This window comes from Varanus komodoensis, unplaced genomic scaffold (genome assembly GCF_004798865.1).
Source record: "Varanus komodoensis strain SLA01 unplaced genomic scaffold, ASM479886v1 scaffold43, whole genome shotgun sequence".
Taxonomy (NCBI): domain Eukaryota; kingdom Metazoa; phylum Chordata; class Lepidosauria; order Squamata; family Varanidae; genus Varanus; species Varanus komodoensis.
The window spans coordinates 1,101,762-1,212,698 of NW_025335985.1; the positions used below are offsets into that span (position 1 = coordinate 1,101,762).

At 44.0% G+C, this 110,937-nt stretch overlaps 4 protein-coding genes across 6 annotated transcripts; 1 reads left to right on the plus strand and 3 right to left on the minus strand.

Annotated features, from left to right (window-relative positions):
• Nucleotides 1–1,309: 1,309 nt before the first annotated feature.
• On the minus strand, nt 1,310–28,433 carry LOC123030230 (protein regulator of cytokinesis 1-like). Its single transcript, XM_044443993.1, has 14 exons — nt 28,371–28,433; nt 26,067–26,199; nt 24,399–24,521; nt 22,647–22,880; nt 21,286–21,453; nt 20,133–20,285; nt 18,047–18,194; nt 16,881–17,017; nt 14,540–14,635; nt 13,760–13,900; nt 12,374–12,463; nt 10,888–10,980; nt 7,492–7,593; nt 1,310–1,912 (listed from the first exon to the last, which is right to left on the minus strand). The coding sequence occupies exons 1-14, from the start codon at nt 28,391–28,393 to the stop codon at nt 1,838–1,840; spliced, it is 1,716 nt and encodes a 571-aa protein (XP_044299928.1). The 5' UTR covers nt 28,394–28,433; the 3' UTR covers nt 1,310–1,837.
• A 1,003-nt stretch (nt 28,434–29,436) lies between these two features.
• IDUA (alpha-L-iduronidase) lies at nt 29,437–82,289 on the plus strand. Of its 3 annotated transcripts, XM_044444013.1 has the most exons (14): nt 29,437–30,228; nt 32,542–32,682; nt 55,241–55,323; nt 57,196–57,303; nt 58,416–58,511; nt 62,813–63,015; nt 63,730–63,909; nt 68,671–68,887; nt 70,975–71,184; nt 71,491–71,612; nt 74,971–75,096; nt 77,517–77,593; nt 79,091–79,191; nt 82,071–82,289. In XM_044444013.1, exons 1-14 carry the CDS (start codon nt 30,071–30,073, stop codon nt 82,166–82,168), a joined length of 1,920 nt encoding a protein of 639 aa, XP_044299948.1. In that variant the 5' UTR covers nt 29,437–30,070; the 3' UTR covers nt 82,169–82,289. The 3 variants fall into 3 exon arrangements, 2 of the variants coding, with proteins under 2 accessions (XP_044299948.1, XP_044299949.1); XM_044444014.1 differs by lacking the exons at nt 29,437–30,228; nt 32,542–32,682 and adding an exon at nt 44,517–44,614; XR_006416065.1 differs by lacking the exons at nt 79,091–79,191; nt 82,071–82,289 and having other exon boundaries at nt 71,909–75,096; nt 77,517–77,538.
• Nucleotides 35,398–38,784, minus strand: SLC26A1 (solute carrier family 26 member 1). The gene is made up of 2 exons (XM_044444012.1): nt 38,179–38,784; nt 35,398–36,982 (listed from the first exon to the last, which is right to left on the minus strand). The coding sequence occupies exons 1-2, from the start codon at nt 38,782–38,784 to the stop codon at nt 35,480–35,482; spliced, it is 2,109 nt and encodes a 702-aa protein (XP_044299947.1). The 3' UTR covers nt 35,398–35,479.
• A 3,666-nt stretch (nt 82,290–85,955) lies between the features above and the next one.
• LOC123030172 (purpurin) lies at nt 85,956–92,543 on the minus strand. The gene is made up of 5 exons (XM_044443856.1): nt 92,424–92,543; nt 91,268–91,404; nt 88,164–88,276; nt 86,663–86,875; nt 85,956–85,966 (listed from the first exon to the last, which is right to left on the minus strand). The coding sequence occupies exons 1-5, from the start codon at nt 92,541–92,543 to the stop codon at nt 85,956–85,958; spliced, it is 594 nt and encodes a 197-aa protein (XP_044299791.1).
• Between the last annotated feature and the right edge of the window lie 18,394 nt (nt 92,544–110,937).

The window sequence follows — 110,937 nt, forward strand, 5'->3', positions numbered from 1 at the left end:
AGTGCATCACAGGACCAGGAGGTGGGATATTTTTGCTGGCCCACAGCAGCCTATCCTACCCATGTGGATTTGGTCTTTAACAACCTAGGAAAAAATAGGTGCTTAGTAACTTGTATGCATAAGCAAGCACAATTTATGACATTGCACACCATCATTGATCTACATTGCACAACTGTAGAGGCATCAAGCTTTAGCTTTCAGTTTTCCGGGTTTGTGGAGCTACCCTGGTATTGAGGTAACCATTAATTGGGTCTTAAACCCACTGGTTTTTTTAAACATCATTGCATATTTAAAACAGAGTTGCATCCAAAATGTGTTTTCCTTTTGCTGATGTTTCTGATTGTGGATGGGCTGTTATACATACTGCACCAGAGCACATGTATAGGGTAAAAGAAATATGAAATACAGAGTTCTTCCACTTGCACAAGAGCCTGTGAAGCCTCTTGTGCAAGCAGAAGGATCACTGCAACAGAACCTATAGAGCGCTGTGCAAACTACTGCGAAGGTATTTCTAGAATAGCACTAACAAGTGTTTTCTTCAAAAAATGTGATACATCACCACGTGTGCTTAAAACTTGCATTTGTATGTCTGTCTTCCTGAAATATAGCTATTTATCCTGGTTATTTTTTCCTGTGATGAACTTATGAAACATAGATTTATAAGGCCTACCTTATAATCCATTCCTTCAAAGATCTTGGTGATATATATATATATATATATATATATATTGCACCTCTCACACCTGACACATTGAACAATATTGGACCATAATTTATGAAGTTGTTACCTAAAGCCTTCATTTTTTCCTGTAACTTAACCATATTCTTTCTTTCTTTTTGGATCTTCGGTGATCCCGCAACTAAACAGAAGTACCTGCACAACTTGGACTCAGACTAGTGGCAAACAGCATATTCTTCAAGGTGGCCAACACCAGTTCCCTGTAGCTTTTTAGAGAACTTCATAATAGTCTTAATCCTGAAAAACATTAACACTCCTGCCTTTTCTTCTTTCTTACTAACTCTTGAAGTAATTTTCAACCCCCTCTATAGTGTTGCATGGTTTTAATCATATGAGTACTTCAATATCAATGCTAAAGCAACCTAATTAGAGGCAGCTCGGGGCTTCATGGGCATTTATTTATGAATAGATAAAATATACCAAATAGAATGTATCAGTATAGCTGATCAAGAGCCATGCCAGCTATGGGTTTGAATATTTTAGGTTCAACACACATGGCAGATCATACTCCCAATTTGGTCAGAGAAAATCCTGCTTTTTGGTAAATAAAGTAACTCTCTTCCAAACAGATGAAGTTTCAATTCTTTATTTTTTAAATTGAAATAACAATATACATCTTGTAATCTTAAAATTAACACATATTTGAAGCACAGTACTAAAACTACAATGCATTACCGAATATAATGTACGTAAGTTGCATAAAGCATCTTCTGACTTGCTAAATCATAAAGGGAGGAAATCAGCCATCTTGATACCATACAGCAAGAAATGTCTCCTCTTGTTATCACCACCACAGCTTGCAGAAAGTGTTCGGTTTGAGCAAATACTGCTCTGTAATGTAACTCCTTCTGAACTGAGGGAACACAAAACCTTTACTCCTCTTTGTTCTGAGTCTCCCTCCAGATCCAGCTGCCAAAAGTTAGCACACTACACATCTGAAAGTATTTTCTTCACTATACATGCAGGTAATAGGGAAACAGTAATTTTTACAAATGGATTCCTGATAAGGCTCCAAGTGTATTTGTTCTTGCTGTTGCGCTATGTACATGCAGTCCCATTTGTTTGATGAGCTGTGTCTCACCTGAAGCCAGAATGGATTTATTCATCTAAATTCTCCTTGAGTGTAGAATTGAGAATCCTGTTGTTGAGATTTGATTTCATGGCCAGTTCTTTCTGTAATGTTTTAAAGAAACAGTTATATCCCTCTTTAGCAGGAAGGCACTGCGAGAGCAAACGCAGAAGTGACAGAGCAACCTTGTATCGCAGTACCTTCCCCTTCATGCTTCAGCTATGCCTAGAAACTGGAGGGCCACACATCTTCATTGCTGCCCCCAACAGACCAACGTGCTGCACAAAGTTTTACTGTGCCTGACCACTCAACCTAAACAGAATCTGAAGCCTACAAAGATCTCACTATGAAAACCAGTCATGCCAATCCATGCACTTCCACTGATAACAGTCTGAGTGAATTCAGTGCGTGCAGGATTGCAGCCTAAGCGGCTTAGTAGAATTTAACCTATGATTAGCCATTTTTGTCTTCACTTTCTAAACTCTGGTTGAGACATTTCATGATGATTGCTGACAGAATGCACCCACAACTATGTTGAAGGTTCTGTCAGCACCACTCTATACTAGTTCAAATAATAATTTGGTCTTTGAATGTTAGACCACTGTTACTTTCAGTTTAATTTCCTGCATGGTGCTTAAAGTATATTTCACCATAGTTAAGCTATTTAGCTCATTCCTTCAATCCCAAGACTGCACTCTTTTATATGGATTCTTTTCATCTTGCCAAAAGCAGTACCTCATTTTAACCAAATTATGTGCATTCTCTACAATAATCTTCTAGGTGCAAGCCTGTGCATTGCTAGACAGAAAAATTGTCTGACAACCACCTGTGTACCCCAGCCTACCATGCTGAGGAATGCAGGTATTCGTGGTGTCACGAATATAAGTGAGGAAGCTCCACCAAAGTCCTCAGGTTATATGTATGTGATTAGTGAACAGGGCAGCTTGAGAAAGGTCAATAAGCAAAAACAGGGATCTTGCACTCTAAGACTATAGGAAGACAGAGAAAAGGGAAGGAGAGTTCAAGCAATAACAAGGGATTGAGCCAAACATCTAAAATAGGAAACAGGCAGGTTTGAGAAGGGATTTCAAGGAAAAGAAGTAACACAAGGTACATGTTCAGGGAGGGAGCCCATGAGGCAGGAATGGTGGAGACATGAGAGAGCAAAGAGAGCTTTGGTGAACTGAGTAAGGCAGACTGAACAGCAGAAATCATAGGTGGAAAGAACTAAATGTTAATAGGAGTAAGTAGGCTGAGAAGACCTCTTTAAAAAGGACAGGTCAGCATGCCTTGGATATTAGAGGGACAGGGTTGGCAATGGGTATCACATGGCTGTAAAAAGGGATTGCATAGTCTGTCACGTGAAGGCAGTAAATGATCTTAGACAGAGGTGAGAGGGCTGCAGAGTAGCCCCACAGAGAAGCTTATAATAGTCAAGGTGGCATGTAACCAGAACATGTGGAGGAGCTTTAGCTGGAGTGGGCGGTAGTTAATGAAAGAGACAGTGGCATGAATGAATACGGTACCGAACAAGGCAGAAGTGAGATGTTGATGTGGTTGGGGACAATGCTTACAATCTTTCCAATTTTGTCCATGTAAGAATAATAGGCATAACCTTCTTGGGCCCATGGGCATATTTGGCAGTTTGAGAAGTTGTGGGGATCATCAGAAAATGGCTTTCAAGGAAGGCACAGCTAGTCACAAAAGGCAAGGAACCTGCCAAAGAGACTAAGTGCAATGCAGAAATGAGTTTGAACCATAGCACACTAAACAACTTCCATTTTCCATCTCTGTCCCTTGGTGGCTGGAGAGGAAAGCACTGGTTTACAGAATCACTTGAACTGGAAAACGCAGCTTGTTGTGGTACGGAGGCCAGAATTATAGAGACCCTTACCACTCCTGCCAAGCAGCCAACCAGAGTGCCACTGGCAGCTGCCGTGGGGTGCAACTGTCAGTGGTGTCCCCACTTCTCCTGCCCTACGGCTTCTCTTCGGGACAGGAGCAGGCAACCAGCTGGTCAGCACTGAGACGAGCAGCACTGCTTCGTTGACTCCACTTGAGTGGAGCGGCAAGAATCCACTGGGCAGCAGCGCCTGGCTGGCGGCTGTGTGTGCAGCGCATGCCCACTGTGCTGCCCCTCTCATCGGAGTGGCTAGGTGGGGGCGGCCCCCAGCTGGGGAGCATGTGCCGCAACGCTTCCTCCCAGGTCAGTCCTCCTTCCTTGGGCAGCAGGGTGAGAGGCGGCTGGGCCAGGGCCCTGGCCAGGAGTGGCATGCCGCAGTGCATCCCCCTTGCCTCCACCTCCTCAGTCTGGCTTGCCAGAGAGGTGCCCCCAACCCAGCTTGGGAACATCTTTCGGCAAGCCAGAGCAAGTAAAGGGAAGCCAGTGGCTCACTCGCACGGCCGGGCAGCAGTGATGAGGGGGAGGTGGCATTCTTTCCAGTCTTTGGGGGCACTTCCCTGGCAAGCCAGGCCGAGAAGAGGGGGCATGGGGGAGATGCACTGTGGCACCCCCCCAGTGGCTTCTCGCCCCGCTGCCCAAGAAAGAAAGTGGACCCCCCGGGGGATGCACCACCTCACTAGAGGCTTCCTGCCCTGCTGTTCACATGTGCGAGAAATTTTGCTCAGGCCCTCCTGCACTGCCCAGCTGATTCTTGCAACGGTTGCCTACGTAAGGAGTGGGCACCCCTGTCCTGCTCAAGGAGCCCCTCTGCAGCAGGAGGGGAATGCTCCTGACCAGCTCCTAGTCCTCTCTGCTATGCTTCAGGGCATGAGCCCGTCTGTGCAGCAAAGACTGCCTGATAGCCACAGCGAGCCCAGCTTGGCTCAGGATCACAGCTATCAAAATGGCAGATGGGAGGAGGGTCAGCACCATGAGCCCGATGGTCCTTCAGGCACATCCACACAGACAGAAATGCACATGCGGGCAACCACACGGTATTACTGCTTGTGACATGAGACCTCAGCCGTGGAAGAGCTGAAGGTGGAAACCGTAATGATGGCAAATTACGGAATTGTCAGAACGTCACAGCATGGTGAACAACTTTGTTTTATCAACTGAACATGTTTTGTAAGTTAGAGACTTATTTATGTTTAATTATATCTTTATCCTGCCCATTTTCCTGCAAGGAACCGAAGGCAGCTTATATAACCCTTTCCTTTTTACCTGCCAACCTGCAGTTTCTTTCCAGGTGTGTTTAAAATTACTGGCTCTTGGCCTACCAAAGTGCAATCCAATGCATGCTTAGACAGGAAAAAAGTCCTACTGGGAGTTAATAGGACTTTTTTTCTGGGTAGAAATGCATAGGATAGTGCCCTAAAGCCCTTGAATGGGTTGGGATCAGGGAATGTGAAAAATCACCATATTTATGAACTGGCCCTTAAAATCATAAATAATGTAACCCACTGCCCAGTTCCTACTGCCCCAAACTTATGGCAGTTGGTTAAGGGTATTTTCTGTGGATAGTCTGGGGAATACTCTCAGAAAAAAAATGCAGCCTTTTTTCTGACACCCGGTCAAAACCATCCTGTTTTCTAAACATCCAGATGACGTTTTCTTATTATGTATTGCTGCTACGATTCCTCAGGCTGGATTGGTTGAGTGCCTGGATGAACTTGCTTTTATTCAGATTTTATTATTAGTGTTTTATTTCTGATTTTGTGAGCTGCCCTGAAGCCTTGCTAGCCGAAATGATGAGTATACATTTTTAAAATAATGGGTGGTGATATTCAATATGGTTGCCCACAAGCCTTTGAACTTGAAGGATTACAGATATCCAATCAAAGATGGAAGGGATGTGGAAGTGAAAATCACCTCTGTCCTTCCCTTGCTCTGCAAAACACTTGAGATGGCTTCACTGCTGCCTGTGAAGAGGAGGGGCTGAGGTGCACCAGGACACCTCACATCCCTCAGTCCTGCCCTCCCTACCCCTCTGAAGCATCCCTCAGTAGCCACTCAGGCATGCGTCTTCTGACTGGAGAGCCGTGAGTGCAGAAAGAGCTGCGCTGGCTGCGAGGGCAGAAGGAAGGTGCTTCAAGGTCGGAGTTCCAGCTCTGACCTCAGAGTATATTTTTCAGGGTGCAGCTGGGGAACGCCAACCTTTCCTTTGGCTGTCTAGAAAGCATCTACAGCTGCTGGATTGCACTTCTACTAGAATGAGGCAGACAGTGTGGTACCAAAGGAGAAAGTATGCAGAGTTGCAAACAACCAACAGTAACTCCAGAGTGACTATGGCAGATTGGAGGTAACAGCCTGAAGTCATAAGTTGGAGGGAAAACGAAGTGGGGGGGGGGCAGCTTCGATCATGAAGTTGTACAATCAAATGCTTAAAACACCAAAGAGCAAGGTAAGGACAATGCCAGAAAAAACCAACACAATCCAAGTCAGATAAGGAACATGGTAAGGGTGCTAGACTGACAGCACACCAACAGGAAATTGAAGGAAGACTAGAACTGAACCAAAGGAGTGCTGAAGCTTCAAAAATAGAGCAATTAGGGGCTGAAGGAACGGACAAACTTCACTACCATGGACATCAAGGTGTGTGCAGGTAAGGGGGCAGGAAGGAGAGGCCTCTGAACAAGGGGATAGCAGTAGCAATACTGGAAAGAGGTTGTGGAAAATGAGATGGCATTCTGGAAAGATATCATGCAAGTGCCATGATACTTGAAACAAACACCACAAAGATACAAGCACCAGGGTTGGGAGCCTGGAAACCTCAAAGAAGGGACATGGAATGAGAAACAGGAATGGGGCAAGCAGCTGGATATCATCAGCTGCAACTTTATAGGAGGAAGAGAGAGGTCCAAAAAGGCACTCAGCTGGGGACTGGGCAGCTGGCAATGTCAGTGAGGGGCATATCATGCAAAATCAACATTTTGCCTTGGAAAACAAGTGGGTGCAAGAGCTGATGCTCTTTATATGCATCCTGAAATATGTGGTATAGGGGAAAATATAATGGTAGAAAATATGTTTCCTATAGTAACCCAGTTCAGTGCAGTGGCTTGTGTTGGACTAGGTTTGGTGAGAGGCCCAGGTTCAAACCCTGGTTTAGTCATTAAGCTTTCCAGGTGTCCCTGGATCTGTTACTATCTTTTAACCAAATCTATATCACTAAGGTAAGGATAAATTTGAGGCTCAGGGAGAATTGGTGGCCCTGAGATAATAGGAAGTATACAAAAAGGTGTTGGGGGGGTGGGGAAGCAAAGAGCACTAAAAGCTGAAGGCACGCAGTGCTGTTTTGCAACTGTGGATGAGTAAACTAATCTAGAATTAGCTACCATTTATGGAGAACCTTTCTAATAACTATTTTCAGGTAGGATGATCATCATCCCATGATGCAAGAAAACAATGAGGTCATTTCTTATTTGCTTTCTCAAACACATTTAAGAAAACTTTGAATTCCCATTAAGTCCGTGACTAAACTCTAATGGAACTTGGCTGATCATGGTCAATTTCTTCCAGGACCTCAAGAAATAAAGTAAAAATGCAGTTGTATGCATGTTTAGCCAGGAAAAAAGGCAGCAACTGAGCATCCTGGCTTGGGTATGATGGGGAACTTGTACGCCTTTTATATCTGGTCAAACTTGCATAGGATTGCACCTCTAAACACTTTGCTTTTGAACTCTGGAACAGCCACCATTCCCAATAATGCTATGCAATAAGGAAATACAGGTTGAGACATACCATGAAATCTGAATAGCTAGGTTGCTTGGTGGATTTGCTTTCCTTGCACTCTTCTAATGGCTGTCGATACAGGGAATCTAGAGGTATGGTTTTGGAAGGAGTCTGCAAAATGTAATTATAAATACACACCTGCTTGTCTCAAACTTCATTAAATACAAAAGACATCTGATCTAATGTGGCTCTATCATATGAGTAGAAGGGAAAGCTGCTACAGCTAACACAGAGAAATTTCCTCCCTATGCAAGTGCTTCCAAATGGTGGCTCTTTCCTCTAGTTGGAGCTCTGAAGTTCACACATTTCCACATTTTTGCTCATCATCCACACTATCCAGCGTAGTTGAGTGCTTCTAACTCTTGAGATAGCTTTTAAGCTTTGCCGTATTGTTGTGCAACTAACTGCAGCGTGGCTCAATAACTGAGACATTGGCTTAGCTTTGCTTACAGTCTGCCACCAAGTCTTTTATCAGCAAATCCTGCTGAGATTTTCCCTTTGGCAGTTATACTGGATTAGGCTTTATTCTTGCCTCCATTGCCTTTACTGTATTTATTGAACTAGCAAGAGTCTTCTTTGATTTCCCACAGATGTCCCTGCCCTCAATATTTGTTTTCTAAGTTTTCCACTAAAGTCTTCCCTGTACTCTTTTGTACCTTACACCATTTTGTTGTACAAGGTCTTGCTTTTGAATGGCATAGTGGCTTTTTGGGGAAGATCTTTCTCACTAATAGAGCATGACAAAGACAGTTCCTCTCAAGGGCCAAGAGTGCCAAAGCCAAATTTGCAACTTGCAGGATTACTGCAGCATGCTGATTTCAATCCTTCATCACTTTGCAGGGTCAGTGTAACATTAAAATCTTACTTTTGAAAATGGGGCAAACACTCATTGCTGTCACAATGCAAAAGTGCTGGGAACGGCATCCATGGCTCCAGTCCAATTAGCTTTCTTTGCCTCATGGGCTGCTCTTTGAATGCCAGCTGGCATCTGTGTTAAACTTCCCATTAACATTAGCCCACCACACAAAAGCAACTGCAGTCGTAGTTATCCAGACACATTTGGCAATCTGGGAAACTGTCCCAGGGACCACAATATGACCTCGGAGTCCACAGCACCACTTTTTCCTGGTGCCCTTGAGTGCCACATCACTTGCCCCTCAAAAAAGCAGATGAACCTGAGATGACATGCAGTGTTCACCTTATTGTAGCCATGCTTACAAACAAGAGGTTTAAACATGTTATACACCAAAGTCTTTGGAGGCTGCAAGAAAAAACTGGATGCCAAGGGGTGCCTACAAATCACAGGCAGCCCCAAGCCCATTCTAGCCCCTGCAACCAATGGAGCCGGCATCATACCAGCAGATACCCCAGTCAACCCTTAGGTGTGAAAAGGCTGCATGCACATGATTCAAAATAATGAATCTCAAAGAAAACGGTGAAGAACTGGTGTTTTACCCTGAACCATTATTTTCTATACTTACTTAAGGTGTGTTCACTTTTGCTCTTGTGGTTCATATTGAATTTGCACTACAGAAGCAAATCAGTAGGGGGTCATTTGTTATCTGCACTTTTCATTCCCACAAACCAAGATGACTTTGTTTGCACAGAATGCTAATCCCTGGATTGAATGCTGGGTTGTTCTTATATGTGAACCCAGCTGCACAAACCATGGTTTGTTAACCATGAACCACCCTGCAACCTGGTTCAGATGTCATAGTTCATCACAGGTGCTACTTCATGTATCCTTCCCCTGCTCACCAGTTGTCTTGTCATGTCATGTGAACTCGGTAAGTGTGGGTTACATGAAAGTGAAACAGACCTTGCAGAATCCATGGTCTGTTCTAAGCCATGCAAACTTGCTGGGTAGCTGGGTTTGCACACATAAGCCTTGAACAGGGGATGGATAGGCAAAATGGTGGCCATATCTGCTCTGGAGCCTCACTAAGGGTTAAATAACCCCAAATGGGTGGTTGTGTTGTACAAACCAGCCCAGAGAGAAATGCCATGGAATTTATAGTTGGGTTGTGATTGCTGGGTAGTTTAAATCATGGCTTGTCACCAAAAAGGAATGTAGAATCTTGGGCTGTTCCACAAGACTGGTACCAACCTCCCCCCTCAACAAAAACCCTACCCATTCTTCATGTCAGTGCTAGAATACTGCAAAAGCATTTGGGATACAGGGAGAAAAAGGACAAGGGAGGGAAACCAAACAACCCATGGTCTGGGAAAACTAACCACAATTTATCTGATCATCTGCCCACCAAACCCTGGATATGATTTATTAACAATCTTTATATATAATTTGAAACACATCTGGAAAGATACAAACAAACAAATAACAAAGTCCACCCACATAAAATAGTATTATGAGGCCAGTACATAAAGACAGACTGCAGTTAGGGTAAAGCCAAAACAAACAGATATATTTTAAATTAACACCTCAAATATGCCAGTGTTGAGGCCTGATGTGCTTTGGAGGGGTAGAGCAACAAACTATAGATTAATATGCACAAATTAGGTCAATAACACGGCTTTCATTGAACAGTAGCAAAATCCTCTTTAACATTTTTGCTAGGTTCAGAAAGGTGCAAGTTTGTAGTTTTCTTCCTTTGAAGGAAGTCTAATTCCCTGTTTATGGATTAAGGTTCAAATCTACCCAAGTTCTCATTCACAACAGCCAGCACCAATCCTTGTTTACTTTGAAAAGGTAAATATGGCAAATAGTTTTTTTTAAGTCTTTAAAAAAAAGTTTTCCCCTAACACTCTTCTTTGCACTGAAGATTATCTTGTCAAAGGGAACTGTGAATGGTAATGATAAACTTAAGCACAAAACACAGGGCTCACGATTAAAAATGTTCTGTTATGACATTTCTTTAAGTATTTGTTCAGTGCTTTACTGGATTTAGTGACTTGGGTCAGAGCTGGCAAACCTCTCTTACAACTCAGGTTCAAGTATTAGATGGAGCCTTTCAATCTCAATCTCTCTCTCTCTCTCTCTCTCTCTCACACACACACACACACACACACACACACACCCCTTTTCCCAACATTTTATAGGGAGGGATCCCTTGCCTCTGGTCTGCTGAGCCAAAGAATCAAAGCAGCAGTACTACAGAGCAAAGGCCAAATTGTCACACTGCATCTCATATGATCTGCTGATTTTTCAGAAATGCCTCTGCTTTATTTTAAGAACTCCAGCAAGTTTGCCAAACTTTATAAATATACACATTATCATCCTTTGAGAGCCAGAATTGGTCTTGGGATCTCTATTATTAGTTGTTTTTAATTGTTTTTACATGTAAATGTTTTATATTTTAGACTGTACTTTTTAAGATTTTAATCCTTTGAAAATCACCCAGGATTGAATTATATACGATAAAAAGCAACTTGATTAATTTTACTTACCTTGGTTTGAACTGACAGCTTGCCAGCAACAGAGGTGCTGTTTGCTATATTACTGCAGCTGCTTGCTTTAAGTATGGTTAAGTTAGAGGCTACCTGCAAAATACAATTCCCAGCAGAAATATGAAGGTCACAAAGACCTCAGTAAATAGCACATTGAATTTTCTTGGAATAAAAAGCTATCATCTTCATGAATACATTGTTAAGAGATGTTAAGGATTAATTGACTCTGACAGTGGCTTGTGACTTGGACTACCTGGCAAAGCTTATTGAAAATGCTTCACCTCTGCATTCCTGGATGGTGCTAGCTTAGCTGCCATTGAGCTACAGTTGTCTAATAGTTTCAGTCACATATTTCTGTTTTGAAAATAACAAGAGGTTTTCAAGGATCAGCTCCCATCTTAGGTATCAAGCCTGTAAGTTTGTGTACCCTATGATATAGGCAGACTTCAGGCTTGCAGAATCTACTTAATGTTTTATTGCAATCCTAAGATCCACCAGAGACAGATGTAGAATTGTGGCACATTAAAAAAAAGAATAGGTTGCCTCTGAGCACATCCTCAAACCAGGCATTTATCATCCATTTCAGAATCAAGCTCACAACTCTCTTCACACATAAAATCCACTCCTAGTTTCTCCTGAAGTGAAGCAATCTAATTGTTTTGGGAAGAGCTTTCTAACATATGTTACATATTATATCCTATTGATTGCAGATAACACAGAGATTTACTGGTAGGTCCTGATCTACTTTCTCTTGACCCATGCTATGCAGAACAGCTCATTGCTTGCTTAAGGATAGCACTACAGCTTAGAACCAGGTTAGCACTACAAATAGCAGGAGTTAGCTGGAATCTGGTCTATCATTCAAGTAGTAGTAACTTGCCCCTGCATTACCCACATTAATACCAAATCATATTTAGACTTACCTGGATCTTAAAGAAGTTGTGGAATATTGCCTATTAGGACATATCATGCTACTAAGTTACCTTGAGCACTCTGCAATCATTATCTCTGTTTCTAAATGGCGCATGTACAGATTCCAATCTACTGTGCTCACTTAAAGCTTCTGGGTTAGGAACATCTACCTACTTGGACTTGGTTTCTGTTGAGTTTCTTCCTACAACCCAACTTAGGTAAGGAGTGGCAGGCAGAGATGGAGGAACCCATCTCTTGAATACAGCTGTTGCAAGAACCCCCCACGAACAGGCTGACTCAGTGGAGGGTCTATGAAAACTAGGTGGACATCTTTCCCGAGGGAAATTTGGCACAGAAGTGCTTCAGACTGAAAAGGGGGGGAATCAACCCATAGAAGCATATCTTTCCCCACAGAGTGAGAAAGCCATGTTGACAGTTTGGAATTACGGCACTGTGTTTCTGGCAGAGAAAAACAACTTGTACCTGAGCTCAGCTATATGCAGAAGGTTTCAATCTGAAGAAATGCACCCTATCTCTATCAGGTATTTTTTCAAACAGAAAAGCAGTTATTCACCTTGCGTATCTTTTTAGGAGTTGGCGTGTTCACACCTGCAGGCCTTTTAACAGCTGTTTTTGAAGTAACAGATTCCTCCTTCTTCACTGACTAGAAGATAAAACATTTTTAATCCAGTCAACAATAACCTACTGAACTATTATTAGGAGATTCTCCATTGCTTCTCTCTGAAGCCAGTCAGTTTAGGAAAGTTGAACCAACAAACAGTAAAACCGGACCAAGCAATAGTTCCATCCCAACACATCCAAGAGAAGGTCACTGTTTAAAAACACAAGGCCCTCTGTCAATGGAGCAATCTTGAGGAATGCCCCTCTGCGCACGTCTCTAACGTAAGCTGGCTTTCTCATACATGCATGTGCTGAGCAGAGCTGTCAAGCGCAGGACGTTTAGAGGTCATTCATTCATCAGCTTGCCTGAAGTTGGAGATTACATAGCAGCACCCAGCAACAATATAGCCAAGCCAATATAGCCACAACCAATGCTGGAGATTGTTTAAAAGTATGAGCACTGATTTATATTTTAGATCCTACCCTACCACCGAAAAGCCTGCAAACGAAGACCATAAGCTTTCCCGCCAAAGCCACAGGAAGCCAATGCTTACGTGCCGAGGCAGCCCTGGGAGAGAAGGCTCCTGCATTCTGCACCCACTGAACAGGTAATCGCAGCTTGCTCGTACTGCCTCCCCTTCCCCTCACAAGCGTATTGCTTTGTACAGCCTGCGACCTTTTTGTGACAGGGCTCATCCGGGGCCTCAACGTCCTCACTGCTTCCCTCACAGCAGCTACCCCACCCCCAGTCAGCCTGCTACTCAATCAGCACAAAGGAAAAGGAAACATTACATCGGGAATGAGAAATGTATGGGGAAAATGTAAAGCTTCTGTGCTTTCACAAGGATGAACGCTTGTATATGGTGACCCAGCTCATTTGTCAGATTGAATCGTAGGGATATGCCCACAGTCATCACAGGGCTAGCATGGACAGACTCTTGCTCTGTCCTGTAGACATGAAGGGATGGGCTACTGGAACATGCGTCTGCTCCCCTCCAGTCCCTTCCACTTAGTGATAAACATTGGTGACCAACTGTGAGCTATTCCTGTAACCAGCTTCAAAATAGTTAGAATTTGACTACGGGACTAATTCAATAGCAACCAGAGGGAAGAAATGACAAAGAAGATGCAGCAAGAAAATCCAATAAGGTGCAACAGTTGAATTGCTAATACAGCTTGCTGATCTTCTTGATCAAAGGGATTTGCTCAACTGTGAGTCACATATTACACCCCCCTATGGTAAGATATATATTGGGAAGTTATGCCTCCAAACATAATAACACTTGCATTAAATAACCTCCTGCATTCTTTTAAGTGACTTAACCAAGTAAAAACTTACAATTTTGGGTTGATCTTTTTTAACTTTGTGATGTTGCAGCTGATCAGCCATAGAACTGAGAAACCGCTTACTCTTGATAAGGAAGTGTGAGCTATTTTCCTTCTCCCAGTCTTCAATACTTTTCTTCAATTCTTCCCCCAACTAATTTTTGCAAAAGGAAGTTTTAAGCGTCAATTATTTAGGATGCAATCCCAGGCAAGTTTAGACAGGAAAGTCCTACAACAAGCTGGCTTGGACATGCTAGGAGTTGTTTCGACAGAAAAGAGTCCTACATGCATAGGATGGTGCCTTTAGTTTCAGGAAGACTCTAAACTGTCTTATGCTAAGACTGTCTGAATATTCTACTTTGTAACAGGACTTACTATCCCCCATCTATTCAACTAACACCCAAATAATTGTAAAAATGTAAAGTAATTTAAGATGTCTATTTCAACTTTGTCTGCAGTTAGACAACTGTGTTCTACAAATGGGGAACATATTTACTTAGCCAAGGAACCACCAAGCATCCCAACAAGCCCTTTGGATATTATGCTTACATGTTGTACAGTTTGTGCTCTTTACATTTCAGCTTGTGTACAAAAGACACTTCCAGTGCTTACGAGATGATGTTATATGTGACAGTGTAGAATCCAATTTGACTATTATCTCCTCTATTACAGAACTGTTTTAACTTATGATCGTTACTCAGATTTTTTAAAATATACAGATGTTTACCTAGCCTCTCCCCAGCCATGCAATACACAAATGGAAACATTACACAAAATGTAACCTGGCATTTACCTTTAACAACTGCTTTTGAATCTTTGTTCTTTCCCTTTCATCCTTGAGTAAGTTACCGCCTCTGTTTAGAAGTCTGCTTGGATCTGTTGATTTTTTCTGAACACAGACATGGCACAGATAGGTTACACAACTAATATCTAAGTATTCACTTACTATAGAAGGCAATTCCAAAACCATCACATTATCTTCTACATTAGTACCAACATAAATATGCAACTTCTGAATGTTTCCTGAAGAAAACTTCTGGCACTCCTTTAGTGCTGCTGCCAGATTGTGGTTGAGTCAACTGAGACCCTGGATACATTTCCTGAATGCATCAAGTAATCTTAGAATTTTTATACTATAGTACTATTCAGTTAACAGAGGTAGCAAGCAACTCAAATAAATCAGAGCTGTTAAAGGAATCTGACAGTGACGCATCAAAATATATCTAGGACAAAGTGTTACTTATTCACTGTTATCAGGAATGGTTCCCATAATCATTGCAATACATTTTCCTGATTACCGCACACGTTTTCTCAGATAAGATATTGTACCTGAATCCATTTAGGCATGCCAGATACAAAGAACTGTACATCACCAGGTGCTATGAAGGATTTTGCTTTCACAAGCTGGTAAGGATCTTCACGGAAATGTGGGGAGAGGGATCTGCACTCAAATGATTTGTCAACATTTGCAGCTCAGATCAGCAAGATCAATGATCGGCCGTGTGCTGAAGCTAGTCTCACACATTAATCACAGGTCAAACAAGCAATGTTTCTGAACTCTTGGAAGACCCCCCTGCTGTGTACCACAGGCATGCCCCTCCTCCCTGAACCTGCTTAGCCTCAACCTCGCACTGTACTGATTTTATGTGCTTATCAGTTAGCAATGGACTGCTGGTAACATCTTTGGTTTCAGATTGTATATTTCAGTCAGTTGTCTCCAACTGGTCCTTTCTGATGAAGCACACCATGGATCAGGTTTTGTTCATATGCTCCATTTAGAACCAAAAAGGAATCAAATGGCTGAAACCTGGGTTCATGCCCCGCTGCTCCCAAACAGGCCAGGAATTGCAAGCTGAGTTCTCATCCTGGGTGTCACAAGCAAGAATCCCTGGTTCAGAAGATACAAGGAAGAGTCAAAGGAAAACAAATGGGCCGCATGTGCAAGCACACAAGTCAGATAGGACAATCCAGGATTCTCTAGAAAGCTGGCTTATCATTCTGCACAAATGCAGCTGCTGGGTCCTTTGGATTCAGACCGGAGTGAAATTCAATCTTTCAGTAATACTGGAAAACACAGTAGTACAGTGGGTATGTATAATGGGCTATGGAATGTGCTCCCTAGAGAGGTCTACCTGACACCATCATTATATGCTTTTTGGCATCAGGTCAAGACCTTTTTATTCACCCAATATTTTAATGTTTAATAGATTTTAATTATCTTTATTTCAGTCGTGGCTTATTTAGTTTGGGGTATTTATGATATTTATATTTATATTGCTGTATTTATTGATTCTGTTGTGAGTTGTCCAGAGACCTAGAGTGGTTGGGCGGGCTAGAAAAATCCCAAATAAATAAATAAATAAATAAATAAATAAAATAATGCATGTTTCTAATCTGATGAACACATTACAGACAGTCTTTGCTTTTTGTAATAAGTCCCCATCCTTCAAGGGAAATGTATTGGTTTATGTTTCCCCCAATATGCTGTTTTATTCACTTCAACACATGCTGATGTTCATGAAGCTTCACTGTAAAACAAAGCTTTGTAGCAACTGTAGCCCATGAGATGGATATGGGCCCAGTTCACCATCTGGCCTGCAAACTTTCTTCCCAGGCCATGTCCCCTCTCCCCAAGCAAAAGGTCTTCGTTTGGGTGAAGAGTTGATCAGAGAAAAGACTTTGCCCAGCAGCGAGCCAGGAAAAAGGCTATCTTCCTCAGCCGAGGAGGTAGGGCTGGGAAGTGAATGGCAGAGAGTTGTGTGCATATGTATAATACAGGGAGAAACAGACATGCACAGTTTGGGCTCTGGCCATGTCCCACAGCCAGCATGCAGCCCTTGGGCAGCAATCTGGGCCCTGGGCTGAAACAGGTTCTCCAGTGTTACTGTGACATTTTGTTTCACATTTCTGTATAACCAGATTAAAGGCAGTTTGGAGGGCTGCTAGCAAAAGCTGCAAGATAAATGAACTTCACAGTGCTATCAACTCACCTTCACCCCTCTAGGGATGGGTCCTAATTCAAGATTACCAATCATCCAGCAACTATGCATTTTTGCTGGTTCATATATTTTATCTAAATTATATTAAATTTTGCCTTCTTCAGTTAGATAATTTAAGCATGCAATAGTGCCTACCTCCAGTTCAAAGAATTGACTCCAGATGCCTTCCCATTTGTGAACACTATCATACAGGTGCTTGTTTTTCTCATAAAGATCCTTCATTCTCAGAAGTTCTTCATCATGCTGATTCAATAACTCTTCTGAGAAATCATCTAGTTCAGGAAAGCGAGAGCAGCTTTCATTAGGCACATGGAAAAAGATCAAATAGCGACCAACACCTTGATTGCGACTCAACCATGCGTGATTTTCTAGCATTTTGTTCCACTATTTAGATGGTGATCAGGCTTGCACGATTATTTTGAGTCACAGTGCCTTAAATAAACTACTGGTGGCTTGGGGCACACGTTGGGCACCCATTCCATTACCCAAGCACTGCTTCTGGGTTGCTAGGACATCCAAGCATGACAAGGGTGGGTTGGTGGTATGGTTAACAAAATACGCAGAACCTAATGGGCCACTTGGCACCATCATTGCAGCCTGTTGTGGCTTAAACCGTAGTGGGTTGTGGCACACACAGGCAGCTATTTTGAACCTTCGACTTTCAGTGGAAGGTTGCCATGTTTCTTTCTAGGGTTATCCAGGGGTTAAGTTGGGTCAGGGATTACTGAAGAGTTCCTCCTCCAGCAAGTCATGTCACTTGGGTTCAGATGACACCACAAGCTGTGGCCAGAACTTAAACAGGCAACCAGGTACCCATGGACACCATGGTGTATCAGTTAAATAAGCCACAATGGGCTAAGAATAAGCATGCAAACCAGGTCACCAGGCTAGTTCTCATGATCACTGAATAATTAGTAAGCCATGATAACTTATTTCTCCCTGTACACATCTTGTGTGCATTGGGGATTTAGCATAATCACTGTCAACAGTGCAATTATCACATTGTAAAACTGGGCACATGGTAACATGTCACCTTCACTAGGTTTACATGATATAAAAAGCCACCCTGCCAAGACTAATTATTTTAATTCTACCACCCCTCAGCACAAGCAGAAGGGGAAATACCATAGCTTATTTCCTTTTCTGTGATCATGCAAACTCCATCCTATGGGGTTTATTGTTTCATAGGAACGATAGAATAGCTTTATAGCTTTCAGCCCCAGACCACTGCCCATTAAAGCTGGCAATACCTCATTAACATTTGTATTTTCTATCTAAGGACACAGGCTATAAGGAATTACCATTATAAAAGGACTGAAATGCAGCTCTCTGTTCATCAGTATAAAAGCATTTTTGCCAATAACTGTTAAGTTCTTGCCGGACTTTCAAAGTAATTTCTTTAAGATGCTCTTTCTTCAGCTCTTCCAGGTTCTGCAACTCCTCTTCCCACTATTGAAAACAAAATAGTGAAAGCTATTACATTTAGCAGTATGGCCCTTGCTTTCATTAATGCCAGATAAATACAATTTTGCAAAGCGTTTTCACACTAACTAAAAATAATTCCCAACGGCTGACTATAGCATAAGCTATAACATTGAATGAGGTCAATTGAGGATATCTTTGTAACTTGAGTAATTGAATGCGGCTTGACAGTGGGAGACATTCATGGGAAACAGATTGAACTCTTTATAATATTTTAGTTGGCTTCCACTTCTTCCACACTTAATTTAGTGCTTCTGGTCCCTTTCATATCCTTTAAAAGAAGACTACTCACTCAAAATATATTAAAGCAAGAAGTGAGCTCCAAGCAGAACCATGTGAAGACTGTTCCTCCATTCCCAATAAGCAGGATGAAAATAACTTATTTTAAGTGAGAGCCACAAAACTGCTCTGATTCCAGCATTAAAGCAGACTCAACAGAACAGTGAGCTGGTAAAATTAGTAAATATGAACATATGAAGCACCTGGAACTGATGCCATCAACTTATAAAGTCAGTTCACCACCTTGTAAAGGGGTGGGGTGGGGTGGAATAGGACAACACATGGCCTGCATTCAGCCCTTGCTGTGACCCCATCATTCTCTGCTCTTGAAATTAATGGCAGCCAAAACTTTACCACTTTGCCACCAAAACTGGCAACAAGCTACTAAGCCAACCTTAAATTAGGCAAATCATGCTTCTGATTCCAATACAGAAGCTGCTGTGTTGGAGGTTTACTTAAGAGGTTTACATACCACCAATGATTGGCAGGAAAAACTGGTCAGTGGGTAGGGAGAGATTGTAGCACCTCACAGAATGTGGCCTACAGAAGGATCTGGAGAGCATGTAATAGCCCACACCCATTCCCCACAGTTGTCCAGTTCTAAAGTGTCCAACCAAGATCAATATGTTAGCATGCTTGTATAAATAACAGAAACCACCTTGTTCTCTGGTTAAATACAGGAAGACATATTGTCATTTAATGAGCCAAGCACCCAAGTGGACATCAACTTCAAGCCTCCCTTTTCAGGCAGATGCATTAGGCAGACTGCATTCCAAGTCTAGAAAGAACAAACTCCTTTGTGATTTTTTTAGCATTTTATTTGACCACTCATTTTGCATAGGGCTCCTTCTCTGATTAGTTAAGTGTTGCACATGTTCTTCTACCACAATATTTTCAAAGCAGTTTATTTTTAGATTTCTATCCCACTTGGATCTTATAACGAACTCAAAATGGCTTACATCATTCTCCTCCTGCTCTCAATCTTATCCCCACAACAGCCCTGTGAGTTAGGTTGGGTGGAGAGTCTGTAAGTGGCCCAAAGTCACCCAGGTGGCTCCATGGCCAAGCAAGGACTAGAATCTAGATCACCCAAGTCCCAGTCCCACACTCTTAACCACTACACCACACTGGCTCTCAGCTCTGGCAAATGACAGAGTTCCTCTGCATCTCAAGGGCTCCTACGAATATGGTCAGAGTGGCAAAAAGGCTTCCCTGAAAGTTCACCTTTCATTATTCAATATACAGCCACAGAGTGTTGGGTGCATTTAAGGCTATACTTTGAGAGTTCATGTAGAATAGGAAAGCTGGCATGTAGGCCTGCCTACTTCCTTGCACAGGAGACTGTACATCATATAAAAATGACTCTGACTCTTCTGCCATGTAATAGGATCCCTTGGTAGACGAGTCAATGTAGGAAGAGTTCCCTCAAAGCCACCGGCACAATCTAACAAAATAAGCCTCATAGTGGTTGTTAGCAAACAATGTTCAATCTACTGGCATGTTTCCATGTACATATCAGTACAGTTTAGAAACTACAATCTCTTCTGTGGTGGCAATCAAGAGTATTTAAGGGGAGCTGACAAATTCATGTTATGAACACTGATATCAGAATTCTGTTTCTATTACCATTTTTGTGGCTTCAGAAATAGAACACTTGCTTGTCATTGTTTTGAACTGATCTTGCTTCTCCTGAGGCCACTGAAGTCTGTCCCACAGAATCTGTACCTCTTTCACCAGAACATCCTTAGCAGCAATCAAAGACTCCTTCTTGACCTGCAACTAAAAAGAAAAATCATCATCAATTTCTATTGGACAGTTATGAAAATGGTAGCAACAAGGCAGATGAATTCTAAATTACTTGAACTCTATAACCTCAAGGGAAAGGTAAGTGTGAACCAATATCCATCAGAAATTGGTTTTTTTGGGGGGAAGGTAAATCCCAACATCAGTCCTGATCACTGTGCCAAGTTTAATTGATGGGAGTGTTGCAAGGCTCGTGAACGATCTATAACTTGTTTGCACAGCCAATAAACCCAGGTGATAGCTATGTGTATGCCACGGTTCTGAAAAAGCACAGGATGTGGTACTGGAAATTAAAAGTAACTTTAAAAGCAGCTTTCATGCTGCTCCAAGGTATGAAAGTATATGGATGATGCCTGTGGAAATCTCAGAAGCCAGGATGGGCAGTTGAATAAAATTTCTAGCCATTTATGTTGGAGTTTTAGTATCTTGTTCTTTTCAAGTAGTGGAAATAGGCAAAGTTAATTTCTCCACCTTTTTGACACAGCATTTGGATAGCTTGAGTACAGAATTTGTTTAGCTGCTTTATTTTTTAATAATCCTGATGACAGGTCATCTGATGGGCAACAGTTCATGAATGGAGATACACGTTTTAAAAAAGTGGACATCAACATGCATATTACAACATAATAACTTGTAAAGTGCTTTGATACATTGACAGTTTTCATCTTGGCTAACATGTTAATGCTGGTTGGTTTTCCTCAAAAGGCAATAAATGTGTTTCATTATCAGGTTCTCCAAATATGGTAAGATGAACCGAGTAGCAGGTAAGAGGGGAAAAACAATCATTTAAAGGTATCATTAATAAAACATGCAGTTCAAAGTGCACAGCTCATAGATTAAGTGAAAATTTCCCTGATAATGGGGTGCAGCCACCTGGGACAGTACATTGCCATGGGTAGGTCTCGACTGGCTTAAAACAATGTGAACAGCAGCCTGAGTCATCTGGGTGTAATCTTTTGGTATTCAGAAGTCCAACCTGATGGATAAGCAACTGGAGATCTTCAAGGTACTTCTTTGTAAGGCAAATGTATTCATCTTCCAATAATATATCACTTTCCAATGTCCCATCCGGTGTGTGTCCAATTTCTTTATTATACTGTCTGATTTTTCTTCTTAATTTAAAAAACTCTTCCAATCTTTCCTCCTATTCAAATAAGTGAGTTAAATAGTTGTTTTAAAAGTACTGCCAAATTAAGGAAGTGACTTTTATTTCTTTCATAAAACCCAAGATACCAAGAACATCTAAACTTCAGTTAATCCAACATTTTCCCACAAACAGAATGATGATATTCATAGCACAGGATTCAACAGTCTCCTTCCACTAGAGAAATGGTTCTGGCTTGTTGACTGAATTCCCTGTGCCCACTGCACTCTCTCAGCCAGAGTCCAGTAATGCAACATTGAATTTAAATGCAACAAAAGAACTTAAAACTAGGTTCCTCTATTCAGTAAGATATAAGACTGCACACACTGTCATTTATTATAACAATTTGCTTCATAATTCTCAAAATGTATAGCACCAAACTCTGAATTAAATAAATTCCAGACTGGGTGTTGAAAAGTAAGTGAACAGGAATTAAAACAAAGGAAAAAAACCAAACAAACAAACCCCTTTTTTTTTGTTTAAAAAAGGTGCAGTCCTCATAGCCCATATTGGATTAACTCAGCAATAAGCCAAGCTTTGCTTACATTCCGCTCAAAGTGGAAATAACCTACCTCATTTCATGACCAATCAACATCCAGCCACCTCACCCTTCACCTAACCAGCTGAAGTTTACAGTGCAGATAACCATTGTTGAAGTTTTCAGAGCTCCACAATCACCAGCACAAATTACCTATCAGGTAAGGGAGATCTTTCTGTAGCTGTGAGGTGCCACTTGCAAACTGAAATAATAGAGGCTGCATCACAAAAAGGCCTAGGAAATAGAATACTCAACGCTTACTAGGAAGCCTTGGGGCAAAGGGTCATTGACAATTTTGCAATCCTTTGCCCCTTTTCAAACAGCACAGAGGTTCCCTGCTGTAGGGACTCTTATCTGTGGTGAAGAGCTGGGTTTCCTTTACAACTTCTTGCCTACCTGAAATTCCAGTGGTGCCTTCAGATTCTTCATATGGCCTCAAAATTTCTTCTGGTTATATAATACAATTCTAGGGCTGGCTGGGATGGAAGGAGATGGGGTCTTTTTCTGCAACTTCAATTTTAATCTGAGTCAGTGAAGAATTCAGGGGTTTCATAATGCTCACTTCTTTCGGATTCTATCCGGGAAGTTTCACTGCCATATTTAGTCTTACAAGAAAATTTATGTTTTTCTAATACAAAGACACTCAGTATAATACCTTTACTTTCGAAAGTGCTTGAACATGTTCTTTCAGCTCTTCCAGCTCCAGGGGACTTGGAATACTGCCAGTAGGTACATAGTAGGGGGTAGCACAAAGCTCTGTACATAGTGCCTGGTCATCTTGCTGCAGCTGTTTCAGCTTTGCCAGCCTCTCCTGTTTTTCTTTGAGAGCTTCTTCTAAAGCCAGGCGAAACTCCTTTTCCAACTGAAGGATAGTTAAGCCATCACCAACCTGTAAAATAGCACCAAGTTTTGATACATTTAGCCAGTACAAGTACACTGTGACAGCAGTAGTCAGTTAAGACCAGATTTTGGCAGACTTATGTCGATTTGAAATAGGTTGAAATTTTTTTATTTAAATAAAAACATACTACAAACACGATTTGAAATAGGGTTGGCAATTCAACAGTCAAAAGTATTTGCAGGTTAATTACCAAATCAAACTTTTAAAGAATTATTTTATTAGAACAAAAACCAATGCCAAGAATCATGTTAATTACAATAATTACAGCCTGAGGGTTCCAGGGGCTTCCTTTGCAAAGCAAGTACCCTGCTTTAGCCTGTGATTCTGTGCTAGATGCAGAGGAAAGGAAGTATAGAGACACATGCTTCTTGTCTTTTAGGAGGCCAGCTTTAAGAAATGACCTTCTACCAAGTAGACTGGTAAAGGAGAGAGAGACTGCTCTTCCACCAGCTCTTCTGTGGCTTGGTTCTGTACGGTTCCTTTGTGGTTATTGCTGCACCTTGTATAACCTCAGAACTCAGTAGCAGAGTTCTACTAGTGCCTAGTAGAAAAAGCTAAGCCATTAAATCAGAGAGGAATGCAGAAATACTCTGAATTATACTACAGCATTGCTGTTGCTAAAGACAGAGAATGGCAACTTGCTGTCGATTGCACTTCGTGCAGGAACATACAGCAGGAGACCTAATTCCTGCCACTGCCAGCAGGTAAGGAGCAAAACAGTAGGCAGCCACTTACCCAAAATATCAAAAAGCTCAATTACAGTGGAAAATCTACAGGAAAACACCCAGTGGCCTAAGCTGGAGAGATAAGCAATTTGCACACCCTTTCTAAAATTTAGTAAGGGAGGTTTCAAAACACCTGTTTCCCTTATAGTGCTTGAGGAACTGTGCAGCTCCACACATCCCCAGCAAGAATTGTACTAAGCAAAATCATTGTCGTCGTCCTCAACACACACAAGGAACTGGTAAGTGGAAAAACTTTATGAAAGTGACTGCTCTCTTCCCAGTGTTTGGCTTGTGGTGCAGACACCCACAGGATAATCTGAAGCTCTAGGGAGCCCTTCTGATGGCGACTGATTTACTCAAAAGCATTCAAGGAGGGGCAAGAGATTGAGCTGAGTATTGAGCTCCATCTCACCTCCTTTAGTGACAGATTCAAACTGCGCTCAGTTTGGATGACTAGTGCCATTTGCACAAATCCTCAAGGAAGCCACAGATGCCCAGGCAACAGAGAAGTTGACAGTTTCTCCAAGCAACAAATTCTTCACAGGCTAGGCTGTAACTTGCCAATTTGATGCTGCATGGAATCCTTGTGTTTAACCAGAGCTGATTCTTGTAAAGTAACCACTCTAAATTTCCAGATGAAATGTTATTTCCAGTAAGTGGCCCTAAGGAGAACAAGCCATGAACAAAAACTCATATGAATATAAGGCCTCTTCAGTCTACCTTGGTCAAGTCTCTTGCCAGCGCTCGGTTATCAGGAATAAACAGTTGAGAAGCAACTTGCCTGGTATGGCTCCAGCTTGAGTTCATATCTAAGCGTATTCAACTGATTCCTCTGTTTTTCTATGTCATTTTCAATTTTTTCCTTCAAATTACTTTCTTCCTCGATCATTTCATTCAGCAGAGCCTGTCCATAAATCCACATAAATATCAGTACAGTTTTCTATTAATGTATTATTTGTTAAAACTTTTAGAACTTAAAGCATTGCATACACAGCTAAATTAAGAAACTGTGTCACGCAGATGCCGAGCACACCTACCACGTTATCAGTCAAGGGTGGCATCCAGTGGCTGCCCTTCTGTCAGTGGAACAGACCAATTTTCAGCAATTTGTCCTCTCTCCTGAAACCCCCATACCACTTTTCATTCTGTCCTGAATGAGCCCCAAACATGTTTGATATGATTTGGGAGCACAGGAGAAAGGGAAAATATCCAAAGATCCACCCCTTCCCCATTCTGCCAAAGGATACCTTCCATCAGTGAAGGGGCACCAACTGGAAATCACCTCAGATGTCCACCAGATAAGCTACTACCTCCTCAAAGGCGACAAAGTGCAACTGAGTAGGCTTCCACCATCTAACATACAGTAGCATGTACTCTGACAGCTATTGAAAGACATGTTGATTTGTGCACAATCTGCTAACTGGCATTAATACAAGCTTATAAGCGATATTCTGTCTGGGGCATGTGTTTTGGCTAATTTTCAGGAAACCAGGCAAGAGAGTTGAAAGAAAAAAGAAAATAATGGGGGTTTCCCCTAATTTTCTTTTCAAGTTACTGATGTGTTTCAGATAACAAACTGTAAATATGGTCAGAAAGCTGTACAGCTTTTATGGATCTTGCAAAGCTGCTTAAAAAACTGGGATAACTGACATTTAACTTAGTGATTTGAGCCTTGGAGTTTTTGCAATCAGTCATACTAATTTAGTCTAACACAAGAACATTTGACTGTGCAAGCTATCTATATCATTGTTTATTTATTAATTAAAACATTTCTATGCTGCCCCATTTGCCGAAGCCTCGGCGCGGCTCACAACATGATAACATGTTTAATAAGTGGCATTCTACAGACTAAAGTAAAAATAAAAATATCCCAATAAATTTCTGCACAAAGAAAAGCCAATTGCTTTAACACATATATAGGGTCACTACATTTGGGTTAGCGGAGTGCAAGCAATAATTTATTCTGCTGGTAAAGACAACACCACAGCAGCTAAGGCAGCCCATTCCACCCTCAAGGAGAAAAACTGATTTAAGATTCCTGTTTCTCAAAGAGTTTTACCCATTTGTATTTTCTTTGTATAATTTTCATTGCTACTAATTCTTTTACTGGAGTGGGAGATGGGACACTTTGATGTCCACCTGAATATCGGTATATGAACAGGTTAAACAAATTAATAGATTAGGATTTACTAGATGGGAATAATAAAAGTGACACGTTCAGGTACCTTAGTGTACAACATGGCCCTCTCACCTTCAAACTTCACAGCCACAAGGGCTGGAACGTCTCCAGATGAGAAGGAAGCTGAGTTTTGGGACCACTATCACATCATGCCACAAGAAAGCAATTTGCAACAAGGGTAACCTGCTGGTAGAATTGGATGGGGAGGGTATACTCAATGGATTTTGACACAGAACCATTACATTATTGAGCCATCACACTGCTCCATACCTCAATGTGAGCCTTTGCAGCTTGCATGCGTTCCAGCTGCAATTCTCTGTTGATACCCATTTCATTCCATAAATCTAGCAGTCTTCCCAGAGCCTGGGTCACACTATTGATTAGTGAGGAAGCCAAGAGCTCACTGGATAAGAAAAAACAGAGGATGGGGAATGAGTAATGATAAGATCTTTATTTTACCCAAACTTGTTTCCTACCTAAGAATCCTGCTCAATAATATAATTTCTTTTACTAGTGTTATAATCACTCTTTCTTTTCTGTCGGAAGAGAAAAATATTCCAGGCATGCAGAGAGTTCTTTTTAAAACTTTATTGCAATGCAGGGAACAGAAAGGAATGGTTTCCTTCCCATTTTTCTGTTCATCTGAGCACATGTTCACACACCCCTTTTGAACTCTGCTCCTGGCCGCTTGTTCCCTCCTCCTTTCCCCTAATGGCTAATAGGGTACTGAGAGTTTAGACTCTTTCCGCCCGCCTACTCTGCACTGCCCCAGCACTGGCCCTTCTTCCCAATCCAGCCCTGCCCCTGGTGGGCTACAATAGGCTCATTTTGTTCTGCCCAGCTTGTCAATAAACAATCAGGAAGTATTTGGCCCTCTTGCCAAGTACCTGTTTCCCCATACCTTGTGCTATCTGATTTTAGCCCCTCCCCTCCTTTGGGCTAAGTAATTTTCTTTGTTACCCTTTTAAATCTCTTTACTCCCTTGTTTCAAATCATCCTTTCACACGTATCACTAGGAGATGCCAAGGATTGAATCTAGAACTTCAATACTGTAAACATAAGTTCTGTCACCAAGCTATAACCTTTCACTTAAATAAAACTTAACTTCAAGTAGCATGCATACAACTGTAGCCTTGGGTACTAGTAAATAATGAAAGAACTATTATGATCTATAAGAATTGGTACCCAATCCCCTCCACTCCACATTCGTTTTCTTTTGTATCGTGTCTCTACACTTGTGAGCAGGAACTGCCTTTTTAATTGATTGCATGTAAGCTGCACTAGAAGAATTTTCAACTGAACAGCAGGGTGAACATACTTTAATAAGTGAATAAAATGTAGCAATGCCAAGTTTCAATCTGTTATCCTGAGCTACCTACTAAGATCATGGCATCCAGTCCTCTCACTTCCTGGCAAATAGATGGGGAAGAAATGGAGGTAGTGACAGAATTTATTTTTCTGAGCTCCAAGATCACTGCAGACAGGGACTGCAGCCAAGAAATTAAGAGATGCTTACTCCTGGGGAGGAAAGCTATGGCAAATCTAGACAGCATACTAAAAAGCAGAGACATCACCCTGCCAACAAAAGTGCATATAGTCAAGGCTAGGGCTTTCCCAGTTGCAATGTATGGCTGTGAAAGCTGGATCATAAGGAAGGCTGAGCGACAAAGGATTGAGGCCTTTGAATTGTGGTGCTGGAGAAGACTCCTGCAAGTCCCTTGGACCGCAAGGTAATCAAACCGGTCAGTCCTAGAGGAGATCAACCCTGACTGCTCTTTAGAAGGCCAGATCCTGAAGATGAAACTCAAATACTTTGGCCACCTAATGAGAAGGAAGGACTCCCTGGAGAAGAGCCTAATGCCGGGAACAATAGATGGCAAAAGAAGAAGGGGACGACAGAGGATGAGGTGGCTAGATGGGGTCACTGAAGCAGTTGGTGTGAGCTTGAGTGGACTCCGGGAGATGGTGGAGGACAGGAAGGCCTGGAGGAATGTGGTCCATGGGGTTGTGATGGGTCGGACACGACTTCGCGACTAACAACAACAACCTACCTCAAGGACTTGCTACCCTTCTTCATGGATTCATTTCATTATTTTGCAATAAACATAGAGCATTTTATTTATATTTTATATCCCACTATTCAACCGAGTTGGCTCCTTATGCTTCCACTGCTGCCTTTTACAACTACTCCTGAAGATAATCTTTCAGTCAAAATACGGCATGAAGTAGCAGGATAAGTTGATAAATACTGATTTGGGACTCGCCTCTCTGGGAACCACACACGTCCCACCCTTGACTTCTTGGCTTATTTTTATCTGCTTATTCTGTGAATAATAAACGCATAATGGAAGTGAGGTGCTCCGCCTTCCTCTGCGGCGTCCCTAAGACCTCCATGCATCGTCGGCTTGAAGAGCCTTCAGGTCCATTCTCATCCCGGAGCCTTCGCGCCACCCCCACCCCAGTGCCCGAGGCCGTAGCCTCGCTCGGGCTGGATCTGCGGGGCTCCCTTTCGAGGAGGCGCGCGTCTGCCGCGCCTACACAACTGCGCTCCAGACTCCACGGCTTGGCTCTCACCTTTCTCTCGGCGACTTCAGCATCTTTGAATTAAAACAAAAAAGGCCGCGGCCTCCAGTCTCGAGAAAACGAACAACAACCAGGGAGGAGCCGCAAGTAACGACTCCGGCTCTACGCGCCGCCAAAATTCAAACGCACAAAAGCAGCGAAATACCCTGACGCCAGACTGCGCCGGAGCGCCTCCTGATTGGTCAAGGTAACAACCAATCGCGCATCGCTCCAGTCTCCGTTGTCGAAATGGACCAATCAGGCAGAGGAACACAGCCGTAAATGGGCAGACAGGCGGTGCTTATCCTCGCTCCTCCCAAAAGGCTCCTTGTTGCTTCTCAGTTGGAAAAGAAACAAGAGCGAGGGGAGAGAGAAGAAAAAGGAGCGGCCGCTGATTGGTCGCCCGGGAAGGGAACTCTGTCAGTTTAGAAACAAACCAGCCTTAAGGGAACCCTGCGTTTAGGCCAAGTAGCCGACAGGGGGCGAGGTCGGGCTTGTACGAAGCGATCCGTTAGGTTCTCTCCGAGATGACTCTCATTGCCTTCGTTGCATTTCTGCTTCAGTTCATAACCAAAGTTCTCTGGGCGCTTCCCAAAAATTAAAACCATAAAATGCAACATGAAACGTATAACCTCAATCCAATGGGACTTGCTCTCCCACTGATAAGTGGGTGCTGCAGGATCAACTTTACCGCCCAGGATCCTGTTCACTCAACAGTAAATCCTTTGGTGTTCCGATGGGGCCTCATCCCCAGGAAGCGTCTTTAAAGCCTGCAGCCGCTTGTCTCGCCTTCTACGCCTACAAGTTTGCTAGGAAGTCTAATGCGTTGCTCACCAGTAAGCGCACGCGCTGTCGCACCTTTCTTAGAAAAAACTCAATGAGTTCAAACGCGCCTCCGCATGCTTCGACAGCGGAGAAAGCCTACAACTCCCAGCATTCCCCAGCCAACTGGTTGGGAGTTGTAGACTTTTTCTCCCTGTTTAAAATAAGCGTCGACTTGCCATCTAAAGGAAATTATTTAGAGCAGATCTCCAAACTGAGCGGTTCCTCCCTCGCTGGGGGCAGTGGAAAGATCCAGGGGAGCGATGGTTGGTGGTTTTAAATTTGTAGTAGAGCAATAGACCTAACAAAAAGAAAGAGGCGTGGGGGCACTAAGGTTGTCGCTCAAAAGGCAAGGGCGCGGCAGCCCAAGAAAGTTTGTGGACCACTGATTTAGAGAATGCGAAGTTAGAGCTGAACCCGTGTCCCTCATTTCCAGTAGGATCCTCCACATATTTGCTTGGCGATTATCCCTGCTGAGCTCGGTGGGGCCCTTTCCCAACCAAGGGCAGCTCTACACGCGAGCAAATCCCATCAAACTAGAGCCAGTACAGCCAGGAGTGTCCATATCTCCGGTCTGTAGAAGGGGCAAAAAAGCAGGAAGTAATACAGTAACGACCATCTCCTTTCAAGAAGAGGGGTGAATTTAATCTCCGCTTTGCAACTTCGGAGCGACATCGCAGTAGGGCGTGTTTCCGAAATCCATCCCTTGGCGAAGACAGCGTAATGCTGCCCAAAAGGACGAACTGATGTCCTAAGATAGCAAAAAGGGGCAGACCTACGATAAGATATCGAAGTATCCCACCCGCGAGGCTTAAAGCCTGCCCGCGGGTGGTTTTGCAAGCCCAGGATGGCATGGCGCTAGCTTTTCGGACTTTCTTCGGGATAACATTATGTGTCTGGAGTTTTTGAGGTCCCGCAAGGCATGGAAACTTGTGGCAGCTTTACTGGGACTAATAATGAAAGTGGCCTTGGGGGCTTTCTTTGTCAACGTGGATCTCTCACAGACTGAAAGAGAACTAAAACACTTCTGGAAAAGCACAGGATTTTGGTAAGAAATGAACACACAAACACACACGTGTCTATTTGCCCGGTATTAATAACCGTTCTCTCGTGCAGATCACAAATAACATGCAGCACTGTTTAATCATTGTATTGTTTCCCGGCTTCTCTTGATAGGAAGTCGAGAGGATCAACCTCTTAACAGATGAGTTTCCTTAAGAGAGAAATATATTTGCTAGTTGACGAATTTGCAAATTGAGCACGAGAGATCTGATAAGCCCCGAGACAGTGTTAGTCTTAAATGCAAGCATGATGCATCAGTACGGAGCCACAATTCCTGCAACAGTCAGATGCTAGTGACCGGCATCACTAGTATTTAATGTAGCTACATTAAAATTGTCGGTTTCTCTCCAGCCACCAGCTAATGGACTACACCAGCTGTTTGTCACCATGCAACCAAAGTTATAGCTGTTAAATAAGCAGGTATCCTCTACCCATGAATGCCTCCTGTGGAAATATCCCTCTTAGCTATACAAAATGTTAGATGTGTTGCCTTCCTGTGACAGTAACTGAGGTATTTATTTATTTAAAACATTTCTATGCCGCCCCCATCACAACAAAGCCTCGGGATGGCTCACAACATAAATAAGAATACAATCAATAATTTAAAAACTGGTACCATCTCGGCTATATATTAAAATCTATAAATACAATAATAATAAATTAACAGTTAAAATAACTTTTAAATAAAAAGGTCTTCGCCTGGTGCCGAAAAGCAAATAATGACGGCGCCAGGCGGACCTCTCTGGGGAACGCATTCCATAGACGTACTCCAATAGCATGGCTTACTAAAAAGAATGTAACCATATGGGCATTATAATTTTACTTAATGTTGCCCTGGCACCTCAACCCTATGTATATTTATTTGCTTTGAGATCTCACTGACTTCTAGTATACTTTATACTTCAAGGAGGACTTGCATAAGAATAGACACTGAGTCTCCCACATGGCCACAGAAATGTCCTGAGCATATGAGAGCCATTGGGAGCAAGAGATGTTGCTAGTGCATTGTGTATACGCCAAGGTTCTCAAGTCAGGGTCTTTGGCAGTGGGCCCCATACTCTGTGTGACTATAGCAGTTTGCCAGGGACAGAAACAGTTGGCCTGCTCTCCAATACAGTACCAGCTTATGGGGATTTGATGCTGCGAAGGGCTGGTGAGATTCCATCCCTTGGTTCTATAAAGCTTAGGACTTGTCCTGGCTGCCTTTGCCTTTGTCTTCAAGGAGTGACCCCCCCACCCCCCCCAAAAAGGATATACACTAGGAGTTTTGCTAAAAAGGTGCTTTCGTGTATATACATCCTTTCCTTCATACAGTCACTTCTGTTATATAGTTCTACAGTGAATTTTCAGTGTGTAATTTGAATGATGCGGAGCAACTGTGACATGGCCTTTCCCTGATGGTGCCTAACAGTTTCCCAAGTCAGCCTTTCTCAGCCTGTGTGGGACCTCATCAGATCCTATTTCCATCCTCCCCAGCCAGTAAACATCTGGAGGGTACCAGACTGGGAAAGCCTGAAATAGATTCTTGCTTTGCTACTTATACCTTATAAGCTATGGTATGTCTCTTGTTCTAGTTATTAGTACAATGGTACCTTGGTTCATGAACTTAATCCTTTCCAGGACTCTGATCATTACCCAAATTGATTGTGAGCCAAGTTAAATTTCCCCATAAGGTTCAATGTAAATATGGTTAATCCGTTCTGTAACTATTTTTTTAAATCAGAAAAATGTGAAGCAAAGTGACAAAGAACAACAAAGATTGCAGCTATCTCCCCCCCATCACCATGAGCAAGAGTGTGGCCATCTCCCCGCCCCTCCAGCACAACCGCGATCGTGCCCGTCATCCCGGCACACTCAGGCGGGGGGGGGAGATGGGTGCAAATACTGGCATGCTCGCAGGTGGGGGGAGAGACGGGCGCAATTGTGCTTGAGGGGAGACAGCTGAGACTGCAGTTGCGCTCGTGCAGGAAAGACGGGCGCGATCTCAGCCACCTCCCCCCCACCCCAGTATGGTCGCAGCCACCACCCAATGCAGAGTTCATGACCTAAGTCGATTTTTTTTTTGAAATTTTTGTTCGCGACCCGATTTGGATGTGAACTGAGGCGTTCGTGAGCCGAGGTACCACTGTATTTGAGATATAAGTTGAATAACCCTAAAAGCCATCAGCTCCTCTCAGTGGCCCTATGATAATAGTATCAACTAACCTAGCAGGGATGTTTTAAGGATTGCTAATATATGTGAAGGTCTTTGAACTCTCAAATACACTATATAATGCCGTAATTTTTTTCTTTATTTCAGCCCTCCTTTGCCACACAGTCAAGCAGATTTATTTGATCTCAGTCAAGACCAAAGAATTAATTTGGCCTACATTTCCTCTGTGCCGCATAATGGCATTGAGCAAATTCGAATCCATTGGCTACTGGAGCTTATTGAAGTTGGGTAAGGCAGATTCTACATTCGGTTATTTGTGGCTGCCTTAGTTCTTATGAACGGGTCAGACATCTTGGGGCAAGCTAAGCAGGTCTGACTTTGTACTCTCTGTAGGTGGGAGATTCCCTGGGAATCTTATGCAAGCCATTGTTTCCTTGGAGGAAGAGTTAGAAAAGAAGCTTTTCAAAGAAGGTGGGGGGGATTCTTTCTGCCTTGTGCTTCATCTTGTCTAGGCCTGATTTGATGTATTCTAATCCAGATGTCTTCAGATGGTGACTCAGTTTCAGCTGAGCAGTGGAATCATTGCTACTGTGTGTGTGTGTGTGTGTGTGTGTGTGTGTGTGTGAGAGAGAGAGAGAGAGAGAGAGAGAGAGAGAGAGAGAGAGAGAGAGACAGAGAGAGAGAGAGAGAGAAGTTGCAGTTTTTGTGAGTATGAGGAAGGAGCAGCGCAGAGCTTCTGATCTTGGGTATATAGGCACATGCACACATGGTCTCTTACAGAAGAAATTCCAGTTTGCTAATTAAAACATTCAGCTTGGTCAGATCCACGGGGATTTCTGTTTCAGTTCCTTCCTCCATCTGCAGTGGGGAATATATCTATGAGGGGAAGGAAAGGTACCGGAATGGGACAATTTGTATGCATTAGTGTGCATAGCTTTAGTAACTTATACATGCAGTGGAATGGTTCAGCAGAGGTCTGAAAAATTAGGATGGGGAAAAGAGAAAAAACAAGGAAAGCATGACCTAAAGGACCAACTCTTCGCTGCCCCTGTAGAATGTGAGCCTGCTGTGGAAATGTGTGCCCAACATCACTGATGTCTCATTATCCAGAGATGTTACATACATCCATGCCTTCTGATCAGGAATTGCATCTCCACGAGGCTGTACTGAGATTCCAGATGTACTTTCTTTCCTGGTTCTTGATTATTCTGTACGCACTGTCCTTCCTTGTTCTTGGAGCTTTGCACTGAGGAGGTGGCGCTTTGCCCATGCACTTTTAGGGATGGGATGCTGTAGAACGATTCGTCAGAGATGAACCCCGTATTTCAGAGCTCAGTCCTTGTACTCAAGACAAGTTTCTTTCATATAAGTGAATCTCTAATCCTATCCCATGCTGCTTTCTCCATAAAATCAAAGGGTTGGAGATTTTGCTTTAAAAATGAAGGTTAGGATGCAATTCTGTGCATAATTAGAAAGGAAAAAACTACAGCTCCCAACATCCTCCAAGCTTGCCAGGAACTGCTGGGAGTTGCAGGACTTTTTCCTTGTCAAAATATGCACAGGACTGCATCCTAAAATACACTGATTTACTACTATTCCCTTTAGTTCTGATTAGTTCCAAATTATTTTGCCAAGACTCCTCTTCTCTGAAATTGTCTGAACTGCTCCAGAAACAACAACAACACATACCTGCATGCACATGTGCACACACTCAGGTTTCTTAGGAGCACCAGTTTTCTGAACTGGAATACTTATACCCTATCTCATTTATTCTTTTGCAGAACAGAAAAATCCTCATTTCATCCAGAGGCATGCATAAAAGAGGCAGATGTGGGGACCAGGATGTTATTCCTGTTGAATTATGCTAGTTGGGTACTATTGCATTGGCAAGAGTGAGTCTGTTTAGGGAGTCAGTCATTTAGTTTCAATCATCTACTGTGTGCCCAACTCACTGGGAGCATCACTTGGATTTTTTTTGTCTCAGGGCTTCAGGGCCAGCTTTGCTTGAAGTGACACCTGTTGAAAATGTCCATTTTCTGCAGTACAGGGTTTTGCAATCTGGTGAAAAAAAACTACCCAGAATAAGCAAGGAAAGCAATGCTCTACCTGCTGCTGTCTGATAAAACCTGTCCCTGTGGGCAAGACTTTTCAGCAGTTGATTTCTCTCCAAACAGAAGCAAGAGACAGGATTTCTGATGAATCTTTTTAATAAAATCCCACGCCTTAATGGAATGTGGAAGAAGTAAAGGTTAATATGGGCACCCAAACTTTGCTTTTCTTTTGCACTGGGTGATTTTCTAGCAATAGAACAGTGAGGCACTGGCCTGGGTCATATGTAATGACAGGGAATGTATTAGAGCAGGGGTGCTGACCCTCTTCCAGTCAGAGGGCTAAATTCAGTGCTAGAGAAGTGCTTGGCAAGTGATGAAGGCAGCAATCCAGTGTTGGGCAGGGACAGGACCAAAAGGACCAGTACATTTTAGCTTAAAACTCATATTATCAGTAACTAAGTCTTCAAAGAGGCTTTTGACCTGTTAGAAATATGGAAAAACCAGGAAACCACCCAACAGTTGAGAGGAAGAGGCATGGCCATCTAGGGAGCCCCAGTGAGGCAGAAAGGAAACTACAGGTCAGCTAAATTTCAACACCCAGACTGAGGGTCAACACCCCTGCTTTGGGGTTATGAGAAGGGACCATGAAGAAATGTGAAACTGAAACCACAGTTGGACATGGATAGGTTTGAGCTAATGGATAGATAAACCATAACAGGAAACTATGGTTTGTTCAGAGCTGGAGCCTTCAGCTCCAGAAATGCATGCCTAAGGCTTGCCATCACAAATGCTTCTAAAATTAAACAGTGATTTAGCATTATGTTTATTCAGGGTCCACATGTATTGTACATTGGACCTGCCCTAGGTATGTCATATTTATACTGCTCAGTATCCATAAAGGTTAAAACACTTTGGAATAGGAAGGTTCCACATAGGAAGGTTCCATATCGGAACATGTGGAAGATGGCAACCTCTCGGCAGGGAATGTAGGATGTCAACTGCCAGGTGCTGGCATAATTTGATTGCATCTTGGGCTATACAACAGATTCATCTCCTGTAATCTCCTTCTCTCTTACAAACTGGACCGCACTGTGTACGCTGTGAAACAACAAATCATGTATGTCCTTCTTTGCACTCTCCAAGTAGCCCCCTCTTTCTAGAGATGCTATTACGGAGGGGTTGCAGCAAGCCAGAAGAAAAGTGATCTTCAGTTCCTGGTGATCTTTGAGTGCTTCTTTCAGGGTGCTCACACCAGCTGTGTCCAGAAATGGGATGGAAGAGCAGTCCACAATGATAGCCTGGCAGTCGCTTTGTGTACTGACCAGGCATGAAGTGGTGTCTCCTTGCCCACCTCCATTCTCAAGACTCAGTTGCCCTTTCTTCTTGGCCCTTTTCCTTTTGGCCACTTCCACAGCAGGATTCAGCCCCGTCCTGCCATGGAGGCACTTCAGGAAAAAGTCCTTATTTGCATAATAAAGTGGTGCTTGGAAGCGGAAAATCTTGATCTTTGGGACAGGCAGAAGGTTTTTGTAGCGCTCATCATCTTCATAGAAGGCGGAATTCCCAATCTGCCCGAGCAGGGCCACGTGGGGGCGCTGGGTGCGGCCCACAATGCACAGGGCCGAGAACACAACCCCGACCAGGAGCCCCATTTCCGTGCTGATCAAAGCAGATGAGAGCATGGTGACGCACCAAACCAGTGCATCCGTTTTGTCCAGGTGGAAGCGCTGGGGAATGTCTCTGAATTTCCGAAGGGCTCCCCGTAGGCTGACGATGATGATGCAGGCCAGAACACACTTCTGCAGGCTGAAGAAGAGAGGCGCGAAGAACAGCAGCACCAGCAGGACCACCACGGCACTCACCAGGCTGGACACCTGAGTCTGGCAGCCCGTTGATGCTTTGACCAGGCTCTTGGCCAGAGCTGCACTGGTGGCAAAGCAGTGGAAGAACGCTGGGATAATGTTGCAGAAGCCAATGGCAAACATCTCCTGGTTGGCCTTGACCGTGTAGGCGTACTTCTTGGCAAACATTTCAGAGAGTGATACCGTGAAGGCAAAGCCGACAATGGCAAGTGGTACGGCATCAACGGCGACTCTCTGCATGAGGCTGAAGCTGGGCACTTGGGGTGGGATGAAGCCGGTGGGAATCTCCCCCGACACACTGGAGGCATAAAGCTCGTTCAGCTGCCCATAATGGGAAACCAGGGTGGCCACCACGATCACCACCAGCTCCGTTGGAAGGGGGACCTTGAGCTTATGCTTGTATCTGTCTCCCAGTTCTTTGGCGATCACCAGTACAGTGATGCAGATGGTGCTCGTAATTATGTCACAGAAATTGGCCTGGGAAATATTGTGGAAAATGTTAACCCAGGTTGTAATTAAGGCCCCATAACCCTGGACACGAGGGATTCTTATTCCAATGAGGTACTTCACTTGTGCTGTCAGAATGGTTAACGAAGCCCCAGTTGCAAAGCCGTCTAGCACGGGCTCAGAAAGGTACACTGACACAAAGCCAAGGTGAAAAATTCCCATCAGAACCTGCAAGAAAAGCAAGCACAAGGGTTAGAATGGAACCCAACTGTACCGTAGCTGATCCGCTGCCCTCGCGGTTTCCTAGAATTTCTTCTTTTCCTCTACATTTCCTTACATGGAAAAGATGAAGCTCCAAGCAAACTGAGACAGCAGCTCTACCAGACACAATTTGATACTAGTAAGCTTAAAAGTAAGTGGAATGAGGATTTATCTACAGATCTCAACATCTAACATTTTTAAAGGTAACAAAGAAAAGGGTATACTAAGCCCCTCTGTCCCTTTCAGAAATATGCTGCCATTTACGTAACTCATCCTAAGGCTGTCCCAGTTTTGAGCCAGCCTGGGGTCCTTGCCACATTGGAATAGGGGTTTCTGTGCAAAGGCCAAATCCCCATTATAGTTATCCCTGGGCCCAGATGTGAGGCTGTTTATTATGGTGACATTCAACACATATCAGAAGAGGCTCTGAGGCAAAGTGAGGAAGATGCAGGCCCAATCCCTCACCAGGGGTAGGCTTTATACAGGTAAAGGCCTGTGCCCTTCCCATTCTGCCACTCTTTATTGTTACCGCTGTCTCCCCCTTTCTAAAATGGTATAAATAATAACAAAACAACCCTTTACTGGGCTTCCTTGCATGTAATATTGTATGTAATTAGATTAAATGGACTCTTCTGTTTGGGGAAATCCACCAAGCCTCCCCACTTCCCATTTTGAGCTGGGTTCCGGAAATTCTGGGCTGGATTCAATCGTGTGCCCCCACCAGCAGAATGAGCAACGCTGGTGGAACAGATTCCCCCTCTCCCGTGTGCCCTCCCCAGTCTGATCTGCTGCTTGGAGGACTCTCCAGCAGAGATTTGAAGGCATGCTGGTGGCTGCATGGCAAAGAAGTGGGAAGAAACTCCTATTGCACCAGTGGGCACCCCCGTTCATGTAATGGTGCATGCAGCCTTTTTATTTTGGAAGAATTTTAATGAACTATTTCTACTGGTGTTTTTGTTTTGTTTTGGTCTTCGGCGGGGGGGGGGGGAAGGAGGATGTTGCTGTAGGTTTACTCCGTTTGATAGTTCAATTTAATTGGGGGTTCTCATTTTGCCTGCTGCTTTGGAGAAACTGGCTTTTTTAAGTGAGATATGAAGGTTTCTACATAAAGAGATAGATACAAATTAGACACACATAATCAAAAGGGCAGAAGAAGATGTTACCTGATAAACACCAGCCATGAAGGTCAACGCCGTCGCTACCCCAATGGCATAGCAGTCTTTGTCACATTCCCCACCCACTATGCCGAGGGTAAAATTGTAAACAGTGACATTAGAAGGGCCTCTACCATCCGTGGCTTCCTGAGCATCATCGCTGAGGTCAAACCCTGCCAAGAGCAGTTCTCTGTCCACAACCTGTCCAACCATTAAGCTTAATAAGCTGAAGATGCCCACTGAGACATGTCGGGAGGTCCCCATGAGAAAGTAGATGATATTGGCGAAGAAGGATGTGTAAAGGCTGAAGATGGGCTTCAGGCCTGCTAACAGAGAGTAGGCGATTGCTTGAGGAACTAGGATGATCCCAATGACCAGGCCTGACATGATGTCTCCACAGATGTATTCTTTGCAGTTGTATTTGGGCAGCCATTGTAACACAGGGAAGAAGTTCATGAGGGTATCTTTCATTCTTTTGGTTGTGCAGGAGCAGTCTTTCCTCAGGTGGCTCTTGACCACTGCTGCTTTGCTGATCTTGATGGGAGTTTTCCTTTCCGTATAAAATTGGAAAGGAGAACCATTTTCTTTGCTGGTTTGCTCCATCTCCTTTTCCATTCTGGGCCTGCTTTAATCAGTTCCTGTGATGTAACAAAATCAGATTATCCTTTGAATGGGTTTGATCATGACTGATACATTGCCTGTTCCTTCTACTGGAACCCAAGTTAATTTATAGCTTAGAATGCGTTTGGTTTGAAAAATCTTGATTGGTTTTATTTATTCAGTTTGTCTTTCTCTCCATCCATCCCAAAGACTCCAGGCAATGTCCGTCTCGAAACATTTATGGGATAGGTAGAGCAATCCTATGCTGACATAACTCCAATCCTAGAGATATTGCCAGTGTTGCCATTACGTTGGCAAAACTCATACCATTTCCAGCATCTGCCAATCCTGGAAGCAGATGAAGGAAACATACAGGTAGAAAGTACAAAGAAATAAAACACATACCTGGTCAGTGCCCCCCAGTCAGGGACAGTGCCGGCAATGACTCCTACGTGCCACTCACACTAGGCAGCCATTGAGGACCAGTGTCAAGGTTAGGCATTGCTGGTCCCTTGTTCAGTGATGCCCTCACACCACCCTAGTAGGGTCTACTGACAAGAGCACTTGGACTTGTTCCTCCTTTTCCCCACCACATAACCTGCATGTTGCTCCAGCCCAGACGGTGGTGGTGCTGAGCAGGAGCAGCAACACACACTGGCAGTTTGGAGAAGGAGGAAGCGCAGCCAGTAACCATCACGGTACAAAAGCGGGCCAGTGAGGAGGGGTGGGGGGGCAATGGACAGCGGCTTGCCCAGCGGCCCTCAAAAACCTGGAGCTAACTCTGCAACCAGCGAAGCCACAATGGCGAGGATGCCTCTTCGACGCACAGTGTTACACACGTGCCCTGCAAGAAGCTGCCTGAGCACTCCCACTCCATCAGCTGCAGCAGCATGGCCAGCAACAACCCCACGATCGTTGCCAGGCCCAGATTGCATGGTGTTGAATCTTCTTCACAAGCACAGTTTTATGAGCATGACACACAGAAGGGAGGAGGGAAGAACACACAGCCCTCCTGGGGGCAGGTTTCCATACCAGGCCAAGCAATCAAAGGCCGTCTTTCATCAAGGGGAGCCAGAACAATATCAATGGTAACATCAGTCTTCAGTGCCTCAAACCATAGAGTGAGGGAGTAGGAGGAGATGGAAATTCTTCCACCAGGTGGATGTGGCAAAGACATGCCCTTGTTCACCTTTTGCATGCCTCTGGGTAAAATTGCTTCATCTCTAGTGCAGAACACAGAGAGCTGCTGGGACTTGAATCTTTACTGCAAATATCCCAGGACTTAGCCCTAGGTGGGATTGATCACCTGGGTTGTCAGGGAGAGAGGAGGACCAAAAGGGGATGATTTGCCCATGTGGGAATCAAGCTGTCAGTTCAAGCTGATTGGCTTAGCTGGTCCTGGTTGTGGAGCAAGACTGATCTGTTCAGTGGGCACCCCATAATCCTGCAATTGTCTCCCCACTGCAGGGGGTAAGAGCAAGTAAAATGGGGTGGTATATCTTGGGTCAGGAACATGGATCCTCTGAGATTACCTCACTGGCAGATATACATAAGCCGGAGAGATTTAACATGCAAATTGCATTCTGGCTGGCAATTGCTGCTGTATTCTGTGTACACAAGGTTGTTGGGCTGAAAATTAAAAATCAACCAACCGAAGTATCATTGTGCCCTCAGATTCATTTTTTATTATTATTATTCCTCTGTCACTGTGGTGTTTTGGAGTAAGGGATGTCTCTTCTTTTATGGATCACTGGAAGTATTCACATTTATCTTTTCATTTATTTATTTATTTTTCGATTTATATCCTGCCTTTTTCCTACAAAGGGCTCAAGGCAGCTTACATCCTCCTCCTCCTCCATCTTATCCCCACAACAACAACCCTGTGAGGTAGGTTGGGCTGAGAGTCTGTGACTGGCCCAAAGTCACCCAGTTGGCTCCATGGCTGAGCGGGGACTGGAACCCGGATCGTCTGAGTCCCAGTCCCATGCTCTTCACCACTACACCACACTGGCTCTCGTAGGGGCAATAAGGGGCATAGGGGCAATAAGAATGAATCTTTTCCAAATTAACTGTACCAAATGGGCTGGCTTTCAGTTTGATTGTTGGGCAGCAGTGTCTCCATTATCTGTAAAGTAAGGCTGCAGATATTTACTTAGGAGTGTCCCATTGGACTCAATGAGACTTTCTTCTGAGTAAATATGCATAGAGCTATGAGTCACAGAGGAGCAAATTTAGAGGGGAATAATTTCTTTTAAAGTAAATATAATCCAGCGATTTTAGCTGTTAGCACAACTCCTATAATGCATCCCGATTGCATAAGTGGGTGAAACGTTATTTTAGTAAACCAGAGGTTCAGGTCACAGAGTGTTGATTTTCTAATGTAATTTTTAAACTCCTGCTTTGAAATAACTCCACATATTGCTTTATTTTGCCATTCTGTGAAAGGAGGAATGTTGTCCATGGAGTCATGATGGGTTGGGCATGACTTTGCGACTACCCACAACAAAAGGGCACAACAAAAGAAACAACAAGTTTCTTAAAGGAGAGAAGCTCCTAATCAAAGATTTAAGAAGAGGGCAATTTAAAAGCAGGGCACCACAAATGAATTCAAGAAATTCTGCTGCTGAGCATCCAATGCCTTAGCCTTAGTAATCATTTCAAAATAAAATGTCAGTCAACTGGAAACCCAACAAGAGCCCAGATGATGGCGATTTCTTTACCAGAAAAAGTCTTGGCAGCAATGCCTTCATGATAGTGAGCTGAATACTAACAGTGTTTTACAATAAAGCAATTATCAGTTTGCAGCAGAAGAGCAGGGCCTTAATGAGCAGCAGCCCAGGAAAGCGCCTTTTTCAGATACTGTATTATCAGCATAGGCAAATATTTTATATTGTTATTTTCTCATCAGAAAGTGACTTCTAGTTGTCAGTTAATCACAAAGATCTGATAAATAAGTTTAATATCTCTGATTTCCACGTGAGTACATTGGGAATCCACTGAGAGCAAAGGTATTTAACAGTGAAAATATTAACACCAGGAAGTGTTTGATGGAGAATCTCCTTTAATGCATGAGCTCACTAATGCTTTAGGCAAGCTTCTGCTTTCTCCATCTCAACTTTCATATCACCTCCATTTAAGACATTTTAACCCTGCCTTTCAAAAGCTTTAGAAGGCTTCCAAGCCACAATTAAAAGCAGAATGGAAACATACGCACATCAAAACAGTAGTTGCAAAACCATTCTAGACCATCCGATGACTACTAGCAGACAAGAACAGCCGGCAGCTCTTAATGCACCAATGCTTGGCTGAATAAGTGGGCAGTACACTATCACTTGAGGTCCCCCAAGGCAGAAACATTGCACTGGAGGGATGTCACCACCACTGAAAAGGCCCTGCTCCTTGTTACATAGAGCTGCACATTCTGTGTTGAAAGAATACAAAGATGGGCTCTTAGTGTGATATTATCAGAACACAGACTGACTTACCTCATGAGGTTATTGGAAGATTTACTGAACTAGCATATTTGGAATATTAACATTTTAAACATGGGTAGTACTGTTCTGAGAGCAATGCGCTGAGAGAACAGTATATAAAATAATAAGGCATGCTATTATTACAATCATTGCTATTACTTGTTGAATAAAAACTTGCTGCAGTTTTTTAAAAGTAAGCCACATACATACAGAAATTATTTTTATGGAGATACATGGAGGATTATTATTCCTTAATTAGAGTGATATTTACTTATAAAAAGGGTAAACTCCATGTGTGGATGTACAGGCATTGTAAAATCCATTTCATCTATGTTTCCTGGATTGTCGGGTGCCTTTCATTCCATTCTCTGATCACTGAAGGAATTAGATTTTGCACAGATGCATTATACAAATTTGCACAATTTCAGAGTTGCACAAATCTGCACTCCCCAAAATTCCTGGAAAAATGTATTTCATGTTTTAGTTTATGGAGTAATGGATCATTATGATTAGTAGATGTTCTGTGACTACACTTCCGTAAAATTAAAGATTTTTTCAAAGAATCTGTGTGACTTTGGGAAAAGCCAGTCCTCTGTGGAATCTATGGGTTAGAGTCTTAGAAAATCAAAATTGTTTGCAAATTTCTCTGCCATCTCTAACTTCATGGTCTCCAAAAGGAGCGAAGCCACAGATGCTCCAATGAACTGTAGCACTTAAAACATGCTGAGATCCATGCTACATATCTGGATAAAAACGGATTTCTTGCTCCAGTGAATCTGTTTTCTTGTTACTGCATTTAGATTTATGTTGTTCTTTTCATTTCTGATGCCATTATGGAATTGTAAGCCCTTGCAAAGTGAAAAAAACCTGCTCTTCTTACTTACTGTGTTCTGCAATGTATGTATAGTAGGTAACAAATGAAGATCTCAGTGGCATTCCATAGTCTTTGCAGCCAAGTACTTTCAGGCAGATCAGTGCCAAAGAATGAAGCGAATCTGCTTTAATATCTGTGGGCAGTCCCATAATGTAGCAATCGACTGTGTTGGGTAAATATTGAAGAAGGGCATGAACAAGGGACCACAAAGCACAATCCAAAACCGCTCCTCTGTTTCCACATGTCTGGTGCCCAACTTTAAACTATTTGACCTTAATTGTTGACTTGTTCAATTTTCAGTGGCAAACATTAAACAAGCAATAATCTTTAAAGTATAGCCTGTGTAATAATTGATCCACGCAATCTGTCTCTGGCAGTAACAATTTGAAGAGGATTCAGGAAGAGAGAGAGCTTTTGTTTGGCAGAGGGTTTTCTTGCAAACTGCACTTTAAAAGTTTTTAGTCAGGTTAATGTATATTTGCATATTAAAAATAAGCCAACATATATTAGTTACAAGGATAATTTTGCTGCATGTCTAAATTAGTAAAGACCAGGCAAGATTTGACTGATCACAGGAAGTTGGATGTTTACACTGTGCAAAACTTGAGATCAAGTTAGCACGTGAACCAGATGGCTGCAGAATTGCTGTTTTGTCTTTTCTTTGGTGCTTTACATATACATTAATGATTTTCAGGCTGTGCTTCTTGGGCAGTATCCAGCATTGTCCCTGTACCTCTATTGACTGTGCTGTTTCAGTGAAACCCACAGCTGACTTAGCGGAAAACTCCTGCTTCCATTGCAACCCTGGAAATGAACTGATACACAGTGGTCCCTCGGCTCACAAACACTTTGGTTCATGACCAAATCAGGTTGCAAACAAAAATTTCATAAAAATTTTAACTCAGGTCATGAACTTCACATTGGGTGGCGACCATGATCGTGGCTATCTCCCCCCCCCCCCGCATGATTCCCCCCCTCCCCCCGACCACGCCCCCGTTCCCCCCGCACCCCCCCCCCCCCCCCCCCCCCCTGAACCAGCCCGGCTCCCCCCCGCCCGGGGGCCGGGGTCCCGGGGGGGGGGGGGGGGGGGGGGGGGAGATGGCCACACTTGTGCTTGTGGTGCTTGTGGTGGTGGTGGGGAGATGGCCACGATCTTTGTTGTTCTTTGTCACTTTGCTTCACATTTTTCTGATTAAAAAATAGTTACAGAACGGATTAACCTTATTTACACTGAACCTTATGGGGAAATTTAACTTGGCTCACGACCATTTTGGGTCACGACCAGAGTCCTGGAATGGATTAAGTTCCAGGAATGAGATAGTTAAAGTGGAGTTTCCTTGTCTGAGCTGTTCTGTTAAAGATTTTTTTTATCTCATTTCTGGTGGCTTTAGGAAGTGCTAGATTCTTGTTTTGTTGGTCATGGTCCCATTGGCAGAGGGACAGAACTGGATATCACCTTCCAGGATCTACTTGCAGTTCGTGTGGTCTTTGGGAAAAGGTGAGGTTGAGATGTCTTTGAAGTGTTTGCCACAGGTTGGTGGAGAAACACACATTTCCGTTTTAATTTTAAAGATCTTTTCTGAAAAAGAACTTGCCTCTTCACCACTGCAAAATGATTGCAGCAACCAGAACCACCAGGCCTCATTGCTGGTTTCGCCATCATGTGTAGCCATGGATGAAAAGTGCCACAGCTGAGTTATAATGAAGGCTTTGAACTGTTTAGCTTAGAGCTAGTGGCCCTCAATATTGTGAAGTTTAAGAATCACTGATTTAAGCATTTGGAATTGCTGCAAACAGGCAGGCTCATGTCTGCTGTTTCCTGTCTCACACATTTCTCCTGCCATTAGATCAACATTTGTTTTCTAGCTCATCAACATTATAATTGCTAGGCTGACAGCTGGGTGCAACAAAAGGGACAGCAAAAACATTAGCTCATGGAGGGATGTCAGACAAGATCCCTACCCATCCATGACATGTTGTCTAGCAAAGCCCAGGCTGAAACAATATGTTGGTAATTGTGGCCTGCACATTTGATACAGCTAGACTTTCATTGTCTTGTTTTTCTGTTAACTTGACCATGCATCGACCTGGGAAGCACTTGCTTAGTGTAACTTTTCCTTCACTGCACTGAATATCAAGGCATCATCTCTAGATTTCCTTGGATGCATGTTCTATGTTCCCATCTAAATTTAGATGGGAGAAAAGAAACAGGCTATGACAGGCCAGGAAATGACACTACTAGCCAGGGCTAACAATACTGGACTAGATTGGTCACTGAAAGCATTTTTGTATACGTAATACATACTGACTTAGTGGGATCCATTAAAATCCTGTGACCAGATTTTTAATTATCAGAACATAGTGATTTGAATGAAAAGTCTTGCCCCAGTTTCCCCGCTATTCTTGCTTGGAATACCATTCTAGAAGGCAGCACCATGTAGCAAGGGAGGCAATCATGAGATAAGAGAGGATGGGATGCCTCGTCACTGGGAATGCCACACAAATGCAGCTAGTTAACTATTGTGCATGCTAGCAAAAATTAAAAGTACCTGGGAAATTAAAAAAAAAATAAAAGTACCTTTGCCTGTTGGTATAATTGAAGAGAAAATAAATTAAAATTTTTACTTCGCATACCAATTAGATAATTTGCCTTTGTGTGTACCACTTCTTTACCATTCCTATTATTTGCAATATGCAAAAAAGTAAAACATTTAAGTGGTGCCATTTAGATAAAGACTAGGGGTGCAGTCCTATGTATATTTAGACAGAAAAAGCCTTGCAGTTCCCAGCATTCCCAGGATCAGAGCAAAGGCCTATTTGAACAGGAGAAGTTCTGCAATTTCCAGCATTCCACATCCTGGCTTGGGGAATGCTGGGAAAGAATACTTTTTTCCTGCCTAAGACTTGCGTAGGCTTGTGTCCTAAGTGTTTGGTTTAACTACCGTTAGGTATCTGCAAAGATATCACTGAGCTTTAAACCCTCGTCATAGTTCCCATTTCTTTTGTGTGGCACTGCCCATTAGATATACAGTATGCAAGTTCAGCTAGAAGCCGCCTATGATTAAGTGTGACAGTCAATAAATAAAGCCGGGGGGAGGCTTTGTCAGAATATTTATCATTACTGTTCTGTCATACTGTTGGTATGTGGTGTCTTGTCAGCTTATTTAAATGTCACATGCAATGTGGGGCTGGGACGGTGTTTCATTCTTAAGAAGGTGTGTACAGTCAAGGAACACTTATTTATTTTATTTTTCAATTTATATCCTGCCTTTTTCCTACAAAGGGCTCAAGGCGGCTTACATCTCTTCCTCCATCTTATCCCCACAACAACAACCCTGTGAGGTAGGTTGGGCTGAGAGTCTGTGACTGGCCCAAAGCCACCCAGTTGGCTCCATGGCTGAGCGGGGACTAGAACCCAGATCGTCTGAGTCCCAGTCCCATGCTCTTAACCACTGCACCACACTGGCTCTCTTGAGGGCCATTTGAGGCTTGCCTCACCTACCAGATGATGGAAAGCTGATTTCCACATTACCAGGGCAACTTCTGAGGGTTCTATGAACAGGAAAAAGCTGGTAAAGGTAACCCTTTCCCCAAGCACACACTTCTGGTTTGCACGTCATAACAACCCCCAGTTAGCAATCCGTGGGTTGCAAAGGCAAGCAAGAGTGGATGTACATGCTGGTGGGGGGGACAGACAACCCTGGGTTGTTCGTGAGTACATGGTGTGAGTGAGTGGGATAAAGGGGGAAATACTGACCTGGAGGACAAGGCTCTTGTGAAGGCAAAGCAGGCTTGACATGCATCCTGTCCCTGTATGAATCTTAAATCTAACGTTGTCACAGCTTACACCCACATACAGACTTGCCTTGCATCAATTCATTTAAACACACCTTGTGGGGCAAACTAACTCAGCTGTTGCTGTATCTTTCACCAACAAATTCCATAGATTAATGCTGCCATGTGGGAGGGTCTTTCTTTTTTCTCTTAGCACACGCCTCCAGCTTCTCTGTGATGTCTCTTGGGTTCCTGTGGCTCTGGTTCCCAATGACATCTGCAAATTGCAACAGCTACACCAGACATTGCTCCTGGATGCTTAGGCAGCTCCTTTAGACTCTGATTCTATACTGACTTAGCTGAGATTAAACTTCATTGAACCAGTCACCTTACAAGCCACTTAAAATGGGGTGAGAGCAACCCCCCATCAGGTTGCAATTTCAAGAACATTTTCTTGGGCTTTGCTCTGTCGGAAGCAACAGCCGCATGGGCCCTGCTAAAATGAACAAAAGTTTTGCAAGGCCATACTTCCATCCCCAAAGGACCCTCAATGACAGTAAAGCAGAGCATTGCAATGAAAATAAAACAATCAAATATTAACACTTTTCAGCCAGTGTAGGAAAGAGATCAGGGAAACAAAACCAGTCCTCTCAGAATTACGCCAAGCAGGAGAGAATGAGAACTAACTAGTATTAAAGCCCATCTAAATGAGTTGGTCTTCACTACATTAATTTGCCCTGCGGAGGGGACATTCCTGGTGGATCATGGCCTTAAAACAGCTCAGACCACTCAGTATGCAACCTTTGCTGGTGCCCAAGCATAAAGTCCTTGGGCCTGGTATCCTTGAGTAAAACACCTTCCTCTTCCTTTGTATGCACAGTCTGTTTAAGGATGATCTCAGATGATCTATAGTTATATTAGGTGAACAAATGCTGCCAATTTGTAGGAGAAGGGGGAACTACATAGACCTCCACTAGGAATGAGACTGACCAGATGGCTGGCATATGATGAGCCAGTGAGCCACGTGGCTGCTTGTTTTTGTGTCCCTGTTGTACCTGCCTGGCCTAGTGGTCGAAATTAGTGTGATGATGGTGATGATGGTGATGATGATGATGATGATGATGCATTTATACCCCGTCCTATCGCTTTGGGTGCTCAGGACGGCTTACAAAATATATAAGCCGCCCTGAGCGCTCGAAGTTGCTTACACGCTAGCTTCCATTTTCATTGGTACTTCAGAATCCCCTGTAATCTTAGAACATAATTTGGGGGGCTGATTTCACCCTAAAGATACATTATTTGAAGTGAAAACATTGAATCTGGTTCAAATAAATCATGAATGAAGGGCTTAAACCATCTAGAAAGTATTCTTCAAGGGCAGCAATTTTGGTGTGAAATTTAGATTTTGCAGAATTAATCCCAGTGATGCAATAGGCAAGAACAGTGTGGGTTTATGAATGAGAAAGCATTTAAACAATCCAACATTCTATTGTTTGCCTAAATCAAGCAAACATGAATTAATTTAACTCGGATTTGCTTGTTTCACAGGATTTCCTTTGAAGCAGTTGCCCCATTAGTAGGGTGAGCAAGACAGCTAGTAGATGTCATATGCAGGGAAACTTCCATTCTCCAGCATACCAATCTCTTGTTCCACTATTTCTGGAACTCCCACCAGGTTTGTTCTTGTACTTTGAGCCAGCTTGTTGTTCAATGAACTTACACTGTTTTGCTCCTGAAGCCCTTCTGAGGAAAGACTAGGCGAGTCACCATTTTGTTCCTTGTGACCTGCAGTCAGTGGGGTTTATAATCCTGGGTCCAAGACCATTTGCTTCCTCATACAGAATCCAAATAACATTTGACCTTATAATGGTTAGTGTTTAACTTGTGAAACTATGCTTTCAGCAACAGCCTTTGGCTTTTAACCAAGAAGGGGGCTGGCACGTTGGTCTACCATCTGGTCAAATATTGCCAGTTGACTACCTATTATTCAACTGTGGTCAAATATTGTCAAATTATTCAGTGATGCCAAGAATGCTGTGTATCTTTATTCAGCAACTAGTGAGCAGGGTTGATTTTACAGGGATTAGAACAGCCCTTCATTTGAGACAGTAAAGCCTTCAAAGAAAATGCACAGCTGTCACAGTTGGACATGTTGAGCCTGCCTGATCATTATGTGGACTGGTACCTCAAGTTACGGTTCCTGCCATAGTGTACTCCCACTGCCCCCCAGAGACATGGACTGCCCATGCTATTCCCTTGAGAGGGGCTGTCCCACACCAAGGGGAGAAGAAACGCCCTGCTTTCCACTGGGAGAAGGACAGGTGTCCAACTCTGCCCTTTGGCTCTCATCTTGCCTGGCTTCATACTACATGGACTGGCTAGGGAGACATGCCTCTAGTGGTTGTATATGTTCAGACGTCAACCATATGGGCACATTTAAATTAATTAAAATCAATGTGCTTTAAAAGCAAACTGACCCTATGGTGCACATGCTATATAAGCTTTAGTAACTATGCCAAATGTCAGGTGCCTTGGTTTTCCAGTTCTAGCAGTATGGTTCTAATGGCACAACAGACAGCCAGACAGCCTCTTTTGCTGTTATAGATATATATAGATAATTTTTTGATATTATGTAAAATGCTTTCCACTGCTGAGTTTTATTCACTTATCACCTAGGCTCGACCTATACTATCTGACTCACTAGAATGTCACATGGTGCATCCTGCATGTGCTATTTGTGTCATTTCATCCTAGATTTTCTCAGACAAGGTATATCATAACTTTTTATATGCTGCTGTTTTTCCCTGGTATATACAGTGGCCCTCCACATTTGTGCAGGTTAGGGGTGCAGGACCCCCGTGAAAGTGGAAAAAACACGAATATCTTGTAGCTCCTCCCAAACCTTAATTCTTGAGACTGTTGACCATGTGTGTACTGGATTGCTTTCCCCCCTCTTTCTCAGAGCTTGGTCTGATCTAGCAGAGCTCCTCTTCTCCATTTAGTATATTCTTATGTTCTTATGTCCCTTTCACTCACCAGGAAATGCCAGAGGGATTTCCCTCTCTGGATGGGCAGGGCAAGAAGGCTTTGGAGGCCTCCCTCTCTCCCTTTTTGCTTCCTTTTTCTTGATGATGGTGGTGGTAGTGATGATGATGATGATGATTTTCTGCAGTAGGCCACAAAACTCACCTGAAAAAATCCCATTTAATTATTGATGGCAAGCTCACAAATAATCAAATCTGCAAAAGTTGAACCCATACGGATCAGCATATGCTAAACTTGTGGTACTGTTTTGGGGCCAGGAAGAGTGGCTTCAGCCAGCTGGTGGGAAGAGGGTGTGTCTCAACAACAACTCTAGCAAAAACATCCCTCAGTTACTTCCCTACCTCCTTCACTACCTCCCTTCAGGCTTTCTTCCCATTCCCTTTCTCTGTCTGTCTGACTTGCTCACTGAACTGGAAAATAAATGCAATGGAGCTTCTTCCTTCGCCACCAAGCACGGAGCTCTCTCATGGTATAGCAATTTAATTGCTATTGGACATTATTAGATGCTTTTTTAAATTGCTCTTTTAAATTGCTGTAAGCCGTCCTGAGATATTTATACAAAGGACGGCATACAAACGTTTTTAATAAATAAATAATAATTAATATCTGTCCCAACAGCAGTAATTGTATTTTCCATAAATACCATGAGAGAGCTCCGTGCATAACTGAAGGGATCCAAGTGTAGATCCAGCCCTTGTCAACTTGCTTGAACAATCAGATAGTGCACAGTGTAGTACAAGCGGATCGGTGGGCTTAGATAGAAAATGGTGTCATAGAGGGCAGGATGAGTTCAGCTCAGGTCAGCTATAAAAATGAGAGTTCCAAACCTTGGATTGTTGAGTAGCTGGTACATCCACAAGGCATCATCAACTCTTAAACTTCTACTTTGGAGGTTTTCTTTTTAATAGTAGAAAATACAGATGTTAAATTAGGAAGCCCTGTGCTGTCACTTATTGTCATTGTTCTTCTGTTCTATGCATTTGAGCTCTGCATAGAAATATGGATTGGTTCCACCATTTCCATTTAAAAAAATGTTTCCACATGCCTGAAATGTGTTTGTATGTGCCTGAGTATCTCTGCCCTGCATGGGCTTTCTGATGTTTTTGTTTTTATGTAAATACAGTGGCATTCAGGATATCCAAATCAGAGCAAAGCAGTGGTGTTCCCTTTCCCCACTTTCTGTTAATCCTATTCAGAAGCTGCTGTGCACCCTATTTATGGAGGCTGGGGTTGTGTTGATTGTATATTTATATTTAATATTACATATTGCTGTATAGAACTTCTTCAACCATTTGTGGGGGGTTAGCAATATTAATACAAATGATTACCATTATTATACCCCTTCCTCCATTAAGGCTAATCCCAGTATTTCTTGACACCTACTCAATAGCTTATGTTGTCCCTTCAAAGAGATCTTGCATTTAGCTTCTTTGATTCTTACAGGAAGTTGTTTAAGCTGTCCAGCACCTGTAACTTTAAGTGAAAACTAGAGGCATTCCATCCAAAGATTATTAGAGCAATGTCAGCAAGCAACATTTTTAAAAGGCCCACCACCTATACATGTGCAGACAGTACACCTTAGAACCGACTTTACTAGACAGACAAGCAGGTCAATAGCTGGAAGGAGAAATATCCATCTCTCTTGATCCTGTGAAAGGCTGCAGTTAAAATTTCAGAATGATATTCAGGTTGAAATGGAATTGCTTCATAGGCTTGCTGTCAAAACCTGCCTGTGTGACGTAACCTCGTGATCCAGTTCAGATTACCCATCCTGCTGCCTCTTTCTGATATGCCCCCTCCAAATCGGATGCTATCTGCTTTAGGCTGGTTTGTGTGAAAACGGCTGTGAGGCGGATTTGCTTTATTGCTAATTAATTGCCTCTCTTTCGCTTTAATACTTACCAAAATAGATGGCTTGGAACACTCCACTGCAATGAAATGCATCGAATACCCTCAGACATGCACTCACCTCCGACATGAGCAAAGGATTCTCTGTCTTTAGATTTTGCATCTCTCCTCTTTGACTGCCTCCCTCTTAGCCTGCAGCACACGCACTGCTGAGGGAAGCACCGAGGATCCTGGCAGATGGAGGCTGATGACGAAGGGGGAAATCGCAGGCCGCATTTTTATCAGCTTGAAGGCTCTCATTGTTTGCTTGCAGTTCCGTATCTTGGGTATGCCCTGTTTATTCATAGGCATATCGCAGTGACGATTTACAAAATTACTGGTTTTCCGTAGTCAGCAACGTGCTCGTTTTAAGGGGGAGAGGGCATCGAATAGCAGCTGTGGGGAAATTTAAATTGAAACCTTTCCCCCGCAGCACAGAGATAGAAGTCATTGTGTGAGACCTTTCCTGTGTAGCATGGCGTTTGCTATATCTTGCTTTTAAAAAGTGCCTGAGCATTAACAGGTGGAAGAAATGTTCGTTGTGATCATGGTTTTCATGCCTGCCTTGCATTTCCTGCTTTCAAACTCTTTGCTCTTGTCCTGAGCAGCTTGTACAAGCCAGCAGAACAGTTCGTAGTACCACACAAGCAAAAAGGTGCCACTTTTGTGCTTATCTCAGCATTTTTCTGTTCCTTCTGCTCCTAATTTTAACCCTGAGGCCATACTCAGCCAAATTCAGCCAGCTTCTGAATTAAAATAAATGCAAATATATATGTAGGCACCCAGGCCCAAACCTAGGAAAGAATCCTGTGGGCAGAACTGGGGCAGAAGCCGGTAACTCTTGGAGCATGGGAGGGGAGCTTGACAAGTACTGGAATTAACTGGCTTTTCAGACTCCAGCCCTGGGTACCTGAGAGAGTACTGCTGACTGATCAGACTAGTGAAGTGCAGGCTGCTTGGCAGCAATGCTTAATATAGTACAATCTATGTAAAATATTCCTGGAGAGGCTATCCAGCCATGTTTGAAATCATGGCTCCCAGCTAGGCACTGGCCCTTTGAATTCCTGCTAGCTGTCACCCCAGGAGCAAAGTGCCTGGCCAGCACAGATGAAAAGCATAGTTGGGCCTGAGCCTTGCTGAAAAGGCCTACCCATTTTTCTCTCTTTTTGGCTTTCTTTCATGTAAGCAAATCTAAGGATAGAACTGGAGGTGGGTTATACATGCAGGATGCTAACAAAGAGAGGGAAACCATTCAAACAACTAGATTAAGCAGGTGGTACCATCCTTATAACCCTGAGCGGTTTTTCTCTTGTTACTTTCATTCATTGACTTTCCCTAAGCTAAGGAAGGTGTTTATGGAATTGTGCTTCCAGATTATTCCCTTGAATAGCTGGATAGGAGGTGTTCTGATGTTCCCATATTTCAACATAAACATTGTAAATGTAGAGTTCCACAGAGAGAGAATATGACAGATTCTTTATACTTCTGGGAAGTGCATGCCCGCCCCAGTAAAAGATTTCTTGCACCTTTGCTCAGAGGGATGTCTGATACAACTTCAGTTGAGCAACTGTGTGGACTACTTGTACATACAGTTCCTTGTGTAATAATCAAGTAGCCTTATTTTTAGTGGCTGCTAAAAAAAAAAAATAGAGCAAAGGTCCTAAAAATGGTCCCTATGTCTAATCATTATTTCTTGGTCTGGAAATCTAAGGCATTGGATCTCTTGATTTTTGGTTACCTGTAAGAACTTCCATTCAGCCTGGAACAGATGCTTTGCGTTCATAGCTATAGAAGGAGAACTCTTAGGGTTCATATTTGAAAAGGCGTGTCTAGAATAGTAGGGACTGAGGGCCCTTGCATCAGTAGGGGGGACTCCTTTGGGATGATGCAACCGCACCAGTAAAGTGTGTCCCATTTCTTAGGGACACTTGATACACGTCTGTGTGTTTCTTGATTGCTCAAGAGTACAAACAGGCAATTGAAAAGTATCGCATGGTATAGGTGACATGAAAGTTCCGTCGGTGATGTGGGAGCTCTGATAGCTTATTCATACATGCAGGTTATCTGGAGCAGATTATCAAGCAGTTAGTCTGCAAACATCTTGAAAACAATGGAGCCAACATAGATTTCCAAGAACAAATCCTGCTGGACTAATCCGATTTCATTTTTGGAATGGGTAACCTCCCTGATAGACTGTGAAAATGCTGTGGGCATAAAGCTTTTGACAGAGTTGCCCATGAAATCCTGATTAGCAAGCTAGCAAGGTGGGGGGGGGGTAGATGGAGCAATGAACTTATGGATGCACAGTTGGCCACATAATTGGACTGAAAGAGTGCTCATCAAATGGCAGCTTCTCAAACTGAGGAGGTAACAGGTGGGATACCACAGAGTTCAGGGTATGTCCAGTGCTCTTCAACATTTTTATTAATGACTTGAAAGAGGAAGTGGAGGGAATGATTATCAAATTTGCAGATGTCACAAAACTGGGCGGGAGAGCTAATACTCTGGAAGACAGAAAGAAGATTCAAGGTGATTTTGATAGTTTTGAGCACTTGGCTGAGTGAAATTCAGTTGGGACAAATGCCAAGTTCTGCACGGGGGAAACCAAATGCATCATTGCAAGATGGGGAATACTTGGCTCAACAATACTACAGGTGAGACAGATTTTACAATTGTTGTAGAGCACAAGCTGAATATGTTTCAACAATGTGATGTGGTTGCAAAAAGGGCAAATGCTATTTTAGGCTGCATTAATAGAAGTATCACTTCCAAATCACATGAAATACTAGTTTGCATTGACACAGCACTGGCTAGGCCTCATCCAGAGTGCTATGTCCAGTTCTGGGTGCCACGGTTTAAGAAAGTTGCAGACAAGCTGGACAGAGTTCAAAGAAGGGCAACAAGGACTTGAAACAAAGCCCTATGAGAAGATATTGAAAGAACTGGGCATGTTTAGCCTCGAGAAGAAAAGACTGGGGGGAAATACAATAGCTTTGTACAAGTACTTGAAGGGTGGTCACAAAGAGGAAGCACAGAATCTCTTCTTGATCATCCCAGAGTGCAGGGCATAGAATAATTGGTTCATGTTACGGGAAGCCAGATTCTGGCTAGATATCAGGAAAAACTTGCTGACTTTTAGAGCTTTATAACAATGGAACCAATGATCTAGGGAAGTTGTGGACTCTTCCACACTAGAGGTGTTTAAGATATAACTGGACAGGCTTCTGAGAGGGATAGTCCTTTACTGAGCAGGGGGTTGGACCCATTGGCCTTCTGGGCCCTTTCAATGCTATTATTCTGGGATTCTATGATTTCAGCAGGTGATGAATACGCACAGGTGAACCAGCCCATAGTGTTTATACTTGATGGAAAATTGACTTGTTTCCAGTGGATCAATCTGTTCTGTTTTATTTTTCAGAGTGTCAAATGGAACACTGCAGTACAATTTCACCAGCTTGGATAACTTCATGGCTCTTCTCTGGGAAAATAAGCTACAGCCAGGTTAATCTAGTCATTTTTTAAAAACTTGCCTAATGTGTACAAGTTCCAGCTAAAGGGCTTCGGAATTCTGTATAGTAGTTTGCTTAAATCAAGGCGCTGGGTGTTGTAATTCATTTTTTGTTAAATTCACACCACTCCAGTCGCATGTTTGCAGTGCCTCAGGCACAAGGGAAAGTTGCAAGGTTCAACCAGGTTTTCCATAACGTTGGTGGTGAAGTGTTTGCTGCCAGCTTTTATTTCAGGACCCCAAGTAAATCCATAGAGCTAGCACCCTTTTTGTAACTTGAATGCTGTGACAAGGTCTACCTCTAGAGTGGTTGTGCTGTTGAATATTAGAAGGCCTGCTACTGTGGTCTGTTCCATGTGGCATTATTTCTCATGATTCCCATTAGTTAAATGAAGCTGCCACATGTCAGGTAAGGTCCTTGGTCTGTCTAGCCTAGAGCTGTCCATTCTGATCTGCAGATGCTCTCCAAGGGTCCAAGCCAAGGTTCTTCCCAACCCAGCCATCAAAGTCCTTTAATTGAAGATGGCAGAGGCTGAATTTGGAATCCCTGCCTTACAAACCATGTGCTTTCACACAGAGCATTCACTCTCTCCCATACTGCCTTTATAAGTAGTTAGGAAATGGTCACAGATATTTTTATAATGAGAATGAGGAGAGAATGAGCACTACCCTGACGGGGTGAGTAAATTTCATGTCTGGGTTGTATCGCTTGCATGACTGGTATGTTTCTGCATATCAAAAAATTCCCCACATTAAAAATACTTATTATTTTAAAAGATGCATTTTCCCACATTAAAAAACTCACAGGAAAATGTCAGGGGTAGTACTATGTTTCCTCTAAAAGCATGAGAAGCCCCCTGTTAAATTCTTACTCCAAGCGTGATTAGCAAACTATAAACTTACTTTACCACCCTGTGTGTCCTGGGTGCAGGCCAAGTACATAATTGTGCTACCCAGCCATGAGGTGAGGAACTGGAGAGAGCAGGTTTCTGGCATGGTTTACAAACCACCTAAACTCATGGCTTGTTCTAGGATTTCAGGGTGGTTTTCAACCACCCACCTTTACTGGGTTCAGAAAATTTGATAACCCAGTCCTAGTGAGGGTAGCTTTGATAGGTGGCTCACAGCAAGCACACATGCCTTGTTTTCCCTTTGTGCTCATACAAACCCGGACAGTCTCTCTCATTCTTTCAGTCCCTCCCATCCATCTGTGATAAAACTGAACTGGAATACATATCCTGTGTGGTTTTTGTTCAGATTTTGGGAACATATACAGAGTGCTTTGGAAACACTCCTCATAAAACAGGCCAATTCTATATGGTCTACCCAGAAGGAAGTCTCATTATGTTCAGTGGAGCTTACTCCCAGGTAACTGTGTATACAATTCCAGGCTAAATATTGTTATTACTGTAGTTCTTGGGTGCATATCCTTTGCAGCCTCCCTGCTTCTCTTATCATATGGGCACAAATAATAAGAGCTAAACTTAAAATGCTTATGTGATTCAGTGATAAAGTGCCATATAGAGGCCCAAAGGGCCATTTTAGGCCCGATGTTTTGAAGCTATATGGATCTGAATGGCTGTACCCGCCTCCAAACCATTATTACAAAGTGTGAGCACGTGTGTTTTAATTCTCCTCCATATGCAAGCTGCCAAACTGAGTAAGGTATGTGGGCTCTGGTATCAGAGCCCTGTCTGAGCACCCTCATGGTCCCCGGAGTCCCCTTTGGCTCATGGAACTGAGCCCATAGTTCCTTGGGCATGAGAAATAATGCCCAAGTGGTGCTAAAGGAGGTCTGGTGACTGTAAACTGAAAAATACTTAATACATGACAGAACAGTCTGTGTTTCTTTGTACTAAACTAAGGATTTGAATTGATGGGAAGTCCTTCAGGATACTTCACAGACTTTGAAGATAAAAAACAGGTGATCGAGTGGAAGAACCTGATTACCCAGTTGGCCAAGAGATACATAGGTGAGTGAAAAAAAGTATTTCTCAGTTCAATATAGGTGTGAAAACATTTTACAAGCCATGTCAAAGAAAAGTGCATTACTTTTAATAAAGATACCATTCTGTAATTGGCCATTGCTTTGGTGATCTGTGGTTGATAGTTGGATAGCGAAGATTTCTTCAGAATCCAGGCTATCTTCTCTACATCGGTCTTCTCACACACCGCCCTCGCTTAGAAAGTGGACCAAGGTGAGAAGAAGTCCGTAAACACTCGCAGCAGTCCAGTTGCACAACCTGCAACCTTCCGCGGCAGCATGTGTGGCATTCATGAATTCCTGGTGGGCACCCACACAAACACCCAGTGTGCTCACCAGGAAGTCGGACTCGCAGCCACAACAAAGTGGTCCAGAGTCTGGGGAGCCAAGCCCAGAGAATCCGATGGATTCCCGTCCCCAAAACAGATTCCTCACACATTCTAGTTTATAGTTCACTTGGGTATAGTAGCAGTGGGAGGTAAGGAGAACATCTGGAGGGAATTCCATAATCAAAGGGCCTCAGCAGATGGAGCCCCTAGGCCAGACTTTAGACTACAGAGCCCGAGAGAGACCAAGCAAGCTGTATAGCATGGATGGAGAACTCAAGTTCATGGGCCTAATCTAGCCCTCCTGGGGTTCCAGTCCACCCTTTGGGAGTCCTCAGAAAACCACACCCCCTTTCCTCTGACTACTGGTCATTTTCTACTTTTTGCAGAGGTTTTCCCCTACTGAGAAGTTGAAATGCCTTTCCTTGATGCTTAATTAGTAGCAGTGAGAGCTTTAAGTGAAAGTATGCTAACATTTTGGCCCTGCACCTTTGGCCTTCAGTCCTGCAATGCAGCATCTGAGAGCTTCTCCAAAATGAAGTCTGGCCCTTGGGCTGAAAGAGGTTCTCTACTGCAAGATCTGGCTGGTCCCAGAAATTGAATAATTATCGATGAATGTGTACCTATCCTCAGTTGTGTGTGAAGATAAGTTTGTTGCACGTACACAAAAGATGCTTTGGAACAACACTTCTTCAATGCGGATGTTTGGTTGTGGCCAGATATAAGAGTATTGTATACTACCCAAAGCTATAATTAATGCAAGTTTCGTTTCTAGAATGGTACGGATTGGAACATGTTTCTAAATGGAACTTTGAGACTTGGAATGAGCCTGACCACCATGACTTTGACAATGTGACCATGACAATTGATGGTAAGCTACTTTGAGCCCCTTCAGATTTTAATGATTTAAAATGGGCTGAGGGAAATGATGCATACAAGTAAACAACTGTGGCATTTTAGATCCTACAAGCCTAATACATTTTGTCTTCTCACCCAAATTTTGCATTTACCATTCATATTCTTCAAAGCCAAGTCACAGGACAGGACTCAAGGGTGTCTGGAGGAATATTATTTAGAATGAGCTGTGTAAAACATACATAATTGGGAGGCACAGTCCAAAAATTCCTGAAGGCTGGTCCAGACAGGGGAAGGCTGGTTTATGATGCTGCAACTGAGAGTCTAGGAGCATGGTTTCATTCTTCATACGAATTGCCATTATTGTCCTAGCCAAGCCTCAGTTCTGCTTTTTAAAGGCTTTAAAAAAGGATCTTCTTTCTCCAAATGTGTGGGGGAACCCACACTTTATTTTCCACAACTGCCCTGCGCTATCAAGTAGGCTATGGCAAGGATTCTCAAAGATTTATGGAGTGCAGAGTGACCTGACAGACAGCTGCAAATGCTTCATGTGGGGCTTGCTATAGTGCCATGACTTTTTGAGATGTATTTGAAGTACCTTTATGCTGCTTCTGGAGCATCAGAATGTAATCCAGTGCTGCTCATGTTAATGAAGTTGCAATGAAGTTAGCCATCTATAGGCACAACGTTGATACTGCTTTTGTTGATGTTTAGATATGCCAACACATTTTGTATGTCTGAGTTGAAACAGGTACATTCAAATCTATGTTGCTACACATGGGGCGGCATAAAAATGTTTTAATAAATAAATAAATAAATAAAATTCTTCCATTTGGTGTCATTTTGCTGGAAGCTTGCAGTGTCAAAGAAATGAAAGCAAGAAACACCAATAGTGCCATGGGTTCCCCTGGAAAACTCAGTGTTCCAGGCAGTGCTGCTGGAGTTGCTTTAGGCAGGTTTATGGCAATGCAATGCTATCAGAGGTAGCAATAATACAGTGTTGGATATGCTAGTCTGAGAATACCAGTGCTCTGAGGAGTCTTTGGTAATTGTATGCTGGGGAAGTGATGGTAGCTAGAAGGAAGGGCAGATGGATGGAAAGAGCCTCAAATGGTTTTTCTTTCTTTTTTTCACTGCAGAGGGAGATTGTGTATCTTGAGAGTACGTGCCTTTTTATTCATAATATTTAATTAAGATGTTTTGGACTACAACTTCCATGATCCCTCACATATTGGTTGTGCAAGCGAGGGCTAGTGGCCATTTCAGACCAAAACATCTGGAGAGTGAACCCTGCATGATGAGATGTTTTCAGGACGGATTGCTCAATAAAACAGGTTAAAACTAACAATGATCTTGCAGTCAAAGTTGAAAAGGCAGATTCCTTTTATCCTCTTGGCTATGCTTTCTATTCTTCCCCCTGCCCTCATTACAGTCAGAGCCATATCTCTGTGTCTGGTCATACGAATATTGATGTTAAGGTAAATGCTGATTTGTTGCTGTCATCATCAGCTCCAAATGACAGGAAGCAGAAATCCTTTGAGGGATTATCCCAAAAAGAGGGATTATCCCAAGAAAGTGTGCCTATTTCAGTGGAAGAAGAGATTGTTTCATCCAACATTTATGTTTTTTTTTTTAATTGAGCCCTCTCTAAATGAAAGACAGACAGGTGGAAAATAAGTACTCACAAGGGACAAGGAAAAATAGACAACTGTGAGACACATCCAGATTCTCTACAGGTGTGGTTTAACCTGCCTGTTTACTAAGGCTCCTAGCTTGTCATTCACTGCCTGCCCCCCCCCCCATATATATATATAAAAATCCAACCCCAGGTGGCACTGTGGTACAGCTGCAGTTCTCAGTAGAATTTCAGGGTGTTTCCTTCCAGTTTGTTTCATATTTTAAAATTAATATCTGATTTTCCATGCTCTGAAAAGGGCATGACAACGTCTGGAAAACATGGGAGAGGCTCTGGAGGGTGATGGCATTGTGAGAAGGCTCTGCTAACTTCTATAGAATGATCATTAGTGCACAGTAAATAGAACCCTCGCTCATCAATGGGGCTTCCATGTGACTCAGTCTGGATCCAGCCCGGCATGTTTATACTGCATCTCTTTTTGTTTCTAAGCTGCATAATTTTATTTGGGAAAGAAAGTCATAAAACAGGGGCCCTTTGCTTATATCTAATAGCACCGTGGACAAGGAGTGGTGAGAACCAGTGTGGTATAGTGGTTAGAGTGCTGGACTGGAACTCTGGAGACCCAGGCATTAGTTCCCATTCAGCCATGAAGCCAACTGGGTGACTTTACCAGTCACTGGCTCTTATTTATTTATGTATTTATTCATTCACTCATTAAAACTTTTTTATACCGTCCCATACTTAGATGTCTCGGGATGGTTTACAGCCAATTAATACTAAAATAGAAATAAAAATAACAGTTGCCCAGCAGTCAATGTTAAAATATAAACCCATTAAATAAAACAAGTTAACAATACTGGGAGAATAAAACGGTTTTCGACTGGCGCCAAAAGGAAAGAAGTGTTGGCGCCAGGCGAACCTCTCTGGGGAGCATGTTCCACAGTCAGGGTGCCACTGCAGAGAAGGCCCTCCTCTGGGTAGTCACCCTCTTGATCTCTTTCAAGGACGGCTCCTGGAGGAGAGCCGCTGACTCAGATCTCAAGGGGTGGGAGGGCACATAGGGGAGAAGGCTCTCCTTCAGGTATCCTGGACCCAGGACTCTTAACCTAGCCTACCTCGTAGGGGTGTTGAGAGGACAGAATAGAGAAGGAGAGGAAAATAATGTAAAGCTCATTGGGAGAAAGGCAGGATCTAAATATAATTTTTATTTTTATTTTATTTAGTAAACTTCTATGCCGCCCCATTCGCTGAAGCCTCGGGGTGGCTTACAACAATAAATAAATACATATAATCATATAAAAACAATATAATTGGAAACGCCCTGGCCAAAGATATAAAATCAATAAATAAGCTAACAATTAAAATGCCGTTTAAATAAAAAGGTCTTGGCCTGGCGCCGAAAAACATATAACGACAGCGCCAGGCGGACCTCTCTGGGGAGCGCATTCCATAACTTAGGCGCCACCACAGAAAAAGCCCTCCTCTGGGTACTTACCCTCCCAATATCCTTCATGGAGGGTTCCCAGAGAAGGGCCTCTCCCGCTGATCTCAAGGAACGGGAGGGCATGTATGGACGTAACCACTCCTTTAGGTAACCAGGACCCAAGTCGTTAAGGGTTTTATAGGTGATAACCAACACCTTGAATTGGGCCTGGACTTCAATGGGGAGCCAGTGGAGTTGATGGAGGACTGGAGTCATGTGAACATAACGCCCAGTCCCCATCAGTAGCCTGGCAGCTCTGTTTTGCACCAATTGAAGTATCCGGACCGTCTTCAAGGGCAGCCCCACATAGAGCGCATTGCAGAAGTCTAATCGGGAAGTTACCAACTCGTGTGTCACTGTTGCCAGGTAGTCTTTCTCCAGGTAGGGACGCAGCTGATGGATCAGCTGAAGCTGAAAGAAAGTGCTCCTCGCCACCGCTGTCACCTGAGCTTCCAACGAAAGCTCTGGGTCGAGGAGCACTCCCAAGCTGCGGACCTTGTCCCTAAGAGGGAGTGCAACCCCATTCAGGACTAGGTTCAATTCACCCTCACCGAAGCCCAGTCCACCTACCAACAGGACCTCTGTCTTGTCTGGATTGAGCTTCAGTTTATTGGCCCTCATCCAGCCCATTACCTCGGCCAGGCACTGGTTCAGTACAGCCACTGCCTCACCTGGATTGGTAGAAAACAAGAGGTAGAGCTGGGTATCATCAGCGTATAATAATAAAAATGAAAGGCTGTGGTGTTCAACCTCAACACTATGTGATAGTCTGATGATCATAAGTTTGAGAAGTGCTGGTAGGCAGAAGCCAGCATGGTATGAATGAGAAATCAGTGCACTTGCCTTCTGTGATATTTGAGCTCTTGTAATTCTTTCTAAATATATATCTATACCCATGCATTCTTATCTCTGGCTCACTGCAATGAGGACTAGAAACCTGCTTTTAAACATGCTTGTGTCAAGGTGCTGCTGCAGCTTCTAGTTGAGGTTATAGTCCTGATCACCAGCCACCCAGATCTCTAGACCATCCTACTGGTATTACACTTCTGCCTATTCACCTTAGCATTGCAAATGCAGTTGGATATACCCCTTTACCAATGTTTAATTCCTGTATATTCTGAAGGATGAGACATTTTCCTCTCTTAATGGCAAGATATTGCTGTTGAAAGGCAAGATGACTCTCCCATTTTGCTCCTAGGGTTTCTCAACTACTATGATGCTTGTTCAGAAGGGTTAAGACAAGCTAGTTCTCAGCTGAAACTGGGAGGCCCTGGAGACTCCTTCCACCCTTTTCCAAAGTCCCCCATGTGCTGGAGCCTCCTCAGCCACTGCTACAATGGAACCAATTTCTTCACTGGAGAGACAGGTGTCCGGCTGGATTACATTGCCATGCACAAGAAGGTCAGTGCACTGTTTCTAACTGCTGTTGAAGGAATCAATTCAAAAGTCCCCGTTCCCAGTCAAATGCTCACAGGGAATTGCCTCTACACTCTAAAAAAGAAGTTGCTAAGTGGCAGAAAGCTTCTGGGCTGAATTCAAAAAGCGGCAGAGATTCTTCTCTTCATTCCCCCTGGGATGTACGCAGCAAGCCCTGGACTGTTCAGAATGCTTCACGTACATGATTGGATCAGATCTGGGGGCTGATGGACATGCTTAGAATGTGGAGTGTGTCGCGGGCGCTCTTGCCTTGCCCATCCATAACATGGCTGCTGGAGTGGCCACACACTCACTTCCCAGAAGCCAAACTGGCCACTTGCCTGAGAAACCGAGTGGAGTCCATATTCCCAGGCACAAACCTCCTTTGTGAATGCAGATAAAGATGGTGTTGGAGGGCAGCCCTGTGCGTTAACAGTAAGCTAGCATGACTGTTTTTTTCTTTAAAAAAAATCAATACTTTTTAAGATGCTAATTTAAAAAAAACAAAACAAAACAGAGAGGCAGGAAATCTGACAGGTACCAAGAGAGCTGCAAATGGGTGCCCACAGGTACTGCTCCGGAGACCTCAGCATAACCTTGCAGCATTCCATAAAGTTGCCTTGTCTTGTGGGCCAGGAGAGGCCAGCCGTCTCATACAAACCGGAGAGCTGTTGGTCATTGCTGCATTTCCTCCCACAGGGAGCTGGGAGTTCACTGCACATCCTAGAACAGGAGATTGAGGCTGTGGGACAGATCCAGAAGCTCTTTCCCAGTTTTGCCTCCATGCCCATTTACAATGACGAGGCAGACCCGCTGGTGGGGTGGTCGGTGCCACAGCCGTGGAGAGCGGACGTGACCTACGCAGCTATGGTGGTGAAGGTAAGACCGAGCTTCCTCTTCCATGTTGGAGCATGTGCTGATCTCAAAAGCTAGAGCACCCACTGAGGAAGAGATTTGTTCGTAGAGCTGGGGAAGTAACCAGCCAAAGAAATTGCTGACAGCTTCTCTGACTTGGGTTAAAGCTGTACTGGCAAAAATGGGCATGGAAGCAGCAAACCAGGAAGACAGAGGATTTACAGCTAGAAAGGGGGTGATTCGGGGTGTGCCGAGAGGAATACTGGGCATCGTCTCTCTCCCTTGCTCATTGTTCATACTCAGTATCGATACCCATCCTCTGGTAAGCAGAGTCTGGTGAGTGGGGAGCAGATCAAAAGGATTCTTGCCAAGCCCTCTGAAATCTGGTGTCAGTCCTGCAATAGTTTGTCTTTTTTAAAACTATGGTCCTGGGTTCAAACATAACCATGGCTTACATAGTGCAGCAGCTCTCCTAGCGACACCAGTAGTCTGCAAAAGCCCAGGAATTCCTTGGACCAATTTGTTACTTTATAATCACGAACTGTTCTGAAATATCCCTGCAACAGCCCCAGAAAGCACACAAAGAGGCTGAAAGGCCCTTCTGGATAAAAGGTTGCTGCCTGGTGCGTGAACCTGCCACCAGCTGCCCTTCGGTCGCAGCAGCGTCAGCTTTGACTTGTGCCCCCCCGCCCCCCGATGGAGGCAGCCACACTGCAGCTTGCGATTTTCCAGGAATGTGCAAGCCTTTGCCTCCTTGGCTACTGTGTCCTGACAACTCACAAGCTCGGTTGAACAGTGCTGCCTTGTAAGGCAGTGGTAAGGAGCCAGTTTAAGCTGTGGGGACAAATGACACGCCCATTGCGCCTTCCACAGGGCAAATAATGCCATTTTGCTCGCTCGCTCACGTACCTTTGACTTTTTTCAATTTTGCCTTGCCTCAGTTCCTGGCCAGAGCATCAGCTGGAGCTTCCTGAGTCACTGCTTTGGTTGGGGGCTGGCTTCTCATCCCATTGCAAATGATGCGGGGTGGGCAAAGCCCTCTGGCTGAACCACTGAGGATCATCGCTTTGGTTGGGGGCTGGCTTCTCATCCCATTGAGGATCACGCAGGGCAGGCAAAGCGCTTGGCACGCCCCTTCCTCTCCCAGTGGTGCTAAGTGTAACTTGGATCAGAGATAACTTGGAGATTGCAAACCAACTCCCCGGTTTTGCAGGTCTGTCATGGAAACCTCCCTTTTCTTTGTTGACCTTTCGAGGCACAGTCCTAGGGGATTGTTGGCTAGAGAATGCTGGCAGTTGTAGGACTTTTCCTCTGTCTAACCGTGCATAGAACTGTGCCCTGATTTCAACAGGGCATTAGGCCTAGGCAAAATATCCCAATCGTATCCCAGGTGTCATTGCAATGTTATTTGGCCCTGGGTTGAACCCAGGCAAATTTTATGGCAAACTTGGCACAGTTGCTTTTTTAAAGGGCTCCTGGGACACTCCTGCATTTGAGCAGTGCAGTGGGAAAGGTCTCAATTTCTGGGGGAGGAAATGAAATGAAATAAGCTTTTTACATGCAAGCACACACTTAGTTCCAAAATTGTGCCATATAGGTGCCTGGTCACTAGTGATTTCATGAGCATTATCTAGTGGTAGCTTATGGGGCGAAACACATGGCCTGTGAACTCATAAGATCCATTTTTTGCTGGGCTGTACCATTTCAGGCTGCAAGTGGGAGACTGCACATTGGAATGTGTTGCCATGTTGAAAGGAAAAGGTTCTCTTTGCGTCGAAGTTTCTCAACCTGAGGCTAGCAAATGACCAAAAGATTAACTGTATGCAGGCCATCAGCTGTGGAAACGGTTGCTTAGCATGAGAAAAAAGAAAAGAAAAAAGCAGCTTTGGAAATCTAGACTTGCTGTGTAAAAAGCACAAGATGGCATCATTTCTCCCATTGACAGCCAGCACTGCTGCCCAGCAATTGACTCAAGGTGTTGACAGAGCAAGCTCAGAGGGAGAAAATGTGGCTCCGGAGATGCTAAAGGTCTCTTTGTATATTCTGTAGCTTCAGATGTGTTCGATGCGGCTCTCACCTGCAGCCAGGAGCCGCAGTCAATCTCAGCTCCCTGTTGTGAGTACATACCGATATAATTAGGCGAGGTAGCAGGAGAGAGAGAAAAAGGGGAAGAGCAATTCTGCACGTCTCTCCCTGGCATGGACACACGATACCTTTGCAACCTACACAGCTATTGAAGAAAGGTCATGGTCTGTGTGCTGTTTTGCTAAATAAAGAGAAGGATGGCAGATGTGCGCAGGCATCCTCTTCTCCAAGCTGGGACTGCAGGGTGTGGGTGTGAGGAAGGGCATGCTCTGAACCAGAGAGATGGTGAGTTACTTTCTGCACAGATGGGACTAAGCCAGGCAACGCACTTGGTCCTTCACAACCTCCCACCCATGGAAGCAGTTATCTGCAGAAGGCCAGCAACTCCTGGAATTCCATGAGGAGGACCCGGGAAATGCCACATGTTCCTCCACTGATGCTCCCTGTATCCTCTTAGAGCAGCAGTGGGCAGAAGGCAGACCATGATCCACAGAGCACCGCAAACAGATGTAAAACTTTACAAGGCTTCTAAAGCTTTTCATAGTTTGTTGCTTTGTGTTTCCTGTTACTGACTTTTGTAAGGTTTTCTGGGAGCACCTTTCATGCAGAGGCAAGGATAAAAATGCCAGTAACATAGGAAGTAGTATGCATTATATACTGATGAAGTGCTTAGGTTGGGGGCAGGTAGCCAGCCTTGAGCCTGAATCCTTTAGGACTTCATAGCACAATGGAGGAAGATTTCAGGAGGCGAGAAGGAAAAATGATGTTAATTTCCCTGCTGGAAAGGCTCACTTCCTCTGGTCCAGGCTGAGTAGAGCCCAGTACAAAGGGGGACCCATTAGGTGCATCCGATCTGGCACCTCCACTTGCCCATCTATAAAAGCTAGCTCCCAAAGTTGCATCATACTGGCTGCCCACCTCCAGGCCCATTTTTGCCCCTGATGGCCACATGGGGTGCAAAGTGGTGGGTTGAGGACCGAGGATGGTGATGGGTATGGCCAGGGGCAGGGTCCCCGTCACCCTTTCTGTCACTCACACACACAGCCTCCCCCTCCTCTGTCAGTCTCTTTCTCATACACACCTGCCCCCTTTCCCACACGCAGAGCCAGACTCACACTCCCTTCACCCCGTCTCAGCATGTGGGAATGAGGAGATATAAACCTCCCCTTCCCATGTGCTGACTTCCCAACTTGCACCCTTGGTTCCCTGCTACACTACCTGTGGGCACTTTTCCCAGCAGCCAGCAGCTGATGGAGGGAAGAGTCACAACTGAAATAGGGAGGGTGGCACAGGGACGAGATAGCTGCCCGCCACATGCCTTCTTTCCCAGCTGAACTGCATGCTGGCCAGTCTGGCAAGGGGGGACGTGGCTGGCTGGTTAGTCCACCTTCCGACTGGGGAGTTAGCTCTGCGGCGAGGGCTGTTTTCACGTGTCTCCTCCCAGTCACAGTCTTCTCTCCCCCAGCCTGCCAAACAGCTGAGCTTGGGGAGAACTGGGGACATGACTAAGAAATCAAATTCTTTGTGGGACTCTTTTCTTTCTAAGTATGCATAGGCTCATGCCCTAAGAGTGCTAAAAATGGTAGCTACTTAGTGACAGCCATCCTGGGGGTGCACCCCTTGGCCCTGTGCAATGCCACTCGAACTCCTTAGTTCCTGACGTGAAAAGCATTTTTGCAGAACACTGTTAATGCAGAGCCGGTCATTTCTGAAAAATGAACTTGCTGCTCTGTGTCTTTTGGCATGGAGCATTAATCCTTTTACCTCTGATTAGTTGCACCACTGCAATCCTCCTCTTAAATTCCTAATTTTAGCAAGGCTAGGAAATTAGGTCAGCAAGAGCTTCTGGGTGGATCCTGATGCCACAGGATGAGAATGGTGCATTTATTGTTTTAAAGAAAGAGCTTGCATCCTGCATGTGGAGTGAATTCCTTCCACTCAAAGCAGTGTATTATCAACTCTACTGGGGTGTGTGTGTAGAAGAAACGCATGCACACGCATACCCAAACACAGCTTCTAGTCTTTGTGGTTGTACAAAAATGCTTAAAAATACTTAGTTCCTCAGTGCCTGCTGTAATTCCAGGAACCAAAGAGGTTGTTGCTTGGCATGTGGGAACGTCAGTGCTTCACTGCTTCCCATTACTAGCAAAAGCAGAATAATTGTGCAATTGCAGAATCAAATATGGCAAACTGCTTCATTTCAAGCTGCTTCATTGAAACAAGTTACAGAATTTGGGTTGCCCTGGGGCAGAATTTTGGTGACGTACAGCCTACCCTGGTTTCCTGATGTAATCATTTGGAATGAAACTCTTAATAGTATTTTTGTCCTGCTGTGAAGTGGTTGACAATATGGCAGACTTCATATTGTGTGTCACAGAGGTGTTTAATATCAGGTTCACCAGGTTTCCCTGTTTGGCCATCCCTCTTTCTTGGCCTGATGCCTGCTGATGGTTTGGTTGTTTCTGACACCTGTGTGTTTTTCCCAAGTCTAAGAGGTCAGAATGCCTCTCTAAAGGCTTAGAAAGCTGCCGTAAGAACTTAAGGTTGAAATAGATGCAATGTTACCAGTATCTTAGCTCCATCCACCACTGGACTGCTGTCTACATGAGAATTTAGCCCTATCTAGAAAATAGTTCAACACTGCTGACATATCTGCTAACTGATGCTTAGAGTCAAAGATTCTGTTCCTTTTCTTGACAGGTTATTGTCCAACATCAAAATCTACTGCTTGCACGAGCCAACAACACGATCAACTACACTTTGCTGAGCAATGACAATGCATTCATGAGCTACCACCCCTATTTCTTCACTCAAAGGACGCTGACGGCACGCTTTCAGATGAACAACACAAAGCCCCCGCATGTCCAGATGGTGCGGAAGCCGGTGCTCACAGTGATGGGCTTGCTGGCTCTGCTAGGTATAGCAAACACTTCTTCCGAACATCGCTTAGCACAGGCATGGGTGCCATTTTCCCATTTCCCAAGAGGAAGAGGCTGTTTCCTATTGGTCAACCAGTGTTCATCCAGCTGAACTCTAGTGAAAAGCAGGTTGCTCACCGGTTGCAATTCCCCATCATTCCCCCCACAATAATTCCTGAAAACCTACTACATGCCATGCACAGTTTTGTAGAAGAAAGGTGGTGGCTGGGATTGGTACTAGTAGACACAACTTGGAGAGCTGCAAGGCATAGGTTGAGGGAATCCTTTCTGAAGAACAGAGACAGGACCGATATCATAAGACCAGACTTCTGCAGCCAAACCACAGACACTTCAGTGCTTCTCAGATCTACAGGTCTAGATCATGCGGACCTTTCCTTTTCGCTCTGGCCATTCACCTGCTCTTTCAAAGCTCCTTTTGCCTCCAAGGCCCATTCCTGTGTCCTTCTCTTCCCCGCACTGCTCTAGATGGCCCCTCCTTCCAAGCATCAATGCTGAATCTTCTCAACCTCTCTGGGGCTGCTCCGCCGTCTTGTCCCTTTCCTATTCCTCTGCCTTTTCTGCCTGTGCTAGGGGCATCGAAGGCGGTCTTGGGGCCAGCATTCCAGTGTGGGTTGGGCTGACAGCAAAGTGGGGTGAGGCAAAAATGCTGAAAGGGCTATCCTGTTCTAACATAACATGGTTACTAGTAGTAATGAGGTTTTAGGAGAGGCATTTCACCCTTTTGGAAGGGGGGAAGTGACTGTACAAAGCAGGGCTTGGGGGAAGTGAGCATGGGCATCTGGGGAAGCTGAATGGATGGATTTGACTGCTTGGCCAGAGGTGCTGCATTCCATCTTCCAGCTTCTCCTTTTCAGTGTATGGCTCAATAGCAGCACCCATGTCTTTGTACATAGGCATCACTTCCAGAAGCAGAATTTGAAAACAAAGCGGCCAGAATGGGGTATAGGAAAGGGGTTCCTTGCTGTTAGGATTATTAGTCTGTAGGAGAACCTTCTGTGACTGGAGAGTTGCACCAGTTTCTACAACCTACCAGTTGCAGCCAAGTTTTATGGACGGAACCATACCTGGATAGTATGAATGTGAGCCCACTGTTAGGAATACAGTCAATCCCTGAGTTATGAACAAGTTCCATTTCTTAGAAAATGGAAATTCATCTTGAAATGGAATTTGCATGTAAATTGCTTCATGTATAGTCAGCTCTCCACATGCATGGGGATTAGGGATACAGGACTCCTGTGAAAGTAGAAAAACCACAAATACCTCTAGTCACCTGCTCAAACTCACCAGTGCTTCCTCTTTGCAGCAAGGAAATGCTGGAGGGATTTCCCTCTCCAAATCAATGGGGCAGGAAGGCGTGCTCTGGAGGTCTCCCTCTCTCCCTTTTCACTTCCTCTTCCTCTGTGGTGATGATGATTTTCTGCAGTATTTTTAAAAAATTTATAGGCTTCATGGCAGTTTGTTCATAAGTACGGGTTGCTCATAACTCGGATGTTCATAACTCAGGGATTGCGTGTATATAGAGAGAATCTCAGTCCAGCACTCTGCTGCCTGAATGGCCTTACTAAGGTCAGTATTCCTCTGCCTGTCCTTCCTCAGAAGACTGCTGTGAACCTACTTTGAGGTTCTTGAAGGAAGACCAGAAAGCAAATCCAACCAAATGATAAGGCACAATCCAGTGCTGGTTTAGACAGAAAACAAGACCCACAATTCCCAGCATGCCCCAGCCAGCCACGTAGGCCTCGTTTTCTGTCTAAACAAGCATAGGACTGTATCCCTAGCCAGCCTTTATTGATCTTGCCATTTTGATTTGAGTGGCCAACTACTTCGAAACCAGGTGGAACATATGAGGCTGACTTCATACCGAGTCAAACCACCGGTCTACTTCCAGACAAATATTATATTCTACACCCACCAGTAGGGTTTCCGAAAAGAGTCTTTCCCAGTCCAGCATGGAGATCCGGAGATGAGACCACCTGCATGCAAAGCAATAGTGCGAAAATATTTCCACTAGGTCTTTCCTAAGCATACATTTATTTTTTTTTGAGCTTGTCTCCTTCTTGTACAGGGGAGGAGCAAGTTTCTGCCAACATCTACAGCCATGAATCAGAAGACACTAACACTCTTGGGGTACTAGCCAGCCTGCACAAACCTGCCATGCCATGGCTGGCTGATAGCTGGCAGGCATCCATTTTGATCTATTCCAGCAACGATAACCAGACATCCTCAAACATCAGTGCCGTGGCAGTCAACGTTACCGGCTTCCCCAAACGAAAAGGTAAGATTGTAGCTGTCAGTATGCACCCAAGGCAGCCTTTCCCAAGCCCATTCTTTCCAGAGGTGTTGGACTGCAAGTCCCATCATTCCTAGCCAGTCTGAGATCCAAAACACAAACCAATCCTGTGCATGTAAATAAAGATAGCATGCTCATTCGCTCCTGCTGCTTGAAAGCAGCCCTCAAGGAACAAGCTGTGGGTTGTGTTCAGACATGCAGGCAGGTCCATATTTGGAAGATGCAGCTTCTGGCTTGATGCTGAACTAAAACCCAATGTTAAATTTTCACTTTCCCTTTGTCTTCCCAAAGAGATTGTGTATGTACTGTACTACTTGGATAACTACGTGACCAACCCATATTTGCAGTGGAAGAAACTGGGAGCTCCAGATTTTCCATCTCTGGCCCAATTTGAACAGATGAGAAATGCTGAGGTATAATCTATTTGTGGAATCTATTTGCATGCAATCTAATTCAGTGCTTATTTATGCAGAAGCAAATCCCAGTGGATTAATTGGAGCTTAAAATTGCAACCATGCATCCCTATCTTATACTTCCTTTAAAAAACACTTTTTAATCACAGCGTTTTCGTCACACACACATACTCCAAGAGGCTTCCCACAATGTTTAGTGGGACTTTGCTTCCTGGTTCTAAATGGCAGTTGTAACCTCACGCTGTAATTGTCTGGTTTTAAAAAGTGTTACATCTGGGTTTTTCTCCCCACTGCAGAAGTGGTGTCTCCTCAGAGCAGAAGTTCAACAGAAGTTCATCCATCAGATGATCTCCCTCACAGTTTCCTCACATGTTCAGCTGGATGCTGTTGCACTGGTCCTTTACCTCCCCGAATTTGCACTCCATGCTTACGGAACATGAGTTCTGGCCCATTGGATAAGACCAAGGGCTCCACCAAGCCCAACATTCACTTCCCATTGGATGCCTCTGGGAGCTTCTAAGCTGGAGAGAACACCAAAAGCTGCTTTTCTGTCATGCCCTGGTTTTAAAACCCTCTTATTAGCTCAGGGTCCCCAACCTTTTCAGAGAATGTTATGGGAGCTCTCACAAAATGGCTGCCATGGGGTGGGGTTTGTCCATTCATAAAATGGCTGCCTCAGTGACTGTGACTAGGAAATGAGTACTCTGTGACTAATTTCCTAGAAGAAACAGTTGAGACAAAAATGTTGAAGTGCTGGCCCAAGAACCAAAGCACAAGGCACAGGTGAGGTCTAAGCTCCAAAACACAAAACCACTCTTTTGTCCCCACCCTTGGAGGGGACAACTTCACTTTGCAGCATGCCAGCATACCAAATTAATATAATAATTACAAAAAGCTTAAGAAATAAAAATCAGGAAGGACAGGTAGCCAAAAGAACTATCCAGAGGCATGTTGGTACCAAAATGTGCCATGTTGGAAATCCTATTACAGAGTAAGCCGGATTAAATACACAAGGCTTTAATTCAAAGTGAAGATGTTTAGGATTGCAGCTAGTCTTATTGTTATCCTTAGGAAACCTAGAACACTTCTCACAGGAAATGAGCTCTAATACTCCCCCAAAGAGCATGCTTTGCTATTCTGTCCTTCGAGGTCATTAGTCTTCCTCTTAGGTGCTGTTTGGGCCTCGAGCAAAGCCAACACTCTGGTCTTTTCCTGCAGCTGTTCAAAACATCCTCCTCTTCCCCATTGCCCATTCCATTTGCCTGGCTCCTGTCCACCTTTCCTGAATGAGGCTTTGGGATTGGAGGGGGGATGAGCCAGGGTGAGGTTTTGCCCAAGAGGTTATAGCAGGAGCTCCATACCCCACTTGCAATCTCAGGGATTTCCCCCTCTCCCACCATAACAGTCTTGTAAACATTTCTTCAAGCATTTACGGCATACTCCCAGGGCAAGACTTGCACCTCCAGACTTGAACTGGCATAATACCGATTCCCTCTCCCCAGGGAACTCTGGGAGCTTTCGCTCCAAGTGAGGACTCTCTTTCAAAGAATTGCGGCCACCCCCACCAACCGCCAATCCACAGGATGCTTTGGGAGAAAGCCACAGCAGTTCAAGGGGTGTACAAGCCTCTAAAAGCATGTAGGACCATAGAAAGATCCCTAAAATGAGAGGGATGACCCTCACCACTACCACCTTTTTCTCTCCATTTCTACTCACCCATTTCTTATGCCTCTAGCATCCAGTTCCTTAAAGCGATGGCATTGTTAAGACTCCTCTCATCCTTTTTATGCTCTCCAGATGTTCGCTCCCTGGGAGAGGGACCTTTTCTGTACAGCTGACCCCACTGTATGCTGAGGAGGCTACGTAAATATTTGTACTAAGCTCATCTTAACAAGCAAACCCCACAGAAATGCCACCACTTTTGTTTTACTTCTGAGCTGTTCTTGATGTTCCTCCGTAAGCACATACCTGAACACTGGGAAGCTGTGTCCCACTGCTAGTCCTTGTAGGAAAGCTGAACCATGCTCAGTGGGTATTTTCATTTTTTATTATTTTTTAGCTAAGGGTAAAATTATAAGCAAACACATGGTTCAGAAGAGAATCGAAGGTTAACCTCTTCTGTGCCTGCAGTTCTCCCATGGAAACCACTCATCACTCCATAGTTATCAGGCCTACTTCTGGTTCTGGAGATCCATTGGGAGGGAAATTATTTTTAAAAGCCCACAGGGGCATTTCTGCAAGCAGGAAGTATCACTGACATGTGCCCACCATTGCTGAATCATTGCTGAAAATGTGCCTCTGAAGAAGGCATTTTCCAGAATGCACTGGGCCAACAAATCTCCCTCCTCTCCAGCCATCCCAACATCTGGAGTCTTTTCCTTTCCTTTTCCCGAAAGCACCAATTAGCCACAAAGCTCAGATGCTGCCTTTGTGCCAGTCACACTCTGTCTGCCTAACTTAGCAAATTATTGTGAAGTTAAAGGATAGATTTATTTATGCCTTTCTGAACTTGGTAGAAGATGGGCAGGATACAGAAGTAATAAACCCTCTTCAGGAATTGCAGTCAAGTCATGCGTGTAATTGGAATGTGAGTGAAGAGACTGGTGGACCAACAAATGCTTCTCACAAGCATCATTGTTGGAAAGAACTAAAACCGTAAATCAAACCACGCCTGCAGGAAAGGTGGGCAAGTTGGTCTCCTGTTTTCAAAGCTAAAGGCTCCTTCTGACATCACCTTGTTTTTTTGTTTTTTTGAGTGAGGAACTCAGCTGAAAAATATATCAAGATGCAGAATCCAGTTGGGTGTAAGTAATTGTAGGAATGATCTCAGTGCAGGAGTCAAGTATGCTGTAATCCCAGATTTCTCTCCCAAACAAGTATCATATTCAAGCGTGCTTTGTGTGTCTTCCTTCCTACACATCTATTTCCTAGCAAAGGGAAAATAATGCAAGAAAACTGGTTCAGATCCAGCTTTGCAGAGCTAAATTCTTTCTGGTTGCCTCGTCCTCCTTCAAAAAGTGCAGAACCATTAGGCTTCCCCCATCCAGGCCCTGATTAGACTGAGATCGGCTTAACTATGACAATGCAGTTGTATCATGTATAGAAACATAGAAATAGAGTCAGAGGGGGCCTCCTAGGCCATCTAGTCTGACCTGCAGCTCTGCTCATGACATGCCGAGGTTTCAGCAAGGGGCGGCATAGAAATGTTATAATAATAATAATAATAATAATAATGCCTACCATATCTTGTGAGCCCAGTCATATCTGCATGCTTAGCAGTAGGAGCTTACTGTGGAAGAGCTGTAGGTCACTGTACAGAAAAGCTGCTTGTTCAACGTGATTTGATTGCGTTTTGTAGGACCCTGTGGTGAAAGGGCCATTTCTGCTTCCTGCAAAAGGCCCTTTGATGCTGAAACAAGAACTCCCTGTTCCGGCGGTTTTCCTCATCCATTTCTGTGCAAAGCCTCTCTCGGCTCCCAGTCAGGTGAGCACCACGTCCTCTCTGTTCCCTCTTTACTTACCCTTGCAGAAACTGCAGTCAGATTCAAAACAAATATTTTGTTTGCTTGTTCTTCTGAACCCAGCTGAGAAGTCAAGAGAGCTGGAGATGCAGGTGTGTTTCAGACAACTCCCACAATGCTTCTGCTCTTGCAAGCTACCCATTCTGCAGCCCAGATTTGTTATTTGGTTCAAGGGGGACTTTCCCAAACTGTGCACTAAAACACCTATTCTTTTCTCCCATCCCGCTCCAAATATTTAGATAATCCATCAAAACAGTATGAGATTTGCAAAAGGAAAGCACCACTTTGCCAGTTACTCTGAAAGCTCACCAATAAAATAACACTGTGCCTCAGTTGTGCTATGGCTGGCTACAGGTGAGGCCACATGAGATGAAGGCCATTTCATGAAAAACCATTTCCACAGCATAGCTGGGAGAACAGGGTACCCAGTTTTCTGTAAAGGAGCAGAATTTCGCTAGGCACAAATGTTTTTTGCTAATCACCTTGAAATTACAATCTTCCCCCTCTCCTGGTAAAACATTTGTCAAGGGAGGGAGGAGGGTGTCATGCTGGGAACTGCCTCCCATGTAGTGGTGGCTGCCATACTTTCTGCACAGGGATGCTTGATCTCTGGCTTCACAAGGCAGGGGGAAGATCACAATTGGGAGCATGCTGCAGATCGCCCTAGGTCAGGTGCAGTCCTATGCAGCTCCCTCACTGAACGGAGAGCAAGGCACTGTTTCCAGTCCACGCTGCATTAAAGCTTTTTGAGAGCTCCAGGGGTCCAACAGAAGCCTATGATAAGCCTAATTGCACTGAAGGCAGGCACTTGGGAGGTGGCCCCGGGGAGTGTAGAGCTAACCATCCTTCCCCAACACTGCACCCCCTCCTTGAAAAATTGTTCCTTTCCTGATGCCAGAAGGCCTTTGTGGGGACAGGAAGCAACGAGTCTGTGTTGAGTGTCAGGGGAAAAGGGTTTCTGAACTTTGCTATGCAGCAGAGGACTCAGCCCACTGAATACTGAAGCACTTCTGAGTAAATGTTCATAAGATCACCCTTTTTCCAAAGCATTCCAATCAAGGGGTCACAGTAGCTCAAGCCTCTTTTCAAATGTCCGATTCAAGTGCTCCAAGGCCTCCTCCCAGGTGGAAATGGTGCACGTAGTGTGCATTTCCCACCGGAAATTCTTGGGCTGGTGTCTCTCAGGCCCTGGTAGGAAAAGAGGTTCAGCTTGGGCTCCTGCCACTCATCCCTGTCCGGGGTCTTCCCAGGTTTGGGAGCAGACGGGAGAGGACTTGCAGCAGGGCTGAGCTTCCCTTGGTCCTGCTTGCAAGTAATGGAGCAGGCTGCTTGTTTTTGCAGAGGTGCTCAGAGGCTTGCAACACGCCTCGTTCTGCTGGAGGGTGGAAGCAAGGGAGTGGCGAGTGGGCGTAAGCCACCCTCACAGCGGTGACTGTCACCCTGCTGTGTTACTCCGCCTGCATTATCTTCCTTTAAAAGGTCTTGGAGTGGGGAGCTAAGGAGATGGCTGCACCCTCCAGCCTCACACACGAACAGGGACATGAGCATTAGGAGGACTGTAGCCAGGTGGGAGAGCGCTTGCATCGCATGCAGAAGACTCCAGGTTCATTCCTCGGCATCTCCAGGCAAAACCTTGCCGGAAGCCCTGGAGAGCCGCTGCCAGTCCGTGTCGACAGTCCTGGCCTAGATGGACCAACAGTCTGAATCAGGATAAGGCAGCTTCCTACTCTGAAATGGTGCCTCAACTCTGAATTCAGCCATCGCCTTAATTAACTCATGTGAGTTGTGCGCTGAGTCAAAACAGTGCTGTTGATATTCCCAGTCAGCCAAACAGCCTCTGTGCCCTCATTATTTAGGTTGATGGATGAAGTATTATTATTAATTATTTTCTATACTGCCTATAGCTGAAGCTTTCTGGGTGGTTTGCAAGTATAAAATATTAAAATACAATAGATAAAACATTAACAAGAATTAAAAATAAATTTAAAATAGCATAGAAGAACATTAAGATAATGAAAATAAAATAAAAGTGGAACTTCCTCTGCAAACGCTTCTGCTATAATACATTTGTGAACCATTAAGGTGCCACAAGATTCTTTAAGGTGCAGCCCTCTGCATGTTTATAGACAGAAAAGACTCCCATGCAACTCACAGCATCAGTGTTTTTCTATCTAATCACGCAGAGGATTGTGCCTTTCATATTTTGTTGTAGCAGACTAACATGCTCACCCTTCTGGAAATGGATCTGTTTCTAAGTTCTCCTTGGTCCTGCTTTAATGAAATGGATCTTGACTCCAGTGTGTTGCATAACCTGAGCTAAGTCTCAGCTTGCACTTTTTGTACATGCACTGCATCACTGGCCAAAGGTATTTTGTCTTGCCAGGTGAATGGAGTCCGCTTCCTCGGTCTCACGAAGGGGCAAGTTCTGGTTGTGTGGGATGACAGCTGTGTGAATTCAAAGTAGGTGACACTACCCTTTCAATTCCATTTTCTCATTTTCAGTGTAAAAATTCATTTAATAGCATCATACATTTTGCAAGCTGAGATCCTCTGATGAATCACAATCAGAGAGTCCAAGCCCCACCCAGCCCCACAAGACTGCAGAGCAATGGGACTAAATCAATGTGCTTCTGCTCAATTATTTATGTTATATTATGGATAATGCACCATGTCCTCTCAGAGCAGATCCATTCGAATGAATGAGACTGGACAAACTAGCTTATGTTTGAGTCATTTCACTGGACTCCCATTGCATACTATTGTAAACTAGGGTTCCTCCCTTCACACATTCCTTGCAAAATGTTCTTGATTGACCAAAGTGTTTTCCGGAAGCAGAAACACCCAGAATGAATCTCTGAGCATGTACAGACTAGTTCAACGAACCCTTTCTAGTATTCACTTCCAGGAACTCTCCTTATGAGCAAGCCTGGGCCCCATTCCTTTGTGGGGGGACTTCTGAAAGCAAGCATGTCTCCTTGCTGCACACTGATCTTCTGATTGGGCTGCCCTCTTCTGCTGATGGCATGCCCACCTCGTCTGTCTCTGAGAAGCCCCCCTGTTCCAAGCCCCTTCCCAGTCATTGTGCATCTTGGTCACTCTCAGAGGCTGCCTGCCCACCTGGGGAGCCCGGCCTTGAGATAAGCGTGTCTGCTTCTCTCAGCTCAGTGCCTGGGAATGGCCCACATTCTCCAGCCTGCTCCTGCGCCTCTCCTCCCTTCTGATTCTTCCGGACACCAGCCATTAGTCCTTGAGAATGTGTACCCAAAGCAGCCATCCTTCTCACTTTCAACATGTACTACCATGTATTTTTACTCCTCTCATTAACAAAAAAGATTTTCTGGGGAGATTACATGGTGGCCTTAAGCAGGCAGTGCACTTACCCCATGCCTGAACTGGAAGGTATAGAGAAGGGGTAATTTTTCTCTCGTATATATGAGTTTTGCAGGGGTGGGGCTGAAGGTTCTGTGCCTCACCCTAGTTTCACTTGCAGCCCCTGGAGCTTTAGCTAGAGGGCCTTCACAGCTAAGCAACTTGTCCAAAGGTAAAAGGTTGCAGAAAGGACAGAATCTGTGGTAAGAGAACTAACCAGGAGGATGAAAGGGCTTGGTTGGCCTTTATCATCCTACCTGAAGAAGGCCTACAGCAAGACAGCTGTCAATCAGGGATTTGGAGTATCTGTATAAAACTAGAAGGAAGTCCTTTCTCCAGATGGGGCAGATGGTATCCTGGGCAGACATTCATCCTGTTTTCAGAATGGGGCATCAAGCAGATGTCTGACATGGGATGGGATGGAGATCGTTCTATACCATCTGGTGTAGTGCAGGCTCTTTGGGTTAAACTTTGCTTAAAAACACATGGTTTTGGAACAGATGCATGCATTTGCTGCTGAAACAGGAAACAGCAATACATTTGTCAGAACAGTGATATGTGTGTGTCTTTGGGGGGGTTTTCTCATAGGTGTCTGAAAAAATTCGAAGTGGTTTTCTCGCAGGATGGGAAAACATACCACCCAATCAGTGCCAAAAACAGCATATTTACAATGCTGGTCTCCAGTCCAGGTAAAGCTAAATGTCTGTCTTCATTTTAAATTGTAGGACCAACACAAATTAAGGTCATTTAAAGTTAACTAAAGTTCTTTCTGGTTTCAAATCCTTAACAGTGCCTCCAGATTTGTATTGAAAGGTGTAGAATGTTAATTACATTTTTTTTAAGAAGGGAAGTTTTATCTTGAAGGGATTGCTATCTTTTTCCAAATTGCGACAAGAAGAGTTAACAAACTCCTTAAGAAGTCTTCTGCAGCCCTAGTTTACTCATCTAGAGCATGATCCTGCACATGACTAGACAAAATAAAATCTTTATTCAGTCTGAGGACTGTAATCCTGCATCAAATTGCCTTTAAGGTATTTCATCTCTGTAGAATTAGACAGAAAAGGGGAAGAGAAATGCTAAACTACAAGATCATGCTGAAAAATGTTTTATTGATTGCTATGTTTTATTGAGTTCAAACCATTCAGAGAGCCAGCATAAATATACAAAAAATTATAAATAAATTGAAGAGGAGAGATTCTTTCAGGCTTTTAAATGCAGGCAGTCCCTGAGTTATGAACATCACATTACAAGCAACCCATACTTATGAACAAACAGCCATGCAGCCTATTAATTTTTAAAAAACAATTACTGGAGGGAAATTGCCATCACCATAGAGAGAAAGGAGACAAAAGGGATGAGAGGAAAGGCCTCCAAACCAGGCCTTCCTCCCCTGCCCATATGGGCGAGGGAAATCTCTCTAGCATTTCCTTGCTGCAAAGAAGAGGCCCTGGTAAGTTTGGGTAGGGGAGTTAGAGATTTCCATGGTTTTTCCATTTTCATGGTGGTCCTGCACCCCTGACCCCCATGAATGTGGACTGTACATGATCCAACTTAACATATGAATTTCCATTTTCTAAGCAACAGCACTCATTCGTAACTCATGGACTGTCTGTATATCAATGCAAGGCATAGGAGAGTTGAGAAGATAAGAATACCTTGGCTTTGATGTTGAGAGAGACAGCCTAGAATTTAGCCTAGAAAGCCATGCCATCTGAGGCATGCTGGAAGAAGTAGGACTTCTTTCTGTCTAAACAGAGTGGCATATCTGAATTGAAATGTTATAATCCGCTTAGAGAGTGTTTGGACTAGTTATAGTGAAATATAAGTTGAGTGAACAAACAAACTGTTCTCCCCAGAGCTGACCCACGGAACCAACAAACTGTGTGTTAAGCTGCACAGCATTCTGGAAAGAGCTTGACATTTGAAATGATTTCAAAACGGGAATTGAGATATTTCAGCATGCATGCCACCAGCATACCTTCTTTTCAAAGCTCTTGTGGCATATCCACAAGGTGCTTTTAGAACTGGTGGAGGGGAGACTGATAAGCAGTTTAGGGTTCTGTAATGTTAGTTATGTGACCCCCGAGCGCAGCATTTTAAATGTTAATATTATTGAATTTTATCTGGCCAGGGCAGCTTATTTTATATTGTATGTATTTTATTTTAATGTTTATATTTTTAATTATTATTATTTAACTAATTGTTGTAAGCCGCCCCGAGGCTTCAGCGAATGGGGCGGCATAAGAATGTTTTAATAAACAAACAAACAAACAAAGAAGGTGTGCCTTTGAGGGGTCAAATAGAGGAACATGAGTCTCCATCAGGACCATTTCCCAAACAGGTGGTGGTGGTGGGGGGGGGGGGGTTAGTACTATTTGCAGGTTCACTTTTTGAAACAGCCCTTTAGGAATTGTAGCAGAGTGGAATTCTGATGCCTGCCTGCCACTGTTCATTGATTCGGTTTCCCAGATGTTTCACACATAACACATTTCCCACTTAATCCCAAAGGAATCGGCTTTTTAAAAAATGCATAAAGACTAAACTGTAGATCAGTTAACTGAAATTTTCCTCAGAAGAAAAAGTATCCAGGACAAGAAGGTTCATGGTTTCATTGGCATTATATTTGTTCCTGAATGTTTGGAAGCCCCTAAATTTGGAGGCATCTGAGCATCCCATACAGGGTGATAGGGTGGTGGAGCCATTCTTTGCCTCCCCGTCCTTCTGCCCTCCATTTTTTGCTAGACTAGGTTTTTTGCCCCTCTTGCTGGGAGACTTCAGAGGGGGAGGGAGGGAGCAAGACTGGAGAGGCCTCATATAACTCATATTCTGGCCTCTCCAGACTTCTTCCCTCTCCACCCAATGAAATATTATTTTCCTTCTCTCAGAGGCTGTTTTGCCAACACAGCATCTGCTACAAGGGGGTAGGAGAGTGAGAGCAGATCTATGATTTTCCCTCCCAAGGTTAGAACACTGCCTCCGATTTCAGAGGTCAGACTCTCCAGTCTCTTATGGCCCTTCAGACAATGTTTAGGCACCATAAAATGGCTCCCTAAATGTATCTACACTGACAAACACGTGGAAGTATTTGTGACCTCAGTCTCTTTCAGTACATATATGTGGTCTCTCAAGGAAACCTCTCTTGGTGCCTATCAGACTTCCTAATTTTAACTTGATTCCTTAAGATTTTTTTTAACCACCACTGGGAGGCTGACATAACACAAAACGAAGTGCTGCCTCCAGTGCTAGCTGTATTTGGGTTCAAAAGAATGGCTTTCCATTTTGGATGCCATGTCTCACCTCTGCCTTGTTCTCGGGCAAGTTGCTTTTCCTTTAATCTCACCAGTGTGCGACATTTAGTCTCCCAGCTCATGGGTAATGACCGTCTTGTGACTGGCCCTGCTTATCATGGCAGCCATTTTTTTATTTTTTATTTTTTTTTGAACGAACAAGTCCTCTGGGGCACTCATTTTGTGAGAGCGCCCATGGCACTCTTAGAATTCTAATTGTGCCCACCCACCCAAAAAGGTTGAGGACCGTTTACTTATCATGTGTTGGGCTTTGTTTACAGGAACAACAGTCACAGGATTCTACAAGGTGCGTGCTGTGGATTACTGGGACAGACCTGGCCCTTTTTCTGTGCCAGCTTACTACAACGAAAAATCCTAAGAAGGAGCAAGAAGTTCCAGAAGGAAGCCTGCAGTTTTTTGACCAACACCTTGTAATGTGCAAGCTATGGCCCTTAAAGATACAATTCACTTGCACTTTAATAAACTTCCTCTCCCCTGCCCTTGCTTTCTTCTAAACTTCCTTTTCTAAGCTCCTTCAGCCCCGTCATTCCTCCCACCAATAGTATGTGGAGATTTTCACCCAGACATCTCCAAGTCCTGCTCCTGAAAGCACACACAAGGAAACATTTGAACAAAATGGTACCTCCCCCTGCCCCTCCTTCCTTTCCAGATCAGAGTGAGATGTTGGCAGGGCCTGCCCTAACATCAGGGAGAGTGAAATGGTTGCCTTGGGCAGTACGGTCCAGATGTCAATAAAGGGCAGCAGGTTCATTAGCCATGTCTTGGGTGCCTTTCTGCTTTGAGAGTGCTGGTCCAGGGATACCACTTAGATTTTCTAGCGCAGTCACCAAAATGGCATGGTGGCCAGGTCCTGGAAGCATTTCGCCTTCCTAAATTTGAGATTTGGGCTTGGGAAAGGGATGGCAGCCTGGGAGAGAAGCTCCTCCTGCCGCAGACTCCAGTCTTTTCTTGGAATTTTACACACGCACACAGCACTGGGAAGGGGGGGCTGTGAGAATCTGGACAGTGAGGGCAATAATCCTTCATCCTTGCTGAGAGGGGAATGCAGCAGAAATACCATGCCATGTAGCCAAGTGTTTGTGCAAGGGGCCAATCCACCATGGAGCTGTTCAGCCTTACTGAGCAATGGCATTTTTGGCACTGGGATGATATTTATGTGTAAATATTCACATGAATTGAAGGTTTGCGGGAGGGTTGGAACAGGGAATCCAGATTTTCATTTCTTCAAATGCTTAGACATGCCATGTCACAAAGTGTGTGCTTATTTCCACTTCATTCAAACTGTTCCTGTTTCATTCCCACCTTTTCCCTGAGGAAATGTACTGAAATGTACTAATAATGTATGGATAGCTGGCTATCAGGATATGTACCTTAGACTAACAAAACGGAGAGTTTAAAACAACATGCAGATTTCTGAGAAATGATGCAGCAGTGTGATGGAAAAGTGAGTCAGGGAACAAAGTTCGAAGTTCAAACTGATGAATTTGATAGGTTGCCTTTGGTGAGCCACTCTCAAGCCAGTGGAGGCCTTTAAAAAAATTTACCCAGAATGACTTAACTTGTGGAGCATGGGGGCCAAGGACCGATAGTAGCCCAGAAGCCACAGCACAGGAGCACAAGCAAAGGGTTTTTAAAGATAAAGAAAAAAGGGGGGTCCAAGGCAGGAGGTTCCCCCCTGCCCCGCCCACATCTGGGGGAGGTACTGGATGCTGATGTGGGCTCTGGTTCAAGCCCTGCTATCCCTGTTAGCTTGGAGAGACAAATGGAACAGGAAAAAGAAGTGTAAATCTACTAGAATAATGACATGCTGGAAAAAACAGCATGGGAGAGTAGAATACCATGCAACAATGCATTTTCAGGAAGAGCCTTGTATTTGTTATATTTTTGCAAAGTTTTGGTTATAAGAATTCAGAAATTCTGCTCGACCGCCAACTGTAGTTTTTGAAATCTTACATTAAAATGGATTTTAAATCAAAGCTGAATTGCATGTCTTTGCAAGGAGAAGTGATCTCTGATACACAGCATGGTTTTCATTTATTGTAAACCATTTCAGAGAGCCATTTGGCTGGTGACTGATATAAAAATATTCTAGATAAATAAATAAGGTGTCTCAGGGTTAGATCACACAGGCATACGTGGCACCTGGCTGCCACATCATCGGGGGTGTGAAGCGGCCATTGGCAATCAAGCCACTCATGTTCAAGTTTTCTTATTCTTCAGCAGCACTTCAAATGCTGTTTATTAGGGTGTGTGCATTGTGGGATTCAAACGTTTGGTGGAGAGTCATTAAGCCACTTGTATGAATGCCTTCTCTGAGACAGCTACTCTTTAGTTTCGATTTATATCCTGCCTTTCTCCTACAAAGAGCTCAAGGCAGCTTACATCTCTTCCTCCATCTTATCCCCACAACAACAACCCTGTGGGGTAGATTGGGCTGAGAGTCTGTGACTGGCCCAAAGTCACCCAGTTGGCTCCATGGCTGAGCGGGGACTAGAACCCAGATCGCCTGAGTCCCAGTCCCATGCTCTTAACCACTACACCACACTGGCTCTCTCTTTGGATGCTATCCTAGCTTCATGGGAGTCATAGGACATCCCATTGTAGCTGGGATTCACACATACCCAAATGTGCAGCGGCCAGGCACATGGGCTATCCAGTCATCTCTGTTCTGGCAGGGCCTGACCATGTGGTTAAGATTACAGTTCCTTTTTATGTGGTTGCTTCTCAAAAAATTTACTCCAAGTGCTTGAAAACCACCCATAGGAAAGCAAATCGCATGTGGTTAGGATGCAGGTTGAAAGCAGGACAAGTTGGGGCCCTCCAGATGTTTTGACTCCATCAGTTCTAGGCAGGCTAGCAAGTGATGGGAGATGATGGGACTTGTAGGTCAAAACACCTGCAAGACCACAAGTTGCCAACCTCTGCTCTGGAGGCCTGTATACAAACCACCATGATGGCTTGTGGATCTTTCAACCACAGAGTGAAAACTTGGTTCATCTTTAGAAAAGAGATTTCTCTCTCAGTGAGGATCAGTTTCTGAGACTCCCTCACATGGCTGACAGGTAAGCAGCAATTTGGGAATAGCCAGAAGCAGTGGGACCAGTCGGAAGACAGGACAGAAAAGTCAGGGATAACAGGAAGCTGAATCAAGGAGCAAGCTACAGGGCAGGACTAAAGAATAGTCAAGAATATGTGACCAAGCCAGAGCTCAGGAAAGCCTCATTGCTTGAGCCAGGCAATGCACTCCTTCCTGCCTGGATAGGTGGAGCCAGTCCAAGGCCTGAAGATACTTTGCCGAAAAACTCAATTACAGTTCAGTGGTTCTCCACATGGGGGTTGTTTAGTCGCAAAGTCGTGCCTGACCCATCACGACCCCATGGACAACATTTCTCCAGGCTCTCCTGTCCTCTACCATCCCTCAGAGTCCACCCAAGCCCACACCCACCACTCCAGTGACTCCATCTAGCCACCCCATCCTCTGCCATCCCCTTGTCCTTTTGCCATCAAACCACACAGGGGAGCCACACACAAATCCAGGAGCTCGGACTGATTTTCTGGACATGGCCCAGTCTGAGTGGAACTAGACATTACAGAAACACGACAGCCACACAGAGAGTTCCCCCTTTCCCCTCTGTAATGCCTAGTTTGGTTTATTCCATTTCTTTCCTTTGCAACATAGATTTCCACATGTTGGATCATATGGTTGGCCACTGCAGGTTTGCTCAAGGAAATGATCATAAAATGGGCCAGACATGGGATGGGTTTGAACAGAGGGCAGAACTTGACATGGGGCTTAGATTTGGAAGGCATCACAAGTTTTAGTGAAACGTGTTTTACTAAACAACACAGTTCTGCCTTCTGTGTGGAAAAGGGGACCATGGCCATAGGATTCCTAGATTTCCCCTACACAGCCCAAGGGAGCCATTTAAAAGATTACTTAAAAACTTTTATTGGCAAATATTACAGTAGTACACTTCTTTTGAGTTCACACAAGCTGTTTGTGTGGCACCCAAGCATGATAAAACCAAAAAAACAAGCCAGCAATTAGATGTGTTAGAGGAAAAGCTCTAATCCAAACTATTTGTGAAAGTCAGCTTCAAGATGCAGAGACTGGGCCTCTGTTCCAAATCAGGATTGGAGAGAATTTAACAAGCCCCTGCAGAGAAAAGCAAAAGAAGAACACATTGGTTGTTGCACTATTGTAACACGAGACCATCTTGCATTGTCCAATTGCAAAGCATTAGGCCACCATCCCATGTATGTATAAACTCCAAAAAGGTCTTTAGCTCCTAGTAAGCTGGTGAATGCCAGTGGTGTTGCCAGTGGGAACACAGGTAGGCTTTGCCCGGATCCTGGAGCTGCCCTGCTCGCCAGATTACCTACGAGGCTGTGAGGCTTGCCTGAGAGATTTCCTTTCGGAGGCAGAGGGGCCAGTTATTCCGACACTGCCTTCTCCCTGCCTGGAGGCTATATCAGTCTCTAAATGGTAACGTTAGAAGACCCAGAGGAATGGGCTGGCTCTCTTGTATGTGTAAGTTGTCCCTGGAGCAAGGCAGTTTTCACACAGGAGTCCCATCTTTTTATATGAGTTTGTACCTTTCCCACTTGGAAACCAGCCACATGTGGCTTCCATAGATCAGCTGACCTCCTGCTGAGTCACCTGATACTCTTAAAGTCAGCAACCCCCAGGACTGCATCACAGAGAGTTTCCTGGAAGTGTGGTTACCAAAAGCAGCTTTGACTCTCCCCATTCTAGAAAAGAGCAAATGGAAGGAAGGAAGGAAGGAAGGAAGGAAGGAAGGAAGGAAGGAAGGAAGGGATAGAAGAGAAAGAAGGAAGCATTTCTGCATACCTGACTGTAGCACAGGCTGGAACTGGCCAGACATGCAGATCTCTTCTTGCTTCTGGCGCACAATGCGCTGAATGGCTGGGGGGAGCCCACGGGGGTTGCGAGAGAAAATCAGGGAGTAGCCATCGTCGCAGGAGCCGTCCTCTTTCAGGCTGCGGCAGGCGTAGGTGATGGCATAGTTATCGTAGTCGGTATCAATCACCCAGTAGTTGTCACCTGTAATCATGCCAAGGGCCCAAAGTCAGGGAAAAAGCTCTGGCTTTTCTTATAGGGGAAAAGCAATGTGTACCCAGGCCTGTGTGAACATCTTAGCTTGACTGCATGTTTTTCTTATTATGTAAGGAGCAGGCCATTGGTGCTCTGACTGTCCACAGCTCTGAAGGCGACCTTTTGACGGGCAAGAATGTTGGGAAGGGCTTAGAGTCGTACTCAGGGAAGGAGAAGGAGCTGAGCAGGCAAAGTTCTCCTTTGTTTCTGCTTTTATCTCTGTTCATCTCTCTTTCTGTGAGTCAGGACTCATCTTCACTAACAGCTGCGAGTGGAAAGAACAGGGAAAATGAGCCACCAAGTAGAATGGGGAGAATGCTGGAACATGGAGGACCTTGACCATGGAAGACCTGAAGTGCCCTCCTAAGCATGCAGCACAGAAACCAAAAGAACTGAGAAAGGGCCCAAGCCTTCCCCCGATCACCAGTCTGTTGCATTTCTCCAATGGGTGAACCTTCCATGAGTCTGGCATAGAAACCTGGTGGGCTAGCAGGGAAGGGATCCATGTCTGCACCCCACCCAATCTCCATGCTGGATGTTCAGGAAAGAACTTGCACAAGGAACTAAAACAAAGCTTGGCACTCTGATGCGGACTTGAGTTGGACCAAACTTCGGTACAGAATGCGGCATGGTCTCCTGACAGTATTAAGGGGTGGGTACCTGAGCCCAGGGCCTTTTCAAGCTGCGCTCTCCACGATTTGGAACAGCCTCGCAGGGCAGGCTGACTGGGCCCCATTCACTGGCCGGGCCTTCTTAATACTTTGAATGCTGTTGCTGGCATTTTGCATTTTAGTTTTTTACAGTGCTCTGCTGGTTGTATTGCTTTTTTGTTTTTAAGAGTGATGACTGCATCTTTTTGTATTTGTTGCAAGAATGTTTTCCAGAAAGGGAGATGTGAATGCATATTTAAACAAGTCAGAGCAATGAAGGAAGGGCTGTTGATAAAGCAGCTCCTGCCCTGCACCTCAATATCTGGATGGGCTGGGCACTGGCAGCATGTTACCAGCATCTGGAGGAGCTCTTCTTCTGACTTGCAACCCTCCCATATTTTCCCAGCACTTCTTCCATCTTTTTCTTCCACACAAAACCCCACAAAGGATTAAAAGGTAGCTGTACAGCGGCAGTGCTCTGAGCTCGCCATCCAGAGGCATCCCTTGTTCCAAAAGTACATCATAACTCTGCAGCACTCCTAGGTTTACCAGCATGCACTGGGCTTCGCTACTTGCTGCATTCTTACCTCCACTTGACAAGTAGCTTGCCAGGCCTTGGTAATTCATGAACATTTTTGCTGGAGTGGCAGGATCAGGCACTGAATATTGAGCAGCCATGTCAGCACAGATCACCCAGAACCTGAAACAGGATGAAGGGAAGACAAATCTCAATATACAGCTTTGCTTATGCAGGATTCTCTCGCATCCCCTTCTACTTTCTACATTGCACATGTCCTGACAAAATGAGCAAAAGCTTTGCTCTAACGTGGGACTAAAAGACTGATGCTCTAAGAACAGCTTTTAGACTTAAGGTGAGATTCCTGATGCAAGTTCCTTGTTGCAAGTCCTGCTTCCCACCTGTGCCGTAGAGATGCTACTGTCCCTGTCCTGAAAGGGGCATACCTTAGACAGGTGAATGTCTACCTGTCCTGAGGTTCTTTCTGTGGCCCTGCTGGAGTCCCAGTCCTGTCTCTTGGAGTTCACCAGGCAGCTACACTTGTCTCCTGCTCTGGCCCTTCCCCCTGCAACGCCAATTGGTGTTGTCCCAGTTTTGGGGCAGCCCCTCACCTGCACCCCCAATTCACAAATGTTGACATGCCCTTCCTAAGGTATCTTTCTACCCAAGCCCCACTCTGTTTGGCCTTTGGCCACATGAACTTCTGGAATGCAGCCCCCAAGAGCTTCTCCAAAATTTAATGTGGCCCTCGGGTTGAAAGAGGTCCAATACCTTTGCTTTCAGAACCACACACATGATCATCTGCTGCAGGTTTTGAGACATTAGTGTGTTTTTCCCTATCTTTGATACTGCTTGAAGAACTGCTTGCTGGTTATATTAGTTATTAATATCTAGTTGCATGGGAAAGTCTCTGACTTGTGCATGATTGATGAATAATATAAACTGAGGTTGTGTTTTAATTATTCCTATTTTGAAATTAATTTCAAAATGACAGCATCAGTGGAAAGATTTGCTTCTCCAGGATGTTGTTATGTCTTGAAATGAATAGGAAACTGGCATATCAAAGAGATCAAGGTACATATTCTAGCCGTCTCCAGCCTTTTCGGAGTCCCACTTTTGGGAATTTGAAAAACTGCTCTGGACACTAGCACAAGATCTTCAGTTTGGCATCTACCAGTTGGATCTTTGCTGCATTTATTCAGCAAACACCTGTTTCGGGTCACTTGGACACTGCCGTGTCTCTTTAATAAGCAATTGTCTAATTTAGGTAATTGCTAACAATGTAGTACAGTTGGCCTTTCTTTTAAATGCATGTTTTGGCAATGTCCAGTAGCTGCTTCTTTTACAGGGATGTTATTATACAGATAATTTTTGTACTGTACAATCTTTACGATTCCTTGATGTCCGCACTCTTTTGAATTATTTATCTGCTTCATGGAACTTAACGAAAGGTCAGCATAAATAGATTATGTGCATCCTTTTATGAGTTAAAAGACTGCTATTTCACCATTGGAAGGACAACTACTCATCTCCTATAATGCAATGGACTGAGGACCACACAGCACTTTCAGTATTTGAACATATGACAAATAGATACCACCTTCAAATGGATACTTCTCTAGATATATTGTCCACTTTTGTGGAAACCAATGTAAAATTGATAGAAATTTGTATGTGCATCATACAAATCCATGTATTAAAACTGGATAAAACCATAATTAAGAAACTAAATCTTCAGGTTCCACATTGGGGACATCTTTGGGGACAGCACGGGAGGTTCCTGGGGGTGCCATTTTGTGGACCCCTGACATGCACTGCCCTGTAAACACGAAGAAGAATGGCATATAGAGCTCTAAAGTTATTTTTAAAAGAATTCATCTCCTTGGCAGGTGAACTTCACCTCTCAGATGTTTTGCTGCAGACACCATCTAGACCTTCGATCCTTTCCCATCTCACAACATCTACAGTCTGAAATGGCACAACGCAGCAGAAGGAGCACCAGCCATTCACTCTGGGTGTGTTTTTGCTCCTCAAAAGTGGGTGAAAAGCACCAAACTCCATTTATCAGGATTCTTTGGACCTGATATAAACACACATATTAACTCAATTTCTTCGTCCTCCTTGGTGTGTACAATGAATAGTCAGTAGCTGAGCGTATGAACAGAGTCTACTGAAAAGCATCATGTTGGAGAAGACGCAAAGAGCTAGGAAGGTTATGCCTGTAGTATTAAAAAAAATCTGTGACAGCTCATTTACACAGCCATCATAATTGTGTGCGTGCAGCATCCTTTGGTGTTGCAATCCTCACATGCGAAGCAAACCATCCCTCAGCTGGAAAAGACACATTTCCAGCATTCAGCATCTACCCTTAATAAAGATACTGGTTGAAAAAGGCGACCTTGAATGGGTTCATGGTAGCAGTCAGGCTGTGGAAAGTGTCATTGCTCGAATTTAGCCCAGCAACATGCCTCCAATTTACAAAACTGTTCAGGGCAGTGCCAGGGGGCAGTTGGAGGTGAGCCCCCGCCTTCCTTTTTTCAGCACGCCTATTTTTTTTCCACTACTGCTTCTTTCTTCACTTTATAGCATCAGTGCTACTTTTTAAAAATAAAGAAAAGGGCTTCTTTCTGATATTACACCAGCCAATCAGAGAACATGTAAATTGGTTGTTATGCAGCGAAGTCGCAGTGATGTCAGGAAGCATTGCCCTTACTCCAGAGTTCCTAATTATGGCATGTAGCCAACCAGATTATGCTATGTGATAATAATGATGATCAACTGAATTTTCTTAGACACCTTTCTTTTAAACAAAGCCATGAAGCAACTTCAAATAATATCAATGAAATATACAAAAAGTAAAATAGATTGTATCATAGAGCCAAATCATACTGAAGGCAATGCTTTCTGCCCTCATTTGGTAAGGGTGAACTTCTGTGCCCCATTTCACACAATTCCTCCAGCAACTGTTGAAATGGTTAAGCTTTGCAGGAAGTCATTTTTATTTTTAAGCAAAATGGCCTCCTCCCATTCTAGCTCCAGCCTACAACCTAGAGATCAACAGAGCAGCATGGATTTGCCATCCTGATCACAGGAATGGATGAGCAGGTCATAGGACCAGGTGGCCAGTGATACACAGGAGCAGTAGTTGCCAAATCACCAACTTTTGTGCCTTACCCAAAAAGCTTCACTCTCCCTTTAGAAGATGCAATCATGGTACCATCCTCCTCAATCGTGTATTCAGCTGAGATGTTATCCTGTAGAAACAGGCCTTCTGGGTCTTTCTTGGCCAGTGCATACCATTTGCCTGCATACTAAAATGCAAAGAACATGTAAGATAACCAGGATGGACAGCCACCATATGTCATCAAGCTTGAATATTAACCGGAACAGAAGGAGATGGGAAACAGGTGATGGGAAAGACTAAACCAGCAAACTGATGGGCAAAAATTTTAAGCAAACTGGTTTCCATAATCTAAATCCAAACCATCAGCAATTAAGCAAACCCCAGCCCTGCCTCCTCCAATCTTTCCCCACAAGATAGTGTGGCATTCTTGAGGGCCAGTTCCTCAGCAGAATCAGCTCATCAATCTTCTCCTGGGATGTTCTGCTGCAGGTGGGGCACTCGCAACTTCCTCTCAGCTGCCCCACCGAGTGGGGCCGGCTCTACTGAGCCTAAGTGACAAGAGGATCGATTTCAGATGAACACTGGCAGAAACCTGTAGATGCTCAGGGCAGTTTGACTATGGAGTCAATTATCTGTGAGGGCAGGAGGTTCTCCCTCTCTGGAGGTTTTCAGGCAGAGCGCCAGACAGCCAGGGAGGATGTTCTAGCTTTGGCTCCCAGCACAAAGAAGTGGAATGAACCAGATGACTTGCAAGCTCCCTTACGACTCTTGTACGATCATTCCTTGCTGTCTCATCAGCAGGAGCATGGAAGCCACCATGTCACAGCAGCTGCCTTGCTCTTGATGCAACATATAGACCAAGTAGGCCTGAAGCTACTTGACCAGAGTAGGGGTGCCCCTCCCAAAAAATATATCTGCCTCCAGTGTATTTTTTAACTTTTCTTTATAAATTGCACCAAAAAAAAAAGTTTTAGTCTGACTATGGTGCTGTTACACTGTCCAGCCGACCCAACAGAAAGCTGTTGCTGGATCACAGCTAGGTTCCCAGAAGGTACCCTACGTTTACAAACAGTGACTGGATTTTAAAAGATTACAAAGCATTCAGAGGCAATGGACAAACATGAAAAAGCGTGGCTTGCGATTTTACTTTTGCAAATGACTCGCACCAAGCTGTAGTCCTTGACATGATAAAGAGTTCATAGTTACCCGCTTGGGGTCAAAGTCCTCTTTCACAGAGAAAGACTCCACTGCACAGGAGGACTGGGCCCAGCAGTAATCAATGATGGAGGCCACGATCACGAGGAGTGTGGACTGAGCGTATCTCATCCTGTGAAGAAAGACAGTCGTTCAGCCCCCAGTTAGCAGCTTGCTCTCCTGACCAAACACAATGGCATTCATTCTCTGCTATCCTATTTGCTTAATTATTGGAGAAAACCCTCCAAACACATGGAATTCAGCAAGGCTCCTGACAGGTGCCGTGAGCTCTAACTATCTGCGCCAAATTAGATAGCTGGGGGAAGGAACACTGCCCTGTCTGTCACAGAAACATGCTTGAATTTAGCAACACGAGAGCACGCACTGCTAATCTTGTACAGCATTAGGCATTTAAAAAAAGAAAAGCAGAACAAAAACCACACAAGTGAGCTTTTACTGTTCCAGATACTGAATTGCCTCTATGTCTCTTGCAGAGCAATTGCATGGTGGAGGTTGCTGGGGGTGGTGAGATGAGGTACCACCACTTCCTAACTTTGCTGGCTTACTGCAGCCAGAGCAAGGGGATTAACAATGGAAGGGGATTAACAATGTCAGGTCTAGGGCTAGTGTAGTTGAGGGAGCCTAGGAGGAAGGATCTTCAGCTGCCGCTGTCATGCCCCATTCCCTCAATGCATTGGCAGAACGCTGCTGGTGAGACATTTATCTCCAAGCTGGTTTCCATGAGTGTCCTGGGGGCCTCGGGGAACATAAGTGCCTTTCTGCTTTCAGGCCTCCCTCTCTGCCTATGGAGCCACGTTGCATCATATCCAATCACAGAATCATAGAATAGTAGAGTTGGAAGGGGCCAAGAAGGTGGCTGTTGTTTCTTTTTGAATGTCACTAGTGTGGGAGAGCTTACCACCTCCCTAGGCAACTGGTTCCCCTGTCGTATTGCTCTGAGAGCGAGGAAGCTTTTCCTGATGTCCAGCCTGAATCTGGGTTGTCGCAACTTGACTTGAATATTCCATGTCCTACACTCTGATATGAGCAAGAAGAGATCTTGTCCTTCCTCTTTGTGACAGCCTTTGAGGTACTTATAGAGGGTTATCATGTCCCCCTCAGTCTTCTCCAGGCTGAACATGCCCAGTTCTCTCAGTCTCCCCTAATAGAGCAATGTTTCTAAACCCTGGATCATTCTTGTTGCCCTCCTCTGGATCCTTTCTACTTTTTCTCCATCATTTATTTTATTTTATTTTATTTTATTTTATTTAAAACATTTTTATGCCACCCCCATCGCAACTAAGCCTCGGGGCGACTCACAACAAAAACAAAATACATAAATATAACAATTATACAAGTAAAAATATTAAAACCTGGTGCATCTCAGCTTAAAAGATTTAAAATCCTATAAATACAAATAAATTAACAATTAAAATGAGTTTTAAATAAAAAGGTCTTAGCCTGGCGCCGAAAAACAAATAACGACTGCGCCAGGCGGACCTCTCTGGGGAGCACATTCCATAGATGGGCCGCCACCGCAGAGAAAGCCCTCCTCCGAGTACTCACCCTCCTAATATTCACAGAGGGTTCCCGGAGAAGGGCATCTGTTGCTGATCTCAAGGGGCGGGAGGGCATATATATGGATGCATGGACAGTATTCCAGGTGAAGTCTAACTAGTGAGGAGTATAGGGGAACTACTACTTCTCATAATTTGGATGTAATATTTCTGTTAATGCATCCCAAAATAACATTTGCCCCTTTTTGTGGCTGTATCTCATTGTTGGTTTATATTTTGCCTGTTGCCAAAGATAACTCCAAGGTCTTTTTCCTTTTCAGTTTTGTTTAGCCACGTATTCCCCATCTTGTATCGATGCATTTGGGTTTTTTTTTCCCTTAGCCAATCTCTGGCCAACTTTAGGATGGCATATCCAATAATGTTTGGAGAAATGTGTTGGTCTAAGTGTTGCCACCATTTGCTAGTTTGTAAACTGTGGTTTAAATTTATCTGGCAATTTCAGACTGTGGTTTTAAATGTCTTGTATATTTTGCAGATTCTGCAGCAAATTACTCTCATTTGTGCCTCATTAGTTTATATGTTTCCCAGCTATCTAGTACTTTCCTTAAATCAGTGGCATTTCTGAAATGATTGCAGTGCCATTCTGGGCATATTTTCTTAAAAGAACACTCTCCTAGGGGCTGAATGAGATGCTATGTAAAATGCAGAGTCTATGTGATCCTACCATTTGGTTCTGCTCTTCAGCAAGTGCACAGGGACATGATCTGAATCAGGACCACCATGGGCAGGTGCAAGGAGATGGGTAGGTTATACTTTCCCACACAGGTAGTTCTCTAATCTGCCACCCTCTAATCTAGGAGCTAAAGGGGGTATAAGATTACTGCCTTGCAGCACACCCTCTCTGTCAGCTCTTAGAGTCCCAGTCCAGGGACAGCTGCATCTAGACCACGTTCTTCTTTAAGCAGCAAAAACACTGTCTAGCCTGCAGATGGAGGTTCACAAGACCAAAGCCTCTTCCATACCAAGCCATCTGCATTGCAAAAAGGCAAGGAATGCACTTCCCATCTAGCAAATCACATGCGGTGATAAAGTTCTATTTCTGTACCTCATCTAGGTCTATAGCATGCTGCACTGCAGCCAAAGGTGCCAACCTCAGCATTTGGAGGTGGAAGTTCAGGCAAGACACCCTCTGTGGACTCCATTTGCCTAAGAAGCAACCTCACACTTCTCTTGCCCAGCCTTCTTGGATGTTCTGTGCAAAGGAAGAGCAACCATCTTCTAGGGGAGGTTGACAATTAGCTAGGCTTGAGCCTCAGGATTTCTCCGGCTTCTGGTGGCTGGGACTTGACACGTTCCCAGTTCTTTGCAGTGTCCCTGACCCAGCCAGATAATCTACCTGCAGATCATACAGAGCAGTTGGTCCACAGGACATGTGGTGCCTGTCAGCCTCCCTTGCTTTAAGGTCATGAGAAAGGACACCAGCAGCAGCTGCTATGGGGCTGGTTAAGCTAGCCTTAAACTGAGAGCAAACAGATTCCCATAATCCAAATCCAAGCCACAAGCAATCAAGCATGGTGTTGGGTGCAGGATCCAGCACAGCCCCCTGGAACCCTTCCAAAGGATTGATGTGACATTGCGGAGGGCTCAGCTGCACCGTCAGTAGAATTGAATGGTGATGCTTCCCTGAATTTAAGCCCTTTTTGGAAGGAATGGAACCACATCTCCATTGGTTCAGGTGCTACCATTAGCACAGTGGACCTAGGGCAGTACAAAGATGGCACAGGCACCAGGCCTCGCCTATCAAGAAGTGCCCATTTTTCATCCCCTAACCATGGAGTCCAGGTCTCTAATCTCTAATCCTAAACATGCAGAAAGCAAGCAAAAGCAACTCATGATCACTGGGGCGAATGGCCCCACACTGCATCTGAGCTTATTCATCAGGCATCCCATTAAAAAATGGCTAATGGTTTTATTTGTTTGTTACTATACTACACCCATTCTTTGTTTCCTACTATCAACCCAAAGCAGGCTGCACGATCCTCTTCCTCCATTGCTTTTTATCCTCACAACAACCTTGTGGGGCACATCAGGCTGAGAATCAGGGATTGGCTCAAAGCCACCCTGTGAACTTCATGGCTGAGTGGGAACTAGAATCTGGATCGCCTTCATCCCAGCCTGCTACACCGCACCAGCTCTTCAGTGTATGCTGAAAACACCTGCGATTTTCTATCCAAGCCACTGACGCCTCTAAGCAGATGAATCAACAAGGGGGTCAAACAAAGCTGAAATAAAATAGCATGAATGTGCATATTGAAAGACCTACCTGATGGATTCTGAAGCTTCTGCAATTAACTCCCAGTAGCTGATTCTTGTTGCTCTGAAGATGTCTGCGTACGGAAGGCTCTGTATGAGCTGCCTTTAAATAAGGTGTCTGGAGAGGCGTTAATTGGCTGTCTCCTGGACCAGAGTAAGATGCTTACCTCTGGATAATCCATTATGTAAAATCCATCAGCATAATCCTCACACTCCACCATCTATCTGCTATTCTCAAACACTCGTGGCTTTTACATAATCAGAGAAAGCATCCTGACCATCAGTACTCGTTTGCCATATTCAGCCCTCTCTGTACTCCGGAACACGTGGACGGCTAAATCACGCACCCAAAGCATGTAATACAAGGAACAAGGTATCCCAAGGCTTTCCCCTAGAAGTGCAAAACATCTGATGTATATTTGGCAGAAGGATTCCTTGGCTGGCCCCAACCTGCTTAGCTTTCTCTAAACAAATCATGTGCCGCCAGACCATTCTTTTTGCCTCGTTGCCCCAAACAGTAAATATGTTAAAACACGCTCCTTAAATGCTTACTCCTCACACCTCTCCTTGCTCAGTGGGTACGCCTCAGACCCACATTTGTTGCTCTCCCCGCCTGGAGCTGAAGCAAGGATAGCTGAAGTCCCAGTGGAGACGTTGTGATCATGAGAATTCAGTGGAGCCACCAGAGGAAGAGGAAACAGTAGCCTTTCCCTTGTGCTTAAGTCCAACATCAGGACCTGTTGAACTTCATAACAAAGTCTAGAGCCTGCAATGACTGGTTTCCTTCTCCCTCCCAATCCCCTTTCCTTTTATGTCATGTGTTTTAGATTGTAAGTATGTACTAGCTAACTGGCAATCTAGACTTTGCCCAGATTTCATTATTTATTTGTGAATGCTTATTGCTTGAGATGTTTCTCAAACAATTAAGCTAAATTTACATAAGTTGATTAATGAGATCTTTCAGGACATTACTAAATGCACATTTTAAAAGCTGAGTTTATTAGGTACGGTAAATACACTTAAAATGAATGTTTTCTGTTTATGTTTTATCTGGTACTCATACCTAACAACTATTTCCAAAAATGTAATGCTTTGTTGTGTAAACTCCAAGGGGATTTGACTCCACCATGAATATCTTTGAAAAGAATGAAAATTCCAGTAAAAGGTCTCCCAGATCTCTCTTTATATCAGGTCTATTTGTTAATTTGTACTAAATGATCTACAAGATCTTCTTTAGATTTTCTCTAGATTGACCAATTTCTAGAGGTATAATGCAGTTAATGCTTCTGTCACTCCTATGTTTAGGCAATGCTTGATGGTTGTTTATTTTTGGAAGGAGGTAATAATAGGGATAAACTTTATGTCAGAAAGTTCTTTAATATTTACAGACACATGTGCTCTTTTTAACTAGCCACCTGTCTTGTGGAACTGAATGCAAGGTCTGTGTAAATGGAACCTTCATGCCCCTTTGACAACTAAATGACTAACATTACAACATCAGAAGGACAAAGTTGCCTTTTATAAAACAGCAGGTTGAAGACTTGCTGATGCTTTCGATTTTTAAACAGGTGGTCTTTTGACATAATCTACAAATAGATAAATATATGGCTATCTGGGCTGCTTTTGTTGATGTCTATTCATACCTTTCCCTAAAAATAGCAGTATATTTTGCTCTAGATAAAATATATTGAGGTACACAATATTGGCATATTAATTGCAATAGCTTCTCATTTAGAATTGTAATGCTATTTAATTTCATTTTATTTTTCTCTGTCTTCTATTTTTGCTTTTGGTTTTTTCTTTTACAATAAAAATCGGTTTTAAAAGATTGTAACCATGAGGGCAGTGGCTATTTTATTTTTAATCTCTGTAAAGCTCTTCTGGAAGCTCCTTTTTCAGATGAAGAAGAGAGCAATGATTTAAATACATGAACAGACAAGATTTTTTTGACGGTTCTAGTTTCACGGACTGGGCTCATGTTTTGCATGCAAGAGGAGCATGTACAGAAACCAACCTTTATCACTTGTATACCCTTTTAATTCCTTTGGCTTCCTGAGAAAAATCTGGTAAGTGTAGTTCAAAAGGGTGCTGAGCAGAGTATTAAAAATTCCTCATCCACTCATGTTGCAACAGTTCCTCTGGGAGAGGAAATAACTGGTAGACCGCTTCAATGTGATCCTATGCAAGTTTCGATAGAAGAGAAGGCCTACAACTCCCAGCATGCCCCAGCCACATCTTTGTCTAAACTTGTTTAGGATTGTGTCCTTAAGGTCCGCAGGGTAGAGAGCTCTGTCCTATTCCTCTGCCTTGGGATAAGAGCAACACCTTTGCTCAGCACTTGCAACTAGAAAACAAAAGATAGTGACTGGCCCATGATGGCTTCTCAGGCCCTGGAAGAAAGCAGTTACCTTCATCTTTATTGTCCTTCTCCCAGCAGGCAAAGGTGTTTTTTATTCAGACACTTGGCTTTTAAGTGGACTTATTTATTGAAGCAGTTTTAAATTTGGTTTATTTATTTTCTTTGAGGTGTTTCCATTGCTTTGCTTTTATGCTTTTGTACTTACAATGTATAGTTTTAGAGTGCTGCCTGTAATGAAAAGGTGGAATACCAGTTCAATCAATGAACAAAAATGGTCTTTGAGAAATGCTCTTCACGGGTTTCTCAAGAAACCAAGCATCTGTCTCTGAGGGCTAATCCAGACCTGCTGGTAGATAGTCATTAAAAGGTCACGGACTTTGGAGATCAGCAGCAACCTGGGTGGAAAGCACTCAGACACAGTGTCAAGATAAGCTCTCTTATTTCAAGCACAGCATATTATATAAGGTGCAGGCATATTCGGGAATGATTACTTCTGACCCTGGTTGTATGGGCTTCAAGGTGCTTTTTGTGCAAACAGAACATCAATACTTTAAACACTGAACTTTAACATTGACAAATCATTCTGAAAAATGATGCATTATGAACTGAACAAAGACTGAAGGGCCAGTCTTGGTTCCAGCCACTGATTTACCTTGACACAAGCTGATACATGGATCAAATTCTCACCAAAGTGGAGAAGCTGTACCTGGACTGTACCATTTCAGACTGTCGGGGGGGGGGGGCTCTTATAACAGTGATGAGGAGATGGGGGACAGAGCACTGTTTCCAACCTTATGTCTGGAGGACATAACATTATTCCCTCTATTAAAAACTATAATCATGGCTATGAAAAAGAACACTGTAGAGTTGGAAAGAGTGCAGAGAAGGACACTTCTAAAATGATCAGGGGGCTGGAGTAACTTCCTTTGAGGAACAGCTGCAACAGCTGAGATTTAGAAAAAGGACAAGTAAGGGGGGACATTAAAGGGGTGTCCAGAAGTATACATAATGTGGAGAAAGTGGAGGGGGGGCATTTTTCTCCCTGTCTCACTAGAAGCTGGGGCTGTACCACAAAGCTGGTTGTTATTAGCAAAGGCAGTCTGGCTAGGCACATCATTGGCAGGGGAACAAGAGATGATCTTTGTATTCATATCCTGCTTGGGGGAACCCATGGGCAGCTGGTTTGGACTGGATGAACCAGCATGGCTCTTCTTACAGGGCAAAAATGAGTACAAAAAAATCCTTCTCTTTCCCTCTCTTTTCAGTTGGAATATGGAGCCAATTAACAACATGTTTGGTTGAAGCTCATCTGTTTGCTAAATGACTATCTCTAAGACAAAGAATGTCAGCAAGAAGTGTGAACAATCGATCCCACCAATTATCATATAGAAATATCTCAAAATACCAAATGTATCAGTGTGAACAGCCAAGTTTTGTTTGGAGAGAGTTTTGGAAATGTTTTCTTCAAGCTCAGATGGGTGTTTTCAATCAGAACTGATTAGAGGTTGGCCCTACCAGGCCCAGACAATGCTTAATCCCATTCAAGTTACAGATGTACCAATAATAGTTCATTATGTGGTTGGAGATTTTACTTGGTTGCCACAACATCTGCCACAGAGAAGTGCAATCTCCATTGTAAAGAATGCCTGTCCTTATGACCCTTCTCAAGCAGTGACATTAAGAGGATATTCCCTTCTAACCCACCCATGTGCACACGTGTCACCCCAAAAAATATTCCTAAAATTCCCCCATAACCTTGAGAATGAATAAAAACAGATGACTTGGGCAGCTTTCAAAGAGGATTACTCAAATTGATGAGGATAAAACTGTCAATTGCTATAGTCATGATGGCTGTACACCTCCAAGAAAATGCCATGTACACAAGTGGGAGTCCATTGTTTTGTTCATGTCCTATTAGGATGCTTTCAAGCAATATCTGGTTGGCCATGTGGAAACAGAATGCTAGACTAGTTAAGTCTCCACTAATCGCCACCAATTGAATTAATCTTTCTGCAGTATGCTGTAAAATACTAAAGGCACAATCTTATGCTATCCCAACATTGTTGGGAGGGGGGCTTGGGGGACATAGGGCTATGTGACCTTGTACTGGGAGTCCAAAGACCAAGCTCCCTTCTCCTTATATTCAATGTGGAAATAACTGGGCCAGCTGCCTCTCGGAGGGTGCAAATTGCTCTTGGAGAGGAGGGAAAGCAATGGACCAGGGGCAGGGAGGAGAGAAGGCCGGGGCTACAGAAATCCAGGCTGTGAGGTACCATGGAGGAGAGGCTCACTGCTATTCTGCCTCACTTCATGAGCTGGGTTTTTGCAGGTTAGGTGTATCAAGGTCAGGGGGTATTAAATCACACCTTAAATGTACATATTCTATAGACAGCAATTGTTGTGCAACCAAAAGCTTACCCTTAAAGAACTATTGAATGGAATATGGCACTTGCAGAAATGCTAACAAAATAACTCAAAGCAGCAAGAGACAAACAACTTTTCAAAAACTTTGTATTATTTATTGGCAATGGAAATTGCATACAGGAACATGCAACTGTAATGTGAAGTTGGGGAAAGATACTTTGAGCCAACTCCAAAGCAACACAATTCCTCATTCATTAACTTTAGGAAACTCTTATGCTATAACTTCAAGAATGAACTTGCTCATATAACCCTGGGGTTATCTGTTGTTACTGGGTTTGTTGCTTATGTTTTGGTGTATGTTAAAGCACAATCATATATTGGAAAGGCTAGATAGGTCTCCCATTTGATCCAGCCAGGTTCTTTATACAAAAGTGCCAGGCTCATCAAGCAATGAGGAACATTTCACCATTTTTTGACACCTTTATCAAAAGTCCATGGAATTCGAGCAAGAGCAGTACATTTTTCTGTTTGTCACTGGGTAGAATGACCTGCAGACGATCAGGCTCACCCTGGGTCCTCTTCTGCATCATCCAACTCATTTCAGTCCAGGTTCGGAAACAGCCTTGGTTGCCCTGTGTGGTGACCTATGCTGTAAGTGAGACCAGGGGAGTGTGACCCTGTTGATACTGCTGGACCTCTTTGCTACTTTCGATACCATCAACCGTGGTACACTTCTGGAGCAGCTGGCTGAATTGGGAATGGGGGCACGGTGTTACAGTAGTTTTGTTCCTACTTGGAGGGCCATCTCCAGAAGGGGGTGAGTGGGCAATATTGTTCAGCCCCATGGATTCTCCTGCATGGAGTTCTTCAGGGGTCTGTTCTGCCCCCCGTGCAACAACTGGAGTTTTGGAGTGTGTTGCTATCAGTATGCTGGTGACACGCAGTTCTATTTCTCCTTTTCACCGACAGCAGGTGAGACTGTGGATGAGCTAAACCAGAGTCTGGCTACAGTAATGGACTGGATGTGGGCTAACAAACGGAAACTCAATCCAGAGAGGCTGTTGGTGGGTGATTCTTTTGACTAAATGGGGAATATTCAACCTGTTCTGGATGGGGTTGCACTCCCCCTGAAGGGGCAGGTTCGTAGCCTGGGGGTGCTCCATGATCCAACTTTGTCACTTGAGGTTCAAACGGCTTTGGTGGCTCACTGTACTTTCTGTCAGCTTCAGCTGGTGACCCAGCTGCTCCCCTGCCTGGACAGGATAGCCTGGCTTCAGTGATCTCTAGATTAGACTAATGCAATGCAGTCTATCTGGGAATGTCCCTGAAGATGGTTCAGAAACTGCAGCTGATGCAGAATGTGGCAACCAGATTAATAACTGGGACCTGGAGGTCTGAATATAAAAGACCTGCCTGCATTGGCTGCCTTTATGCTTCTGGCCCCAATTCAAGCTTCTGGTCCTAACTTACCATGCCCTACATGGCCTGGGACCACAATACTTGTTGAAGCGCCTCTCCCAACCCCAATCTACCTGGACACTACACCCACCCTCTGGGGCTACCTGGAGTCTCGAGAGGTTCAGCGAGTGGGGGGGGGGGGTTCTGTTATGGCCCCCCCATTATTGGAACAACTTCCTGCTGCAGCTTCCCTTGTGCCTGGTGCTGAATTTGCCATCTTCTCAGTGCCAGATTAAGGCAGTCCTCTTTGTGGAGGCCTTTAAAGATTTCCTTGGTCTTCCAGGGCCCTGCCATGATCAAGGGACCTTTCTTTTATTCTTGGCTGGGTTTGTTTATTGTCTTCTAATATATTTTATGCTATTTCAAATTATTTTTCATGTAAGTAATTCTATGCAGATAGTAGGTACAGACATGCACGAAAACTAGCCAAGCAGTTGCCTACTACATGGGCACATGCACTTTGTGATGCTTCCACTTCTTAAGCAAGCATCTATATTCAAGTTCGAAAAGGTGGTAAAATTCCTCTCACAGCCTTCTGGTCATTGAGGTGATACTTTTGTGGAAAGGAGCCTCCCACATGTCCTGATGCCCTCATGGCAGGGGAAGGACACCTTCTGTAGTAACTTCTGGGTCATCTCAGAACTAGGTCAATGGTCACCCACCATTGACTAGCTTACAAAGTTGCTAGGAGCCCACTCTAAGACATTTTCACTGGCTTAATGGCCATCTGCATTCAGCAACCTGGAGATCCAGGCAAGAATATACAGACTCTGGTCAAATTAAAAGTTGCCACTTATGCCAGAAATTCACCTAGTCAACAAGGACAAAAATAGTCTGCGGAGGATATTTCTCTGATCCCAGTATAGCCCTAAGCATGGAATTGCTTCCAAGTGACATGAGGTTAATGGTGGTGCAGATGAAACTAGATCGACAGAGGAATCTTTATTTGTTCAATCCATTATGGTTAACCCGCTGTCGTAATTCATAATTCATATGACACTCATGGTCATCTGTTGGGGAACATTCTTTTGCATTTGCATTTGCTTCATTTGGGACCAATTCTTTGCAGCACAGCAGCTTTGCCTTGACACAACCCAAATTTTAATTAGGCTCCTTCTGTTAGATTTCTTTTGCAGAGAGGAACAATTAAAGGAGATCTAACAGAGGCATGATAATCTGCAATGTGTATGTCTGTGTGTTCACTCTGCTTTCATCTTGTGCAAGTGTTGTGCAGTGCTTCAAAACTCTGCAGCATCTGTTTGATCATAGAAATGAATGTGTACCCCATGGAAACAGGCCCTTCCAATGTGCCACCTATAAATCTATCCAAAAAGTTTTTCCTCCAGTTCTGACTCCCTGGCATGTTATAGGATATGAGGGGGGACCCAAAAGAAACTGGAATTTTTTATTTAAAAATGTGTATTTATTTTAGGTGTTACAAATTGAATCTCCTTCAAGGTTCTTTCCATTTGATGCAATGCACCCGTCTAAATGTGTTTTCCACTTTTCGAAGCAGTCCTGAAACTCTTGCAAAGCGATGCTTTTTAATGCCTCTGCCATTGTTGTTTTTTTCTGCACCTCTTCCACGTTTGCAAAATGTTTTCCTTTGAGGACTTTTTCCATTTGGGGGAATAAAAAGAAGATGCAAACGTTTCACCATGAATTCACTTGATGATGCCAGTCAGCAGAGTGATGCGGAAGGCATCTAGCAGTGGAAGCTTTTACTACAACAAGCTTGCCCACCAGAAAATGATTCTGGTTTCTTTTGGGCCCCCTGGTTTTCATGCCCCAAACAGCTTCCTTACACTATTCAAGCCTGGATTTCTTCAGCTATTACAGTATATTTTTATCTGTTACATTTTTTTCCAGTGGTATATATTTCAGTGTGTGCTAAACTTGCAGTACTGTTCTTCGGGGAGTAATTTCAGCAGGGCGGTGGGCTGCTAGGGAAATGACATTGCTATCCAGAAGCATTTTACCAAGCTCTACAAAACAAGAACAATATTTGCTAATGCAGAGGCTTGGAACTGTGGGTCTGTGAATAACACAAACCTCTCACATTGTTTCAAATGCTGGGTGAGAAACAAGCTGAAAACACACTGCTGTACATGACTTTTCTGAAATAAATTACTTTGCTTTCAGTAGCACTTCTGCAAAAACCAGCATGGGAGAGAGGGGAGGTTGCTTTGACTTTCTGAAAAGAGATGAGAATAATTTTTATTTTTTGAATTGCCACTCCTTTGTGCTAGCATGTGCATAATAGCTCAGATTCCCCCACCCTACACACACTTTTTTTAAAGGGCAATTTTCCTGTGCACATCACCTTTCCAGCTCCTCCTCCTGCTGTTGTATTAGTGTTTATTAGCATGCACCCAATGATGGTAAATGCTTTTTGCTGAACTATCACAACAGCATTCCGTGCTGCATGGAGGGGCCTTTGGGGTGGATCTGAGGCCCAAATCACGCATTATAAGGAATTTCTGACCACCACCCAGATGTGCACCAACAGCTATGCATCTGCTCCCTGTGTCTTCCTGTTAGAAAAAGTGCATTCTAGTAAAGAAGATGCATCATGCAGGGTTGCCTTACCCTACTGCATTTCAATGGCTGGCACCTGTGGGAGGCAGACCAAGTGAGCACAAGGGCAGTGTATAATATGTTTGCTTTCCCTACATGTTATCAGGGAAACATGGATTTGCAGCTCTGTGGCAACAGCCACACCTCCTTGTGTAGGACTCAAGGGTCTGGACCTTGGCACACTCAGCCCGATTAAGCACTGTAAGGGCAACAGGTTGAAGAAGTATCTTTATTCTTGAGAATAAATTTGACCACAGCAAAAATGGCGATCGACTCCAGGAGCATGACGGAGCCTCCTTTTATACCCTGTATGACCGAGCAGCAGGGACTGTTACTTACTGGGTTGAAATTCCCTCTGGGATTCCTGGTTAGTACATTTGAATCCATGTGCTCTCCATGCACACCTGGGAGGTGCGTCTACCTGAGGGCTGAGGTGGAGGCTTTTGGGCGGGAGCTTGCTCAGTCTCCAGCCATTGGCAATTCTCTGTGGTTGTGTGACTGGGCTGTAGGTTCTCTATTGTGTTTATGCTTGGGATGTGACTTGCTGGCTTCTGCCAAAAGCTGGCCAACTGGGTATGTCCTACATTTGCAATATCTAGTTTGCCCCAAGCTTTCCCAAATGACTATCTCTGTATTATCCTATGATACAGGGAGGTGCGTAACTGCAACTGGGTACATTTTTCAGGTACATGATCTTGGCATTGTTGGGCATCTGCTAAGGCTCACACTCCTACAGGAGGGCCCCTGCTGTCCCCTGCAGCCTGCTGGACCTGTTGCCCTTTCCGCTCGCTCTCAGAGTCTGTCCACCTGCCTCTTCCAAACATGCAAGTATGGCAAGAGTGAGGAGTTGTAGCAGTTGTGAGGATTAGACCCACAAGGAGAGGAAAAGGCAATGGGAAGCAGGGGCAGAGATGAGCTGGTGGTGGACCCACTGAGGTCATCTTCTCCAAGGGACCCCCCAAAAACTGGAGCCAGCACTGCTAACTACAATCGTCCTTCTGTCAAGGTGAAAGAAAAGCACAGGATCCTCTCCGTCTGCAGGCTGTGCTCATGCAGTCCAGCAAACATTGCTTGGGTGGGTCAGTTAGGTGCATAAAAAGCCATGTGCCTCTGTGCTCTGCTGAGGGCTGTGAGCCATCCGCCTGGGTGAGCTGCGTGTCACCTGCCTCTCTTAGTGTGGATTTAAAGAGTGAAGGAGTCAAATTGTCAAAGGCCAAAGAATTCCATTGCCTGCATAGCCACTTAGCAAGCAACTGCACATGGTCAGATTAATGACACTTCAACAGGGAAAGACAGAAACCACTTCCCATCTAGGTCAGAAGGCCTTCCAGGGCAACCAGAAGTGAAACGCAGCTTGACAAGTTGAACCACAGAGCTATCATCCAAAACTGACCTGGAGAATATAAAAGATGCCCCTTTGAGTATAAACGAGGGTCAAAAGACATTTTATATCAGCAGATGTGTGACTGATCCACCCATGTTCGCATCACTTCTTCCGATTCCTAGCCCCGGTGTGTGGGTGTTTAAATCATCTTCCACACACATTCCAGTGTGATTTACTTTTGAGCAAGCACGTATCTAAGACATGGAAGACAACATGATTTACTTCTCAGCAAGCCATTATTAGAGCTACTTCTGCGTAGACCTGCAGCTATTCCAGGGCAGGGAGAAGGAAGCAGGTTTGCGTTCGGTGACCAAGTCAAAGAGACAGAGTGTGTGAGAGAGAAACTGTGTGTGTGTGTGTGGAGGGGAAACAGCGAGGAAGGTGGGGAAGCAATGAAAGCATGACTGGGCTGATCTCCTTCTCAGCATTGCTGCTGTTCCACTGCATTCAGAGAGATCACTTCCTTTTGCTCCCTGCCCTGGCCACAGAAGCCACTCCTTCTCTTGCTAGAATAATACCACAAGTTTGGCACACACACTTGAATAGGCACCTCAAAATAAATGCAACAAATAAAAAGATGATGATAGGACAGTTCTGAAGGAATCTGGGATCTAATGGCAGAGATTGCACTAGGTGGTCAGTCTTTGGTGAGCTTTGTAGGACACACAATTGCAGTGCTGGTACAAATATCTAGTGTGGCTCCCTCCAGAAAATCCCATAGTCCAGGTTTTTCATGTACAGTCACCATTTTGGTGCCTGTTCCTGAATAGAATAGAAGTAGAGTTGGAAGGGCCTTCCATCAAGTCCAACCCTCTGCTTCTCTTTCCATGTATGGTCACCCATCTGGCTGAAGACCTTGCCTTTCCAGCTTAGCAAAGGTGATTCAACATACTAACTTGATGTATAGCTATGCAAGTAGACTTTTTTTCGGCCTTTGGGGGAGATTTTGAGGATGTGGTTGGATATTAGTGCATACATTTTAGATTTCATTTTCTCTTCTTAACTCACAGAAATATATCTTCATCAGTAGCTGTTCAGCATATTTATTTCTGGTCTAAGGACCCAGCCAGGAAAGGCTGACAATCTTAACTTCCTCTCTGATTGAGGCATTTATTATGCTTTCCTGATTCTTCACTCACAGTAGTTTTCAGGTACTTTGTTATCTCTTGTGCTTTCTAACCATTCTTGCAGCTTAGAAAGTGTGGTATTACCTGAAAAGGGTGGAATGAACCCGAAAGAGAAGTGCATGTATTTTTGCAATTCTGCTATACTGCTGCTCACCTTGTGGTGGTGTAATGACATAAATAAAAGAAATAAAAAATGGAACACATTGAAAGATAGAGAAAGAAAGATTCTGAGGAGACAGGGAACATGTAAAGGAGCTAATCTTAATCCTGCAAAGAATCTGGAAGCAGAAGCCTTGGTAAAGGGTGGGTTGAAAGCTTCATCTAAAGAAGCTCAGCTATGGTAGGTCTGAATGACCTTCAGACTGCAAGGAGATTCAGGCTTCCTTCCAACTCTACATACTTGACTCCACAAGTGCTTTTCAGGTGAGGTTTCTGTCCTTCCTTCACTCTGCCTCATTCAAAGAATTTTATCAGGGCAGAAGGGCAAATTCTTCTTGTAATCTTCTTGGGCTTTCCCAACCCTTCTTCATGCTTTTACCTCTCAGCAGAAAACTTTATAGGAGAAAAGTCAGCATGGTGGCACATGGTAGCAATGATGAGAAATAGAGTGAGGAGGAACAGCAGCAGAAGACTATGGAAGTGAGACTGGAGACTTACTGCCAGACCTTGCCCAGGAGCTCTCAGAAACCTGGTGTGGCACTGAGGAGATGGATGTATGGAGGTGTTAGGACTGGGGGGAGCTTGCAAATGGAGGTGTATGTGTGCATGAGTATGCTGAGTAGGCAGTAGAGTCTGCATATACATGGCCCAACCAATTAATGTGCAAGCTTGTTCAAAGGGTATCTATAGGATCCTGCATTCCATGGATTGATTGATTGAATTTCATTTCTATGCTGCCCCATAATCTGAAGGTTCTCTGGGCGGCATGCTAGTATTTCAACACCTAACACATATCCCATCTACATGGGACAACTTCCACTTGGACTGCAAGCAGAATTCCATCGATACAACCAGAGCTATGTAGAAATGGCCTCCTGGTGTTCTCATTCTGTCTGTGGGCAGAGAAACTAAGGAAACCAATTGCACCCAATCACTCCAGTGGGGGCATAAATCTCTACCCATCTCTCACAGGTAGAAAACACCGTTGTCAAGGATGACAGCAGTTATTTTCTTTTTTCTTACGGGATTTGTGCTTTGGCATCCCCACTGCCAGTGGCACCACCAGCAGCACCTGTGTGGGTATGCTGCCCCCCCCTTTGCATTCTTCATAATGCATGTTTGGGGTGGGGGCTGTTGCATTTAGCCCCAGGAAAGAGGTAGAGCCAGTGCAGAGTGCAAATGTCTCTTCCAATTTCCCAGTTTTTTCTAAGTGTTCTGTCTATAATCATTAAAGACATTTCTTCTTCTCTGCTGCATTTTCAGGGCAATTTATAATTTATTTTAAATTTATTTGGGTAGGATACCTATTCACTGTAAAGTAGCTAAGGGTACTGTTTATCTCTTTCTGTATGTCTACATATATTTAATTTCTGTTATACATTTCTCAACTGCTATGGTGTCTCTAAGGCTGCTCACACTTTCTGCATAGGGAAATAAAATTTAATAGTGATTTCCTTTCAAACCACCTGTTTAAATTTATGGCAGATGCCCATTTCCTGTCTACTAAAATTTGACATGTACAAGGAGACGTGGGGGCCTTGATGTTGAGACACACTGACTTCTACACAGAGAGAGAATGGTTTGAAAAGGATAGAATGCATATTTCATGCCTAATTCATTGCCTGGAAAATAATGGAAATAGCTTACTATATTCACCAGTGAAGGATGCATTTTATTTCAAAGCCACTTCCTAATGGGTTGAAAAAGAGTCCAGAAATCTGCAATGAAAGCAGAACAGGTTATCTGGAGAGAACCTCTGTTTTACAACCCATTTTTTATGCTTATTTCCATACTTGGTGAATTTTGTATTACCAAGACCCTTCAAAGTCCCTCAGTCTAAAACAGACTCACTTCTGACCTCTTTGTTTATTCTGAAGAAAGTTGAAATATCCTTAGCTTCTCCTCAAGCATTGTGGCTCTCTTTCCTGTGCTTGGCAACTTGTCTAAAAATGGGACATCCACCACAATCTTTCCCTCTAAGCTTCTCTCTTTTGAACGATCAGTTGACTCTGCTACCCAATAATTACGTCCAACATGTTGGAGTTGTTCAAATTAGGCCCACAGAACCAATCTTAGCTGTCCTTCCTATTCCTATCTACACTAATGTACACTGTCTAAGCTGCTGTGACACATAAGCATAACCTTATGGTAGACTCATACACTTACTACGACAGGACCCCCATATCTGCTGGTTCAGTTACCACATTCTCACTTAACTGCGGGTAACTTCGGTCCAAAAGAGAAATCATAATCTGCTTCCTTTAAGTGAAAATTCTCAATCAGAAACATAGAAACAGAGCGAGTCAGGAGGGGTCTCCCGTGCCATCTAGTCTGACCCCCGGCTCCAGTCGGCTCCATTCATGACATGCCTACTATGTGCTTGTCCATCCTATCCTTGAACCAATGGGGCCTCAACCACCTCCCGTGGAAGCCCATTCCATACCCTCGGGGTCCTAACCATCAGGAAGTACTTCCTGGCATCCACCCTAAATCTTGGTTCCTTGAGCTTTGCAGGAGTACTATTATTAATGACATTTCTATTCAGCCTGTAGCCAAAGCTCTCTGGGCAGTTTACAACGTTAAGTCACCCATCCAGATTACATCCAGGTCTAAGCTTCCAAGATTAGACAGGATCAGGCATTTCAGGCTATTGGAAGTTATGAATTTAATAGGGAAAGAAAAATAAATCGTATGCTGAGGTTGCTAAGGGTGCATGGTAAGAATGAATCTTCTATCTTTGAAATTGTGAAAAATTGTATGTACAGTATATAGTGCTTGCTATTATCTGTAGTTTCGGGCATCCACTGGGGAGCTTGGAACCTATCCCTGAACATAAAGGGTTCCTCCTGTACTTTTACTTGCACCTGAGCTGAAAAGGCCCTGAGGGAGGAATTACTCTGTAATGTCTTCCACTGGGTTTTACCTGAAGTGTGCAAAGTTAAGGACACCAGAGAAATGAAAGACAGGACACCTGCACAGATTCCTTGGCCACATTATAAGTAACGTACATTCAAGAATCCTGAATTTATCCCCTCGGAATTTCTGCAGAATAGTTTCCCCTGAATTTCTTTTCTATAGCAGTTTTTTTCCCCTATCAAGCAGACCGAAAATGTGGAAGAAGTTTTGCAAAACTTGTGGAAGAATTTTTCAGCACCTTGCACTATAGACTAGAAACACACACCTCGCGTGCGTGCGTGCGTGCGTGCGTGCGTGAGAGAGAGAGAGAGAGAGAGAGAGAGAGAGAGAGAGAGAGAGAGAGAGAGAGAGA

Coding starts and splice junctions, on each gene's coding strand:
- LOC123030230 (XM_044443993.1), bottom strand. CDS start 28,393: ATGCTGAAGTCGCCGAGAGAAAG. Junction 18,195..20,132: donor TTTCTGAAGCCACAAAAATG/GTAATAGAAACA, acceptor TGTTTTCAATAG/TGGGAAGAGGAGTTGCAGAA. Junction 13,901..14,539: donor TTCAAAAGCAGTTGTTAAAG/GTAAATGCCAGG, acceptor TGCAAAAATTAG/TTGGGGGAAGAATTGAAGAA.
- IDUA (XM_044444013.1), top strand. CDS start 30,071: ATGTGTCTGGAGTTTTTGAGGTCCCGCAAGGCATGGAAACTTGTGGCA. Junction 55,324..57,195: donor GGAAAATAAGCTACAGCCAG/GTTAATCTAGTC, acceptor TACTAAACTAAG/GATTTGAATTGATGGGAAGT. Junction 79,192..82,070: donor AATGCTGGTCTCCAGTCCAG/GTAAAGCTAAAT, acceptor CTTTGTTTACAG/GAACAACAGTCACAGGATTC.
- SLC26A1 (XM_044444012.1), bottom strand. CDS start 38,784: ATGGAAAAGGAGATGGAGCAAACCAGCAAAGAAAATGGTTCTCCTTTC. Junction 36,983..38,178: donor TCATGGCTGGTGTTTATCAG/GTAACATCTTCT, acceptor CTTTTCTTGCAG/GTTCTGATGGGAATTTTTCA.
- LOC123030172 (XM_044443856.1), bottom strand. CDS start 92,543: ATGAGATACGCTCAGTCCACACTCCTCGTGATCGTGGCCTCCATCATT. Junction 88,277..91,267: donor GGGAGAGTGAAGCTTTTTGG/GTAAGGCACAAA, acceptor ATCCTGTTTCAG/GTTCTGGGTGATCTGTGCTG. Junction 86,876..88,163: donor AAGCTACTTGTCAAGTGGAG/GTAAGAATGCAG, acceptor GCATGATTACAG/GTGACAACTACTGGGTGATT.